Source organism: Diadema setosum, chromosome 17, assembly GCF_964275005.1.
Source record: "Diadema setosum chromosome 17, eeDiaSeto1, whole genome shotgun sequence".
Classification (NCBI taxonomy): Eukaryota; Metazoa; Echinodermata; class Echinoidea; order Diadematoida; family Diadematidae; genus Diadema; species Diadema setosum.
In genome coordinates, this window is record NC_092701.1 from 2428734 (window position 1) to 2572912 (window position 144179).

Here is a 144179-nt window from a genome sequence, read left to right on the forward strand (position 1 = left end):
AATCATTACTAGTTAAACGGTATAATTCTGATTGAAATCGGATGAAAAATAAGGACGTTATGACATTTTAAAATTTCGCTATTTTTGGGGGAAACAGTTCTTGAACAGTCAATATGAATATGCAAATATAAAGTGAGCATGTCATTCCCTTACAACTTGCCATTATAGTTTGTACATAAAATTTTGAAATTTCCAGTCTTTCATTCAGACGCAAATATTATCCCCGAGGCTCAAATCATATCTAACTGATCACTATTACGAAGTTATTCAACCAGGAATAACATCATGTTTCAGACTTCAATAGCAGAGACATTTATTATTATTTTTTTTTTGTACACGATCAACAGAAACTTGAAAGGGTATGACATGGTTTGCTCACTCATTTGTATATTCATATTCACTGTGCAAGATCTGTTTCGCAAAATTATTAAAATGTCATACCTTCCTTTTTTTCATCTCATTTTTTTTTCATTATAGTCAAATTCTTACCGTTGAACTAGTAAGATTTTATTCTTTTTTAAATCAAACTAACTTATATTTGAACTGGATTTCTCCATTAAAGAGTGTGAAACATTTTGCACTTTTATTTCGACTTAGCGAATTACTGTCATGAAATGAATAAGGCCTCTTGTTAGATTCATAAAAAAACAACCAGGATATAAAGGGTGTATGAATAAATCAACATTTCCTATAATTGTCAGGGAACATTTTGACATTTTAGCCCTTGTTTGACCTTCGTTCTGGTTCACTGTGTGTTCTACATCTCTAACATCGAATAAAATCGAAACTTTCATGTCTTTGAAGTTTTCAACAAAGAGAATAGTCATGATGATGATAACGATAGAAAAGTATAATATACATAAAGCTCACCTATTTTGTAGAGCCATTAAAAGAACTTGATACCGCACTCGGAGATGCAGTCCTGCTAACAAGCTCAGTCGAGTGAATTGTTAAAAAAAAAAAATTAAAGTCAATCAAAATTTATGAGCAGATTTGTACATTTCGTCGATTTAATTGTCTTAATGTCATGTGATACGATACACGTGGATTGTAGTACAAAACAAGAATTTAAACAGAATTTGTCTTGAATATCATTAATGGTCAGCCAGGTGTATTGAAAAAGTACCAATACCAATGACAGGTGCAAAGAGGCTCTCCTTTATGAGGTTGAAGACCCAAATAAGATGCATTCAATGCTCTACATTACTATGAGTGACAAGAACTGACTATGCAATACATTGTAGTTCTTTATGAATAAAATTCTGAACTCAGAAATACAGGCGAGTATTTGAATCACTGAGGATAGATGACGCCTCTGCATACGTTTAGAATTTGTTTCATATTTTGTCAAAAAGGGAGCAGAAGAAGATGAATTGCCGTTGGAGAGGTATATAGGGGTCCCGCTGACTCCATGCTATTTAATCCAATAGTCAGTATTCAACCTGATCTGCTGTGTACAGTGCTTGGACACGGATTGTAATCACAAACCAATCTTCGTACAATACGTGATACTTCCCTCCAGCCTTACATGTTATCAGTTTCAACAATGAACACACGGACTGAGCCTCAACAGAAGTCTGTATTGGAAACCAAACAATTATTTGTCGGAGTTCGGGGAAAAGTATGTTTTACAACGTGGGGAACTGATAAACGCTGTATGCAATGCTTCAAGACATGCCAGTCTGGATACTTTCTTATCTTACAGTTTTCATTCTTGGTGAGAGTAAGCACCTCCAGCTTTTTAGGATGGTGACCCATTTTTGTTGGTTTGTTTTGCTTTACTGACTATACTGCAGCACCGTTTTCCCCCACCCCCTGAATGACGTCACGATGTATCTTAAAATCGTCCTTCCTTCAGCAATGCTAAAATCATACATCATCAACAGAAACAATGTGTTTGTACGTCAATGACGACAGAAATACTTTAGCCCCAAAGTAGATTTTCATTTGCAGACCAATTCAAATTGTCTTCCTGCATTGAATGTTCTTGATAAAATGCCTCATAACGGCGCGCCGTTAATTTTAATAGATAACGCCGCGGCGTTATCTATGCCACGGAGCTACAAGAGACGTAGCTCCATTATTGCACCATTTTCAGTTGAAGGAGCATCAGGCTGACCGAAGGTAAAGTAGAGATTATGATCATACCCAAGGCGGTATAGAAGAGACGGAATATAACACAACCTGTTGTGCAGCAATACTGAGGTAATTGATACTGGAAATTAAAACAGCGCTAACAGAAAAAAAATCAAAGAGGAAGAAGAAATATTAAGATAATGAACACGTGAACAAACTATTTGCGCTTTAATTCCTTAAACTCACGTATTTTTCCTCTCAGTCAGTCGAAGATCCGGGTCTAGAAAATCTCCTGGGACTGCCAAAAACTCGTGTGTAGATGATATCATGACCTTTAACCCTTGACTTCCTCTCAAACCAGATCCGCCTGGCATGGATGCGTCCCTCGGACTCAAGGAATTCTGTGCAATCAATCATCTCAAATCTGGACGGAGTGATTACGATTTAAAGGTGGTGTGTATGAAATCAATATCAGGGCAGGAAGACAAACTCATCCTGGAAGATCGAACAAAATCTCTGAAAATTCCACTTGACCCAAAGACGGTCCAGGATGCTGGACAATTAACACCGATTAAGATACATAATATAATACTGCCAAGTTTTATTGGTTTCTTGAGAGGGTTTTACGTTCAAGGCAACAGGCATTTCGACCCTATAAAGTAGGTCTCCTACAGAGATCGACTATTGTAATTGGATCTTAAAATTCCAGTGGTAAACAGTAATTTACGTGTAGTTATTATTGGGATGTCTCATCGACATAGCAGGGATCCCGACTTCAGCAATTACCATTTTCTTTACAATTTCATAGTATAATTTTCAAGATACATGTTGGTGTATGGACTTGGTTTAATAATTTTTCGTGTGATGGGGGTTGTGTTTAAACCTTGCACTGCCGGCTGTGTGGTCATAATACGCCTATGTTCTGTTCTTATAGTAATATAATACATGTAATACATGTACGTCTTTTTAAAAGAGAAACAAAAGCAAGTGCGATTTATGACAGTATGCCTTATTCATCTATGCGCATATCTACGCGCACCGGGAAAAAAAATAATGGACGGCAATTACATTTCACAATAAACATATTTTTTTTTTAAATCTTGGATTACACATAAAGGAAGATTTTCATTATGATAATGAATAAAAATCTGCATATTCTCACTACAACACAGTGATATTCAAACTTTCATTAATGACAGATTAAATTAGACTAAATCAAATAGAATAAAATTAGTCATTCAGAACGGAGTCATTCAGTTCTTTTCTTGAACATATTCGTTCTTTTAAAGTGACAAAGGGAGCATGGTTTTGTTCAGTGGAATAGATACGTATTATCTGACCATGGCCATCGTTCTGACAAGTGACATTTACGGCTTAACCAGATAAGGTTAATGACCGACGTCATACTAACTTAAAGGCCTTGACTTTCATGTGAGCTCACCATAACCTCTTTGTTGTCATCACGTTGGTGTCATCAAGGATCTGAGATAAGATTTAGTGGAATGACTGGTGATTTAGTCATTTTTACACGTTTGCCGTGAACGTGGTATGTCAACTTTGAACTTCCTTTGTTTTACCCTCTTTCCCTGACCCAAGGGTTAAAAGAAAAATAATACTGACAGGTGTGAATGACCCCCTTCGTGGCGTCAGTGAGTCTCATCGAGAGAGAAAAAAATGCGAGTCCGTGGTAGTCAAAAGTTCGTAATACTGTATACAGATGCTATCATTTTGGTTTGAATCAAGCGCTGTGATCAAACGATACTGTAGCATCTCAACTTTATTGTTTCTATCTCCTATCCATTCCTCTCTCTCTTCCCTTAATACTTGTTTTACTTTCTCCTCATTCAACACTCAGTTTGAAATGCTCAGAAAGTGTTGACTTTTTCTCTGTTTCGACTGACAAAAGCACTCCCTTGTTTTAGATAGCCTAATACCCTATACACTGTAGATATGCTGACTGTCCACATTGATATGTCATAACTACTCGCTAAAGGGAAACTCGGACCAACTTCTCCCACGATCACTCCGATTTACCATGTACAACTTGTGTGTCTGATGTTTCTTTCCCTCAAATTATGATTTAATAGTGAGAGGAGTTGCTATATTGATTGTTAATGTATATTGCGAAACGAACATTTAATTACACATCTTCTCCCTAGAATGCTTTAGTTTCTTATGCCACATGCGGAATATGTACTCCACACCTAATTAGGGCCTATATCAGATTGCTGAACGCATTTCTTGAGTAATATCATTGATATGTACTTTGTAGTCATACTTTGATTTTGTGTCATGCAAAGAAATTGAAATCTAATCGATGGAATCTTAATTCCAACCACTATCTTAAGACTGATACTTGTTAGGATAAACTTATCAGCCTCCATTCCGCAACCAAATGGATGAAAGTCAAAATCCATGTACCACTTCGTATCATTTTCTTTTTATGGAAATAAATAAACTATTGAATTGAACTGAATTGAAAATTTGAACCAACAGAATTCTTTATCATTCCTAGACCTAACTGCCGAAGTTGTATTAGATGAGCTGTGTATCGTCCTGGTAGATGGACTTCATCTTTCAAACATACAATGTATTCAAACACCTCGCGGGTAATATACAGTATATAGTGAGTAAATTGAATCCAACTGAACTGCTCGGGTTGTTCCTTACCTCCCCCTTCCCAGCCTTTTAGTGTGAGTACATGACTTCCAAACATATTTAAAGAAGTCAACGAAATCTTCATGTAAACGGAGGTGACATTAAAGTTTTGCGTTCAAACCGTATTACTTATTTTGAAAAAGAGAGGATTTTTAGTCGTTGATTTCAGCATTATTCAAGGAGACCGCCATCAGACCTTCCAGATCTGGCAAGAGTAAGTCGGCCTTGATATCTAGGCATCTCTTGCATGTTTGCTGGCCAGACCCTTCAAACCAGGTAAGAGAAAGGATGTAGACGGAAATGCATGAACCGTCTTTTTATTTGACAGTCTGTTGTTCACTGTCATCGGTCCACCTTATTTCTGTTCAGCTCCTGATCTCAGATTGAACTTTTACTTTTCAGTATCCTGTCTTCGTCTCTGCCTTGTCTCTTTTCCTGCATAGTATTATCTCAATTCACTTACGTTAAGGGCACACTCGTCAGATTTTTTTTTTCTTCTTCTAGAGATGTTTCCCCAGACAGTTCAAATTGATCGCATTGTTATCCGTATTTACGTATATTGATTATCAAGATTTGTTGGAAATAAATGTCACTGAACTGAAAAAAGGGGAATAAACAGCCCACTAGCTCAAATTTCAAATAACAATATTAAAGGTCGTGTACTATGTATGACACCTTACACACGATGTGATATGCACGAAATTATCGTATAGATATTACTGTACTTTGATGCGTGGGAATCTTAGTGCACATCGTGTTTAAACATAGGCCTATGCCTTCAGATCCCATTTCGTTTGATTTTGTTACGGGAATGCTGAGAAACGTTGCAAAGATATTGACGTTTCACTTTGAGAATCACCAAGTATTCATGCTTAGATATGTAGTAAAAAAGCTGCTGAAATGCTTAGATATGGTAACAAACGTTTAGGACATCGTCCAGGAGACGGCTGATGCCATGCTGACATCATGGAGGCTAGACAAATGATAGGCCTAAGGAATGTGGCTTGAGATAAATGGTCTGTTGACGTTCAAATGACTGAGCAGTGTATTCTGTACCTCAATGAATGAAATACCTTGACACGTATAGGCGGTTTTGTACAAAGAGATGTGCATCACATGGAGAAAAAAAGACTGCATACCTCTAAAAGATTTTCGTCTTAAAAAAACATTCACGCGTGAAAAAAAGCTACTTTGCGAACTAGGAGAGCAAAAGTAGAAATACAAAGTGGCGAAGTTCAAAGAATAGGGGTTTTTTGATCGGCGTCTATCAAAAGCCAGAAAATTGAAATGGATAAAGAAAAGAAAAAAAAAAACAACCGTACGCCCGTGCTAACGTGACTAAAATACAGAAGATGGAAAGACCGATTAGGTAACAGTTTCACATGCGGATAGGCACGTGCAGGCCACATCCAACCGTCTTATTACGGAGGAGTTAGTTACCGTTACGTAACTCGGGACAAAATTTCATCGCTGTAGTGTGGCACATTCAGTTTACTTTAAAAAGTTACACATGGAGGCACATACGGAGGCCACATGAAATGTTAGTACATGTTGTAGAAAGGCCTGTATTTCTTGTAAAATATTGCTACCACGAAAAGAGAGATCAATGCTGCGATAATATTTCATAATTTCATAGGCCTACTCTTAATACCCAAACTTAGAATAAAGCTATACACACATAAATAATGCTGATTTTTCACGCTTACAATGAAAATCAATTAGAAATTATCATCGCACGGTTTTCGTGGTGATATCTACCATACGCTATACGTACTGATATCTACAACACGCTGTCGTACTGAGCTGGGGAAAAAAAATGCTTTCGAGATACAATGTACCACTGTTATTTAATGGTTTGACACATGTCGATTTCTATATCCTCTTATGTCAACTTCTATTTTGACACTAAATCTCTTATCTTCAAGTCTAAATGAATGACTTCCTAGAGGCAAGAGCGATCAGAGAGAGCTAGGGACTCCATCTAGTCGGGGAACTCCCTCCAGTACTATGTCTGGCTCCACGAGGTGGGTTCTGAGGTGAATCACGCGTTGATCACGTTAGGCAGACGGCAGTGGCTAACGAACAGGTGTCCATAAAGGAACATCGTCTCTGAAAACCACCGTCGGGTCTGATACAATCTGTGTATACGATGTACATGACTTATATCTGTGACTGCAAATTCATTTATTGTACAAATGAGTGTATCTGAACATACAAGATTGCAAGTTGAGATAAAAAAAAATCATGATGAAAAATCAAGACATTTGGAACAGAAATTAAGAGATATTTGTTGTGCAAGTCTTGAGAAGGGTATTTAAAGGATTTGTTTCGTATAAAATGTTGGGAAATAAAATATTACTTAAAGTCTGTGTAAATAGCCTTTGTTACACATAGCTAAGATGTTTTATGAATAATGTGCCTTACACACTGTGCACTAATGTATATCCATCTCACAGCCAAATACAGAGTGAATATACATATAATTATATACATACATGTAATTTATGATTGTGTGAGTAGGTGTTTGTAATGAAAAGACAAAGATCCAGGGCTTTTTCTCATTTCCACAGACTGACTTTAATAAATGAAGTAGTGTACATCTGTCACCATACACTGACACACAGAGTAGAATTTTTTTCTTCTAAAAAATGAACATAGTTAGACATGGATGATACACTGTTTAATTTTTGCCGGCTGGCTGTAAGAAATCTCACAGGAAGTAAACTGGTCAGTTTATGTTCCATCAGACATGACAATTATCAACGTCTTTGGCTCCTCATTCACACACAGCCTAATATCTCAGCATCTAAAATACTTCTCCCACAAAGAAGTACAAAATTAAAAAAAACCAAACAAACAAACAAACAAAACACAAACGCACGCACCCATGGTGCACACACACACACACACACACACAAACATAAACACACAACAACAACAAGAACAACAACGACAAAAAGAACATAATATGTCTTTTGAGGCTTGTTTTTCCTGTTCTGGTTCCCAAACAACTTATGCATCATACTAATAGCCTTGGGACCCTGTAACAGGTGGCACTCTAAAACTTTTAGACTTTCATGTGATACCACATGGCACATGTAACATTGTACATACTGTAGTTGCTTTGAAGCTAAAGCACATCACCCTATATATGCCTAGTAAGATTCCAGAAAGATTAAATGAATTCTAGACAATTCAAATTCATCATCAAGTCCTTTTTTCAGACTTCACAAGCCATGGGAGAGGGCCTTTCTTGTGTCTAATCTTTTTGATAACATCCATTAGTGGTCTAGAATCAGCCTGCTAGGCACTTTGTCTTCATTATTGAACATACATCAATCTCAACTAAATGGAAATGAAGTTAAAAAAGTCTTCACATATTGGTTATCAGTGGTTAAATTGTATTGTCTATTCTGCTCATCTCATTTTTCACAATACAATCATGGACACAATATGACAGTTTCTAAATGCATACATTAAAAACACAGTCACTTTGATTTTTATCAAGATGAAAATTCTTCCTTTCCTTCAATCAAACAGCTGGTCTATTTATAGCTTAAATGTTGTCATACTGAATCCCTTGTGCCCCCCCCCCCCCAACATGGTAGCATGGGGAAGTTGTTGAGTGTACGCCAATAATGAAGAATTCTTAACGATTTGAACACAGATCCTTTGCGGCTACCATCCACATTTTGCCAAGGCATTTAAACGATGCATGACTTAATGCTGTATAATATTACACTATGTTCCCAGTGGCCACAGCAGTCATGTTTCAGGCCACAGTGGACAAAATGAGATGGATGTGAGACAACGCCTTGAGACGAGATACGTAGCTAGACGCGACAAGTCGTGATTGCAGTGGATGCCGTGTCAGATTGTTAAACTGTCAAAAATTTGCCAGTCCCAGTACTAAAGGGGAATCTCATATGCAAAAATAAAATGGAGTGAACATATCAGAACACGACAGCATGTAATAGGCCAAAACAAAACTTGGAGGCAGTCTGTAGAGGAACGTGACAGAGAATTTTGATAGTGTAGCCTGACCAGATGTCATGAGAACAGCATTTGATAGCTACTACTATATGTTCACTGGGGCGAGGAGTGGAACGAACAAGACTGGAATGCAAAGGGGGGGGGGGGGACAGGAGAATGTCTCGGGAGAGTCTACTCACAGCGAACTACATTTCAAGCAAACAGGGCTGCCATGAACTGCTGGGAACATTGTGAAATGCAGCTTTAGGCAAGGAGAAGCTCTGGAGATATACACACTCTTTCCCTGTACACACACTTATTACATGCATTTATGACAAACATGTAAAGCCAGCTAGAATCCCATCAATGCTTCATCAGAGTGACAATAGAAATCATTAAATACATTTGACTTCTGGCATCTTGTCTGTCCAACACTCAAGTACAGCCATGTGCTATTCATAGAGTTGTCTGTGAGAAGAGAGATGTTCATCAAAGAATGTTTGATGGCTATCAATTTAAAACAGGAAGGTAATAAATCTTTATGTGCCATGGTGGAAATCTCATGTGTGCCACATTATTCTGAGACACCAACATACTTATGCTTTGGACATTCTTAGGACATTCTGTTTTTCACATCTATGTAACTTTTACAGATTTCTGTTGAATTGATGCAGTGAGCAAAGGTGTAGAGAAACTGCCAAGTTTTTCTTTGATGTAAATTGTATGGCAAATCTATGATTGTTTTTCTTTCAAATACCCAGTACCTACATTACTGAAAAGGCATGACTTTTGCACACAAAACAGTGACAGAAACTTTGAATTCACAAGCAAATCCAGTAGGGAACCAGCTTGCTAGTCAAGCACCACATAAAATGCAAGCTATATGTGAGAGAAAAGGAATCGCAAGAAATGCTTTCATTGTATTGTGGCAATTGGCGATTTATCAATCGGTTTGGGCGGGTTTGTGCGTTTGAGCAGAATAAATGTGACTGAGTTGGGTGTGCGACCGTTGCACATGAAGAGTTAAGAAAAATGGGGTAGAGGGAAGGCATGTGACCCTAATGTCCTGCCCTGATTTTGTCGCTGAATGAACAATTCTTATTGTTGTCATTACACACCTTGTAGGCCCTTTCATCGCACAAACACCAAACACAATAGCTGCTGACAATATCAGGTTAACAGATGTTTGTTGCTAAGAATGTTGACTTGCTGGCAAGGAGAACCTATGAGAGGCTGCAGGTAAAGGAAGGGCACTCCACACTTTCCCTAGTTTGCTTCATGATAATAGATAGAGACAGGTCTGAGACCAAGACTAGTGCTGAGGGGAAATTGACGTCAGGATGAGGAGGCCTGTGAGAGGGATGAGAGGAGCTCCTCCAGGGAGCTGATTTCTGCCTCAAGTTCTTCCACCTGTATCACAGAGAAGACAAAGATATGGTAGAAAAAGAATGTGGCAATGACAATGACACAGATTTAATCTGAACAGCATGCTAGGCTGTCCCACTTGGGATTCCATCGATAGAAACCTGGATGGGTAAACAGGTGGGCTTGGGATGAGTTTCACGGAACATATGATTTTCACTTTCTCCTCTATGAACACCAATATGTGAGGAGAACACACACATACACTCTTATTTTGAAGAGTTTGATTGCAAGAATGGATAAATGCCATTTCAAAAGATACGTAACAAAATAATTTTTGAAGATATTGAATAATCGCATATATTTTAACTATTTTCCATGTTTTTTAGCAGCTTCAATCTCAAATATCTCACAAATTTTATAAAAATTGAAAAATCAGTCCTTGCATTTAATCTCTTCATTGCTATCCACAATAGACTGACAGTTCTAATACAATGTACTAACCTTGGTTTGATGTGACTGTTTAACTGTCTCTGGCACCTTGCAGTTATAGTTTGGCACAGCCATTGTTGCCTGCAGTTTTGCCAGATGTATTTGGGCTTTCCTGCAGCGAGCCTGCAGCCTTTCTCTGGTGTTCTTGTCAGCTGTATCCTGCATGAAACATGAAACCACAGTTAAAAGCTTCTAGAGATTTTTTGAGTAATCCAGACTGACTTCAGAATGAATGCATTTACATCTGATACCAGTTTTCCTTGAAGATTGACTTAGATTGATGGTGTACATGTTTAGGAATGAACGCACCTACACAAATTGAAGATTGAAGCTCATCTTTACCAAACATTGCAAACATGGATACAGGTAGGTCAGACAGTGTGTATTAGTCACACACATGTAAAATAATTTTAATCTTAATCTTACGGAAAAATCAGAAACATAATCATGATTTCCTATTGAATACTATAAAACAAAGAGACGAGTGTATTGGAAAAGACAGTTTGTGTTCAACATCATGGCAAGATATCCCACTGTAATATCCACACCACAGATGGGACAAGATCATTTTTCCCAGTGAGCAATAACAGAGAGAGAGCCTTTTACACTAATTCACCTCGACAGACATAAAGTACACTGTAGTCTTACACTGCTACAGCCTGGAGACATCGCAAAAAGTCATAAGGGGTAAGAAGGGGTAAGGGGTAAGAAGGGTTGGTTGGTTATACTTGCATGTTTCCCTTCTGTTTAGAAAAATACAATATAAAGGATGTAATGTATTATATATATTTCTTTTATTGTGAGTTATATTGGGTCCCCATAAATTAAAACATAAATTTTTACGTCCTTCTTAGAATTAATAAGATACCCTGGTACATAATAATGTTGGCTATCTGGTCTCAAAGACTAGATTTCTCTCCACTCCACCACTTCAACCCTATCTCTCTGTTTTCCCTCTACTCTGCAATTATATGGTCCTCTTACTTATAACCACTTTGGGTCCTCACACTTGTAACCGTTTTAGTGATAGGGCATTTTATGTCATTGCTCAATTTCTGTGGAACAATTCAAAAGGTTCAAGGTGAAGTCAAGTTTGAATAGATGCTCAATATTCAAGTATTTCATCAATAATATTTTGTTTTCTCTTTTATGTTTACATACCACAACGTTCATAATTATGATGATTCTGTATTCTAATTCAACTTTTCAGTTCTGTATCAATGCATTTAGAAATGTCCATATTAAGTACTCAATAAATGTCATCTATTATTAAAATGGTGTACATCTAACTCATTGAGGATGGCCTGATTTTGATATAACATGCATTTCCCATAGACACCTGCCTGGACTCGTTCTCAACAGGTTAAAACATCTGATATCTGATCTCTACCTCAAAGTAGTCATGAATGGGTTAAAGAAAGTAAATTGTTTCCTGACCAAATTTGATGAGATAAGATATTTGCTCATGAAGGATTTGGTATGAAGAGACATTCAATGTCACTGTATCTCGAATTTCCTCCTTACGTGACAACAGACCATGACTTCCTTTGGCTTTCCTACATCAAATCAAGGATATAATTATGGCACATGGGACCAAACAGTAAAAAAAGAAAATTGCCTCTATTTACCAGATTATAAGCCATTTTTTGCAAAGTCATCACAACATGCATCATTAAAAAAACAACATTTTTTACTACAGTTGGTGAAAGGAATGCAATCAAAGGCAACCCAAACTCTCTTATTTTCTCGTGACAAAATGCATGATACAATCTCAAAACTTTAAAACACGCAGTAGAAAAAAAAATTGTTGATGTGACCTTGCACCGCAAAACCAACAAAAAGTTGGCAGACATGGATTTTTAGAAAAATCTCAGAGCAGATGCTGAAAAAGCTGCAGACTGTAAGCCTTAAAATGATGCACCAATTTTCAAGTGAATTCAAATGGACTCTCTTAACCTACCTATATCTTGAAAAGAAATTATTACTCTGGAAGACTGTGTACTGATAAAAGAGGCTCTAAAGTATGTGGTCTATTCAAGTACTTAATCTTCACCAAACCATGCTTTGTGCAATTAATGGGGAAACACAAGATGTAAAACTCCACAGCAACAACAAAGAAGTGATTATCACAAAAATAATCAGAGTTGGAAATGAGGAGTGTGTAAAGGGTTTCTAAGAAATGAAAAGGGGCCTCTAAGAAATAAGTAACCACACTATTTTATAAAAAACATGTTCTAGGTAAACTGCTAATACCACAATTTCTGATTCATTCTATGATCCCAAACTTAAGAATAATGTAGAAGAATTACTCTTTCAGAAAAATTGAAAAACTCAAGATTGACTAGGTTGACCCATTGAACAATTTTGAGTCCTCACATAAAATCAAAGCATGTTACTTATTGTTGGTTTTGTGATGCACAGTCACATGATAAGAAATCAGACTAAGGATATATGGAATGTTGATCACAAGATGGTGCTAATCAAATTGGAGATAATTATTTTGTGAACAACTACCTATTTACAGTGCATTTTCACTTCTTCCCAATTCATTTGTCTTCACAGTCAAACTTCATGATACTGTGTCACAACCCAAATGTTTTAATATTATTTATTTATTCAATTATGTATTCATTTATTTATTTATTCATTCATTCATTTATTCATTCATTCATTCAACAAGGAATACACAACAATCACACTTGGAAAAACACACACAAATATGTAAACAAACAAAGAGAAACAAATAACTATAACTAAACACAACCGCATTTAACCAAAACTTGTCACAATAGGCGTTTTCACATCAGCCCGATGTTTCGAAATAGCGCGCTATTTTCTGACTTGGGAAATTTCCCCGATAGCGAAATAGCGCGCTATTTGATAATGTCAACACAAATCAGCGCGCTAATTGTATCGCTGTTCGAGAAAATTTCTCGACTCCAACTCGGGAAATTTCTGAAATAGCAGGATAGTAGAGCGCTATTTGATAATGTGAAAACGACTCGAGAAATTAGCGCCATGCATCCCATCATGCCTAGCGTGTGTGACCCGATCGATCGAGGCAAACTGCACACAAATCATGAAGAATTTTTGAGAGGCCACACACATTACTGATGCTGTTTGCACATACTCAGCTGTCGAATTAGCTATTTTAAAATTTTTAACTATTCGGGCTACCCCCTCTTCGGTCTGATGTGAATAAGAAATGAAATAGCGCTCTAATTCGCAATTGCGGAAAATATTTCGAGCTTGGATTTTTATCGGGCTGATGTGAAAACGCCTAATGCAATCCTTTAGCAATATGAGGTCCCTTGACAGATTTATCTCTGCTAGCCTCACTGAAGAGAGCAGGACTAGTTCTGAGATTTAAGATTCAAGCTTTTCAATGTGGCCCCAGCTGCTGAGTCCCTACTCTTACTAAATTGTAAATATACCATGCACCTTTCCAGAAGCCATAAGAACTATTGCTGTTACCAATTGAGGCATTCACAAATCACTTAAACTACATTTGTTATCCTCCTAAGATGGGACCTTTCTGTCATGTTGGTACTGAATTTAATATTATGCAGTTGTTAGCTGTGAATAATTTGTAATTCTACAATGTAATTTATGTACAAATTAATCCCTTTCAACCCATATAAGGCCACAGTTCCCCCTGTCATGAACCGCTTCTATTTTTTACCTGTGAAAGTATTTCAATTCAACATCACTTCACTGTAGTTCTCCTAGATCTGGGTGTGTTTGAAATTGATGTAGTTTCAGGCCTTAGGGCTTTGCCCCTGGGATCCAAAAGCAGACCACCTATGAAGTTTGTATCACTTAATCATCTTTGTATCTCTTATCCTTGGAGTTATCCTTGCCAATATGTTAAAAAAAAACTGATCACAGAATTTGAAGAAGAAAAAATGGTAAAAGTTGGCAGACCATGAACACAGAGTGATAAAAACAGATCACTTAAAATCAAGCTTTGGAGAGTTAAAAATGGTGTTAACTACATGTAACCTTTGACCCTTGATTCACAAGCAAACCAAGAGTGTCACATTTTCCAGCAAATTGTTACATTTTGTCCTTATCTGTATATCTTTTATAGCATCTCATCAACTGAGTGAAAATCCAATCAAATTGTCCATGAAAACTTAAACCATGAAAACACTGGCAAGGTTAGGAGTAACTTCCAGTCTCTCTGAATTCACTGCATTCAGAAGAAATCATCATTTATGTCATTATACATGCATGTAGAGTATGAAAACATTCCTGAAAACCAAAACAGTGATAAGGGTCTTTAGATACATTTCAAGATGTCAGGGATAGCTAGAGACACAAACTTCCTAAGGAACTGGGACCTTGCCAATCTAGCGACAGTCTACCCTTCAACAATATTTTTCATTGTTCAAAACATGACACAAAAAAACCCTCTCATATTTCACAGATTTAGATTTGATCCTAGAAAGCAAATAGTTTAGAACAAACAGATCTAAATTTGGATACAAGCTGTAGAATTGTACCAAAACATCCTTGACATCAATCTTATTTCCCCTCCCACCTGACAGTCTCTATGGAGACTGACCCAGGATGCACTGCTAACCTCGACGCTTAGAATGACGACTTTAACATCCGTTCAATTAGTTTTTCGTTTTATCTTCAAATTGATGTCAGCATCCCTCCTCCCCTCCCCCCCCCCTTGGGTGATAATACTCGCTAAATTTGGTCAAAATCTAACCATGCATTTTCACAGAGAAGTTGTAAATGTGAAGATTAGCCTCAATTTGGGGGGGGGGGGGGGGAGGGGGGAGGGGGAGGGGGGAAGTCACCCCTAAATCTGGCATGAACAAAGAAGTTTTAACGATTCCTTCATTTCAGGGGAGGGGGGGGGGGTGGTAGGTCCCTTGGGCCTCCAGGGGGAGCATGGTGGCCATTATTTGAACAGGGGGGAGGGGAGAGGGGAAGTCACCCCTAAATCTGCCATGAACAAAGAAGTTTTAACGATTCAATTTCAGGGGGTGGTAGGTCACTTGGGCCTCCAGGGTGAGCATGGTGGCCATTATTTGAACAAACTGAGATCCTATCCCCCTGGGAATGGTAAAAATCCATCATGGGGTTTTCAAGAAGAAGATGAAAATGTAAAAAGTTTAGGCACCATGGATGACAGACACCAGACAGCAAGCGATGAGTGATCGCAATAGCTCACTTACGCCTTCAGCTCAGGTGAGTTTAAAAAAAAAAAGATGAAAAAAGCCCTGTATATGATGCAATGAGAGTGTTTTCTTCTCTCATATCACCAGAGTATGAATACAGCATCCTATCACCTGAAGTAACACCTGAGGCTCACCAGACTGTGCATACAGAATCATATTAGAATGATTGTACATCAATTCATAATCAAATTTGGTGAGGCAAATTATTCACCAAAAGAGCAGTAAAGTGGATGATGAATGAGTGTTATGAGTATTTAGACTGCATAAGATGAGATGAAATGTTGTACAGTATGTCCCCCAAAAAAATTACAATCGAATTTTCGCATTGATAACACCCAATATGATTAAACTGTCTAAATGCTACTTCAGGGACTTTAAATATAACATCTTAGCTCTATTTTGCAGAAAACCCCATTCAGTTTGGTTCAGCGGTCACAGAGAAAGGTGAAAAGTTGTAAAGCATGTCATGAGTCTGATTCTTCCAAGTTTAGCACTTCGATGCTTTTGTGTGTGAATGCAATAGACGGAACTTGGAGGGAAGAGATTCTTGACATCCTTTACAAAATTCCTCATTTCTCTTTGACCACTGAAGCAAATCCAATGGAGTTTTCTGTTAGATGTGGGCAATGAGTTATAGTTTCATACCCTGAATTTGTATTTGGATTGATTCACTATTTTTAAAGATATCATTGCGGAGGGTCATGTTGTAATTTTTGGGGGACATACAATGTATGGTACATTAAGATCTTCAAGGACATTCCTGTCTTTTCATTCAGCTTATGATGGCAGTAACCCCTCGTTTGTATGTTGCCATAATTTCTGTGATATGTCTCTACATGTATATCAAGATGGCATAAATGATAAGAGCATCCCTCATCACAGAGTTTAAACTAAGAAAGCCTCCTTCAAGTTACTTGTCAGTTCTACGAATGCCCTAAATTTCCTGCAATCTTCATACAAAGAATTGATAGTGGCATGCATGACCATTACTTTTTAGAAAAGGGTGAGACATGAATCCTAATGGGTACACAAAACTTGGTCTGCTTCCCTGTTATCTATCTATTAAAAATGCATAACATTCACATCCCACTGACTGCAAGAGGTTTCATTGCAACACACTACGTGCAGACAGGTCCCTGGACACAGGTCTCCTAATTCTAATCTTTAGATCAAGACCAGCAGGAAATACTCCTCTTCCATGAGTTCATCTGGCAGAACATGATATTGGTCCACAAAACATGCCACAAATCTTGTGTCAGATCCCCCAGACATGTCTTTAACAGTGATGATCTCTGGAATGGTAAGGGAAACCTAACACAGCTCCTAAACCTGTCAGAAACTATTTAATGTGTTTCAACTCATTTTCTAGGAAAAACTCAAAAGAGATTCTTAGGTCAGTGGTTAAGGTTACATCATGATATGTTGGAAATATCTAGTCTGAATAAGGTAATCTTTGACACACATTAAAAGCTGAGACTTAAGGGATTAAGCATACAAACCACAATATCACCAGTAAAAAAGCATTGTTCTCACTCTGTGTGACCACAGAATACACCACAGTGATCTCATGTAAACACTTCTTGCTCAGAAAAAAAGGCAATTGCTGTAACATTTGGTTTACTGTGAATAATGCCTCCAGACAAAAATGAGGCAATCATAATCCTTGCTACAATGTACCAAAATCTGGGATTAATGCTGAAAATGCAAATCATTTTCATGAATGTGTCCATATGAGCCCTTGAGAACTACTAGACATCCTTTAGATAGAGATCACAAGAAGTGAAGCAAACATTGGAGTTTTTATTTGTAGCACTAGAAAAGGTTAGGAGGCATCGCACATTGTACATTGTCTGAGGAGATCTAAAAGCTGCCTTGCCCTCACCCATTTCAGTATCGAGATCTAGAAGCTGTCTTGCCCTATCCCACTCCAATAGCAGTACAAGGAGAAGCATGTTTTCTGTATAATATGTATCCTCACACAATCATGAGGGCTGGGCTAACAACACACCAGACTGTACAATGTAAATCAATTGCTTTCATGTTCATTATCTCATAATAACACTATCACTATAAACAAAGTTAGTGTCAACAAAATATACCCCAATAATTCAGCATATGAGCACAGACAAAGTAAAAGACAGAGAAACTAGAGCTGCTTATGTCTCACTGGCAGAACTAAACAATAATACATGGGATCAACACTCAAACCCTTCACATAGTGCATTGACTACAATAATTAATCTCACTTGCTCTATGTAAACTATGTAGCTATACAGGGTGGCCCATAAAGAATGGAACACCTAAGATCTTTAATTTCAAATATTAGAGATTAACAAAAGAATATTGCTGTGTCAGTTTATGAATGAATTAACAGGTATCTCATCGGGCTTGAAGCTAATTCGCGACTCCAGATTTTGCTAGTTGCAGAGATGTCTTTGCCAGCCTACGACTCTGAGACGTCTATTGTGAAATTACATTGTCTCTGAGCAATCACAAGAAATTCAAAGACATGATTTAACAATGTGCCTGACCGATTTTAAAAATTCTCAATCAGAGCTGTCTGACCTGTATATGTTCAGATGAATTAAAACTACAGAGAAAAGCAAGTATAATGAAGATCATAGATTAATTCAATTGTAAACCGACACAGCAATATTCTCAGTTCTCACTGTATTTATCAATAATACACTTAATCAAAAGTATGGGCTTTATTCCTAAACCAATCATGAACTCGCATCACAGCCAAGCATGCCTTTGAATAAACCTCGCTATTTTCCAACTAAATTTAGCATCTCAATAAGCCCAACGGGTCATCTCATTCACAATGGTAACGGACAATGATAATCACACCGTCCGCCCCACATTCCACACATTGTGAACACTGCTGGTTCTATGGCAAGCCAAACTGTCTCTGGTTTCGGTCTCTCTGAGAGTGCAAAATGATTACATTTTGAAAATGGCAGGGGTTGACAAAATGGTCCTAAAATCATAACACATAAACCAAAATTAAAGAGCTTGGTGTCATTGTATTGGAAAAAGAATGGCCTTTCAAATAGTATGCAATATAATGACATATTTGCAACAATATTGCTGAAATCAAGATCATAGGCATTCCATTCTTTCTGCGCCACCCTGTATATTAGGTAATTTCTGGTCTACTTTAACCCTATTCTAACTGGGCTATTTGAGACCAAGTTTTTACTGGGGGGGGGGTCAATTTGACCCCCCCTTCAGATCTCGGCCGCCGATCGCGCGATCGCCGCAAAATTTTGCCTGTACATAGAGCCGGATGTCAACTACAAGATTATATGGTCATACAATAGAAAAAGTTTGATTTTATATTTTTTAATAAATTAATTATGCAAATTAACGCATGAAATCATATTTTCACCTATAACTCCATTAAAAAGATTGAAGGATTGCTAAATTTTTGTGTCAGAGTTCCTCAAGACATATCAAACAATTTTCTTATAAAAAAATAGCGCAATCAAAGTCAGTTTCTTTTGTTTTGTATTGTTTTGTTAATTTCTTATGTATTTTATTGTTTTTTCGACCTTTTGTTTTCTATTGTTTTTTTGCCAAAATTTGTTGCAGGCACTTTTCCAAGCTGATCTACAATAGAATTGATTAATTTCAATGGTTAAAAGTTGAAATAATCCAATTCATATCAATTAAACAAAAAAACACAATTTGCATTGGATTTGCACACAAAATCATGAATTTGAGCTGTTTTTGGGTTGACATGCATATGCAAAACATTGCGTAACTTCAGAACGGTGTACCCGGACGTCGCAAATTTGGTCTCAAAATATGCGGGAGACTTCAATGAAAAAAGTCACAAAACGCCGCGGCAAAATCTTTGCGCGTTGCGGAATGGTGGCGCGAAATGTCGAGGGGGGGGTCAATTTGACCCCCCCCCCCAGTTAGAATAGGGTTAATGCAAAGTGTAGCGCCCTATATGGGTGTCTATGGTTGTGCTTCATCAATGAATCTTAAACAAATATTATGAAAAAAAAAAATCTGAAGTATGTTTGGGATGTCCTTATCTAAAAAAAAAAAAAAAAAAAAAAAAAAATGTTTATATGTGGATGTCATCCAAAACATGTGTACTATGTAAAAATAGATAAACGAATAAATAAATAAATGAATGAATGAATGAATAAATAAATGAATAAACCAAAGAATGAATACAAGCACAAAAGAGGAGCACATGGCATGACATGCAGTTAAATTAAAAAACAAACAAACAAACAAACAAACCCAAGACAGTAATGTTGGGCAGTAAAGTGTATTTCCCAAGATAACATGCTATTTTGAGTACAACAGGAATGTATGATCATCACTTTCATTACTAGATAATTGCCCAATCACAGGGTTTGACTTACATGGAGAGGTAGGTAAACTGTACATCTGTTTCCCACAGCAAGTGCAGCACTACCAGAAGGAGGGTGTTCACCATGTGTAATTGTCACAGCCGGAGACTTTACTAGAGTAGCAAGTGGTTCCTTCAGCATTCCCAGTGTGGTACTTACTCCCTCATCTTTGCACAGAATACCCACTAATGGTGAGATAAGACAGAGAGAGAGAGAGATAAAGAGATAGAGAGAGAGAGAGAGACAGACATAGATACCAGCAGATAAGAGGTAAAAGAGACTTTCACAAATCCATCCTATTTAAAGGGAAGGTAAACCCAAAAAGCAATGTGGATTGAGTGAAAGCAGCAACATTAGTAGAACACATCAGTGAAAGTTTGAGGAAAATTGGACAATCGATGCAAAAGTTATGAATTTTTAAAGTTTTGGTGTTGAAACCGCTGGATGAGGAGACTACTAGAGGATATGACGTATGAGTGGACAACAATACAAAGAAAATATAAAGGAAATTCAACAAAAATTCACTTTTCTAGAATTATGAAAGAGCAATGGACCAACCTCTTTCAGAAAGTAGGGGGAATAATTGCTACCCCTAACATATGTCAATATCAAGTTGATGGAATTTGTAATTTTCATGAAAAATGGATTTTTGTAGAATTTTCTTTATATTTTCTTGGTATTGTTGTCCACTCATACGTCATAACCTCTAGTAGTCTTCTCGTCCAGCGGTTCCAACACCAAAACTTTAAAAATTCATAACTTTTGCATCGATTGCCCGATTTTCCTCAAACTTTCACTGATGTGTTCTACTAATGTTGCTGCTTTCACTCAATCCACATTGCTCTTGGGGTTTATCTTCCCTTTAATTAAAGCTAAAATGTAATTCTCAGAAGGGCTCAAAATTCATCTTCCACCATTTGGAATAATGCTAATTGCAATAAAAAGTATATCAAAGGCTCTAGTAAGAAAACTGTGTGGCTGATATGATTTGCCAGGATAATGAATTGTTTTGCAGTATTTCAAGATCAAAATTGTATTAAAATTATCTAAATCGTTGAACATAACTTTTATTGCTGAAGTGGCCTACCCATTCAGTCGTGGGTAGCTAGAATGCAGGGATGGACCCAGGAATTCCGTAAGGGGGGGGGGGGGGGGGGCACAAACAATATTTCTGGTGCCACTTTTGGGTTTCAACTCGTTTTTCTTTTTATTTCTTTTGTTTTAACAACAAATAAAGAGGGAGTGCACCCAGTGTGCCCCCCTCTGGATCCGCCAATGGAATGTTACAATGTACTTGTAAGTGATGATCAAATCACATCCAAGCAGTACAGTGTAGTATTGAATTGCATGCAGCACTCTTGCATGATGGATATTGCCCGAAATACTGTATACGCCATATATTTCGCGAGTCTAAATTTTAGCAAATCTGGAATTCCTGATGATTTCGCGAGTGCTTAAATTCGCGATCGTGGAGTCCTGCACTGAACAGAGAAGTGTACATGCATACGTCACATTCACATCGGGATCAGAGTCAATATTTTCGCGTGTCTTTAATTTCACGAATAGCACCCGACTCGCGAAATTCGCGAAAATAAAAACCTTGCGAAATATTCGGTGTATACAGTATGTTGTCAATGTTATAGATTATTAATACAACATTACATGGCAACCATGGTGGATTATGCTCTGAGATGGCAACACTTTTGCCATATTTTGCATTTCAGTCATTACCCAATTTAAATTGTATTATCACAGCTTTCCTTCACACATTTATATATATGTATGTCTCTATATCAGAGCAAAAATCAACAGTTGTGCAATGACATAGGAATTATGTTTTACCTTTAAATCATGTATAAATGCAATCAATGATCTAAAACAGAATCACTCATGATAAGTTCTTATCAAAACGGAATCACTGATTATAAGTCCTTATCAATGTCTGGTTCTGTGGGTCATACTTCCTGTATTTTGTTTTCTTTGACAGAATTTACTTCAAATGGCTTCAGTAATACATGGTCTAACTCTAACAATGCAGCATAAAAAATTTGAGGGATACCAGTAAACTATTTAGAAAGCTGAATTAGGTTTGATTGTACACAACTTCATGGCTACATGTTTTGAGGATACTAGTCAATGTACCCGTGGAGTGCCAGAAATCCTCTATGGGGATTCCCCCAGAAATGGTCAAGGTCACTGGGTCAACGGAGTTCAAATAACTGTTTTGCGCTACTCTTTGGTCCGATCTTGGCCAAACTTGCTAGAAGCATAAGTAGGCGTACACCTGGGAATCCCCATATAAGTAGGCCTACATAGCGCCCTCTATCGGGTGTTTGATTATTGCAGCTGACAAAGATTAGTTATTTGACCTTTGACCCCAGTGACCATGACCTTTTAAAAATGAACCCCTCAAGGGCAATTTCGCGGTCAACCTGCATCCACCTACTAATTTTGATGGAGATCGGACCAAGGACCTGGGAGGAGTAGAGGAACAAACAGACAGACAAACGTTGCTCAAATTATAGTATGATGTTGCTTTTGGGTTGTTATTGTTATCATTATCATAATTTATAAAATTCAAATTACGAAGAAAATCTTGAACAACCCATATCAAATAATTGTGGTGTTTATAAAACAAACACCTATAGCAATGATGACAATAAACTACAGGTTGTTGCTGAATTATCAACTACACTGTAAGATCATGACGGCTTGAATAAAACTGTACACAAACTAATGGAAGAGATGCATGTGAGATATTACCATTATCTCATCTCATTTACATTCCGTGGTAGTAACCAGGGCCAGTGGAACTGGGGGGGGGGGGGCACACACACACACTCCTTGCACCATACAAAGGAATACATAAGGTGTCATCACTTTGGCTCCCCCCTCCCCCCCACCACCACTTTTTTTTTTACCCTGGAAGTGCATAAGTGGCACTAGAAAGAAATAGATAGAAACCCCGAAGTGTGAGCGTGGTATTAAAGGCCTTTGTTTTTGCGCTGAAGACTTTTCTTTTTTTGGCTTGTTAGCTGATGAAACCCCCGGAAGTGGCACCAGAAGTCGGAAGTGCCCTCCCCCACCCCCACCACTTTTGAAAACGTGGCGCCGGCCATGGTAACCAATCTTCCTATTCCATGAAAACATTTACAAAGTAACATTGTCTGGATGAGTTTCTACCATTCTGTTTGTTTGTCTGTACCTTTTTTGAATTCACACAAGGTCAACATGAACATGATGTGGCTTTGCACTCACTACAAAAACAGACAATGTCCCACGGACGATCATCACCCCTAATGGTACGTTATTGTGTAACTCTTCCGAACAAACAAAATTTGTGCATGCAATTGCGCAATGCCAGACTGCAGTGCTATCCATTTATCGTGTGGGACAGTGCTGCCACTGAGACGCGCGCGTGTGTGTGTGTACCATCATACACAAACATTGTGAACGCGAGCTGCGGTGATTTTTGGAGGACAGAGGCCAGAAGACGCGTGGCTCTTTTGGCCTCTCTTCATGCGCATGCGCACTGTGAGTGTGCGTCAATTCGGCACTGATCGGAAGCTCTTGTGGCTCGGACAGCCATTTTGGGTCGGGTGATTTAGAGTCCAGCATGTGTTCGCTGACCCATTGAGCCAGCGCTATTCTCATTCGGTGTCACGACATTTGATACAGAATGGGGGGAGGCAGCGTGTTGCGTTCGTCTCCGTGCCGCACAAACCACTCGCCACGATTGTAATTCTTTAACATAGAGTCATAGATGACAAAACATGCAGCAGGATCACACTTACCCTTTATTGTAGGATGGGCGGCTGGTTCCTTGACATGTTTTGTTTCAGTCACTCAATAGCATGGGAATCATGCATCAAGAGGAATTAAGGACATTTTATAGCTTGTGCTATAAAGAGACAAAAATTGAAGGCCCTAGCATCTTAACACTCCTCCTTCTTAGGAGATGTACATACGTAGTACAACTGTATACTCATTTTACATTAAACTTGATTGTACCTTTCCTGGGATCAATTTCTATACCAGATTTCTGTATCAATGTTTTATAGTGGAAATATGGTAGATACATGTATATAAATAAATATTATATAATGTACTAAAGTAATTACAAATTCATAGATCAATTAATGAATAACATTTTTACCTATGGCATATTACCTGTGGCACTTTTATCTCTTACATTTTCAGCTGGCATATGTTTGGTGGGGTCTAATATTTTGTGAATAGGGAGTTCCAAATAATTTTGTGAATTCATATCAATATTCATGATCATGGAGTAGATATACACATGTACATTGCATTTATGATGGGATCAGAGTTGATAATTATGTTCACATGTTTAAAAATTCACAAATAGCTCTCGACTTGCAACATTTGAGAAAAAAACAAAAAACAAAACCCTGAAAAAAAAATGGGGTATACAACATCTGGTTTTTTTTTTTTTTTTTTTTTTTAGTCTTTTAAATGTCTATAACACGCTTTTGTACATCCCTAAAAAGTGTATCATTCAGCACAACATGCTTAAAGGGATTGTATGGTTTTGGTTGAGACCTAATTTCATGTTTCTAACAGTTTTTTTTTTGTGTGTGAGATAATAAGAAACCTCATATGAAATATGAAAGAGCATGTAATTCCACGAAAAATTCAATGTTTACTTGATGAAAATTGGTTTTGAAATGGCTGAGATATCCAAAACAGAGCGATTCTAATAAAGTGTGGGACCCATCTTTTATTACGATCTCTTGGTGTTACTTTGTTTTTGGATGTTTCAGTCATTCCAAACCCGATTTTCATCAAATAAACTTTGAATTCCTCTTAAAATGGTATGCTCTGTATTATTTCATAAGTGTTTTCTTGGTATTTTGCAAAAAGTTAAAAGCCCAATTCTCATCTCCACCAATACTGCATAATCCCTTTAATACATTATTATACTTACACACAATCCCTTACATATTTTGTATGACTACACTCACAAACTTAGCAGTCAAAGTTGGAACCAGCTGCCTGTTTATTTCTAGGGAGAATCAAATCGGAAAAAATGTGACACTTGGTGTCAGATGTCATGGCAGGTATCATCCTTACTTTCCTGTCAATAGCCCAGTTTGCTGTACTAACGCTGGGTTCACAAGCTGGGAGTTCTTTCTAAATCAAGACAGCTATTACATTGTGACAGAGAGCGAGTTGATAATACACAGAGAGAGCATTGTCTCACATAGGACATCTCCCTAAGGATCACAGTGAAATCATGTTGGGCAATACAGCTAACTAGGCATGTTTGAGAAATACATGAGATTCATAGTAAAATCTCAAGTCATGGGATGAAAATAATACATCAGAAGGCTGTTGATGTTCCTTGCTTTTGATATGTGGACTTTAGAGAATCATTTGATACAATGAAAGTGGATCAAGGACAAGGACAACAATTTCTCCTTCTCTGATCTATTCAAGAACAGCAATGTGTGCCTGATATACGTTTTTATTTCATTCTACTTTCAATTTGATCCTGATCACATCATACTTAGCTATACAACTCATTCAAAGATAAAGATTAACATTTTTTGAAGATCTTGTACATTCGAATAAATCTAATTACAAGACACATTGTAAAGAGAAAACTGCTAAAAAAACACACAGATAGCACAAAGTGTTGGTTTAAAAGGTATTTTTTGACATTGCCTGTCACAGTAATGGAAAGCACAATGCACTTTGATAAAACAATGCGATTCTATCCTCTGTGTGTGTGTCATCCAGTTCATGAGAAGGGAGACAAACACATGGGAATTCCAATAGATCCACAGATGGTAGGGGAACAGCCCTAATAAGGACATTCCATCCCCTGCTGCATCAGGTAACTCAAGTCTTGGTAATGGTCTCTGATCAATTTTGGCAGTCTGAAGGAGAGATCAGACCCTGGATGCGGTCCACAAAACATCATTTGAAAACAAGCTCTGAAGAACAATAAAGACACAAAAAACAATAAAAACAAAGGAGTTTTCCATTGGGTTTTTCTGATCAAAAATTGAAGCCAAAATATAACTGTCATGGTGGTTACTATGCCAACTGCTAATATCCTGGAGCCTGGCTAATAATCACTTGCAGATTGAATGAGATGTGATAGATGGGGGGGGGGGGGGGAGAGAAAGAGAGAGAGAGAGAGAGGAGGAAGAGGTGGAGAGGTATAGAGGGAGAGGTAGAAAGAGAGTGACTCAGAGTGTGTCTCGGGTGCACTCTGACATACATGTAGCTTGTGATGATGTCATACTCTCATTTAGACGCTTCAAATCTACTGCAACAAGTGACAAAGACTGACATGTTATTGACCGTGACAAACTTAGAAAAAAAAACCTTGATGTCTGCAGAATCTAAGAGATGACACTGAGGGAAATAGCTGTTACAAAAATTCAGTATACGAGTCAGATGTTGGTATCCATGAGGGCAAGTTACTCCTGAATCACGGGTGTCAGACTAAACTGAGAATCAGTTCAAAACATTGGGTAGCAGTCACAGTGCATTGAAATCTATGAAGTTCTGGGAATACACGAGATATATTCCCTAAAGACCAACATTTCTCAGGATGTGGCTGGTAACATGCACAATCGATGAATCAATCTTTGATTGTTGAAATCATTGATAAGATGTACCACTCAATTTCTGAGACAAGATTTTATATCCCAGTTTCTCCTGAGCTTGATACATCTTGTAGATGGAGTGGTTCAGAATAACTGTATTAGCCATGTACAAACTGGGAATTACAGAAATGCATAATACTTTGCTCAATATTAATAAAGCATCATGAAGCAAAAGATCTTTAAATCTTTGAATCTTTACATCTTTACAGCTTTAATTGTGCCTTTCAAAGTTAAAAAAAAAAATCATGCTAATTTCTCCTATTAAAGACCAAATGAGTGAGAAAACAAGCAAACAAACCAAAAATCAAAAACCAAAAACAAACAACCTCATTCAGTTTGAGCTGGGCTGTATCATAAAATAAAACTGTCTTTAAAAATTGAATTATATATATAAAACTCTTCCATTTTGTTACGACCAAAATCACTCTGAGAATGATCGCACAAAAGAAACAATCAACTAATGTTCAGGCGGTTTATTAACAGTGATATTGTGGGTACAGACTCGTAATCGGTTTTCACTTCAGTACAATAATGATCAATAGAAACAATTACAAATCGGTCATGGAATCACTTACATGCATCCAAATCTTAAAGAACAAAGTCACTACAGTTCCCTGATAGTGTCCTGATACGATGTTCGATGCACAGATGAATAATCCACGACTCACCGATGAATAATTCCTCCGATGTAAATCCAGAGGCGCTGGTTGCAATAATCCACGTTATAAATCCGGGGTAAAGTCCACGATATATGTCCACGGCGAAACGTGCAAAATCCAAACGTTATGACGACCACGTCCAGTTGATGCGTTGAATGATGATTCACTTTCTAATGTCCAGCAAGGAATCCAGCCCGTCACAGCTTTGCCGTAATAATGTCCGTTGACACTAAAATATGGAGTCTATCTCCAACATAGGCAAATTAATTCTCTGCAGGCAAAATGTCTCCCAGGCCGTATCTCCACAAACACAGTTTGTATAGAAGGTCAGCAGGTAACACAGGACTGACTATAACAAGTCGCTTCAGAGCCAGAAGTGACGTAACTCTCAGAGCAGAGGTGTTGGGTACTCTGCCTACTGCAGAATTTCTCCAGCTTATATACTATCCATTCACCCCTTTCTAGTACATTCTGTAATTTTCTCCAACCTGGGGCCACATACCTGAACATACTAGCAAGTCCAAATTCCAGGAATCCTGGATGACTCACTGCCTAACTATGTGCATAACATCATTGCCAAAATTAACTACCAATCACATTGGGCTACAGGGACAGTGCCTCACTCATCCAAATATGTAAGCACTTCCCAGAATTTTCTGGAATGGGTTAAATCATTCTAGATTGAGTGAGCTATAATGTATTTCCTGTCACATGTATACATGTACTGTAGCTACATTGTATACCACGTAGAAAATTCTCCACTGATCTGGTCAGCCTGTATGTACGATATCTAATATCATATAGAATGTTCTACATTAATCTGGTCACCCTGTGTACATACAATGTACACATTAAAACAACCATGCATACAGCCTTGATACATTAAACATGTACATAACTACTTGTGTGTACATTTGTGACACTACAGTTGTGGGATATTGGGGCCTACTTAGGGTAACAGTATAGTGTTTGTTAACATCCAGTTAAAGGGATAGTACAGTTTTGGTTGAGATGAGAATTAGGCTTTTAAATTTTTGCAAGATACCAAGAAAACACTTATGATATAGTACAGAGCCTACCGTTTTAAGAGGAATTCAAAGTTTATTTGATGAAAATCGGGTTTGGAATAACTGAAACATCCAAAAAAAAAGTAAAACAAAGCGATCGTTACAAAGTGTGGGTCCCACACTTTACTAGAATCGTTCTTTTTTGGATATCTCGGCCATTTCAAAACCAATTTTTATCAAATAAACATTGAATTCCTCATAAAATTGCATGCTCTTTCATATTTCATATGAGATTTCTCATTATCTCACCTAAAAATGTTAGAAACCTGAAATTAGGTCTCAACCAGAACTGTACGATCCCTTTAAGGATGACAAGAACGAGTAAACTGATAGGATTGGTGCCAAACCTGTCCATACCCGCCCCCATACTGTCATACACAAACACAAACACAAATACCAACACAGACACATACACAACCACAGACCTAACCACAGATACAACCTCAGACATGAACATATCCTTGTAAGCACAAAGCTTTGCACGCAATAACAGTGTATAATCATTACCTCCCCCAAGAGAGGAGGTTATCTTTTCGTTACCGTTGGTTTGTTTGGTTGTTTGCCTGTGTGCAAAATAACTCAAAAAGTAGTTAACGGATTTGGATGAAACGTACAGAAAATTTTGAGAATGACACAACAAACAAATGATGAAATTTTGGTAGTGATCCAAGAATTTTTTGAGAATTTATGAAGGATTTTTGACATTTTGACAGGTAGGGTCAATGAACTTGGGAGTTCCAGCCGCGCATTTTTGAGCTTTACAAACACGCACTAAAGTGCGTGCTCTAGTATACAAATATTCAATGTTTATGAGTGCGATGGTTCCGAATATTACATGAGCGTGCAAGTTTAACCGTTCTATTCAACGACGCGAAGCGGAGTTGAATAGAACGGTTAAACTTGCACCAAATGTAATATTCGGTACCGTCGCACGAATGATAAACATTGAATATTTGTTTTATACAACACATGATATTGAAATATTTAGGCATGGTCTAGAGTCTAGACCAAAATAGATATGCTTTAACCCTAAATAGGTAGGTCGAGAACTATGTGAAAGCCTACGCCTAACGTTACTAGTATGCCTATACTATAGCTATACGTAATGTACGGTACTGCCACTGGCTCGATCTTTGGTACGTCTTGAAAAAAGGTCTAACTAAACCCTATATATATAGGGCTAGAGAGTTTGCTTACCACTATTTAAAGCATACTGTATTAGACCACTTTCTTAGTATTGCTGCTGCACTTCACTCATGATTAGCAATGCGCTGAGATCCTCATCAGAGACGAGAACAAAGCTCGGGTGAGAAGAGGTAGGTTACGTAGCCATGACAACGTATAGTAGTGGCATGGCCGTACGTGAGTACGCATGGTGGACTGGTGGTGAACCGGTTGCGTGCTGGGCTGGCGCATGCAGCGCAAACCCTACGGGTGCGCGTATACAATGCCAGCTAGCTAGTGTACGATACACAAGTTCAGTGTGTCCTACGGTCTATTGCACTGCCGGCTCGCTTGTACCGTTCAATAGTCGACTATTGCACTGCCATTGAGAGTGAGTGTTGGATAGCCGATTCCTCTGAATGTCATGTGACCCGCATTCATCCAATCAGATGGCAAGATTCCATACATGTGTTGTATAATTTCTGTTAGGGCGAGGCGCGCCATGCAGCTGAGCGTTTATGATGTAATAAAGGCTTCTATATTGGGAAATCGGGCGATTTTTCAGCATGTATACCTATGGGTGGAAATCACTGCTCTCTATCGAAGAGCCCAAAGAGCTTTTCCCCAGTGGTGGGGAGGAGAAAAAAATCTCTTTGGGAAGAGCATGATCATCGGTGGAAAGTAGCTGCTTGGCAGAGGTCTGCGCTCTCAGAGTGCTTTTCTAGTGTTACAATTTATTTTGACCGACACACACACATATCAAAGCAAACCCAAACAGCATGAAATGTTCACATGTAAGGCTGAAATGGAATGAAAGTCATTAAAATACTTCATCTAACTATGTGCTTAATTACATCATATTGATATGGCTCACAACAATGGAAGCAATTTTCTTTACCAACCTGCAAATGTAGCACACACATGGATATCCTCACATACACTGTATAAAGTTATACACATGGTGAGATTACTGCTTCGACAGTTTACCAAATGCGGATCTGAGAAATATATTAACACTATGCATCGCCGGTGCAACATTTTCAAAAGGGAGGGGCCAACTTCCGGGTTTCTTGAGCTAACCTGCAAAAAATAAAAATAAAAGGCCTTCAGCGCAAGTTATGGTGCCACTTCCGCGTTTCTTCAGCTGACAAGCAAAAAAAAAAAAAAAAAACGGTCTCAAAGGTGAAGGTTTCATTCTATTTCCTTTTTTTCTACTGCCACTTCCAGAGTAAAGGAAAAAAAAGTGGGGGGGGGGGGTCCCAAGTGGTGACATCCTATGTATTCCTACATTGTATGTACAGGAGCAAAAAAGTGTGTGTGTGGGGGGGGGGGGGGAGGGGAGCCCCCCTGGCCCCGGTTCCGCCGGCCATGCTGTGTGTATCAAAGTAAAGAAGCATTTATTGTATTCCTTGTATTATCTGAGACTGGCCTTTTCTCTTCCAGTCAACCCAAAATAAAACTGTCAGCATTTTTCAGTAAATATCAAACATTGCAATGCCCCTTTGTTTTATACTTATTTGAAAAAGTGAAACGATTCAAAAAATTGCTACATTTTTTTTTTTTCATGACAGACAAATATAACAATATCTGATGTAAAGCTGTATTTGTACCTTTATCAATAAGCTCTGTCAAGAAATGACTTCAGGTTAAAATTTTAAAATTTCCAGCCAAAGAACACACCATTTGTTTCCTCTACTGAAGTATTTGTAGCCATGATGCCATAGAATCACATACCTTTTGACTGGCCCCTTTTCATTCCCAGCATGCTCTCCAGAGACCGGACTGTATGCACCACATCCAACATGGCCGACACTCCATTCTCAGTCTCCTCATCTTGGTAGGTAAACTGCAAGAAAAACATAAATTTGATCACTAACAAACCTGTTTTTAGTCTATTTCTGTGTTCCTTTCTACAAAACATGCATTGCTTAACAGAGATTTCTTAAATTATTTTGTTCTGGAGAAAGAGATACAAATGTACTATCTCTGCCCTTGAAACGTTATGATGATACTCATTTCACAACAGAAATCACTCAGAAGGAAAAAGCAAAACCCATAATGACTGAAGGACAAAATGAAATAATGTGACAAAATACCAACAAACAAACAAAAACCAAGAGACATGCCAGTCTGGTGCAAACCTGAGCATTACACTTTGCCTGTACCTGTGGTGAAGCAAATGACAAAATTTCACTAATCCTGAGGTCTCAAGGCATTCATGCTCTGTATCAGCTGCCCCATCCCCCATAAGGGCACCACCACCACATCATAAAAAACTATGATTCCCATCACACATTAGCTCCTGCCATGTCTAGTGTGATCCTGCAAATTCTAGACTATCTGTCGAACAAAATCTTTACATATCAACCAGCTCAATCTGCCTAACAGCTCTCATACAGTAGCTGTGAAACAACTCTCATTAGAGTTCATAACAACATTCTGCTAGCACTTGGCTGAGGAAAGGAGCTGTTCTCCTATGTTTGGATTATTCGACGTACTAATTTGTGGATTGCGTAGGCAGATCTGTTATACTTGACAGCGCTCTAAAATGGGGCAAGTCATATATCTTTAGAGATTGCAGATATTTATCAATCCATTGTCATTGATCAGTGTTAAGTCTGCCACTCATTCTCTAGCTCAGGGCATTCCTCAAGGGTTTGTACTAGGGCTCTTTATTTTTACCTTAATCTCCTCTCCTATCTAAGTTATTATTTAATTGTATAACATTTTTCTTTTTTGCATGGTCTATGCTGATGATACACAATAACTATTATATGTTACTTTAAAGCATTAATGGAAATGTCCACTGGTCTTTAAATAGCAACCTTCAAAAGTGTGTTAAAGATATCCAGAAATGGTCTGAAACAGAATTAAGACAAACCTAAATTTATTCATTTCACAAACCATTATCATTCTTTTGATTTCAATATGCCTTTCCAGTTTGAAAACTTGCAGGTAAGCATAAATCCTGTTTCATTCTTCAAGAACCTTGGTGTAATCACTGACAGAATTCTTACTATGTATAATCATGTTAACCTGATTCTGTAAAACACTGCTTCCTTTGCTCTTCATAAAATCAGCTCTATCAGATAATTGAACTTGATCAAAAAACCACATTAGGGGGGTTCACACGTACACCAATTAGCGGGATACAAATCTCGAGATTTGCATCGCGATCGTCATCCCGAGTTTTTTGCACGTGTGGACAGAAAAAACCTGAAAATTAGCGGGATAAGCATCGCGATGCTAATCCCAAGAAATCTTGCGCTGGTTCCTCAATTAGTGGGATAATTGGCCCCGCGCTGGTACGTGTGAATGGTCGGAATTAGAATCTCGAGTTTTTATATCCCATCATGCAATGCGCACATCACAACAGCGAGGCCTCTGCGAAGAGGTCCTTCACCTCTTTGGCGCACCAAAACAAAAGCGCGCAAACCACACCACTGACGCGTATTCGAAAGACAATGGACAAAGGAAAGTGCGCACAGGCAGTGATAAAAAGGGCGCTGTGTGACCCAGTTTGCAGGCTTTGCTGTTATCTCTATCGGCAATTAGCGGGATAATTCGGTACGTGTGGACGCTCGCCAAATTAGCGGGATACCGATCGCAATCGCTATCCTGCTAATTTGGTACGTGTGGACGCTCGCAAAAAAACTTGAGAAATGGATCGCGATCGTGTACGTGTACGTGTGGACGCTCGCAAAAAAACTTGAGAAATGGATCGCGATCGTCATCCCGCTATTTTGTACGTGTGAACCCGGCTAGAGATACTAGGTACTTCTTCATCCTTTATTCATGTCTAGAATTGACTCGTGCAATAGCCTCCTATCTGGATCATCTAATAGTTTTGACACATTCAAAATTCAGCTGCACAGGTAGTCACTCATGATTTCCAATGTGAACATAATATCCCCGATCTTACTAAACCCACACTAACTCCCTAATCAAGCAAAAATCAAGTTTAAAATTCTCCTATCAACTTTAACTGCTTACAGGATAACCTCTGACTAGCTTCAGGACATCCTACATATAAAACATACACTGTATCTGTATAAGTCTAAGAAATGTACATTCTAAAAAAAAAAAAATAAAACAAAATGGGATTCCCGTTGGAATCCCATTTTTTTTTTGTTGCTAATTTTTCACTAAAAAAACAACAACAACAACAACAAAAGCAACAATGTAAGATGATTGACTTGGCCCTAGTTCCCCACCTCATCCACTTGAGGGTACGGAGCAATGCAGATACTTGGACAGTCATCCTCTAATCTCTGTGGTAACCGCTGGAAAAGCTCCTCCGTCAAGTACGGCATAAGAGGATGCAAAAGGCGAAGTGCTCCCTCTATGACAGCATGGAGGACATTGATGGTGGGCAGGTAGTCTGAGGATGAAGGCTTCTTTAGTGGATCTTTGATGCACTCCTGTAGCATGACACGGTGAGAGAAGGTCAAAGGTGAGAAAAGGTCGAAGGTGACTGGATATAAACAAAGGATCAGTGAAAGCAGATTGATAACATTTCTTACACAATGCATGTTTTTTTTTTTTTTATTGAATGAATCACAGAATGATAAATAACTGATGCATTAATGTTCACCTGCTATTAAAGAACAGCTGGTGGAAAACTCTTCGGCGAAAAAATACCTTTACATATCTTTGCATGAAGACAAACAACTAGTAAGGTTAGAAATGACTAGTATTCATTGTGAAGAAAAAAAAAGTTTATAGTATTTGTTTTACCAGTTGCAAAATAACATAAATAAGTCCTTTTGGAGAGTACAAAACATAACAAGAATACACTATGTAGCATAGTCAGATCATTGTGAAATTATTCATTCATAAAACACGATGACTATGAAAACATGATGACTATGAAAACACACAACAGGATGTGGATGACTCCATGTGAGGTTGAGGAGAGTGAGTAAATGCCTCCTGGCCAAAAACCAACAAGTTGTAATTGCAGCTGTGTCCTGGACCTATACGTAAGAGTCTGATATAGTATGGGGATGTCCCGGTAGAGACAGCTGTGTGAGTGTCTCTTGTGGACCAACAGTCTGGGTATGAGGAGTCTGACAGATGGTCTTATTAACCAGGATCTCACTCACAGTCTGTCATCCTCATTTACATTCAATGCTTGTCATCATGTACACTGATACCATGGAAAGACAGGTGGCAACGTGTTTACTGAACATGGAGGTAAAACAACTAACGAGGTGTAATTAGTACTTCAACTAATCAATGGATTTCAGAAGCCAAAGTCAGAACAACTGGAGTTCCTGTTTCAAGAAATACCACAAATAAGGCATTATCCTTCATTTTTCCCCTTTTATCCTAATCATTATGGGCAGTGATTATCAGGATTCTAATTACTTTTCTGTTTCTATCAGTACACGGTATCGTTTCTTTCATCTTTGTTGTTGCTATTTGCATTAATTCCATAGTCATAGTTGTCATCATCAAAAGTACTATCTTGAACAAAAATAACAGAAATATCTTAACAGCTATTCACAGAGCAATAAAACATGATTAGTGGAGAAGTAAAGAAAACAATCAGGCCCGAATTTACAAAGGTGGTACAATCTTGTCCATGATTTAAACCATGGACAAAGACCATGGAGTGCAAAGAGTTGCATAGAATATTTTGTTACGAAATCAGTCATTTCGTCAACGAAAGGATTATTTTCTAACGAAAAGACTGATTTCGTAATGAAATATTCTGTGCTGCACTTGTCGCCCCATGGTTTTGTCCATGGTTTAAACCATGGCCAAGATTGTACCACCTTTATGAATTTGGGCCTGATTGTTTTATATTTCTACTTTTGAAGCTAAAGTGAGTAAACTTACATGTACATTTGATTGCTTCATCTTGTACTTACGACACTCTTGGTGTACTACCTGTACATTTCCTTTCAGAAAAATACATGTTTTGTTGTATTGGGGAAAACTGTCTAAGTTGTATAAGAAGAAGACAATTCATAGCATGTATACATGTACAATGTATGCTAATTAAAATAGTTTAAAATCAACATCGAACATCTAAAGCATCTTTGATAATAATTAGTTATGGTTACTTATCTACAAGCATGAATGCTCTTCGTATTTACTATTGTATCACTTTTTTTTTAAAGATTTTTCTCCTCCTAGCAATCAAGCTCTCATGCTGAAGATGCACAAAAAGATTTATTTGTTCAACAGATTTGACTATTTACCTGCTGAAGACAAAGTTGCAAGTATACTCGGACAAGTGTCAACGGGAAATGTGTCTTGTAGCAAAATCAGCCCATCCTCAAAGGGTTAAAAGCAATATTTGAGCTGTAGAGTTATTCCAAAACATAAAGAGAGCAAACTACCAACAACAGCAAATATGAGGTATCATGGCTCACCTCATAACAAATGGGTGAAGACCTTTTTGAAATGACTGATTAATCTAAGAAGCAGTCTATCAGTCAAATCAATGACAATAAATGACATATAATGGTAGAGTGATTTTAAAGGGATTATATAGTTTTGGTTGACACCTAACTTCAGGTTTTTAACAGTTTTGAGTGAGATAATGAGAAACCTCCTATGAAATATGACAGATCATGAAATTCCAAGAGGCATTCAGAATTTATTTGATGAAAATTGGTTTTGAAATGGCGAGATACCCAAAACAGAGCAATCCTAATTAAAGGTGGGACCCAGCTTTCATTACAATCGCTTTATTTTACCTTGTTTTTGGATGTCTCAGCCATTCCAAAACCGATTTTCATCAAATAAACTTTGAACTTGTCTTAGAATGGTGTGCACTGCACTATTTCATAAGTGGTTTCTTTGTATCTCGTAAAAAGTTAACCCGTTCCTTATGGGAACCTGGTATACCAGGGCCCTGCTTTATGAAGAGTTAAAATTGATTATAAAGTTGATTTCAACTGTAAGTCTATGGCAGACTGTGCAGTAAGGAAATTTAAAATCGATTTTATCTTTTGATAAAACGGGGCCCTGGTACCCGTGGGAGCAATTGATATACGGGAACCTGATATACCAGGTTCCCAAGATGAAGACAAGAGTGCCTGCTTTCGTGGCCTAAATTCATGTTTCTTTGTGTTATAAAGTGCCCAAAAATGGGTTTGATAAAAAGGTTAGAGTTTATTCTATCAGCGCTTGTTCTCTTTCTGTTGGAAAAATTCATATATCACAGTATTTTTCATTTTTGTTCTGATATAGTTTGCCCTTGCTCTGCTACAAAACTCATATGAACATGTACATTAGCGATCAAAGCTGATCACAGTAGATTTCTGTGTTTGCTGAACCCAATCATCGCATTCTGGTGCCTGATTTGTGTAGAACAAAAGAGTCTGTGAGCCCATCAGCACACGCTCTATTCATACATGGCACCTGATCGATATTTCTATTGCAACTGATTGACAAATTGCCCTACATCGACGTAAATAAGCACTGAATTGATCAGTGTTTTAGTAGTAGCCATGATAAAAAAATCATGGGCGTACATACTCGAGCAGGATTCGAACCTATGACCTCCTGATCACCGGACAGGCGTCATCTCCACTAGACCACCGAGCTTTCGCCCGACAGCAAGTGTTGGTTCTAATCCTTATAGCATGCAGCGGGTACTGTTTTGTTATTCAAATTCATGAAATTCTTCCGTCGAGATGTTTTCATTGCAACTGATTGACAAATTGCCCTACATCGACGTAAATAAGTTTACGTCAATGAAGGGCAATTTGACGCCCATGATTTTTTTATCATGGCTACTACTAAAACACTGATCAATTCAGTGCTTATTTATGTCGATGTAGGGCAATTTGTCAATCAGTTGCAATGAAAACATCTCGACGGAAGAATTTCAAGAATTTGGATATTTCTATTGTTCAAGGTCACATGTAGTTGACCTTGGGGAGGGGATGCATGCACCGCTTGACTGCTTTCACACAGGTGGATTACCAATCTGTCCGTTCTCTGTCGATGGGCAAAAAGAATCTCATTTGGGGACATTAAAGGTATTTAGAGAATTGCGGAAGGAAGTGGTTAAAAGCCCAATCCTCTCCTCCACCAATACTGTACCACCCCTTTTACAATGTTTTGCTCCAAGTACAATGACATGGGATACCCAAATCCAAACTTAGAGGCACTGTGGTCTGTAATCAGTAAACTGAATATCTCTACACAGTGCTGGAGTTCATGGCAACGTAAATCTCCAGGCAAGTGTAAAGTGAGCTAGGGGTGGTTAGTGCCACTAAGAAAAGCTTGAAAGTTGTGGAATATATGTGACCCGCTACAACAAAAAGGTCCTAAAGTCGCGCACGGTGGAAGCCGTGAAAATCAAGTTTGAAGTCAGAGCATTAAAATTGGTCAAAACTTACAATTTTCTGATTTTGATATATTATTGGAGTCTAACATGTCTTCTATCAGCTGTCGAAATTTTGAAGCAAAATGATCAAAGGAAAGATAAAAAATAGCATTTTTCTGAGCCATGTTTTTTGGCGTTTCAACGAAGCAGAAACTTGTTCGAAAATTTGGATTGAGCGCCACAGATAGGTTCCGCCCCTAACAACGACCAGAGTGATCTCATTGGTCAGTTTGCTGCTTGCTGTAACCGAAGCGTGAAGCTCGCACACTGCCCAGTCGACTGGTGCGTGCGGGCGGGGTGCGCTATGCTCAGCCGCTTCTCACATCCTGGTCACTGATTGGTTGGTGAGGAGACCGCTGACGCTGATGTGCTTGAATGAACTCTTCGGGATTTGCTAGGGCTTACCTTCTATTGTCCAGAGGTGAAAACTGACTTGCGTGTCCCTTGATCGCGATTGCGTCGAAAGGAAGACTTTTAGGGCGCTTTTCTCGAAACAGTGATTTTCCAGACGTTTCGACATGCTCTCTTTTAAACATCGATATCTCCGCAGCCGATTATTTTTATAAAATGTGTTATATATCAATTTAAAGCAGAAAGATTAGGGGATTATATCATGCAATTTTCAAATAATCGACCTCGCCCGACTTTAGGATCATTTTGTTGTAGCGGGTCACATATGGAAATGCAATCTGCAGAATGACCAAGATATAGGAATAGAATGTACTGGTGTCAGCTTTTGATCAAACCTTTCCTCCTTGGCCAAAGATTTCCCTTTCACTAATTACTGTAAAACGAGGAATGTTCGTATGCATTTTAATTTCGCGGATTTCGCGAGCGCCAAGATTCGCGAAATTAAAATGCACTTGTCTACACTATATGCACTGGATGCCACTGGCAGTTTGCGAAAATTTCGTGCCGCAAAAAAGGCCGTCGGCTCCAATTCGCGAAAAATTCATGCCGCGAATATATCATGTTTTACAGTAATCAATTCAATAGGTACATTCATTCACTCATTCATTCACTCATTCATCCATTCATCAATCCATCCATCCATCCATCCACTCATTCATTCATTTATTCATTCATCCACTCATTCATTCATCCGTTCATTTATTCATCCACTCATCCATTCATTCATTCATTTAGCCATCCATCCATCCACTCATTCATTCATTTATTCAGCCATCCATCCATCCATCCACTCAATCATTAATTTATTCATCCATTCATTCATTCATTTATTCATCCATTTATTCATTCATTCATTCATTCATTCATTCATTCATTCATTCATTCATTCATTCATTCATTCATTCATTCATGTTGACAGTATGTCAGGTGCATTACTGATACTGATTTATGCAGATTCTCTTTAATGTTGACATTTCTTTAAGTCTTTCATTCACTTGACAATAACAAGCAAATAGCTTGGGGGTCTGAGACCAATGAAAGAAGTGGCCAGAATGACAGCTCTTGTAGTCTATTCCTTAGAATATATTGTACATCCAAATCACATTAGATATACAGAAACCAGACAATAGTAAAGATAAACTGTTTCGAGAGTGGCTAAAAACACTGCACACATTTTTTTTTTTTTTTAATTTTGATTGTACTGCCACTGCAAATACAGATAACGATTCTTTCAAACACAAGCACCAGTCCTACAAATAAATCATAAATGAATTAAACTTCATAAAAAAGCCAATGTTACAAATGGTGGAAAACTCATAAATCCATGATCATTAATATAGTCACAATAACCTCATGAACTCTTTATGATCATAGGCACTTAATAACTTACCTTGATCTCACTGTTTTAAGTTAGCAAGCCTATTCAAGTGTTTCACTGTTCCTCAGTCCAACAGGAAGGGCATGGTTACAACATAGGGATTTGGGGGACTACTAGCTGATTTTTACTCATTAGCAATGGTAAAGTATAGTTTGCAGACATCTGAGCTGACTAACTGCAATGTAAGAAAGCCTTACATACCAATCAGGGAAGAAAGTACAGGAAGGGTTACAAAGCATCATTTGCTACAAAAGGTAAAATGATTCAGGAACTCAGGATGAAGGCCTATTTTTTCTCCTATTCCTAAAGTCTAATCAGTTTTAAATTATTTTTTTTTTTCAGTCTCTCTATGCTTGTGTTAACCTGTTAAGGACGAGTCCCGAGTATACGCGGGCAGGTGTCTATGGGAAATGCGTGTTAATAGCAAAATCAGCCCGTCCTCAATGGGTTAAATTTGGACACCCTACCTTCAATTACAGGACAAACTGCCCCAAAGCACATTCCCATAACAACAAGTTCCTTTGACTAATGGTACTGCAAAACGAGGAATGTTCGCATGCATTTTAATTTCCCGAAGTTTGTGAGAGCCAATATTTGCAAAATTAAAATGCACACAAAAGTTCTTATCTACACTATATGCATTGAATGTTAGAGGCAACTCGGAAAAAGTTCATGCCACGAAAATAAGTTATAGTGATAACTTATAGTCAATGTGATAACTAACTGATTGAGACACAGAATCATACACTACATGTAGGACTTGGAATACAAAAAAGTGTGAGAACAATTCCAGGTGTTCATTTATCAGAAGTAATGCATCATTTACAATTGTTCTGCATTTATACGGCTAGCTCACCAAGGGAATCTAGGGGTACTCTTATCATCAAGGTTTTCACGACTTAACCTGAAGTTTAACTCCGCTAGGGCTCCACTAGCATCTAACATGGCTTGCTTCAATTTAACAGACTGCAAAGCCACCTCAGTGTGAAAATAACTTTACATTCACAGGCATTCACACGGTCCCTTAAAACTCCCCCAGGACTCTCTGTTAACACAGTAAGCTATTAACCTCTTGATAACTTTAATGTATGCCAGTTTAGTATACTCCTCGAAACTAATGAGTACAAATGTGTTCGCAGCATCAGTCTGATTTGACCCAAGGTGTGTCGCCTGCTTCGAGTGTTGGGGAAAACATATCAGGTACAGACAACAAATCAAATCAAGTTTAGAAATACGAAAAGTTTACTGCACAAAGTGTTGTCATTGTGCCAAAAAGCATGCAGGATGCAGCCCTAGGGGCCTGGTGACTAGATTTCAATTTCTTGCGCACATCATTCCAAGATAGATGGCACTAGGTCAACAGGAGGAAGAGATCTGTATCCTTTAATATTTAAAGATGGTCATCACTGAGCTCAAATACCTGTCAGCAAGTCAGCTACCTACAATGTAGTTCTCCAAACAGAGTGTCATATGAACAGCCTGGCTTACATCTTATAATACATTGTATCTCTGCATTTTAAAAACAGAAAGAAGAAATAGAAAAGAAATGTAGAAAGAGACTTTAAGATGTTTACAGTCCTTTTGTCATGTTTCACATTGTATTTTAACCTGTTTGATACTGAATTCTGAAATCCCCATAGACTTAATACATAGGCCACCAGGTTCCTGTATGGAACAGGTTAAACTTTCGGCAATCTCAGCCATGCCTTAAAAAGGGTGTGTACAGTTCTGGTCGAGGTGAGGATTTAGCATTTAACGTTTTGCGAGATATTCAGAAACCACTCTATGAGATGTCAAGAGCATGCAATTCTAAGGGGTATCAAAAGTTTATTTGATGAAAATCGGTTTTGAAATGGCTGAGATATCCTAAAACAGGGTGAAAGAAAAAGATCTTAATAAAGGCTTGTCTGTCCCCTTTAATTATTATCACTTTTTGGATATCTCAGCCATTTGAAAACCAATTTTCATGAAATAAATGTTGAATCCTTCTTAAAATTACATGCTCTTTCATATTTCATAAGAGGTTTCTCATTATCTCACTTGGGATGTTCAAAACATGAATCCCCACCTCAACCAGTAAACCTTCCACTCTTATTATGGATCATTAAAAAATTCAAAAACAAGAAATGGAACAGTCTCATGTAATCTGAAAAATTGGTTGTAACATGTTGCCAAATTTCAGGGGTAAAAGACTTTCACTCAGATTATCCTGATATGAACAGCAATTATACAGACTACATGGTTAGTAGAGTATGTAGAACAGGACTTTGGCGTTGTAAGAGGAAAAGGCAGTGTGTGAATCTGTCAAGTTGAAACAGGGATCACATTTTGGTAATAATGGTAATCATCATTGGTTTGTCTGCTTGTTTCTTCTCAATGAAGACAAAACCTTGTCATATAATTACCTAGCTAAACAATTCTACGTACCTCTCATACATCATTTGTGTTATTCTATATGCCTTCTGTTACCTTGTGATGTACAATGACATGAAAAACATGCCATGTTTTCAAAAAAATGACCAAAAAATATTGAACAGAATTATGATAATATAAAAAAAGTAAAAGTGGAGGTCACATGAGTTCAGTTTAACATTCACATCTCGACTACAACCCCCTACTACTTCAATAAACAATGACTACATCACTTTACTCCCTACCTCAAAGAACCAACCTAATACTTCCCTCCTACACAAAGTGAGAACAAGTCTCATCAATCATCTTATTTGCTTTGCTATTTGTGCTCGCTGTAAGTGATACCACTGTATCAAACTGATTTCCTGCCCTTCATCTTGGTAGGAAGTGGTAAATATATCTCCCATGATGAGGTATGACTGCTGTTTTAATGACATCCGCTGGAGAAAGGGAAAGAGGGAAGGGTGTGTTGAAAAGATGAAGAATAGATATGTGAAAAAAAAAGCTCTGGTAGGATGAAAGTATGTTAAGGGTGTTCACCCACAGTTTTGCATGATACCATAATGTATGAGGATGATGATGATGATGATGATGATGATGATGATGATGATAATGATAATGATGATGATAATAATAATAATAATAATAACAACAACAACAATAATAATAATAATAATAATAATAATAATAATAATAATAATAATAATAATAATAATAATAATAATAATTAATAATTAATCATCATCATCATCATGATAATGATATCAATTATAAGGTCTTACACATACAATGTATCTATCCAGGGTAGCCTCTTCAGTGTTGCCACTGCTCTACAGGAGGGCCCTGCTATTATTATTACCCAAGCATTGCCCGGTACCCATTTATACACCTGGGTCGAGAGGGACATGGTGGGTAAAACATCTTGTCCAAGGACGTTGCGCACTGGACAGGAATTGAACTCGGGTCCTCCAATTGGGAGTCAGAAGTCTTATTATATCCACTACATGTATGCCACAGCACTCCCACTATGTATGATATTTTTTTTTTCCTGTTATTTGTAAGATTCAGCATAGTTAAAACTTCTTGCTCTCTGTCAATATGTACTTGCACGCATCTTTTTTTTTCTTTTTTTTTTCAAAGGTGCATTTAATAGACAAATCTGTTGGAGACAGTATTCTGTATCTCACTCATGAGTGATGCTATGATGTAACATTCTTGGATCAAACTTGGCAAGTTGTAAATCATAACTAAAACAGTTCCACTCCTTGGTTTTTGACATTTAAACTTAGGAACAGTGCATCTAAATTTGACAAAGTACTGTTGCTGTTTGCTTGTTGTTGTCATTGTTGCTATACATCTATCTTTTATTATCATTTTTTATCTTCAAGTGCTTTCATGACTGTGTTAAAATGAAACCTTTGTGCATGACCTCAAAATATCTAGATCAACGCCAAGTGTTTAACCGGTTAAATACTGAATTTTGAAATCCCTATTCACTTAATACACAGGCCATTAGGCTCCTGTATAGAACTGGTTAAGCCTGTCATCTACATTTGGTTGATAATATCTTTAGATTTTTTTTTTTCTTTTTATAGGTATAACAACAAAATTGCAAGAGCTCATGTTTCTTGAACAATAAACTTCCTACAGTCCTACCCAAAATTCCCATATGTAAAATGTGTAAAATCTTTCCCTCTCTCCAGTCTCAAGCTATAAACTGGACTGAACCTTACCAATCACTTTGACATAATAACCTTTGACCCAACATACGGTGTATGACTACACAGACTGTACATCTTAATCTTTCAGTAACTTGTGTGCTATGCCTTTCATTGTCAAATTTAGTTGCAAATTTCATGGATACATGTAACTGCTGTATGTTTGGATGGATGAATAAAGAGGGTGAATTGTATCTTCTAAACTAGCATTGATGTGACAAACATTTCAAGTTGAGTATTTATGGTACATTTTATACTAATAGCTGACCATCTTTTCTAAGTACCAAGTCAGAAATTGCAAATTAAAATATCCCATCTACAGTGATCACATAAAAATATTTCGGTTTTGAATTGCTCTCAATGTTTAATGTTGACATGCTGTACAGATAATGATACACTGTAAGTAAGAAGCAGGATAATCTGCAGTTTGTTAAATGTAGGATTTATTTCAAACTGCAGACCAAACACTTTACAATAACAATAACAAATATCTTACCACAATTTAATTTTGTTTTGTCTTGTGTACTGTGATAAACTGCTCAAACTATAGTCATGAAACACAAGCCTAAAGTGAGTTTAGTTTTAAAATGAAATGGAAACAGGCAAAATCTATGATTGCTATTCTTCATTATAAATGAAAGATAACAATTTGAAAAAAAAAAAATTCCCAGTAAAACAGTTCAAAAACCTTTATTTTGCACTGTAATTTGTGATGTCAGAGAGAGAGAAAGAGAGAGAAATCATCAGTCCCATATCATACCTATCATGTTCTCCTGAAATTTGAGATTCCTGCTACCTTAGGCCAAGTACAGTAATCGGAAATCCAACATAATCTTGTAATGACACCCTAGCCCAAGGCTTACCAGGCACTCACGTTATCACAACACTCAATATTGCAAATATGGACAAACAAGGACAACATAATGATAACCATTCATTGTTTTCAATATGATCTTTTCAACTTTTTTCTTTTTTTCTTTTTTTTTTTGTCTCGTGAGCCAAGAAAACGACAGGCATTTTGGCTGAAGGGAGCCATACTCGAAGACAAAAAATGATGTCAATCTCTAATTTGACAAGTACAGTCATGTAAAAGTATGGAAGCCACTGCACAAGGAAATGATGATGAAATAAGGAGTGTCTTCTGGCAATACACACAGTCACTCAATGCACCATCACAAACTATCTTTGCTTAGATTTATTTATTCCTTAAAACTATCATTATCAGTATTGATATCTGTATCTTACATTTGGCCCTGAAAGAAACCAGATCATGTAAATGATGGAAGGCAGGGTGCTACCTAACTTTATTTAACCACTTTTCCCGTCGGGAAAGATTTTCAAATTATTTTGCTGCAAAAACACTTGCCTGAACATTAACTTTACTTGCCCGAAAATAAAGTCCAAAATATACAGAAATAATATAGGAAATCATGGGTGAGTCAAGGGCTTTAATAAAACACAAACATTGAAATATTAAACAGCACACATTGATTTGCAAGCTTAAACACATTGGAGTTACAAACTCTGTCTTATCAGTGAGATCAAGTGTTGCCGCAGCATTGCATTGGGGCTTCTTCACGCATGTCTTGGAAAGTTGCTGAAATGAAACCTTTAAAGTGTGTTGCATTACTAAACAGCCATTATCTTCATTGGGCTTCTGTATGGTTGACTTTGTGGGTGTGTTGGGAGGGGGACAAAAGGTGGCTTTAAAACTTTTTGCTTGCCCACTTCAGGCAAGCATTTGTTCAAATTGTTCAAAAACACTTGCCTGAATTTGATTTTCACTTGCCCCAGGCAATCGGGCAAATGCTTTTATAGCACCCTTGAAGGTATAAAATCAACCGGTCTGGAACACTGAGACCTTTCTACACACACTTCTTCTTTTCCACCACTCACTGTTCCTTCAATGACTACTTCTACTTCTACCTTTTCTCCTCAAAGATCCTCTTTTCCCATCCATCCAGTTCTGTCTTTTCTCTTCCTAATGTATGCATTTTTGTTTTTGAATTATGTCACATCTATTTGTATTAATGATTTCTTTTTTGGTGTATATTATCATAAAATAAAATAATATTGTTCTTGAAAATTCAGAAAAACTCCTTCCTCCTCTCCTCCTCCTTTCTGGTTCATCTTTCTCCTCCTGTCGACTTCCAAACCCTTTACCTGTGATTCTCACTCTATTTTTCCTTACAACTGTCCCTGTCTCCTATTCTGCTGTCTCCATTAAAGGGACAGTACAGTACTGGGTGAGGTGGGAATTCATGTTTTGAACATTCCTATTTAAAGTGAGATAATGAGAAACCTCTTATGAAATATGAAAGAGCATGTAATTTTAAGAAGGATTCAACATTTATTTGATGAAAATTGGTTTTCAAATGGCTGAGATATCCAAAAAAGTGATAATAATAAAAGGCGACAGGCCACGCCTTTTATTAGGATCTCTTTGTTTCACCTTGTTTTTGGATATCTCGGCCATTTCAACACCGATTTTAATCAAATAAACTTTTGATATCCCTTAGAATTGCATGCTCTTTAATATCTCGTAGAGTGCTTTCTGAATATCTCGCAAAACGTTAAAAGCTAAATCCTCACCTTGACCAGAACTGTACACACCCTTTAATGCAACTTCAACTTCCAGCTCAAAGAGGATTGTCAGCATTTGCCTTCTTTACACTCTCCCTATTGTATGTCACTTCCCTCCTCAATTCTCCTCTTTCTAGGGTCATCTTTTATCAAATAATACACATGGTGGTCCTGCAAACCACTCTTCTTCAGTTACAGGTCTGTGCAAGCTTTCATACAATATGTTCTACAGCATTTTTTTTTTTTTTGGGGGGGGGGGAAGGATATGACAATTAGAAATATTCTTTTAACTTCCACTTTCATGCAGGTATGGAAGACTTGCATGCCACATGTTCCTCAAATATCTATATTGATACATATTAGGGGAAAAAAGGATTTTGTCCAACCCATTGAGAGTGGATAAGTGCTACAAAAAGTCACATTCTGTATCTTCATTGAGTGGTCATGATCCACAGGCCTGACAGTAAACAAACCTGGCTGAATGGAAAACAGGAACCACCCAGAAAAGGGTACCTGACACACACTCACACGTACAGAACACATGCTTGAACAGTACGTAATGTATGTACTCAGAAAGAAGAGATAAATTAGCTCATATCTTCATCAAAACTTTTCCCTCATTCAGGCTATATCAGTACTGCCCTACATTTGGCCTTGGGAGAAATCAGGTTGTGGCTATGTGATGGGAAGTAGCCAATCAGAGGTTGAGCTTTATCTTTGTCTTTACATGCAATCACACACACACACAAACACACACACATACACTAAAACAAAATATACGAAGGTTCTAAGCATGAAAAGTACTCTTGCCTCGTAAAAGTTTGTGATACACACATTCTATGTTTGTTTGTTTATTTGTTTGTTTGTTTTTTATCACATCTTTTTTTTTTTTTTTTTGCTGCTTTCCCTCAAATAATTTTCTGGTTGTTTAGGTCTGACAAAATAATGAAGATTTCAAAGGGAAGTCATGAAGATTCTTGTGTGTTATTTGCACACCAGCCAAAATAAGAAGGCAGGGGAGATGAAACAATTCATTTGCAGAATCAAAACTTGGCATGTCCGCAAAGCCATGTAACTTCCTTAGATCTGCACAATATCACATTTTCACTTATACAGCTGTTTAAAGTTCTATTCATCATGTATTAAATTGAACTGAATTGATTGGGAACATGAGGTTTGATTATATTGCAGCTTCAAACTGTCAAACTCCAGAGATTTAAATTCTAAAAGTTGATGGTTGTGAAGTAACAGATAGGTACAAAAAAAGAAATGAATCGATACAAGTGATGCACACATTTATTTCTGGAATATAAAGTCCGATAATTGGTAACTTTTTGTAACCCTATACAATCATGTGGGTATGGGAGACATTTGTGTAGAATGTGAAATGCAGTAAAAATTACATGGGGATAAAATGTCACTAACCTAGAGTGACCACTAAACACAGGTTTGACTGTAGATGCACCGGACAAAATAGAAGAACATTTCACAGATATGGAAATTAGTAACATTTTATGACATCATGCATTCATATGGGTATAAAGACTAGCACGCCACATACAAAACATTGTATATACTAATACAGACATTATGTGTGTTTGTGTGTGTGTGTGTGGGGGGGGGGGGTAATTTCCTCCAATCTTGTTTATAATGGCCACCTGCCTATAAAAGCCACATTTTGTGATTCCACTGAGGGGTCGCTAAACACAGGTTTGACTGCACAAAAGAAAACGGCACCTGATACTCACTGGAGGTTTGTACGCATACTTGACCCACTACTAGGTACTCAGGATGTAGAGATAAATTAGTTCATATCTAGATCCAGACTTTTCACTCATTTAAACTGCATCAGTATCAGTATCTGTGCTCTACATTTGGCCTTGAGAGATATCAGGCTGTACATGTGACAGGTAGCCAATCTGAGGTTTGAACTTTATATCACATTCTGTAGATTCATAGTTTTTATTGTAAAAGTCTTGCACAGCTATCCAATAGCTGATATAGTCAGCTGAGAAGCAGAAGGCCATTATTGCAATTTGGGGTTATTGATTTATTGGTATCATGTTGTAGAGCTTAAAGGCATAATTTACCATTTGCAGATGAAAGCATTAGTGCTTTAAAATAGTTCTAAAATGTGAGTTAGGGATAGAAACAACCACTGTCGAAATTTGAATCCGTATAATCGATGTTAAGTGTTGTTAAATACACAAAATGTGAACAATAGTTATAATAAAAATGTTTCCAGACTAAACCGTATACAGTTACGGTTTATTGAGAAAAACCCTGATATCTCCTTATATTTTAGGTTTTATTGCAAATATTTCATATGGTAGGATGTTTTATGATACAACAGACCTACACATATGCATCAAATGTGATATCTGGAACATTTTTGAAATCACTGCTCCCAAAGGTAAACTGGACCTTTAATCTCCTTTAGTGTCAATTCTCAGTTATTTCTCTTTTCAGTGAAATGTTAAAAATCAAAACCACAAGGGTGCTACAAGTTGTATTTTACCCTTTATCTGGAACAATGCTTGTAAATACGGGGGTATAAAAACCTACTCACCTTTGATAATTAAAATAAGTTTGTTTTTTTTTTTAAACTACTTCATGAAAATTGATTGTTTCACTTTAAGTTATGCTCATATCTTAGAAGATGATAATGCCCTTCTGGTTTTCAGCTGATAATATTGTGATATCACCGAAACAGTTGTAGGAGATATCAAAACATCACATTGCTCTAAATGTAGCCTAGATGGGGACTTTGATGTCACAACATACATTGAATAGGCTCTAATACTGCACATACGTATGCAAATCAAACAGACAAAATATGCAGTTTTACTGAACCACTAAAATGTGTTATCTGGATAATAATAATACACATTATAATTCCATGACCACAACTAAAAGAAGAAAAATAAAGAAAGGAGATATGGAATTATCAATAAGATGTGTTGGACAACCCACTTGTATCACAGACATCACCTTCAGTACACTGAATCTTAGTTTGCAGATTTGGTTGCAAAGTACAGACTGCATCATGAAATAAACCACACAAATAATGCTGGAGGCAGTATGTTCAGCATTCAAATCTTGAACACTGTGAATGTACTATCAACCACAAAAGGCTGAGACCAGGATACATGTATCTTACCATCCTGATATGAGGTAAGAGCAGGATACATCCAGATCATTTGCAACCTGGAAATCACTATGTGGTTAATATCACGTGTTTTCAGGGCTGGTTTGAACAACTTTTAGTTTGTAGTGATAATTATCACAGATAGCATGCTGATTTCTGTGTTGCTGAAACAATAAAGACACAGAGGAGCATGTATCAGTGATATTTGGTCAGTGGTGGATCCAAGGGGGGGGGGGGGGGGTGTACCGGGCGCGCGACCCTGTTTATTTTTGGTTAAAACAAAGGAAATAAAAGAAAAAAAAGGGGGTGCTTGCGCAAGAACTCAAAACAGGTGAATAGGTTTTTACGTTTTCTGAAAAAAACATTTTTTCTTCGTACTTAATCCTTAAGTTTGGATTCATAAAACAGGAAATTGTGTTTTTGCAGTTTTTTTCTAGAACAGTAGTGTTGTAGAATAGTGTAAATGAGGTACATTGTATGTCCTATGGGGCTCCTCATCATTTCTACACATTCTTCACTTTCAACTCTAATAACTTTTGAAAAGATTATGTCTCTTTAAATACTAACTGCCTTGAAAGTTAGCATTAACCATGAATAGAATTGTGTTTAATGAGTTCGACAAATTTCAGCTTAATGTATCAATCCCTTCACTGTGATTGCCATACAGTTTAACATCCTGTTTTTGTCCTACTCACTGCAGAGAGCACAGCTTCATGAGATGTAGCGCTTGAATAGACCCTTAACTTCACAGCCTTCTTTCTCAGTAAAAACTTTTTTAGAGTGTGTACTTTCTGTCCATTATTTAAGTTAGGAAACTCCATGTACAGTGTTAATATCATTTTAAAGCTTACAGCCTGCTCTTTCAGAATCTGCCCTTCACTAAAAATTTATACTTGGTAAACTTTTGTTGGTCTTGTGATGCACGGTCACATACACATTGTATATCCTGTAATCATGTCCAACTGACTCCTACACTAGTGACATCAGAAAACACGAGGTACATAACATAGACTGCTCTTCATACATTGAAGACTAATGGTTACAACACTAATATGTCATCAGAAAGAACACACTGTAAACTCTAAAAGCTTTTAAAAAATTATTTCAAATCATCTCCTTCACACACAGATAAAGACAGTGAGTGCCTAGGAGCTTTGCTGCTCAATAGGGCCTACAATGTCAACTTAATTTAACCCATTCCTTACGGGAACCTGGTATACCAGATTCCCGTAGCGTCAACTGATACACAGGAACCTGGTATACCAGGTTCCCAAAATGTAGCCAAGACTGCCTGCATTGGAGGCCTCAATTCATATTCATTTGTGTTATGCTGCCCAGAAAAATGACTTTGATAGAAAGATTAGAGTTTCTTCTATCAATATCAGTTTCCTTTCCGTATGAAAACTGAATGTATCACAGTATCATACAATGTATGTCTTTCTTCCAATTTAGCGTGCACTTATTTTGTTACAAAACTCGTATAAAGATGTACATAGCGATCAGGCTGAACTCGGCACATATTCGCTTTCACTGACCCCATACAGGTGCCTCTTTCGTGTAGAACAAAAGAGTTTGAGAGAGCATAAGCACACATTCTATTGATACCTCATGCCCAATCAATATTTTGCATTGTTTTTGGCACATGTAGTTGACCATGGAAAGGGGATACATGTACAACTTGACTGCTTTCACACAGGTGGATTACCAACCTGTAAGTTCTTTGTCGAACTGCCAAAAGAATCTCGTTTGGGGGCATTGGGGGCTCTCAGAGAATAGCAGAAGGAATGGGTTTAACAGCCGAACATCAACATCATCCATTGGTCATCATTAACACACACATGAACAAAAAAAAAAAAAAATGCTTTCAATGAGTAGCAACAGCATCGTCTTCCATCAAATACACACACTTTCTTATGCCCATAACAATCACCAATGCATCAAATCACTCCCTGTACACAAGTATAGCCATACTCACCAGGTATATGTCACAGAGATTGTGCAGCCAGAATCTGTAGAGGGCGCTAGTCACCACTGGGAGATCAACAGAGCTGAATCCCTCATGACAAGCCAACACAGTCTCTGAGAATTTGCTTAGAATCCAGCGATCCATTGGCCCAGCCATGTCTTCAATCTTGGTGTAAAAGACAGCAAATAAGAGAATATATATATAAGTTTAATTTTTCCTCTTTTTAGCTTTTGTGTTGTATGTAGTCAATGATATCAATGTCACGTTTAACTCTTAATGTGCCAGGCCCAAAACCCCTAACGTGCCAGAGGTTTTTACCTAACGCCAGAACGTTTCGAAACTGGACTGACAATTAAATTTAAAACCGCCATATCTCTGAAACTATTGACTGTTTTGAATTGAGGTCTACACAACATATATCAAGAAATGTTTGCTCTTTCGTGTCATGTAGTCAGTTTGCCACAATATCTATCTGAATCTGAAATATTGCAGAAATATTTGATACATCAAAAAAAATATTAGAAACTTTTGTGTAGTATGGAAAAAAGGAGTCAGTCTTGTTTTTTCTTCAATGGAACGCTCCCTTGACTCTGTGAGAAAGTTTTAGAGCAACATTTCCTCTTTCAAATGATAACAAAATTGCCTTCTAGAATTGTATGATTCCAAAGATACTAGCAGTTTATTTTGTCTTAGCAATTTCTCTTTCTGCCTCAGTAATTCATTCCCAAATCTGAGTCCTTTAGTCCCAGATCCTGTATTTGAAACTAAAGTAATTGTCCCGGGCCCTGGAATAGTGTCTTTTGTCCACCTGAGAAGGGAGAACCTGGTAATCCTCCTTTTGTCTACGCGGACCGCGGGTGGGCGTACTCTATTGAAATCGGCAGGCCTTTGTCCACGCGCAATTCCTATGCTAGCGTGGGGATGATTAGTGACGTTCACCAAAACAAAAGGATGAAAGACTTGACCGACGAACGAAAGCTGACCCTCTTTGAGGGACAAAATCAAAGCAGCTTCCCGCAGGACAGCGTCCAACCGGAACAATGCGAGTGGAACCGCATAGACAATACACGGAGAGTCAATAGCATACACACGTGTGGTTTACCTATGAGACTTTTGATCCATACACATCTCGCAGAGGGTGCGCCCGCTGCGGATTTTCCCGATGTGAGAAAAATACATCTAGCTGAAAAATCGTGTATTTACTCAAAATTTTCCAATGTAAGCATGCCCATATTTTTAGTGGAAACGATGGCTATGCTAATCAGCTACCAGTACATACAGTTGTATCACTGGCAGTTGCTTGGTGTAACACATTACGGTATCACAAGAACTTAAATGATCAATGCTTTTTTCGCTGTTCTTAGTCGCCGATCGGCGAACATGGCATGTCAGGACTAAGGTCGACGTTCGGCGACCATGGCACGTTAAGAGTTAATACACTGTTGACTGGTTACTAACTTCTGATTGCTGTCACGAACATGTAATGTTGCATACATAAACTTGATACACACACATAGCATAGCAAAAAGAACATTTTAAATACAAAAGCAATTGCTGGAATTGGGTTAAGATCCTTGAATGATTCTAAAGATTGTGTAGAATGATGTCATATATGTATTTGTGTAGTCTTTTATAAGCTAAAAGAGTATTCAGAAGCATCTGTTATCTGTTAAATCTCATAGTGCACAACTCAATGAGGCCTTTCAAGACAAAAAACTGACTGATATATTACAATCCTAGCACCAAACTTTAAAATAAAAAGGAAAGACATCCTGCATGATTCAAAGTTGCTACGTACACATTACTTTACTCTCTACTAATAGTTCTTACTGCTTTTGTTATGATTTCAGTTTTTCTTTCCAGATCATTCACCAATCATTTCACACCATCAGCTCACAGAGAGAGAACTAATGCACACAATCTCTTTTAAAATCTCTCTATGAAGGGCTCCACTGTAGTCATCTTTGTTTGGTTCAGTTTGAGACTTGATACAACTGATTCTACTAATGATCGTAATGACTGAGACTGTCACAGTAATCATGATAATATCAGCTCCATCAATTCTATTACCACCATTATTAACATCATTACTTCTATAACTACACTGTATTATTGCTATTGTTACAATTTAACCTGTTGAACACTAGTCCCAAGTATACTCGGGCAGGTGTCTATAGGAAATGTGTGCTGAAGCAAAATCAGTCCATCCTCAACAGGTTAAGATTATGATTATGGTTATCGTCATGAATAATAATCACATATAGAATATCAAGTCCAAAAATCCCAGACTTCCCAGTATGGATACCGTACCTCAGCGAAAGACAGAAATCGGAACTCTTCCTTGTGAAAGGCTGAAAGGGCAAACTTTGTGGCATTCCAGATTTTGTTGCAAAAATGTCGGAACTCCATAACTCTGGCAACATTCAAGTTGATGTCTTGCCCTGATCAGCAGAGAAGAAAACAAAAATATCACGGTCACAAATAATCTCACTTTTGCAGACAAAATTAAAACAGACATGAGGCTATGAACCAAACACGGCAAATATGTTTCTAAACTTCTTGAGTATTATACAGTTATTATATACTATTATATAGTTGTTAAGACTCAAAGGAGCTTTTCTGTCACTAACATGTCTACATAATTAGTATTATCAGTAGATAATGACCTCTATCTCTCAATTTCTGCTTTGTATTTCTTACCCTATTCTATCATCCCTATACCCTACTTTTATCAGTAGGTTTCTTTTCAAGTTCTCCCACTCAACATACATGTAAATAAATACATATATTTGCACACTGCTTTTGGCATGGAGAAATAATCAACTATAGCTGGTTACTGATATTGTGTGGACTGGAGAGAAAATATCAATTCTGTAACGTGAGGCATCAACTCCTGTAAAACAGAAACACAAACACAGAAATACAGTTCAACCTCGATTATCCGGCCATGTCGGGACCGGCGCTCATCCAGATAAGCAAATTGGCCGGATATGGGAGACACAATGTTAATGTATATACAGGTAGCTACCGTCCAAGCTGCCGTCCCAGTGCACTGGCAGCTAGGCAGGTAGCGTACCCCGCAACGGTGGTGTAATCTATGCCAGCCTGCGCAAAATTGTAGTCCCTTCTTCACAAAAATGTGTAAATCTTTATGTGAAAATCATACATGTTTTACCTCATTAGATATTGAGAAACCTATCATGCACATCTTATGAAATTAGTGAAATAGATCCATGAAAGTCACTGTTTTTTCTCAATTTTTGAATGAAAAAAAAAGTCCTTCACTGCGTGAATGCGTCCAGATAATAAAAGTACAGTAATAAACGTCCATATAATAAAAGGAGGCCGGATAATCGAGGTCGAACTGTATAAAGAACTCAAAGAAAACCACGTGACCTCATTCTCTTTGGAGTAAAGAAAATCCCTTTACTCTTTTAAAACACAGTCTGCTATCAAAATTAGTCAGAAATTAATAGAATTTCCTGATTGATGAATCACACTTGCTATATAAAACAATTATGTCTATTCAACCATTTATCACCACTGATTATCATTGAAAGTAAATTACACCCACCATCAGTCTCTGGGTAAAGTTTTGACAGACAGTTTTCAAGTGTGTCTAAAAATTGAAATATATAGAAATGGAGTGCTCTGGTCAGAGTAAAGCTGAGATACATGATACAGTAATTAATCCTGGAGTGCATGAAGCTGAGATACACACTACAGTTGTATTCTAGTGTGTATGAAACTAAGAAATAAGACATCTTCACTCAAACTACTTTTCCTTTCGTGTTAGTTACTGCATGTAAGTCCATGTACAGAGTACCTACCTAGTGAGTTGTATGAAGCAAGAGCAAATCTCAAGGCATCAGTTCCACACTCAGGAATCCCATGAGGGAAATCTGATCTTTGACCTTTTATGGCCACTGCCATCTCCTTGGGGTCAAGCTTCAAGTTGCCATGGGTCAGTCTGGCCTGGAGTTCCTGGGGAGGAGGTAGTCAGCAAGGACAGGGCGATATGAAATCACTACCTAGGTCACTGGCTGGAAACACCGGGGAAAATTACACCCAAAGACTCAGCTCTGTATGTGACTGTTCTAAAGGAAGGTAATGGAAGCTCTCAGTCTATGCGGGTCCTTTAAATAGTCAAGCTTTTTGCCTTTACTGTATCAAATGACACTAAATGAGCTACAATGTAACAGATACACTATGCTATCCCAAGAGGGCAATTAATTTCTACTATTTAAGTGATGTCATAAATTCTGTTCAAGGTAATTACCATCAATGAAGTTGAATAATTCAATATGCTCATCCACTTTTTTAACCCATTGCAGATGAGTCCCGAGAAACTCGGGCAGGTGTCTATGGGAAATGCATGTTATAGAAAAATCAGTCTGTCTTCAATGGCTTAATTTGGTGATGCAAACCATGAGCTGCTAAAGACTTGATTATCATTTCCTAATAATCACAGGGCATGTCAGTATAATGCTCTTAATTAGTACTGCTTGTTCAGTTGTGTACTAAGTCTGCACATTCTTTTTTTTTTTAATCTTGTCACAGTGTAGCTAGGTAGCAACAGCTGAGGAGCAGTGGACAGTGCATCTAACTGGCTGATTATTTCTGTACAGGCTCTCTTGTGCAGGCCGGGGCAGATCCAAGAGTTCCATAAAGGGGAGGTGCCTTTAGAAAAATTAAAGGGCGGCGCACGCACCCCCACCCCCATTTTTTCTTTTTATTTCTTTTGTTTTAAGAAAAAAATAAAGAGGGGGGTGCACCTAGGTCCCCTCTGGATCCACCACTGTTTGAGGCAAAGTAAAAAACGTTTCATATTGGACATCAATTACGTAGAGTGAGCAAAACACAGGGCTCTGTATAGGGTTCAATGATTAGTGTACATTGGATATACACTGATGCAGGATACTACAGACTAACTTCAAATGATTGATGTAGATAATCATTAACCCGTTCAGGACACGCTGATTTTGCTACAACACGCATTTCCAATAGATACTTGCCCCAGTATACTCAGGACTAGTCCTCAACAAGTCAAAACATTGGCAGAACTATATGGGGAAAACAACAAATAACATATTGCAAAGCTGTAAGACATATTTTTGTTTGTTTGTGTGTTTTTTTTTGTTGTTGTTTTTTTTTTTGCACATTTAAAAAAAAATGTACTTCATGGCTCTTACAAGGGTTCTTTTTACACAGCTGTATTATAGGTCTTCACAATGAGCAAAACACATACAGACTAAAACACACAAACCCAAATGAAAATGATTTTTAGAATGTGATCATTCATCTGTACATTATATGAGATATTAAAAGACAGTAATTAATTTCTTACCTCAAGAGATATCCCCTGTACCACATCTAGAGGGTCAATGACGTTGCCCAGAGATTTGCTCATCTTGCGCCCATGGGCATCCCTGACCATTGAGTGCAGGTATACCTTAAAACAACAAAAACAAACAAACCAGTCAATGACATCACAATGAATATCACATGGAGACAATCTCAAGACCAGACTACTCTAAGATAAAACTGTATTGCACTAACCCTTCCATGATGCATGCCAACATGGTGAAATAGGAATGTATAAAACACTGAACACCTGTCTACCACCTGAACTCTATCATGATGCATGCCAACATGGTGAAATAGGAATGTATCAAACACTGAACACCTGTCTACCACCTGAACTCTATCATGATGCATGCCAATACTGTGAAATAGGAATGTATCAAACACTGAACACCTGTCTACCACCTGTTACAAGTGACCCCAGAGATCAAACCACATCCATCCCATCCTCCCTCATCCATATAAATCACCATCTTACTATCTAATGAGAGGAATACAATCAGTAAGAAAGTTGGCTTCTAACCCTTCCCAAAACTTGCTTCATTCCCAGAGGGAGTGCAGAGCACCAAACTGAGCAGATCAGTGTCCATCACAAGATCCTCTCCCTTTCCCTCTGTTCATGTCTACTAACACTGACATCTAACACCATTGGAGATCCTAATACCACACATCAAACAATCGAAACAATCCAACACTGCACCAAACATCGTGGTGTAATCTTATCCTACATCCAACAACACAGTACAACTGACCCCCAAGCAAATGCTACAGTACATTCAAATCCTACACCAAACACCAGTCCATAAACATACTACAGTGAACTCCAATTAGAACGAACACGATAATAACAAAAATCTTGTTATAACAATGAAAGTAAAAATTCAGCTTCCAAAATTATCATTTAATGATATATATCTTTATATATCTTTACTGTATAGCTACAATGAAATTTTGATAAAACTTTAAAAAGCTTCTGGTCCTGAGGACTTTATTACAATGGAAGTCGCCTGCATTCCCCCTTCATGATACCCCATGCCTGCCATTCTTCTTCCCTGGACCTCACGACTCTATTAATTTCACTCCTAACCTCACCCTTCCTCCTACTTGGTAGTCACTGCCCAGGTCCCTACCTTGCTGAAGGGCAGTTTGCCGGTCAGCTGCTGACCCATCATCACCATTCTGGCCACCCAGAAGAAGAGGATGTCATATCCTGTCTCTAGGATGGTGCATGGATAGAACTGATCCAGATCCTCAGTCTGCAGCAGGAGATAGAGAGTTTTCAGCTAGAGAGATTACATCACCAGCAAATCATGGTCGGATCTAAAAACATGAGCTTTTTGAAGTACACTGTGTAGTGATTGGTGCACTGTGTATGTGGTACAATGTATGTGAACATGGGCGACATATACAATTATAGGTCTCTTCCAATTCTGTGAAAAATCTAAAGTAAACACTTATGTCCAGCTACAGCATGATTGTGAAATAAACTGTTTGAGCATAGAATGAGGCATTTGGCAAAGATACTGTGTATACATAGGTATGCCTTCATTCTGATGTAGAAATATTACATATTATTACCTATACCAGGTAGTTTTGCGAGGCAATTGCAGTTGATATTTTGCAGGGTTAAAGGTCAGGAGTTGTTATTTTGCAGGGTTAAAGGTCAGCAGGCAATATTCGTTCGCCTCTGCCGGTTTTCGCCACGTCGCTGCGTGTCGGTTACACACACCGTACCGTACACAAAACAATGTGTGCCAGCAGTGCAATCTTCCGATTTTCGCCATTCACTTTACACAGGGAGGTGGGAAGAGAAAGAGTGCGATCTCTCTCCCCACCTCCCTCCGATCGACCACGAAAAGAAAACATTCCAGGACGTCGCTGGGTGTCGGTTACACGCACCGCAGAAGAACGCTGATAAATCAACTCATACAAGGTCCACCACTTACAGCAGCACTACGCGTCAAACAATGATTAGTCCATTTGTGCTCAATAATTGCAGAGTGACCATCAGTTTTACAACTCTCCAAATTTAAACAGAAGTAAAAATAAAGTGTAAAAGCGTTCAGATGTTTGAAGTTCGCCTGTTACAACTACATATGTATCTTTGAAGTTGGAGTTGAATGATATACATTGATGAACAATTTTTCAATTATTCGACATGTTGATGATCTACAGGTAGTCAAATGTGGCTTGATCTATAGCCGTATTCACATATTTTCTTAATTTACCTAGAGGATAGGTAATAATTATGATATTGACTGGCCTTGAGGGAGATACCAGATAAATATTGCCCGCACTGAAAGAATATTTTCTGGTATCTCCCTCGAGGCCAGTCAATATTATATAAATATTATCATATAATTATATTATTATATAATATAATATTACATATGACTATACACAGGAATGTGTGAGTGAATACATAAGAAGATCATCCCCTTGATTACAATTTAATTCAAGGCTCTTGTCAGTTGTGAGACAATTTGATAAGTCACTCTTTTGAGAATCACAGCCTTTTCTATTTAAAGAGGATAAAAAATGCTTAAAGTCAGCAATGTGAGATGGAGAAGGACAAATCTTACCTGTTCTGGCCAGCCGTGTACAGCAAACGGAAACAAAGATGAGGAGAACCAAGTGTCCAAGACATCTTCATCTGCATCAGTGTGAGAAGAGGATGGTACATTCAGACTTTCTAGTTTAGGATAACATCACTGAATCTGTCTGGGCTGGGAAACAGAGGAATATCACCTCTTCAGAAAACTGGTAACTTTTCAACATGATCTTTTGTAGTCACAGCAAGAATTGTCCTGCAACATTCATGGTATGGAATGAAGAAGAGCCCGGCAGACAGGCATCTGATGTATGTAACATGTACACACACTTAAAGATTATCATTCCATTACTCTCATCTGGTATAACATTTAACCCACTGAGGACGAGTCCTGAGTATACTCGGGTAAGAATCTATGGGAAATGTGTGTTGTAGCAAATCAAACTGTCCTCAACGGGTTAATATACTATGTTACATCTTCACCACATTGATACCCTTTTCAAAACTATTCTGTTAATATATTTGTCAAAGTATGACAATGGGAGAAATTATTTCATGTATAGTCATATTACATTCATGACTCCTAAAAAACAAAAAGAAACTGATACACTATATGATATGTCAACAAGTTTGGAGTTATTGTGGGTTTTTTTTCTTTCTGACTTTTTTGGCAAATTTGTGAAATAACATATCATTTGATTATTCTAATAGTGTAGAAACTGCTTGGCATTCAGTGTTTCAGAATAACGAGGGCAAAATCAGGAGATTGGTGCCAACAAATTAGGTGTACATGTACTTAATACCTTTTACATTTCAAGGCTGATGATTTGTAATGGCTTCCAATCCACATCAGCAGCAACTTCCTCAGAAACAGCTAAGTTACTATTAGCAAACATTAATCAGTGATGCCTGAGGTGAATAGACTTACATATTACACTTCACTATCCTTACCCTGTGTCAGTGACAACTGGTGGGATTCCACCCCAAACTTGCTAGCTGCTTTTTGCATAGCTTCATCCTTGGTCTGACCACTCACCCACAATGTGGTCTCTCCCTGGGAAGAGCAGAGAGAGAGATATAGAGAGCCAGGGGATGGTGAGAGAGATACAAGATATAACAGTCCACAAATATCACATACATGTAGTTTGCTCTTTCCCTATTAGATCACAGGGCTGCTTACATCTACAGATCAAAATAAGGGAGGTTTTAAAGAGTAATCAGAGACTGAGATACTTGACCATTAACCCACTGAGGGTGGGGTGATTTGCTACAACATGCATTTCCCATTGACACTTGCCCGAGTATACTCAGGACTCATCCTCAATGGGTTACATGCACCCAAATAAAAAAAAAATAAAAAAAATTTCCCAGACCAATGAGGAGTACATCTTATCTTACATGTATCTCATTTTATCTCATCTTATCAACCAGAGAGGCTTTTTTTTTTTTTTCAGGGAGCCTCCTGTGGATTCAGAGATATCTGGTCACTCTGAGATTAAACTGATGACTAAAAAAGCTTCCCAAGATAACTCTACCAATGGGTTCAGAAACATGAACTAGGCTACAATGTCATGATATAACGGTAGATACAGAATTTTATCTCTATGCACACCACATGTATCACTACAGTGTACATCTCACATGCACACTCAATGCTGTGTTAACCCATGCACATGCAGCTGACCATGGAAAGGGAATACATGTACAATGTACTGCTTGACTACTTTCGCACAGGCAGACTACCTACCCATTCCTTCATTGTCAACAGGCAAAAAGAATCTCATTTGGAGGCACTGAAACTTCTCACAACTGTGGAAGGAACGGGTGAAATTAGACTCTAGATTTCATGTTGACTGTTACCTCCTTGCCTGTGGAATCAATGCCATCAAGAGTCACTCGGTAGGCTGGGATTCGGTGACCCCACCACAGCTGACGAGATATACACCAGTCCCTGTTTGACACATAAAACAATTGACCTCTTTAAAGGATCATGGTAACCATGACAACATATCAGATGAGCAGACAAACGTGAAGTATGAATTATGAAACAAGTCTAGGAGTACTAATCTCATATCCCTTTCCTGGGGTGGGTTGATGTTGTTGTTGTTTTATCTTTTATTATCATAAACCAGAATCAGGTAACAAGCAGGAAAGCATCCCTGCAGGCATCCTGTTTAAGAACATTTTGCTCATAAGTATCATTATAGCATGCACCATCATCATCACCACCACCATCACCACTACCCCACCCCCCCCCCACCACCATCACCACCATCATCATCAGCTTCATCACCACCACTACCACCACCATCATCATTCGTCATTGTCATAGTCACTGACGTCGTCATTATCATCGTCATTGTCATCATCATCATCACCATCATCACCATCACCACCATCGTCATCATTATCATCAACATTGTTTTACATAATCATTATCTGTGTAAGCAGTACCATACTTAGATAGGATTACAAACAGCCATATCAGCACATCTTTTTACATTCATTCCCTTCCATCTAGCACCCCCCCCCCCAAAAAAAAAAAAAAAAAAAATGAATGTGAACATGACAACTAGCACAACCATCACCATCACTCAATTCCCATAATACCTGACGTTGGAGAGCCAGCTTTGCCACGTCTTGATATACATGTCTGGTACAATAGCCAGGTCACCAGTCTCAACTGCTCTCAGGGCATTCTGCCCCATCTCTGCACACTTCACAAACCACTGAGATTTGAGCAAGGGCTCCACTACATCACCTGACCGACTGTGGAGAAAACAACAATTACATTCTCTGTTAGATATCAAAGGATATTTCAAGTAGCTATCAAAAGTGTGATAGATATTGAGCTTCAGATTCAATGACCATGTTTAGTCCATCTACCCTTGAATCGTAAATAATTATGAGAAGCAATGTTACCAAACATTGGGATAACTGAGACAGCCATTTTGAAAGGCAAAAACTGTAGTCATGACTTTTCAGCAGTCACAGGTTATCTTTTACTATCACTGGAAGCACAAGAAGAACATTTGTTACAAACATAATATCACTTGGAATATTTCAATTTATTGAATCAATTTGAGATTTCATCAAAACCTCCTCCCTTTTTTGATATTTCAATAAATGCCTTAAGATAATCCACTGTTGATTCTTTCCTCACAAGAGTTAATTTCTTACCTGCAAATTGGAATGCTCATGGGGTTATCCCTGACTTCTTGGTAGAGGCCTTTGTCCTTCAAGGCCTGTAGGACAGCACTCCGGGCATCAAAACGCATCATGCCCTATGGAAAGACACACTCAAAAGTGACTTAAATAGAAAAAAAAAATTGCTGTCGGATCAAACTTCCAAACTATGACAAAAGCAGGTTGTTAGAAAGAATCAAGTTAGAAAGGAAGCTTATAACAAATTTACACATATACCATAGAAATGAGATTTTGGCTCTTTATAATGGATTGCACATTTCATTTTGAAGTTCACTTGGTCTAAAGACAAGAATGGTACATTGCCATAAATAGTCTTAATGGACAGAATGTGTCAGGCTGAGCAAAGGATAGCTTGAAGTTTAGCAGAATAAAGAAGATACAAAGACAGGTCAAATTACTGAGTAGTAAGGAGCCAGAACTACATGAAGATGATTCTGCCATGAGTGTTGTCAAAATCAAATGGGGCGATTGAAGACAGATGACTTACCTTGAATTCCTGGCCAGCATCTGTGATCACACCACTCTCATCAATAACACTCAGTGAATCTAAACCATGTCTCTTTCCCATCTCATAGTCATTGTAATCATGGGCTGGAGTGATCTTCACTGCACCTGTTACCATATTAACATAATGAATACTTAGGATGAAAAAGATCTGAGTACAATGTATCAAACATTTCACAACCAACAAGTAATCTGCAGGATTACAGTCACTAAAGATAACTAGCATAGTTGATACAAGAATATTACCACACACAAAAAAAAAACACACACACTTGAACATAGTCATTTACAGTGCTTCTCAGGTTAACACTTGAGTATTTAACTGTACATACTGAAGTCCATAAAACTTGAATATGTTTGTGCACTCACCTCAGAAATTCATGTTAAAAAAATAGACTGACACTTTCCTACTTTGATATGATAATTGTATACTATGTCCATCATTACAAGGAACCAAATAGTACACTTGAACTATGAAGAAAAAAAGTATAAATCAACAGAAACTGTTTGTGTACTAGATGATAGGGATAATAAATTAATGATGTGCATATTACACATTCTTATAGTGCAATGTAATTCACCACGAAAAGGATGAAGGGACAATTCCTTGTTTTCCCTTTGTTCAAATTCCTTTTTAAGGTAAGTTGATTATAAGGTTAACCAATGAGCAATATCCACAACCATACCTGCTTTCTAATGAGATTTGGGCAATACTACAGAGTGACATAGTTCATCTATAATAACAAATATCTAAAAGTGGTGTATTTGATTCATATGATATTCTTTCCATAAGATCTCATGATGACAGAATATTATGACATATGAACAGAAATAACTCTGGACTCGCCCTGGACAGGTTCAAAGAGGAAAACTGATATTTGGTTGCATGTCATTGCGGTCAAGGTTAATACGTATAAAGAAAGTAGAAAAGGCAAAAGAGTTGTTGAAAGTACAGTCAATGACAGACAGACAGACAATCCAATAAATGGATAAACAGACAACAGATGGATAGACACAGACACAGACATACAAACAGATACAACTGACCTGTTCCATAGTCTCTGTCCACATGGTCATCTGCTATGATGGGCAGTTTTCGTCCAGTAAATGGATGGATGGCAAACTGACCGACAAGGTGTCTGTACCTCTCATCATCAGGGTGGACAGCGATACCAGTATCACCCAGCATCGTTTCAATCCGAGTGGTGGCTACCGGGATCTGAGAATCTTGACAGAAATCATGTCTAGATTACATAACTTGTATTCTTCCTACAGGGCAGCTTCACAAAGCTGACAGACATCTACTGTGCATGATAGGAGAAATTAATCTATTCAATGCTCTTGTACAATAGTGAGTTTAAGTGAACCAACACAAAAGGTAGGCCCTCATTATTTCCATTAAACTGAGATAATTTTTGACTATATATATGTGTAAAAGGTGGATAAATAGTTTGAGAACATTTGAGATTAATAAAGGAAAACAAACATAATTGACCAGTGTCAATGTAACAATTCAAGCTCCTTATTCTGGTTACTTTAAATTTGGCTAACTCATCAATAAAACTGTAATTTTACTTTTTGAGGTATGTGAGAAGATTAAAAAAAAAGAAATGTAGCATTAAAAAAGGCACAAATTACATTACAGAAGCTTACCAGAGCCTTCCACTGGATATGAGAAGTATATCAACATTCCAAAGTCAATGGGGGCGCTATAACCAGGAACATTCACACCTGTCCTTCCTGTCAGGGTCATCTGGTCAACCTGGTCAGGAAGCAAAAAATGACTGATGGTCAGTGATGGTCATTGATGGTCATTGCTTTATAGAATTTGTGTATTGATCAGGCTGTTCCAATTCCTTATGCACAATACATGCTTCTGAGAGTTCCAACAACACAAACTTTGATAGAGTTCCTTGTGTCACACACATAACATTTACAGCATGTATTTCAGACTTTTTCTGGAGGGAAAATATGCAGAACATCCCTGTAACAACCCTGTACAGATACACATCACAGAATCTACTCAAACAAATTACATGTATGTAATAATGCTTTACTGGGCCACATCTACAGAGCTCTTTGTTTATCAAAACATTTCTCAACACTATAGGAAGTCAGAATATCTTGTCATTCAGCTACTAGTAACTGATGTAGCAACACTTAACCAGTAATGACACTACTTGTTTATGGCTAAAACACATACTCTCCATTCAATCAAGTATGTTGACATAAGTCTGTAAACTCACTATGATACAATGAGTCACAAAAAGTGTCCTTTCGGTGGAAGTGAAGACATGACTCAAAGTATCCAAACATTACATGTACCTCTATATCTGATATAGCAGACTTCAAGGCACATGACCAATTCACCAACTGGCTTGACCTGTAGATTATTTCAGCATCGTGGAGTCGTACGAACGCTTCTCTCACTGCTGCACTGAATCTCTAAAAATTGAAACAAATTAGAAATCTGTAATTCTCAGAATCTTCCATATAAATCTTGATGTCATTGATTATATCTCACAGTGTTTCAATATAACGATTAGCATCGCTCTTATTCATTGAAAATATCTCATTCGATGTGTCCCTACATCCTCTACACTCAGAAAGATGTTGGGAAAGGGAAAACATGCCAAACATGACACACCAAAGAACTAAATTTTAATCTACAGTCAGTAGTAAGAGTGGCAACAATCATACCAATGATAATGATCTGTACAACTTCAGCAGTATTGAAATTACATGCGATGCACAGCCGGAAGAGATTTCACTTTAGGCTGTAATTTGGTGTGAATGATCGCAGTTTCGTGTTGTTGAAGGGTTTAATTTGCATATGTACAAATATATCACAAATATATATATATACTCTATCTAAAATTCAATATAATGAATTAAATTTACTGTGATTTGATGGAATAGTGAGTGGGCCATACATTCATTTGTTTGTTTTATGTTTCCTGGAAAAATAATCCAACACTTAGATAATTACAGTAGTATGGCTTACTTGAGGGCACACTGATACTAATAGATTACTGACATTGTCCCCATTGCATGTGACTATTCTGATGTACTGTACATAATATGTGTATTTATTGCCATATCATGTTGTCATTTCTCTGTTTTTATCAATAATAAAAATCAATAATAATACCCGAGCTGGGACCCTCTCCACATCATTGTATTTTCACCATTACTGTGAGTACCTCATCCATAGTAAAACTCTCTCTAGTCCAGTCAAGGGAAGCTCCAAGTCTTCTCAGCTGCTGGTATATCTCACCACCTTTCCTGTAAACAAAATATAATATCATATTTTTTATAGATCAAGCTTCACAGCACAGTCAGAAGAAGTAGAATGATGTGTGAAGTTATAGAACATGTTGGGAAAGATTAACTTGCTGTATACTGTCCACATAGGATGTGAGTTCATTTTGCATGCATTACAGATACAAAGAAGCACTGTCTTATAGTCTAGTACAAAATGAGAAATTTACTATGTTCAGCTTCAACACAATCCTTGATATTGTGACATACCAACAAAACTGTTGGAATCTAATATGAGTGCACATGGTTGTGTGTGTTTGTACAAGTGGGCATACATCAGATGTTCTGTGTTCAAAACTGCTAAAATTGAATAAACACACGTCTAAAATCATATTATGTCAGTAATATTGTAAGCATAAACACAGCTGTCCCTTGTTACTGCAAAGTACAGTCAGTGGCTTGTAAAGCTTGTGAAAAGTATTTAAGATGAATTCATACTTGTATGGGAGCAGGTTGGCCAATGGCATGAACACACTCATTTAAATGTGAGTGCATACAGCATGCTTGATACTTGCTTGATACTTGATACTGTAATCCCTCTCGCAGCTCCAAGAAGCTATACTGGGATGAAACTACATGTGTGTGCCATTGGGAGGTGCCATGGTGATGATCTCTATTTACAATAAAAGTGTGCACTGTGCAAGTAAAATCTGCATGCATCCTCCTTTAAAGGATGAGTGTTACATCATGCTTGTAATATGCTTGTAACATCAATAAAGATCAGCCATTAAACTGAGAGAGACAAAAGACCAACACAGGGTGCTGACGCTCACTCTTCTTTCCATTTCCACACATGTTTGACAAACTGCTCCCTGCCCAAGTCCTGCCTGGTGGCCCTTTTTTCATGCTGTAGATGTCTCTCCACCACAACCTGAGTGGCAATCCCTGCATGGTCACAGCCTGGCACCCATAGAGTGGGGTCACCTCTCATTCTGTGCCTGCAAGACAGAATTACATCTCATTGGAGCTTTTCTTGGCATCATTTCATTCATCCCTATCATCTCCACCAGTAATATCAACTTTGCATCATTGATATAATCACCACCGGTCTCTATTGAAAGCTATATGATTTTTTTTTTCTCTCTCTCTCTGTCCTTCAGAGGACAATACAAAAAATAATAAAATAAAAGAGACATGAAAGTACTTTGCAAACAAATATCAGCTGCTCTCATTTGAATGAATTGCCTTCTGCCCTCGGAAATGCATAGTGGCATCATGTGTAGACGTAAGGTTAGAATAGTGTAAAAACATGAAAACATGAAAACTTCATACTGAAGCCTATGAATGATAATGATAATGATAATGAATAACATTTATATAGCGCTTAATACTGATGTTTCTAAGCGCATCAAATCGGGGAAAAATAATATATATAACGTAAAAACAAAATACAGCATTATGAAGATCCCTATACAAGTGTAGATGCAAGCAACATTTAATAGAGTCTGAATGGAGGGCAAAGTGAGACACACTGAATACTTTACTTCAGTTCCTGGCACTTGGTGGTCATAATTTACTCAATACTTGTCTTGCAGCACTTACATTTCCACTCATACATGTAAGTGTGTCAACTTTGCTGTGAATCTGAGAAACTTTTCCTGTTTGTTATACTATCCCTGAGTGCCTGAAACTCATTGACTTACCATCTGACAAGGCTGTCTTGTATAGTGGCAGTGAGAGTGTGGCCAAGGTGTAGAACTCCGGTAACATTGGGTGGAGGAAGACATACCACAAAGGGTGTCTTGTTGACACCCCTAGTCTGGTTCTCTCTGGTCTGATGGTTTTAAGGTTAAAAAAATAAATTGAAAAGAAGGTGGGAAGATAGGTAACCCTTTGTGCTGCTTATTCAACTAATATTGCATTTGACTCAAGAAATGTATTTGGCCTAACAGATTAAGATTGAATTCTTCAGTCAAAAAAAAAAAAAGCATGGGCCTCTGATTAAAATCAGAATATGAAATCATAAAGAAAAACAGAGCTACATTTGTATGTAAACACAACATCACAATTACAACCGACATTAAAAGCTTTCACCCGAGAATTTTCACTGATGTACATGTACATTTATTTTTTCCCATTAGTCACTAAATATGTGTTCACTGCTTCAACCTCCGGACTCTGTTTACATTGATGAAATAAACTTGATTAGGAGAGACATTCATACAAGGGATCACTTACATCTGATATGTACAACTGAACAGAACTCAATTCTTACCTGATATTCTGGTGTAAAAAAGCCCATCTGTTCCCACCAGTCATACCAACATGCCTCAACATATGTGGGACTATATGCAGCAGGAAGTGGCGCTGTTACATCTGCAAAGCAGTATTATTGTACACTATTACTGGTCAATTAAACAGATATTAAAATGGATAGACAGATAGATCAATAGATAGATAGATCGATCAATAGATAGGTAGATTTGACAGACGTATAGATAGGATAGATAGATAGATAAACAGATGGATAATTCAAAGACTTCCTTTCAACATGTCCAAGCAGTACTTTCTACAAAATGACTCTGTTGTGTGTTCTTTTCAAAAACTTTATTAAAAATCAAAGGGTAAAACTAACAAGTTTGAATATTATAGACCAATCATATCCTAAACAATACCTTGCATGCTGCCAGAAAGGTATTTTGAGAATAATTCGAAATGTGCCCTATAAAATATTTCAAGAATCATTTTGAATGCCTCCATGGTGGAAGCATGAAAAGTGAACACAGCTGCTGACTGCTTTCTACATATATCTTTGTATTCAAACATAAACTGAAGTTCACTGTAAACATAATTTTCTCTCAACAAGACCCATAGGCAGTAGAGGTTAGTTCCAAGTTATCCAATAAAAATACTAATGAAATACATGTAAGAACATTTTCAAAAGTTTATAGATTTTCCAATAAGGCCTGCTACAAGCTGTACCTCCATCATTTACAAATAACATTTCTAAATAACGGAGGGTGCGGGCTTTATTGTATTAAAAATCACTTATTTGAATAGATATTTAAAGTACTGTCAATCATCCCACATATCTACAATGCAAATAAAAACACCTGACATAACCCTTACTCTAGCACAACCTCCCCAGTGACTGCATATTGTGTTTTGACCAGATATGAAATTACATGTACATGTAAACATCCTATCAATGTTTGAATTATCATGAAAAACTCAAGCTCCTTTTAGCATGTACAACAACAATGATCCACAGCCAAGTTTGTAATGGTGCATTTAGACAGGTATACACAAATCAATCTGCCATGTATAACTCCATAGATAAACTCTGTGATACCTTTTGTATGTGATAACTTTGATTCTGATATGTAATCAAAAACCAACCAACCTTTCTTTTCTCCCTGCTTGGTTGGTAAATCATAGGTGATGACATCCTTGGTTCTCCCACTCTTCCTACTGGCTGCCTCTCTCCTCCTGCGAGTCTGATCTGATTCTATCTCTCCATCATCCTCTACCCTCCGGATGGCATCCAGACGCTCTTTCCTCCTTCGCTGCTTCTCTGCCTTGGCCCTTGACCGATTCTCTCCGAGGGATGACCCAGATGAAGTGATGGTAGAATCATCATCTTTGTTGTCCACAAAAGAAGGCCCTTCTGACTTGCAGCCTGATGATGTGCAGTGGAGCCCTCTCAACCTCAAGACACGGGAGCGCAGCAGGTGCAAAACACTGCCACTCTTGAGTGGGATGTACCAATGCTTAAGTGCGTTGGTCAGCGACATCTTGCAGCATCAATAGGCACCCATTTCTGAAAGTTATACAGCACATGAATGTAATTTGAAAAGTAAGACATTTAGATATTATAATTCACTTTCAATATTATTTTTCATCACATTTTAACCTCTTTGATGATCAATGTATGGTAATCAAGGCATTACTGCCAGTATTAAAAAAATATTGTGTTAAAAAAGGCTTTGAAATTGTTCTGTATAAATTTCCTTTTCAGTTTGTGGATAAAAATTTGTTTGAATGTGTGCCAATCATTCCTTATCTTTCTAGTCTATTCTTTCAACAACTCATTAAAAAATATAACTTACTGTACCTGTCTTTGTTTTATGGTCATATTTGTTTGACAGAAAAACCATACTTGTGGTATTTACAAGAGAACAAAGAGTGAAGAACACAAGTAATCGTTATGATAGTCACATTGACTCAATTGGAGACTGATTAAATTTACAATTTATACAAAACCTAAAAAGAATGTAGTTTTCCAATTGGTCAATTGCACATCACATGGCATTTACTGAAAAGTTCCATCACATGCTGTCGCTGTCAGCTGTGCAATTTTGTTTGAGCAAAAATGGATAGCACACATTTCATTGCATGGCTCTAATGTCACAATAAACAAGCATTTGTTGCATGCACTCAACAATTACAAACACGCTTACAAGCACATACTCTTGTCATTCATTTTCGTAAAGAACTTCAACTATTCAGTTTCACATACTATTGAATGTATACATATCCAACATACACGGGGCACGGCAGATTGTGACTGTGCCTTTCACGGAAAATGGTTGGGTTAGGGTTAGGGTTAGGGTTAAATTGTGCTAAATTCAAGAATTTGTGTGGACCACATCTATTCACATCCAACTCAACTCCAAGGTGTTGTATAAAAGAAATTACTGTATTATAGTGTATGATCTAATTTACTCATGCATTGGGGCAAGATTTCGCACTTGGTGAAAGACGAGGCACACTATCTATTCTCAACTTGGCTTTGCTTCATTGAACAGAGCTCAGAGCTCCTTCTTTCACCTTGGTTTGGGCAAAACCTAACCCCAGGGTGCTCCTTGTACAGTAAACTGTGGGAGCTTCGTGTTCGGGCTGGTCGCAGTTAGGCAAAATCCTGACTTGTACCAGCATCAGCATGATCAGCTCAGTAGACATGGTAGATCTAATCACACTCATGACCATTCACTATTTGTATACCAGAGCCCAATGCAGTACCATACTTAACCGCAGCAGCGACCCCATACGGACAAATACGTACCTGTGTTACAGCGCCCCGCGACGGGGTTATACCACACTGGACTATTAGTATTAGAGCTAAATAATGTTACACTTCATCTTTGAACGCTTATCCCCAACACTTGTCATTTAAATCAATATTTTTAAACAACAATTTATTTAGATCTATCATCTAGAACCCTAGATCATCCTCTGTCAAAAGCAATTTAAAACACAAATTTTAACACCCGATTTAATAATTCATGAAAGAGCATCTGTTTAACAACAAAGAAAATTTACATTTATTGTGAAATACTGGAAATGCCCACAATCACGGGTGTTAACTCCTCCTCATTCAATATAAAATCAGGGAAATCAATCGCCGTATTTTGCACTACTAACACTTTTTTAAATAGATGGGACTCAACTGTATAAGTAGACACAGGCGACTCCGCGCGCCGCGCGGCCCGTAGAGCTAGAGCAGTGCAGTGCCAGACCCAGGGCAGTGCCACTGATCTCCCCTAATCAGTGGGCAGTGCAGTGCAGTGGTAAATGCGAGCCTCTTTCTTTCGATGAGGCGCTAACAACAACTGAAAATGTAAATCAAATTGTTACCTCTATTTCTTTACAAAATTTGCAAGATGGTCAACATGTCAAACGAGAATCTCTGCTCTCCAACCTTTACAACACTCACTTTTTACCTCCAACGATCGATCTACTGTGGGGACTACTTATATTGCTGTCTATCAAGTGCCTAGACTGTAACTCACACGTGAGTGAGTTAGAGGTCACATGATCAAAATATGGTCATGTGACAAAGCAATACTCGTACATGTACATTGTACGTTGTACATGGTTCACCTCCGTAGCTAGCTAGCTATACTAGCTCGCCTCCGCCTCCGACCGACCGCGAGCTCACACAGCACGTGCAGCGCCGACTTGCTGGCACAAAAAGGAAGTAACGGCTGAAACAGGTGACTTCACGTCGGTCGCGTCGGCTGCCATCCGGAGTGAGAAAGGCCCAAAGGCGATGTCGAAGTCGATGATGAGTGCTCAAAAACCCGAGGATGATGAACGACCGCCGAAGAGGGCAAAACACCAGTCACTGCATTCAGATGTGGCAACAGATAATACAACTGCATCAAATTTTCGCCATGTGAAAATAAATCATTTTCATCTTGATTATAAGAGTCGACTTTTCTGAAAAAGTTATTCACGGGAAAGAAGTGATCGACGTGAAATGCTTGCAGCATTGCTCGGAAGGTAATCAGTGGTATTATGGTAATGGAAACATGTGAAGTAGGCCTATAAGTAGGCCTAGTCTAGAGTTTTGAATCAAGATGGCAAAAATACAAGTCTTTGTACTCGTTAGTTAGCCAGGCCAGGCCCAGCCCAGGCAGGGAGGTTTTGTCTCATATTTACAACTTCTAACCAAACGCGAACTCCCACAGCTCAGTAATAAGTGTGTGTGTAAATGTTTACAGCTTTAAAGGAGTGCCCCGGGATCTAGAACAATTGACACGTTATGTTTACAATATATTTTCACGTATGTGAAGAGATAAATTAGACAGTCTAAATTTATAGTTTTAGAATACTTAAATGGTGTGCTACTGCAACTCTGTTAACTGTGACTAGCCGGAAGGTGAAGCATTCGGGCTGTGCATTGTAGGTTTCAGGATTTGGTTCGTTGGGTAATATCGTGTCTAAATTTCAACTTGACTACTGAAAAATGTGCACATTTTGAATACACCCGTACATACCGATGTAGTCCAATTATTTACAACAGGATACGGGGAACATGTGGTTCCGCTAATAGTCCATTTCTGTCCAAATCGTTGACTTTAAATCGGTTTAACTGTGTATATAGCTGTGCTGTGTGAAGGAGCAACCCGGGGTTGCAACTCGGTACAAGTGGTTCTCCCTGAAAATTCTCTCTTAATTCTTCCTCGACTGTTGTACAGTGATTATGAATGAAGTACTATTAATCTATTATTGAGTTTGATCATAAATTGTCTCGTCAATGTCTATTCCTGTATAGATTAGTGATTAGTGTTTTGTGTAAAATTGGTTAACAAATACATCTTGGCCAGTGGGCATTCTTCTTCTTCTTTTACTCCTTGGAGAGTACAGTCCCCTGCCGGGTGTAGATTTATAGTACTTGTACTATTATTAGTATTGGCAGGTCTGAGTGTAGTGTTGTATGTATACACATATTGTACAGTGATTTTTAAAAATATTTCTACGTTGTCATTGTACTACAGTGTACCTTAATTTGCTCCTCTATAACATGAAGGATTGAGATGATATGAACTGTAACAGCACTCATTTTATACTCGGTGAAAATTTAGCTTGTTGTGATTGCTGTAATATGTGTTGTTTCCTCAGCAGTCATATGGTTTGTACAGTGGTTTGTACCGTCATTGCAGCACAGTTCCTGTTCTCATTCTGTGATGGACAAGAATACAGACTGCAGTCCCATGAATGATATCCTAAAATTCTATGTGTTAATGGCAAAATTACTTTTTGCTTGTTATGGACAAAGAGAATAAGGTGTAAATTTACAATTTTGTGAATACAATGGCAGGGATAAAAACAGCTAATAATATCCAATATAAAACAAACCAGAAGATTTTACATGTTTCCACTATTAAAGTCGTGACATGGGTATCATGTAGCTGTGTCTTGTGAATGGATGTATTGACTAGACTTTACACATCATACTGTTTTCTATAATCTTTGTAGTGCACACTGAGTGAACATTAACAAATTAGAATCAAGTTAACCCGTTGAGGATGGACTGATTTTGCTATAACACGCATTTCCCATAGACACCTACAAGAGTATACTCTGGACTCGTCCTCAACAGGTTAACAGTCCCAGGTATAAGAATTGATGGCATGGTTTGATACAGTTAAAAAAAAAAAAAAAAAAAAAAAAAAAAGCTCTTCTAAAATATGGTTCACACTCCTTGCTGCACACCTACCTGAGAAGGAAACTGTATTCAGTTTGTCTGCTACAAGGAGTATCTGTAAGATAGCTTGCTTATCCCATTTCATTTGGATATCTTTGGATACAGTTATCTTGGACAGCCATGACAGCATTCAAGTCATCAGTATTGTTGAGAAGACTGGACAAAATGTCAACCTGGAATATGAACAGAAGGACTTCACAAGATATGGCTCCGCCCTCCACATCAGGAGAAAATGCCAGGATGCTGGGGAGGAATTTCAGCTGGAGATAAGCTACAAGGCTGGTGGCGGGCCAGGGATATGCTGGTTAGAACCTGAACAAACAGCTGGTTAGTGAGTTGTCAGTTATATTTTTTGGTAGAATTCTAATGAATTGCGATCTGCATGTGTGGCTGGTTTCCATAGCCAACATTCTTTTGGAGCAATTATCATAATATTCAATTACGGAATCGACACAAAATCATGCACAAATTGTTCCAATATATTAAATGGAGAAATCGTCACAATATCCAGTTTCATCTTTTTAAATAAATCTGATAGCAACTTTGAAAGTGTACATATATGTATAATACACTCATTTTGTCACTTGTTGATAACAGTGCTTTAGTGCACCCAAGTTTGTGTATGATCATGCATTGTATAAGTCATAGAAAGACTATTTTTAAGATTACATCGGTGCAAAGTTGATGTTATTGTTTCCTTCCATAATTCTGTAAAATACATCTTGTGTAATGTGAATTATACTAATACCTCGCATTGATTATTTAAGTTAATCATTGAAACTAAAAGTACAGTTGTACTTATAAATGAAGAGAAATCAAACATGCAATTACATTGTATGAAGTACTATGAGATACTGTATATATTTATATATTGCTCAGACCGCTTTTGTGGGAAAAAAAAACAACAAACTTGAAAGGGACTCTAATTGATACATTGTTGTTCTCCAAGTGGTTTATGCTTGCCACTTTATCATAACATCCCATGTCCTTTAGACATGCTTGAGTTTCTCCTTTGCGTGTATTTTAGTTTATGATATTACCTAGTGCTGAATTTTGTTTGTTTCTTTTCTTGCAGGGAAAGAAAAGCCTTTCATGTACACCCAAGGGCAAGCAGTACTGAACCGATCTTTCTTCCCCTGCATTGACACACCAGCTGTCAAATCAACTTACTCTGCTACTGTTCATGTGAGATTTGTTTTTATTTCCCCTTTTCCATACTTTTAGTCTCTGTTAGGGGAAGTTGGTTTATTCATCACTGTATTGTTCATATCATCATCATATTTATCATCACTCTCATTATTGACACACATGGTACTATAAATTATGACAAAACAGTTCCTGCAGAAATTGCTGTTCTTGAAACAGCATTGCAATGCATGTATCACTTGTAATCAATCCCTGTTTAATAGCTTTCAGTCAATAATGACATTATATTATATAGTCTTAGATGTTCCAATGGTAATCTAGTACACCTGTCCTTTACTCAGAACCCTTTGTTGTGTCTTTGTTCATTAATTGTCTTACATGATCAGGACGAGTACAAAACTCAAAATGTAGGCAGTAATTTATGATATGGAAAAAACAAATTGAATGTTCATCTTTTCCTTCCTGCAATAACACTTTTTGCAAGGTGTTACACAATAGTAATGTGTTCATTTGATGGCAACTCTTCGTACTGAATGACAGTAACTGAAGGAGTACATAACTGTATACACCATTATTAATTATTTAGCGAGTCTAGTTCTTCATGAATCGGGCCTTCCCAACAGGTGTGCAAGTGGTCAAATTCACGACCATCGAGTAGCATACTGACTGAAGAAATGTGTGCATGCACATCACATTCATGTTGGGATCAGAGTTGATATTTTCGCGTGTCTTGAAATTGGCGAGTAGCACCCGACTCGCAAAAATAAAAACCTTTCAAAATATTCGGCCTATACAGTATGAAACATGAATAATGAATGATAACAGCATTCCTGCTGCCCAGTGTCATGAGATGACTAAAGCCACTGACCAGTGATTGACCACTACAGACACCTGCAGGTTTGGTGGCAGTAATGAGTGCCAGTAAGAGGGACAAGCCAGCCAGTCCACAGGATTTCACCTTTCACATGGAGTACCCCGTTTCTAGCTACCTGGTAGCCTTAGCTGTTGGTGACCTAGCCTCGGCTGAGATTGGCCCTCGTAGCTGCGTCTGGAGTGAGCCTTGTATGCTGGTATGTTTTCAGTCTTTTTCTGTATCTTAGCTCTTTATGTGCCATGGTGGAAACCCCATGTGTGCCACATTATTCTAGTACACCAATGTTGTCATGCTTTGAGAAAGCATTCTGTTTTTCAAATCTGTGTTACTGCTATATAGATTTGTGTTAAACTGGAAGTAGTGAGCAAAGTCATAGAGAAAATGCAAAGCTATGCTTTGATGAAAGTTGTCTTAGAAATCAATGATTATTTTTCTTTGAAATGACCAGTAGCTACATTACTGCAAAGGCATGACTTTTGCACATAAAACAGTGACAGAAACTTAGAATTTACAAGCAAATCAAGTAGGGAACACCGCTTGATAGTAAATTATCAGATAAAATGCAAGCTATAATGTGAGACGAACGGAAGCGCGAGAAAAACTTTCACTGTACTCCGGCACATATGGCGATTTATCAATTGGTTTGGGCGGGATTGTGGGTTTGAACAGAATATGCGAAGTTGGCATGCCGTCGACTGAGTCGGTCGTGCGAACGTGGCACATAAAGAGTTAGAAGGATTGCGGTTGTTGAACTCACTGGCCCATGATCTGAACTCAGTTTAGTTAGACACTACTGTAGCCTGTATTCTGAACTCAGGTTTAGTTAGACACTACTGTGTATTTTGAAGTCATGACACAGTATCTTTCAAACACATTGTCTGACTAAACCAGACTTGGACTTGACTCCAGAATACAGATGTAGGTAGGGTCACATGGAATTTCAGTCTCTGTATCAAAGTCAGATAAGTTAGACACAGTTTTTCACAACTTGTCTTTAACCCCATGAAGGATTTGCACATTGACGATTGTAGTTTCAAGTTTTCTTATGGTAGATCTAGAGGTGCCCCCTTTGGGTTCGGGGAGGCTAAATCAGGGATTGATTTTCACTAGTTCATATTTAAGTGTAGCAAAAAAAAAAGCCTCTGAAAACTGCTTATCCAATAGTGGCAAGCCAATGGAGTCAAAAGGGGCCAGAGTTTTCGACCATAGCAGAATCCTCGTCAGAGGTAAAATGACAAACAGGCAGGGAAAGCAATCACATAGTATAAGGACTACACACAACAAGAACAGTCTGGGGAGGGCTAGGGACACAGAACAAAGAAAACAAAAGGGAAGGGTTGGAGGTCATGGGCAAGGAGCCCAATCGGTAAAGGGAGGGGGATTAGAGCAGGAGGGTGGACAGGCAAAAGGCAGAGGAGGGTCAGTGATGATCCTGAGGACCAGGGGGGCAGCCTTTGAAGGATAAGAAAGAATATAGGGAGGCAACATCAAACAAGATGAGGAACAACAGAGGGATAAAGAAAGGAAAAGAGTGAAATAGCAACAGAAAGAGTAGTGGGGGGGGGGGGGGGCTGAGCAGGCAGTGAGCCCTAGTCTACCAAGAAGAGGCAACAAAATGAAAGTAAGAGTCAACCAACAAATGCAAGTTATCAAACATATCAAAGTGTATACATGTATAAAATGACTGATATAACAAAGATGATGTTGATAACAGAAATGTTAATGATAATGATAATAATAATTGTGAAAAAAAAAAATCATCTTTAAAATGCGTGGTCACGTTTTCACCAAACTTGGCAGGTATTATTGCTATCATAGAATCTATGTGACCCATCACGACAAAAGGATCTGAAAGTCACTGACAGCTGAGCCGAGAAAATCAAGTTTGACGTCTGGTCATCAAAATCGGTCAAAACCATCGAATTTCTGTTTTTGACAGAAGTACCGAGTACTTTTATGAGTAATGTTACATGTATATATGAAACTAAAGTGGAAGAGTAAGGGAATAATGTCATGTCATTTTCAGAAAATCAACCTCCCCCGACTTTCGGACCCTTTTGTTGTAGCGGGTAACATATATTTGTACTAATGGGCGCCATGCCCCACTTGCCTCCCTAATGACCAATTTGCACAGAGTCTTTCAAGTCAATATTATTGTCGTTTCTATTACCTCCACCAAAGAGGATAATGTTTTTGCCAGTTTTGGTTTTTCAAATTCATGAAATTCTTCCATCAATGTAGGGCAATTTGTCAATCAGTTGCAGTTTTGATTTATTTGTCTCTTTGCTTGTGAAAAAAAAAAAAAAACCTCAAAAACTTGTCAATGGGTCTGGATGAAATTTACAGGAAAAGTTAATAATGGCACAAGGATTAGATGATTAAATTTTGTAAGTGATCCAGGAATTTGTATGAATTTTTAATGGATATTTTTGTCTTTTGGCAAATAGGGTCAATGAACTTCAGGTTCAAGTTGCGCGTATCTGAGGTTTGCATTCACGCACCAAAGTGCACGCTTTGCTCAAGGAGCCGCGCAGCAGGGAACTGAGATGAGGTAAACTAGTGTTGTATTTTAGAGACATAAGGGTTCTTGTGGGTGTTCTTGTGGGCCATCATTTGGGTGATTTTCAGCACAGCATGCTTGTATGGGTGGAAATTAACTGCTTTGCAGAGGACTGTGCTCTCCTAGTGCTTTTCTAGTTAAAATACTACTGTTGTTATCACCATGATCAGCATTATGCATCCTGTATTATTGATAGAATTACCATTAGTTCTGAAAATATAACTTATTATATATCACTGTCAATATTATTTTGCTATAATTTCATTGTTATGACATCAACATCATCATCACAGAACTATCTTTTCTATGATTATTGCTGTCACATCAGCTTGGTTTGATAAACAACACATACACTACAGTTGTACATGTAAATCATTGCACACTTTCAGCTGTGGTATTAAAAACACTATTCATGCTGATGTGTTCTCCTTTGCCTGGTAGGACAAGGCCAAAGCAGAGTTTAACGATGTCGTGGAGGAATACATCCAGACTGGGGAGAAACTTTTTGGCAAATACATGTGGGGGCGCTATGACATTCTTGTCATGCCACCCTCATTCCCCTTCGGTGGAATGGAAAATCCCTGCCTGACCTTTGTGACTCCTTGTATCATCGTTGGTGATAAATCTCTTACGGATGTTGTCATTCATGAAATCGTAAGTCTACTACCCAGCAATTACTTCATCACATTCAGTTGATGACATGACAGTTGCTCCTACAACAATTGCTCCTGTCTTATTTTCTCCAAGGACTTAGAGTTAGGGTAAGGGTTATGATAGGACTTTAGGTGTGATAGGGTTTTGATGTGAGGGTTAGGATTAGGGTTAGGGCTATGTTTGGAAGTAGAATTTATGTTTCCCTTAGCATGCAGATATTTCATGGGAGCAATTGTCGCAGCAGCAAATGTAATGGAACCCATTCAGGTATCTATTGTGATTTTCAGCCTTAGTATTCAGCCCTGGTGTTAGAAAGAGTATGAGAGTTTCACTCTGTGGTCCAAATATCTGCTATGTGCTAGCACCCTACTGAGAAGCTGTGCATTGTGTTTGCCTGTCTTGGCTATGTGAGTTTCACAAGCTTGATAGAGAGGAATCTCCAGTCCATGTTTTATTTTGATAAATAGAGTACAATTAACCCTAACCAGGCCAGGCTTTTTGGCCTGTTCTGTGGCCGGGGGAGGGTTTATTCATAACCCCCTGACATTACTTGTCGTGTAATCTACCAAACTATAGAAGAAAAAAAATTGAATTTTTCACTTTTTATGTTTTATATTAATTAATATGCGTGAAATCATAAATTTTGCTCTAATTCAGAAAATAAAGCTAATGCCATCCTAACTTTTGGTGACATTATTCCTTGTAGCATTCCTAACGATGTACTTGAAAAAAAAAAGAAATCTGGTATCAAAGTTAATTTCTTATGTATTCTATTGTTTTATGAATTTCTTATGTATTTCTTTATTTTTGACCTTTTGTTTTTTCACACAATTTATTACAGAACCTATTTTAAGCAGAATTATGCTAAAATTAATTGATTTCAGTCATTGAAAGTGAAAATAATCAAATCATTTTGAATAAGGTGAGAAAACTCTATTTGCATAGTAGACTTTGTACACAAAATAATGTCTTTTTTGGTCTGACAAGCTTACACTATAGGGATGTATAAAAGGTCATGCAGCGTCATAACAGTATGTCCAATATTCGCGAAAATGGTGTCAGAGGATGTGCGAGACTTGAAAGTAAAAAGACAACGAGCGGCACGGTCAAAAAACTTCGCGCTGCAGAATGGTCGCGGAAAATGTCGAGGGGGGGTCGATTTAGCCCCCCCACGGCCCTTTTAGGGTTAACATGTTTAAAGAAAGTTTTATCAAAATGAGGCAAAGTATGAGAAAGCTCTTTACAACTACAATTGTAATGGTGTGAAGCAAAGATCTTTAAATAAATATTATGTTTCCTTCCACAAACAAGAAGACCAATAAGAAGTTGTGAGGTAATAACTTATTCACTCAATCCAATCTGCAGATGTAATTGGGACCAGTGTAAGTTCTATAACCCACTAAGGTTTTGTTAAATTTCATGTAATTACAAAAGTGAATTTGCAGGGGAAATTCCTTTGTTTACTTATTCATAGCTGTTCTACAGTGATCTTTCTACTCCGTGAAATAACTTAATAAAAAAAAAAAAAAATGTAATTATGCCAACAGTCACACAGCTGGTTTGGGAACTTGGTGACCAATGCTTCATGGAGTGACTTCTGGCTGAATGAAGGCTTCACCATGTTTGCTCAGCGTTGTATCAGTGATCACATCTTGGGCAAACCTTTGACCTGTATAGAAACTGCCACTGGGAGGGCGCTGCTCAAGCAGCAGGTTGAAGTGAATGGTGAGGTAAGCTCTGAGTGTAGTAGTCCGTGTACAGCTTCCACCACGCTAGCCTGACTTTTTTTTTTTTTTTTTTTTTTTTTTTTTTTACTACACGTACCTTATGCTTTATTTTGAGGCACCACAAGTGTGCTCTAAAACCAAGCCAGAAACTTAGTAATAAAAGGATATATACACCTAAAGTTGCTGATGGCTGAGCAGAGAAAATTTTGAACTCAGATCATCAAAATCAGTGAAAACGATCAGATTTCTATTTTCGGCATAATTTTGTAGTCTGATGTATTGTCTATCATCTGCCGAAATTTCGAAGCTAAATGATCAAAGAAAAAGCAAGAAATTTGTGTTTTTCTGGGCCATGATTTTCTGACTTTTGACGGAACAGAAACATGTGCAAAGATTTGGATCTAGCACCGCAGCTAGACCCCACCCCTACCAACGAGGGAGTGATCTTATTGGTCAGTGCATGGCATCCTGGTTATTGATTGGTTATGTGTAGACCACTGGCACTAAGCTTGAATGAACATCGCAGAGGTTGCTGGGAGCATACCTTCTACTGTCAAGAGGTGGAAACTGTCTTGCTTATCCTTGATCATGACAGCATCAGAAGGAAAACTTTGAAGGCGGTTTACTTGGAACGCTGATTTCCTAAACCACTAAAGCACTAATAAAATCATCAATATCTCTGCAACCGGGTAGTTTTATGAGTCGTGTTATATATTAAATTATTCAAAAACTGGAAGAGAAGGATTCCGAAATAAAGTGATGTCATTTTCAGAAAATTGTCCTTCCCCAGTTTCGGATCCTTTTGTTGGAGCGGGTCACATATAAATATCAAGAATACCAGCAGCACAGCAGTACATTTCTTGGTTCACCAAACTGGTGTGGTTGCTAGAAATTTTGGGGATGAAATATTATGATTTGTTTTTTCTATGTATTGATGTCAACAGAAGTCTTTGGGTAGAATCAAATAACACAATTTCTGTTTGCACATCTGTTTAAAATTTTGTACTCTGAATTTATTTCAAACCCAAATAATGTAGTTATCCCATCACTGTACCTCTACTGTTTGTTTAAAGGAACATCCCCTCAACAAACTGAGGGTTGTCATTGACAAAGGAGTGGACCCTGAAGACACATACAATGAGATTCCGTATGAAAAAGGCTTTGCATTCGTCAGCTACCTGGCTAGTCTTGTTGGTGGCAAGGCCAAGTTTGTGGATTTCCTCAAGTTCTACTGTCAGAAGTTTAAGTTCAAGGTTAGTTATGATAACTTGTGATTTATCTTAACACATTGAGGGTGAACTGATTTTGCTATGACATGCATTTTGCATAGACACTTGCCCAAGTATACTCAGGACTCAACGGGTTAATGGTAATTGTAATGGAAATCCTCTGATTTTATTGTGCTTTTAACTAAAGATTATGTTTACTTGCTAGCCAAACAAACATGAGAACTGCATTTGGCATTGTTCTGTAAACTACAATTAACATGCCCACCTGAGTTTGGTAATTTTGATTCCTATATTTACCCCCTCTCCCCTCCCCATATTATACTGTGTCGCATCGGTTCCAGTATCTGATGTGCAGGCATCTCTTTCAATTATTCAATAGCAGACTGTAGGGCTTCTTATCCCAACAAACTATTCCTTGGGTTCCAGGGTAATTTTTTGCCTAATACATGGCCTTGCTGCCTCATACATTGTAGTTGCCCATGACTGTACTGTTATTCCAGATTCTAATACAGTAAATTCTATTTTGACTGTAACTTATATTCAGCAATATATATTTTAAGTAACATTCAAATGTTTCGAACAAGCAGAAATATTTCTGTTTTTGTATTTCCTGGAATTCCTTGGAATGTCTAGTAATTACAGAGCCAGACTGTCACATTGATAAAGAAGTAGAATTTATAGCTTTAAGATTACATCACACTTCTAAGCTTAGTGCACATGAGGTAGAAAATCAGTCTGCGAATGACATTTTTAATCATTGGGTTAGTATTGCCATAATATTTTATGGCTTTCTGGGATTTAAGACAATCAAATATGCTTCATTCTTGACAGAGTGTTGTAGCAGAGGACCTGATAGAAACCTTCTTGGAGTACTATCCAGAACTTGATAAAGAGAACATTGCAGAGAGGTGAGTAACACTCTTTTTCAAATATCTTTTCTCTTTCCATGAAATACGTACTCTGTGTAATGCAGCAGCTTGAATATGCAGATTTTATGATATACATACATGTTTGCATGTTGATAGCTGCTGGTCAGTTGAACCACACTTCCAACACTTATTGTGTTTTCTTTGCCAATTAGCTCATCAACAGCTTGCTTTCTTTACCATATGGCAAAAATGCCATGAAATTCACAAGGGATGTGAGACCATCTCTGTATGAAGACTTTGTAGTCACCCAAATCTTTATTTCATCACCACAGATTTGTTGGGCTGTTGCTACAATGTATTTCATGCCTGAGTGGGCTTCTTTATAATCTTACCCAATAGATTGATTTTAGCCCAATTCATTTCATGCTTTTTCAGAGGACTAGGTAAAGAAAATTTTGAAAGTCATGTATTGGAAAAAAACAATATTTCCATTTGAATATTTGAAAGGAATACCATGCCACAATTCTGCATGACATTGTGTTTCTTAAACTTCTTTTAATTGAATATGTCCCAGAAATGTGAATGAAATCTAGGTGTATTTCCATTTATATATCAAAAAAGAATATCATGCCACGATTCTGCATTACATTGTGTTATCAAAATCTTTCTGAATATGTCCCAAAAATGTGAAGGAAATTTAGGTGTATTTTCATTGCTGCTAACAAGACTATTATTTGCAAAAGAAGAAAGATCATTTGTGTTTTTAATGTGACAGGAAACATGTACCGTGTATACACTCTGCATAGTCAACCAATCAATGATAACTATATTCAAAATCAATGAGAGAGTGTGTTTATTATTGATCACATACCATGACAGGCCTGGATATGAATTTGATCTTTGGCTGAATGGGACATCCTGGCCACCGTACCTCCCTGACCTGTCTGAGGGGAAAGTATTAATGGATCCAGCTGACAGACTGGCGGAGTATTGGATGTCATATGAGGAAAAAGTATTCTTCACAACCCTTTCATTGCCAATGACTCAATTATGCACAAATTTCACACACATACATGTAGCTATGGACAGGGAATCAATGTGGCATGTAGAGGATCAAACCTGGGGGGGGGGGGGGGGGGATGGGGGGATTTCCACATTACCGTACCCAACATTCCAATTTGTTACCTCCGCCAAGGGAGGAGGTTATGTTTTCATTACCATTGGTTTGTTTGTTTGTCCGTGTGCAAAATAACTCAAAAAGTAGACAACGGATTGGGGTGAAACTTGCAGGAAAGTTTGAGAATGACACAAGTAACAAACGATTAAGTTTTGGTAGTGATCCAAGAATTTTGGGGGAATTTATGAAGGATTTTTGATATTTTGGCAGGTAGGGTCAATGAACTTGGGAGAACTTGGGAGTTCAGGCTGTGCGTATTTGAGGTTTGTATGCGCGCACTAAAGTACGTGCTCTAGTAACTTTCTGCTAGGGCGAGGCGTGCCGTGCAGCTGAGGGTTTATGACGTAACGAAGGCTTCTATATTGGGAAATCGGGCGACTTACGCGCATTCAGCACACAATGTGCCAAGTACGTATTGGTGGAAATCACTGATAACTCTATGGCAGAACAAGATCAGTGGTGGAAATGAGCTGCATGCTTGGCGGAGGTTTGCGCTCTCAGAGTGCTTCTCTAGTTTGGTTTATTTTCCTTCTGAGAAGATGGCTGAAAAGCAAACAGTCAGCTACACTAGCTGGTCTTCCATGGGGTCCATTTGGATGTGAGGCAGGACCACTTCACCGGGTTAAAAACCCTGCTCTTTGCGATGAATGAAGCAGGATCTTTTCCATGCATGAATTGCAACTCTTTCACACAAGGGACCACCATTTTATGTCTTTTCTGAGTATGTTGCTTCTTACTAGTTTACTAATTTATAGACATACAATGTTTTCATGGTGTACCTGTAAATAAATGCAGGCCTGTTTATGATTAGGTTTTAGTTCTATACGGAATGGTAGTTATTTTGTCTTCAGTATAATCAGTTGATCAAGTAGTTTATTTACGTATTTGACTCACAGTCATGTTTGCATAATTCTGTCTTGACTCTCTGTACAAAAGGACCACAATGATGTTCCAACAGACATCTCTGAGTGGCAGACTTATCAGATCTTGCACTTCTTGGATCAACTGGTTGATTCAGACACACCCATCCCCCAGGAAACCCTCAGGGTGTTAGCCAAGACATATCCCAAGATTTCTGACACTCACAATGCTGAGGTAATGTTATCACTTTCTATCCATCTTCTTTGACTTTCCTTCTCTCTGTGTGTCTCTCTGCCATGATTATTCCTATTTAGTAAATCCTGTCAGGTGGTTAAGACTTCACTTCAATATGTGCAAACTTAGTTTCCACTGTAAAAAGCTTGGATGGTTAAGGCTGCTTTCCCTTGCATACACGCACATAACCATCACCATGACGGTCTGGTATAGTTGCCAGATGTTGATTATTAGAACAATCTTAAACTCTTTGAAGTTTAATGTAGTCAAGCATGCAGGATGTGAGAAATTTTGGGACGATACAATACATCAATTGTGAACACCTCAGTACAGCCCCTTTGACAATATTGGTCTGCAACCAGTTTGGAACTGCAATTTTGTTTGTTTTGGGTTTCTTTGTTTGATGTTGTTCTTTTGAGGGAGGAAGGTGTTGCATGACCAAACACTTGGTATGTTGTGAGCACTCGCAGTTGTTGCAGGTGGTCACATGAATCTTACAACATGTAGGTGGCTGTGCCTTGTAGCATCTGAACTTTGAACATGCCAAAAATCCATATTCGACCAGATGCGATTGATTCACTTGCTTGAGGTTGTACGACCAGTTGTGCAATTGTCATAGAAATGTTGCACCACAATGTTGTATGACTTGATACGAGAGTTTGCATGCATGACTCAATAGGCTCATTTGGTTGGCTGGAGGTCGTGTGACACTCACACATGCACTAGTGATGTATAGAGACATGGGATGATTCCTATATTTTTTTTTACTGAGTCAGTTCACAGTGTACAGTGTAACATTCTGATAAAAAACAGTCCACACTGCTACAGAATATAATGTAGATAATTACTATTGAACAAGAAAGAACAAACTTTCATAGCTTTTCAAATCATTCTTTGGTTTGTGTTTTCTGTGTTTAACTAGATTCGTCTGAGGTGGTGCCAGGTCACCATTCAAAGTGACCTTGTAGAAGACTTGTCCAATGTCAAAGCCTTCCTGGTCAGCCAAGGTAACGTGTCAAAGGTCATTTCCTGTTGGATAAGAGTAAGAAGGACTTTAAACCCTTAGGAATGTCTGTGAGACCTGAGCCTCTTTGCAACTCTTGTGATGAATGTGTGACAAAAATTGTATGAAGCACCATGAGACAAAAAAAAGTGTTGAGTGACTGAATTCTTGTGTGGTAGAGGTGTGCATAAAGATAGACATTTATTACACTACACAGATGGCTCCCCCTTGTAACACCCATTTCATTAGAAAGTTTGTTTTTTTTTAATTCTTATCAGATGGCAGAATGTGTATGATCAATCAAATGTTAAATCAAAAGAGATTGTGAGGGTGTAGTTTTACAATGGAAATTCAGTCTTAAGAGAGCATTTGTACTATCATGTGGAAGACTACTTTAAGTCTACTTTAGCCAGTGTTTCAGAGGAAGGTCTTTGAATCATATAGTCTTGAATGGGTTAGATAAAGATCATTATAATCTATGTGAAGTAGGATAATGTGTACATGTTAAGTTAAAAAATGAAACTATTTGGTGGATTATTATATCAATCAGGTATGGAGTGTTGTTTGAAGAAACAATATCTTTAATATATGAGACTAATTCATGTTGGGTGTGATTAGTTGATATTATCACATATTATAATCTTCTGTGTACTGTTTACACAGCCCCATTTTTTCCTCCATGAATCAAATTGGGTTGCACATACATGTACATGTATGTAATGTGATATGTTTTTGATATTCTGAAATATGTAGGTTTGTTTTTCTGTTCGTGTTTCTTGGGGGAGGACTACCTTTCAGATGCAACAATGTTTATCCACAATAGAATGTAGAGGATGCAGATCAATTACAGGAGATTCTCTAGGGTTTGTATTCAATGCTTCTCAATTACGTCCACAGGGAAGCAGAAATACACTTTGCCGATCTACACAGCTCTGCTGAAAGGCTCGGACACAATGAAAGCCTTCGCTGCAGAGACATATGAGGAAACTAAGGATCAACTCCACGTCAATGTGCGGCAGTATGTCTACAAGATCGTCTTCCCATCCACTTGAAATCAGGTACACAACACTGGCCTATGAGAAAGGATTCAACTATGTGCTTCAGAGGATTGTACAAGGATTTTATTTTTCCCACATACTTTAGTAGCAAGATTGGTAGACCAGGACCTGTTCCTCTCTCAGGTATTTCCCTCTATAGCACCTCAGACATTCTGCTTTAAACATTCTGCTTTGTTTTCTTTTAGAGGATGTTGAACATCTTCATGTAAGTGTTAATTGCAAACATACTTCACCAGTGTTAAAGTGAAACTGCTTTTCAAAGTGTAAAAGAAGTTTGGTGTATTATGACAACTAAAGAAATCATACAAGACTTACATCTGTCCAACAGTACTAGATCAGTAACAGCTGACTGAAATTGATGAATGAACCAGGAAGTAAAGACAATGCAGGCCACATATAGCATTCACAGACTCATTGCACAGATTATAAAATAATGCAGAAAGATTGATTAAAACAACATTGTAATTCTTCACATTTTGATTTCCAGAACTTTATGTATTTGTCATTATGTGTTTTTGGTGGTTGTTTTTTTTTTTTAATTGAACTTTTTGTGTCTTACATAGGGAACCACCTCAGGATATGTTGTACTAATGTAGATATCTATGGAATTCCTCAGAAATTCTTTTTGAATGGCTTCTTTACCTATGGCTTACACTACAACTTAATCTGTAAAATATAGCTCAGGAAATATTCCTGCAACATACTATTCTCTCCAAAATCAATGAGTTTATCCACTCACCTTTTAACAAGCTGAGTAAATCAGCCTTAGCAAACAGCCAAATGACAGCTACTTTGTGACTTAGCAGAATTACAATGTACACATATGACTTTCAGAAAGCATTTGTAAAGTTCTAGTGTTAGCACTTAGTTTACACTCATTGAAATGTGACCCGCTACAACAAAAGGATTCAAAAGTCGGGGAAATCGATTTTCAGAAAATGATATGACCTTATTCCCTTACTCTTTCACTTTAATTTCATATATAACATGACTCATACAAATACTCGGTTGAGGAGATATCAATGATTTTATGAGAGCATGTCGAGTGGTCTAGGAGAACAGCGTTTCGAGGGAAAACCACCTCCAAAGTTTTCCTTCGGATGCAATTGTGATCAAGGAGAGATAAGTTTTCACCTCTTTACAGTAGAAGGTATGCTCCTAGCAACCTCTGCCACGTTCATTCAAGCTTATCGCCAGCGGTCTACGCACCACCAATTAGTAACCAGGATGCCATGTACGGATCAATAAGATCACTCCCTCATTGTTGGGGCGGAGTCTATCTGCAGCGCTAAATCCAAATCTTGGGACATGTTTCTGCTCTGTTGAAAGTCGGAAAATCATGGCTCAGAAAAACGCTAATTTCTTGTCTTTCCTTTGATCGTTTAGCTTTGAAATTTCAGCAGATGATAGACAAAACATCAGACTATAAACTTATGTCAAAAACAGAAATTCAATTGTTTTGACCGATTTTGATGATCTGACTTCAAACTCGATTTTCTCGGCTCAGCCGTCAGTAACTTTCAGATCCTTTCATTGTGGCAGGTCACATAGCTTCAGTTTGGCATTCAGCATGAGTTCATCCATAAGACAAACCTAAGGTCAAAACCTTGACATTTGAAGTTTGGGGTGCATGAAGTAATGTTAGAATGTTTAGCCCTCTCGGTGGAATAAGGTTTGTAAAATGAGAATGATTTGTTTTGAAGTGGATACAATCAGGATACAATCAGTCTTTCACCTTTACAACCTCTCCTCTATCACATACACTATATACATGCCATATATTCAGTGAGTTCAATTTTTCACAAATCAGTACCTCATGACAAAGTGGTTAAATTTGCAATGGTGGAGTACAGTAATTAAGGAAAAATGTATGTGTATATGAAGCGACTGTGTCAGGGTCGGAGTTGATACTTTCATGAGTTGATACTTTCATGTGTTGTTAGATTCATAATTAGCATCAACTACAAAAATTCACAAAAATACAAATCCTGCATGAAAATATATGGTATGTACAGTGTAGTGAGTTTACAGATGGAGATGTAAAACATACAATATGGGTTTTTTTTTTAGCAATCATTCTACAGTTAAGTAATGCCTGCTTATAGTCTGCATGCACATTTAGAATTTTCATTTTGTAATTGGCCGAGAAATTACAGTTATTGTCTGAAAATGTGTTACCTCTTGAAACATTCCTATATAATATTTGATGTATTTCTTAAAGTCATATAGACTACAAGAGTTACAAGTCTCTCTTTTGAAGGCTACCAATGCAAAGAAATGTTGTAACTGTGACATTTAATGTCTGAATTTTTATATCTACAGATTATGTGTAGACACTTGCAAGTCACTATACAAAGAAATCTGTTGGTGTGATAGAGAGCATTTTTTCCTAATGACAGAATTAATGTTGAAGTGTAATCAGTGTTGGAAATTTAATATTGCTCATCCGAGTTTGTCATAGGGACTGTGAGACGCCCTCTCATGTGTTTGAATGAAACAGAGTTTATGCAAAGAGGCAAGGATAGAAATTGTAACCTGTAAGAAAGTGGACATGTTTTGCAGAGAAAGAAAGCAAGGAATGTCATGAATGGATTATCACTTTCATCATCTTACAGTTGAAATAATTGTGTTGAAATCATCTTTGTTCATATGTTGTGTTGTGCCTGCTCTACACCAAGTGTGCATTGAAGTTATTTTTGTAAAGAATGTGAAATATTGTGTTAGCTGTTCAAGGTTTTTACTTTTCAGGATTTTTTTTTCAGATTATGATAAATCTTAATCTTGGGAGCAAGGGATGATAATCAATACATTTTCTTTCTATCAATGTAATAATTCCTTATGAGAATATCTCTAGCAGTGGGACAAGTAGTACATTTGTACATGCTGTGGTTTTGAAGTTGTTAATTAAAAGATATGTTTGGAGTTGTTTTTTTTTTTACATCAATACATATACAAAATAGGATCCATATGATAATATGTAATATACCAGGGTCTTATTATCTTTTTTGTTGGTCATATTGATCATTGTCAGTCATTAGCTTTCAACAAGGAAATAGAAATTGATATAAATTCCATTTTTTTTTTATCCGCTAAAATTATTAATTGTGCAAACTTAACAGGAAAATGAGAAAGTTTATCGTCACAGTTTCATTTACAGACTTGTGAAATGTTTAAGAATATTGTGAATGCACTCATGTATGTAGTGATTACGAGGAGTTTGTGCTGGGGTAAGTGACTTTGAATTCATTATTAATCATGTTTGTGAAACCAGATTGGTGTAAAATATTTAATGTTAATGCTGGGAATTTTTCTGTGTTTTTGTTGTTTGTTTTTTTTTTTACCTATGTTTGTGTTGTTGGATTTATGTCAGAACCTGCTCAAATAAAGTGAGAGGCAATACATTGTAAAAGTCATAACTGTCTTATAAATCCATTTACCAATGATCCTAAATGTAGTCATGTCAGCACTCCATCCTATTATCCTCATCTAAACACATCATTTCAACCAAAACATCTCTCCCATCTTCTCTCACTAAGTCTTCTGACAATGGCATTGAGAACAGAAAGCAACAGATGAAATTTTTGTTTTTGTTTTTTTAAATAATTGGTGGCCAGATCATCACATGATTGTAACTTTTGATACGTAATGAAAAAAGGACTCATCCCAAGTGTTAGACAACCACAATGAATGCATTGCTAGCATAAAATTTCAAATTCACTGGACACTGAGTTTAGAAGTGGAAGAACATGTTTGTGTTCTTCCATTCTTCTCACGAGGTCTAGTTGAAAGTATCAGTTTCTCTTATGTACCGGTATGTACTTGAGTGTGTGTGTGTGTGTGTGTGTGTGTGTGTGTGTGTGTGTGTGTTTAAATTGCTTTTTGTCTTCTTTCTCAGCCATACTTTGAATCATCTCATCTAATGTGACTGGTGCTCAGCAGAAACTCATGAAGTAGGTTCAAGTGTGTGCGTGTGTGTGTGTGTGTGTGAGTGTGTGCATGTTGAATTGTAGTAGGCCTACAAGCAAGTCTACTTGTTATGTGTACATGTTACTTGATGGTTTAGTTGTATTGCATGTTGGTGTTTGTTTATCTACTGACGTGCATGCAATGTGAAGATATAAGATCCAAGAAGGGCATGTGCGCATAATGCATTTGACATATAAAATATCTTGGTTCTCATTGAATAATTGAACGCAAGCCATTTGTACATTCTGAACGCAGTATAGAAGAAAGAATTTAAGTCCAGCGCTACTGGCACGTTAACACACACACACACACACACCCTCCCACAAACACACACACACACACACACACACACACATACGTTTTATCTCTCCAAGCTCACATTTCCTCGTGTAGTTCTTTGCGTTTGCATTGTTACAGGCATCATGGCATTTAACCCTTTATAAACTTCACCCTGTCTCCCCCATTACCTGACATCCTTGGATAGAGGGCGCCACTATCAGCCAGCATGCTAGTTATATACCTACCTTCATTGGCAATAGCGAGAGCTTTAAAAAGGTCTGCGACGCGAACGCTAATGTAACGTAAATTGGGGAGGGAGGGGGGATTGATAGATTGATTGAGTGATATTATTAAAAAAACAAACAACAACAACAACGACGACGACTGGATAGCCCATATTCAGCAATGCCAACCTGGCATCACTGGTCTTACATGGGTTCCAGAACGTCGAAACTGAAAATACAATATGGAATTGTGAAATATGTCCTACATAAGTTGAAAAGAAAATGAAAATATGAAGTACATAATATATGATAGGGAAAAAGCATCACATAAAACAATGCAAATAACAAAAGAAAAAGGGGAAATGTAGTAAAGCATAACTTATAATAACTTGTACTAATTTAGATAGTACAATTCCTGGTTATCAACAAATAAAGATTAAAATTAATTAACGGACAGCAACCTTAAAACAGATTTAAATGAATGAACACTAAGTATGTGCTAGGGGAAGTCTTTACCTCCATGGGAAGGTCGTTGTATTCCTTAGCATTTCTATTTTAAAATGATTTCTTTAAATATTAAGTTCTTGGTTTTGGTAGTCTTAATCTTTTTCCCAAACGAGAGGGATGAGAATGAGTTACAATTTAAGTTCATTTTTTTTTTTAGATAAAAAGGGGTTAAGTTATTCATTATCTTAAACATTAAAGTAAGAGATTGATGATAAATACTTCTTTGGTTAAGGCGTTGTGCATCTCGAGAATAGAAATATGAAAGTCAAGTTGTAGTCTTAGTATAATTCGACCAGTCCTCTTCTGTATTTTTTTTTATCGAGCTATTTCTGGGGAATGGTGTTCTGCACATGCGCAAGACAGTTGTTTTCATTGTCCAACCCGGGAGACTGTGTCGTCGTTGTAGCGTTGACGCGTACTATAGCAGATCTAAAGCTCTACAGACTATAAACCACCAATATTGGCATAGTTCACTGCTGGAGAGTTTTTGAAATAGGTGACTTTATGATATACACTGAAATTTGATCATAACCAAGCATCGTGCAGAAATGCTGAAAGAAGATTTGATTTTGCAGTACATGTAAAAGTTATAATTAGGCGTATTTTCGTGTATCAGTGCGACTCTCGCTATGCAGTACATCCAACCCATCACTGGCACACTTTTCATCACGTGACCAGATATCGAGACGCTGGTTTTGTCCTCCTCGATGGAGTCTCTGAGTTTACTTTCCAATCCCCTAGCCCAGAGGGAAATCTCCCTCTTCCGAGGAATACTCGCAATATAGGATCGCGAATAATAACAACGTGTCAAGGGTGTACCGCTTCATGTTATTCTCGGGATGCACAAAAGCTTCATTCGAATTGCGTACGTGTTGGAATCAAAGAAGACATGGTTCCATTTCAAACCACACCGCTTTTCATAACTCAATTGGATCAACACTTAAGAAAACCTGGAAACGAGGACCGCAGGCCCTACCAGAAATTGAACACATTTGGTTTCTTGCCGAGGAAACGTTGATTTGACAATACAGTTGACATTTATAGTTATGCTGAACACAAATGGATTGTTTTTTTCTTACACATGAAAGTGTACATTTTCCCGGCATCAGCCTAAACTGGCGAGTAAAAATGTGCTCATCTGAAAGTGTTCATTTTGATAGACGAGGAGGCTATATTATACTCCAGCATTATTTTATTAGCAATGTTTGATGAAGCGCATAGATTTCTGTTTGTTTGGTTTTCATTACGTACTCTATGGTCTAATGGTCGATAGCATAATGTCACAAACATTGTGCTTTCAATGCACAGAAGGTAATACAATACAGCGTAAACAGACGCTCGTGAAGATGAGCACGTTTACACGTAGACATATCACAGCTAGTTGCGGTTTCACAAATATGATACAATCCAGGTCCCACTCTCATCTTAGCTCCTAGTATGTATCCAATATCCGCTGTGCTGCAGCTGCCAATGACCGGATGTGCGTCTACCTCTCTTCCCTGATTTAAACAAACAATAGCAGGCTTGCTTTAAGCGGAATGCCAAAGCAATATACCATTTTCACGCTTGATCTAAACGCGAGACTAATCGCCCTTGCCAGGCGCAGTACGTAAGATTTCTTCTTCCAAGGTGAGCAGCTGCTACCTCGGTACTCTTCAGATTCTAGCAAATCATTCTGACTATAATGACGGACATGATAGAGGGCAGCCTTCTCAAACATGACGCAAATAAAGACTTCAGAGCATGTGGGCATTATGTATTATGTATGTAGGTCTGTGATTATGTTCAAATCATCGTCGAGAATAGTCGAGATGGGCGTACCTGAAAATGATATATCATGAGTTATGATGAAAAGTTCCCGTCTCCCGTTGCCTATGGTAACTCAAGTTTTTCTCCCTCCCTTCTAGGCTAGCTGATAATCCACATGAAATCGATTTCCTCGCCTACTGTCTGTCTTGATGATGCACATTATTTTGCACAAAATCGAGGGAATGCGAGGGAATTGACGTTTGCTCTAATACATCTGAATTCTATGCGTAACTCCATATACCGGAAGGTTGCCATGGTAACCGTGAAACAGATTCACCAGCGTAGCAATAAAAATATGCAACAATGATTATATGTAAAATGTTTTACTGGTATAAAAGTAGGTGAAGGTGTAAATGAATTCACCTTTTTTTTTTGGGGGGGGGGGGTGCTTTATTCACCCAAATATCTTATCTCAAGTCAGGAGGTCCTACTTTTTCCCAAAATAGTTTTGGATCTGGTTTGAATTTGAAGAGTCTTCTCAGGCCGACTCCGTAGAGACTTGGCAAACATCACGTTTTAGAAAGCCGGATCTATTTTTAGTCTTCTTCACATGGCACGTATAGTCAGCTTATTTGGGTGAGAAGGAAGTGTTAGGGCACGAACCATTTTATTCAAACAGAAAGGAAATAAATCGATTAGTCTGGCATTGTTAAATCTGACTTAACTTTATTAAAACATGACTATTTCTTTATGCCTCGGCCACGAAGTGTCACCGGAGGAATTATGTTCTCGGGTTGTCTGTCCGTCTGTCTGTCCGTCTGTCTTTCCGTCTATCCGTCCTTCCGTCTGTATTCAATTTTGTGGACAGCGTATAGCACCGTTTGATGCACCCAAATGAAACTTGGAATAAAGTATGAGTGAACGAAGCGTGTGCCTATCATCTTGTGAGCGCAAGTTCAAAAGTCATAGGTCAAGTCAAATACCAGATTTTAACTATTTCCTCCCATATCTCTACCATTCCTGGAGGTATTTTCTTTTACCTTGTACAATTTCTCTCTTCCTCTCGGTGCAGAGAGAACGAGAGGAAGAGAGAAAATTGTACAAGGTACAAGTACAAGCTTGTATGAAAGAAAACTCTGCGATGTAAAATGCTGAAGTTGTGAAATATCTTTTTGTACATCAAAAGGTTTCACTATGTATTACACGATATGACAAGATACGTTGTTATAAACTATAGAAGCTACGTGCGACTTCCCTTGTAGAAGAGTAAGCGATGTATATTGTATCATGAACATGGGAAATATCGAACCGTAGATTACACCAACCGTTTATTTTCTTGTTTGTTTGTTTTTTCTCGCGTACTCTGTTTTCAATGCTGTTAGTTCTTAGATTTCCGTATCTTCCGAAAGTGCCACATAGGGATAGATTTCCACACCATGCATATAGGATTCTTTGGTTTCATATAAAATTCCGTGACCATGACAGAGAACTCACACGTCTTAGTCGTATCTATAAGCACTCGTTCATGCATGATATTGTATTATACATCGCCTTGGAACTGTATTGCTCATTGGGTACTCGATCATTATCTTACATTGCTCATTGGGTACTCGATCATTATCTTACGATCAAAAAATCTTGTTTACTCATTTACACATTATGCCTGTAATGATATCACATTTCCGTATTGTCGTGCTAAACAAACGACTCCGCAATTTATTATCGTACAAAACACTACAATATGTTACTTCGAACTTGTAAATAATGCAAATGAGTTACAACGTGTGTCTACCTGTTTGCTTTTCCAACATTGTGTAGAAAAGTGACTTAAATCTCTGCAACATTAGTACGATGAAACGATGGAACGATGAAATGATGAAAAAAGAAATATTACTGTCCTAAAACATTCTCACTTTTCATGCCAAGTACGTACACCGTATACGATATTACGTCGTGCAAAGTCACATATGATTTCCATAATATACAATGTACTGCGAACGCGAACAGCTCCACCACACCATAAACTTCACAATAGCATAGACCCTGAAGTTCAAACGATGTCAAGTCATGGACATTTCTTACATCATACAGCATCTCTGGAACTCAACTGTTCCACGACTCCACTACTTGGCGGGTACGTGATCATTATTTTATGATCCTACATCGTGTTTACACATAATAACGTAATGATATCAAATTTCCGTATGTATTATTGTGCAAACATTCAGCTCTACAATCTAACTCCACAATTACCATTAATTCACTTCAGGAGTCTCCCTCTCCACAGCTTCACAATTTTCTACCGATGATGCCTAATCTTATATACAATCATGCATAATTCATATGTATTTGCATACATACATATTCCTACTTCTCAGCTCATTCAAATGCATATGCTAGGTCATCTTGGAGCTCCGCTGCTCCACAATTTGTTATTGATGATGCTAAATCCTACATACGTTACTGTCATACGCTTTTGAATATTCGTATCAACCATTCGTAGTATCGTGCAAAAGTATAGGCCTACGACCCCATGAGAATATACACTCCACACTATAGTCCTGTAATCAATTTCAACAACAACAACAACAACAACAACAACAACAACAACAAACAAGCAAGCAAACAAACAAAGTCTAACTCTCCACAGCTCCACAATTCACGATCAAAACTGCTTAATCCCATGTGTTACTGTCACGCCCATTAATACGCTAATCATTTCCGGGTCATTACACGTTATAATCTTTGCCCATTTTATTATGACTGTTGATATCATAGTTTACCCTTTCATATCATCGTGCAAAATCATACGACTCCACAACATACACTCTACACCTGCCATACAAACCTTCACTCTCCACAGCTTCACACGTCCAAACATAATTCATATATATTTACATAATTGCATAATCATACATATTCATAAATTAAGCTCGTTAATATTCATATGCTAGGTCATCTTAGAGCTCCACAATTCCCTATTGATATTGCCACACCCATTCACAGGCTAATATATCTCACATTCATTTATAATTCATGTCTATTTACATGTATACATATTCATGAATTCAGCTCATTAATATTCATGAGCTGTCGAGCTCCATGCACCGCTCCACAGCTCCACTGCTCCACGAGGTGCGAACGAGTACTATCGATACAATGGGCCAATTGAGTTGCTATTTCAGTGCATAAGTTGTATTTTGTTAGGCATATTTGAATCCCCTAGTTAAAAATTACCATAAAAACAGTACCCAAACCGAACCGACAGTGATTGTTTCAAAATCTTGTTATCATGATTGTCATTGGCAAGATGCTCTCTACTGGGAAAATGCGAAATAGCGGAAGCATACCTTTACTAGTCGCCTGCCATAGCGACATTTTCTAGTTTTTGTCCAGCTTAACATCATTCTCTTTACTTAGTCGTGGAATCCGCATATCTTTTACGATCAAATTCAATGATTTTTTGGCCTTTTGTTTACCATTTGAAAATCTAAAACTCTTTTGCATGTATTCGTAATTTTTGTATTCACACGCTTTAACTGAATGAACAATTCCTCTACGGCTGTAGGTCAGTCCAGATTTCGACCACACCTCCCCTATTCTTAATCTTCTTCAAACGAAAAGTTCTGAAGTATGCTTTTGAAGATAAACTTCACTCCAATAAATTGACACTTCTAAATCGATCAGCAATCAGACATTAATTTAGTAGTTGCATCATAATCGGACATTAAATTAGATTATTGTTCAATCTTAAAAGTTCTGCGAATTTTAGCGAAACAGCGATATCAACAACAAGAACACAGGCAAGTTTTTCTTTATTGAAAGAGTAAGTATAGATGGGGCCCATTAAAAATAAACAACAACAACAACAACAACAGCAACAACAATGATAATGATAATAATAATAATGATAATAATCCCAAGGCATACTGATGACATAATAAAATGCTTACGTGAGGTGTCAAGTCCCAAGGAGTTATTGTGTATGAAAGCTGTAAAGAAGGAAACAGAATTTGAACGAATGTCAGACAAGTAACCATTATGTTTGCTGATTCAATGATAAGATGATAAAATCAGAGAGGTGTCAGTGTGGGGCAACAACTTGGCAGTCGAGATGACATCACTGTTACGTCACACCTGGAGCACACACGCTTTTTTTTAATAGATATCGAGTAGCCAACATGCACTCAATAAAATGTATTTTGTAGCGCCATTTCAGCAACCGAGCGGGCGTGTGGGTGAAGTATATGTATCTAATGTTTGATTTTTAATAATTGAAAAGTAAAAAAGAAAAAGAAAAAGAAAAAAAGGGGGTGCGTGCGCCCCTCCCCCTTTGATTTTGCAAAGGCGCCTCAGATCCGCTTTACGGAATTCCTGGATCCGCCCCTGGTAGGCATATCCAGCTATTAAAGTTTGGCCGGAGTTCTCAGTAAAATGCATCAAGATTGATAGTCATCTCAGTGGAGTAAAGCATCACTTCGCAGTTTATCATTAGTAACGTATCAGCTATGTCTAGACGTCCGTATAGGCAATTTGAACTCTTATCTCAGTTGTATAAAGTACTCAGGAAAATGTATCACCGGTGATACATTGCGATCATCACACTAGATGACCAGAGATAATATATCCAGCTGTCATTACAATTCTATTGAAATCAGAGAGCTGTTATTTCAGTTCGCATGAAGTACTCAGAAAAAAATACAAATGTATGACAGGCAATTCTTGGAGCACTGAACACGTGCTCAGTAATTTCCTGATTTGGTTCAAAGTATCACCGCTGATACATTGTACTATAGGTACTTCAATAGAATTGTAATGAGAGCTGGATATATCTCTGTGCCTCTAGTGTAATGAGTGTAAAGTATTACCGGAGATACATTTTACTGAGTACATCACTCGAGCTGTAATGACAGCTGGATATTCCTACGGCCTGGCCTCTTGTGATTTGCTCTCAAAGTTTTACCGGTGATGAATTTTCCTTAGTAGGCCTACTTCATGCGAACTGAGTGAGATGACATCTCTACTTGCATACGGGCCTCTAGATACGTTACTAAGTACTAGTCTATGTTAATACTGAGATGACCTCAAGGTATTCATCTTGATACACTTTACTTAGAACTTCGGTCAAACTGTTATAACAGCTGGATATGCCTGCGGGGCTCTAGACATAACTTTGGGGTTACTACTGATAAACTCTGAGCTGATGCTTTAGTCTAGTTACACAGGCTCAACGTATCATCGCTAATTCATGCTCTCAGTACTTTGGTCAAAGTGAGATGACAGTTTCATGCTTTCGGGTCTTTAGATATCACGGATACGTTACTCCTCTGGTGCTTAGTTCAATATACATTGAACCAAAAACTTCAATAGAATTAAGAACACTTATGAAGGTAAATGACATTAATTTTTTGCAAAACTCACTTTTTATGTTTCGCTTATATAATGGTCAGTTGCCATCTTCTTTTTACTCACTATTTCAATTAAACAAGGAAATACATTCTTATCCAACAAGACAATCTGATAAGTTTCAATTGTATAATCCCAAAACAGTGATGGCTCTGAAATCTGTCAGACACACTGGACCCGATGTTTGGAATTCTCTTCCTTCTGAAATTCGAAGTTTAAAGTCCATGTATTCTTTTAGGAAGGCTGTAAAAACAATGTTGTTATCTGAATATCAGTAACTCCATCGTCATTGTTAATGTATTATACATGAAATTCTTTCGTAGAAATATCGACGCAATTAATGTATTATGTAATAATGATTATGTAACCGACCATGACCTGTATCAACTGTCCACCTGCATACCTCGGTGAGGAAATATTTTGTCATGTCTTGCTAATCAGTGATACAGGTGACTTTACTTTGTATAAACTTGAAAGCAGACATACCTCTCCTTTCCCTTTCTCCTTTCAACTATCCTATCTCTATGCAAGTCATCCCTCCCTCCTATTCTCCTTCCGATGTATATTATAATAATTTATCATGTTATGCTACGGGGGCTGCACGCAAATCAAGCTACGCTTATGCTGTAGCCCCTCTGTATTATTCATTGTTGTATGTTTTGTTGTACTTTTGCTGTACATTGTACACAGGCAATGAACAAGAAAATACTATAATTATATTATTATATTTATGATTGTACATGAATGTGTGTATGTACAATGATGATACAGAAACCAATAAATCAAATCAAATCAAATCAAATCAAATTGTAATGACAGTTGGGTACTTCTAACAGCCTCTGGCTTAATGCGTGTAAAGTATTACCGGTGATACATTTTATTGAGTGAAACTTCACTCGAGCTGTAATGAGAGCTGGATATTCCTACGGGCCTCTATAGTGTAATGTACTCAAAGTTTTACCGGTGATGATTTTTCCTGAGTACTTCATGTGAACTGAGATGAACTGATGCTTGAGTGAGACAAGCTCAACGTATCACCGCTGATTCATGCTCTAAGTAGGCTACTGTGTTCGAACTGACTCAACAGAGATGACAGTTTCATATGTTTGCACATCTTTAAATATCACCAGCCCTATACGTTACTCCTTGGTACCTGGTAGGCCTACTTAGTAGTTCAGTCGAATTATTGTAATGACAGCTGGATATATGCCGACGGGCCACTGGTGTGATGAGCGCAAAGTATCACCAGTAATACATGCTACGTATACGTAGCATACGATAATAGTCCAACTCGCCTGCCAGATAAATGTGACTGCGGGCCGCTACACATCACTGGTACATTACTAGCCAAACTGTGAAGTTCTGCTCACGTCTTATGGCATTGTCTCAAAGTATCACCGCTAATACATTGAACTAAGTACTTCAGTAGAATTGTAATGACAGCTGGATATATACAATGATACATCTGGGCCTCTAGTGTAATGAACGCAAAGTATTACCTATGATACATTTTGCTGAGTACTACATTCAAGCTGTAATGACAGCTGGATATTCCTAATGGCCTCTCGTGTAATGCGCTCAAAGCATTCTGCCGTTCATACATTCACAATTATTTTAAGCACTTTGAAATCGCATTGTGATAAAGTGAAAATCACTGCATAACACATAACGTCCTGGAGGGTGGAGGGTGGAGGGGGAGGGTGGAGGGTGGAGGGTGGAGGGTGGAGGGTGGAGGGGGGGGTGGAGGGTGGAGGGGGAGGGTGGAGGGTGGAGGGGGAGGGTGGAGGGTGGAGGGGGAGGGTGGAGGGTGGAGGGTGGAGGGGGAGGGTGGAGGGTGGAGGGGGAGGGTGGAGGGTGGAGGGGAAGGTGGAGGGTGGAGGGGGAGGGTGGAGGGTGGAGGGGGAGGGTGGAGGGTGGAGGGTGGAGGGTGGAGGGTGGAGGGGGAGGGTGGAGGGTGGAGGGGGAGGGTGGAGGGTGGAGGGGGAGGGTGGAGGGTGGAGGGGGAGGGAACAGAAAAGGAACACAAGAGAGGGGAGGGGTAAAGGGAGACGATCTGGAAAAGGGGTTGAAGGATATTATCGACCTGCACCCGAGATTATATTAACAAAAAAAAAAATCCTAAAGTAAAATATTTGACAAGATTTAAAGTAGAATTCCTAATATAAGAGTTAAAGTCAAAAAACGCAAAGTAGTTAGTTGTGCAAAGAATTTCTCATGATATATATGTAGACATGACTCGATCAAGGGCAAGATTGATGACTTAAAGGCACAATTTACCATTTGCAGATGAAACAAAAACCCAGCATTAGTGCTTTAAGATAGTTCTAAAATGTGAGTCAGGGATAGAAACAACCACTGTAAAAATTTGAATTCGTATAATCGATGTTAAGTGTTGTTAAATACACAAAATGTGAACAATAGTTATAATAAGAATGTTTCCAGACTAAACCGTCTACAGTTACGGTTTATCGAGAAAAACACTGATATCTCCTTATATTTTAGGCTTTATTGCAAAAATTTTATATGGCAGAATGTTTTGTGACACAACAGACCTACACATATGCATCAAAATTATATCATGAACATTTTTGAAATCACTGCTCCCAAAGGTAAACAGGACCTTTAAGCATTCCACAGACCAATCATATTGTAAACATTGTTTTTATATTCTGCTACAGAAAATGTTTAGTAGTTTTTGGAGATTCAAATTTTCATCCAGCGTTTTAATGTAACCACGTACGTTCGGGATCTACTAAAAAGTATGTGATTCTATTCAATATACTCACTTCTTTTTAATCGTATTCTTTACTTTTAGTTTGATCATTCATTCGACCCGTCAATGCTAAGATGTAAATTTGTACTTGCCTCCATTTCCGATGCTAACGTTTTGCTCTTTCAGCTTTCCCTCGGGATTGCCTCTTTTCCTGCTATCCCATGAAGGAGAGGTATATGCCTCATGCATCTAAACATGCCTGAGGAGCTGGTTAGGCAACTGGATATCATGCTAACATAACCCTTTGTTATATCTGTCTCCTTGCGTATATATCTTTCTCTCTATCTCTTTTCTGTTATCTCTCTCTTCTCTTCTGCCTTTAGTATCTCTTTCTCTCCTTTCCTCTTCTATCCCTGTCTTCGTCCCTCCACAGCTCATTCCTTTAACTATCACTTTAGGCAATCTTATCTGCTGCCACGTTTCTCTTTTACCATTTTGTTATTTTATTTATTCCTTCTCTCTAAATCCTTAATTAAAGAGGTATGCTCGTACCGGTTTAATGTTTTATGTCCCAATCGCTGTAAGGTTGAATTACACACTGTTTGTTCGAGGTCACGTTGAAATGTCATATGCATTAAGATTGAATTATTGACGAACTGTGGTCATGGTGGTAGTTCGCTCGAAGAACGAATAATCAAATTTGTTACACCAGATTTATTACTTCGACAACATTTTGTCAAATCCATAAAACGAGCAGACAGAATGGTGGTATGTATGGAATGTATGTCTCCCCTGCTGATTCACATGAACAGTAGTGTACATAAGTTAGTATGATAATAAAACTTTACGCAGTATCCAAAATGAGCTTCACAGTTAGAAAATTATGTTATTTTGACACTTTGACATCTTTGTCCGATTAATTCAAGCCGTGTATTTACACAACGTACCCCTTTTTTCAATTCAAGGTTTTTGTAAAAGAAACTTTAAAATCAAATATGAATCATATTATAGTTGATATGATTTGTTGATGCTCCAAATTCTCTCTGTGAAGTGCTCTACGCGCAAAATAGAATCAAAGATCGAAAAGAGGGTTAAAAAGAAGTTAAAAATAACAAGAAACAAGAAACGTACATAATCAAAATTAAACATCAAAACAGTGACTTTTTAGATCACGTTTGAAACAGGTGCATCCTTCTTGTTTTCAAGATTGTAAAATGGCAACTATCGCATACTATCACACCATACAGGCGCTTCCCTTACACCAGTACATTTATAATCAGAATTTGCACTACATCTTGCACACGCATAAATTATTCTCACCAGCATTCTATGATAAAAGCAACTTTATTTAAACCAGCAACCCCAACATTAACTTGCACATACTCAAGAACAACAAGACATTAGTTATCTTCGTATACAAACAAATTGTTGCCTTTCCCAGTCGTTTCCCTCCTGTACAACGTACGGGTGATGTTCGTTATTCCGAAGGTTCGTTATTCTGAGAATGAAATGAAATACGTTATTCCAAAAAGTGAAAACAAAGTTCGTTAACTATATAAAGAACCTTCGGAATAACAAACCTTCCTAATACCTAGCTGTAAAATAAAGTACGACATAGCAATGCAGACGCATTGTTCTTTTTTTTTGGGGGGGGGGGTGGGGGCATCCAACAGTCTGAACTAAGCTGTGTTTATGATGACAGTCTCCTGCGCTGTTGCAGAAAACCAAAATCGATAATACATTGTTCTTGACTCGTTGAAGACCCCGCCCCCCACCTCAACACACACACTTTGGGGCAAAATCGGGGAAAAATCTCAGCACCCATATTTTTCCGAAGATTCCATCCTCCGACTATTCCCGTCTGGGGGGGGGGGGGGGGGAGGGGTAACCATTATAAAAAAAAAAAAAAAAAGTCCCGCAGCCCTGCATACATACACACATGATGTAACATATCACTTTGCCACTTGCTGAGTAGAGTAGAGTAATGAGTAGACCCGCACCTAGCGCCACTTTCAATCCCGCTTGCACTATACTAAGGCAGATGGTTCCCGATGCTACAAAGTAATGTTCATGGCCTCACCATACACCGATCTCCTTGTACACAGTTTAACTAAAATATCAAACTCACCATCATTTATCCAAAATCATGGATAAAGCCACCCGTAGAAAACGGAAGTAACTCCCCTCTCCCTGTAATAAGCGTGTCGGCAGCTGAGTTTATAGCAAGTAACTGTGCGAGTGGCATAACGTGAAAAAATGCAAATAATAAAAACATGAGCGCAATGAGGGGAGGAGTGAAAAATGACAGTCTGTTCTGAAATCTGGAAACTAGCAGACGATTTTCCATGTTATTGTTTGATCTCTGTCTCACAACTGCCTGTGCGTAATATTATTGTCGTATGGCCAGAGACGGTCCTATTGGAGCGGGTTTAGGTGAGGCGTCTTATTATCTCTTGCACCCACGCGAACAGCTGCAGGCACGACGGAGTGACGTAAGGGTGTTTTTTTTTTTTTTTTCATCTACACCTTCACACGTTGGGTCTTGTAAATTTTTTACTTTTCACATAATCTTCAGCACTTAGTATTTCCTTGCCTTTTTTGTGCAGGAAATGGTGACAGAAAATGAGAAAATAATGGCACTCAAGTTCGATTTATATAATGCGACATAGGAATTCCATTCAACTTTCAGTTTTTATTCACTCGATGAGAGATAATTATGTAAGCCAAGCCTAACCATCCTGCTCGTATGAAACTGTATTTGCTATCCACCTTCCTCTAATTACAATCTCATTTTTCTCTGTTATGACATTTCAAAATTTTAAGCATGATGAGATCATAGGATGCGTATGAATGTGCTTAGTTATTGGTGGTTCTATTCGGTGGCAGTGTAATTATGTTCTTGTCTGTATTTTGACAGATTGTCGCTGTTTAAAAATGTGGCTTGTATATATATCTGATAAAGAGTTAAAAGGTTATTATAAAGACATCGATGCTTTGACAGGCGTGATTGCGAATTTTAGTTAGTTTGTGTGCGTGCTCGACAGCATCTTTCGCTTTCTTTTTGCCTTTTTTATTTATTTTTTTTGTGGAGGGGGGAGATAACTATGTATTACAACAGATATTCTATAGATAGCAAATTGACGAATACTCCGATCAAACGTAGTAATTCAGTTTTCATGAAAAAGTCATAATGTACAGAACGTTCCGGTCAACGTGATTTAAAAGCCATAGAATGTTGATATTTTCATGGCAATTGGCAAATACGTCGTCATCTAGGGCAGATGACACAGTGTTATTAGATTTCCTGCCTTAGATTGGGAGCTACCTGTCACGGATGGATGGATACTAAGAACAGACGGAGATCAAGGGAGAGGGAGAGAACAGGGAGGGGACAATAGGGCGACGTGTGTGTGTGTGTGTGTGTGTGTGTGTGTGTGTGTGTGTGTGTGTGTGTGTGCGCGCGCGCGCGTGTGTGTGTGTAAGTGTGTGTAGAAGTAGACTTAAGAGGTACCACGGTTAGGAGGGGCAGCTGCAGAAAGCGGGATGGGGGGGGGGGAGGTAGGGGTCGCGGGCAAGTTCGGCCTGATGTATGTAATAACGAGCCATTCTATTTTGCTGTATAATTGCATTTTCCTTTCAATTGTTAAACAAATGAGATGCTAGTCGTTTTAAATATCAACCTTTAAACTTTAAATCTTACTTCGACTGTGTGGGGAAAAAAGTGCACAGGAAGGAAACATTTTTTGGTTAATTATTGTGTCCAAATGATGCGACAAATTTTGTTATGTTGTAAAGAAATACCATGCGCTTCAGATTACTGTACGTATATTATTGGATTGAAATGAATAAATACCATTAAAAAAAGGTGCGTTTGTGTGTTCATGTTCAATTAAGGGATAGAGCGTAGGAGGTTGGTATTGTGTTATTCAAAGTTTGTTTAATTCGAATTTAGAGAGGATAGTGTGCATTATATTGTGATTTTATGTGGGGAAAAGGTGATAAAAGAATCGATACATGCATACAGACTGACATAAAGAGAACGAGAGGAGAAATGTAAATGGATGTAAGTGTGTGTTTGTTTGTTTGTTTGTTTGCGCCTGATGGAGCGAGGTTGAGAGATAGGGAGACAGTCTATAGACAGATGGCAAGAGAGAAAGAGAAAAAGAGAGAGAAGAGAGAGAAAAGAAGAAGGGGAGAGATAGAGTAAGATGTGTGTGAGGTACACACACGTTGTCTCACGCACACGCACACTTTTCATCGTAGAGCTAGAAACGCTTTCATTTTCAACTCAGCAGGATCACACATACTCATAGCCGCTCACAGTTATACGTACCCGAACACACATGCACACACACACGGAGACACACACACATACACACATGCATATGCACACTTTTCACAGAGCTCCATGCGCCTGGCTCACACGTGTCCATGAGTGCATACCCGGGGAAGACGAGTTTGCTATATCAACTCCGAATATTGATGCCAAATACACTTCTCGCGCTTCTGGCATCGGAGCAAGAGTAGGGCGATGTTTGTGGAAGAATTAGGGAAAAGACGCAGGACGCTGTGTCGGGTACAATTTATCATCCCCTTCACATCATACTGACTTTTCTGTCAGTTAGTCTTGGATCCTTTCAGCCGTGCTGCAGTCAAAGGAAAGTACTTTATCTACTTATCGCTTCCTGAGGCATTGTCTGGTCCGCTTTAAAGCAAAGCTACCGAGTATTAAGGGGAAAAAAGTCAATCATGAAGAAATGACACAGTTGAACTCTTACATCCGAGATGGGAATTTAAAAGTGGTGAGCTGTCGTTCACTGCGACACCTGCTGTTCGTGGTCTCGTCATACACTCGTTGAATGATTGTGTGTCATAATATTATCATCCACAAGACAGGTCTGTTAACACCAAGCCCAATCATCGAGACGGTATGTGGTTAACCAGACAGACTGAGGGTGTCATTCCCAAGATGGGAAGGCCACTTCTACCAACTGTAAGTGTGATCATAAAAACATCTTTAAGAAATATTTGACTTCTGTGCCGGATCTATCATAATCAATCAAAGTAATGATAACCGCACACCTGAACGTCGATTAAGGGAAACAAACCTTTTATTTTAACTGAGAAAGAGATGTTAAGTGTTTGTATACTTCTGTGAAGGGCGTTATTTGTAGTCATGTACACGCAAATGTAAACAAACACGAAAGAGTTCCTTTATATTGTAAACTGAGATGGATGTGTGGTTGAATGATCTTTGCAACTGATTGACAAATTGCCCTACATCGACGTAAATAAGCACTGAATTGATCAGTGTTTTAGTAGTAGCCATGATAAAAATCATGGGCGTACATACTCGAGCAGGATTCGAACCTACGACCTCCTGATCACCGGACAGGCGTCATCTCCACTAGACCACCGAGCTTTCGCCCGACAGCAAGTGTTGGTTCTTATCCTTATAGCATGCAGCGGGTACTGCTTTTATTATTCAAATTAGTGAAATTCTTCCGTCGAGATGTTTTTCATTGCAACTGATTGACAAATTGCCCTACATCGACGTAAATAAGCACTGAATTGATCAGTGTTTTAGTAGTAGCCATGATAAAAATCATGGGCGTACACACGTCGATATAGGGCAATTTGTCAATCAGTTGCAATGAAAAACATCTCGACGGAAGAATTTCACTAATTTGAATAATTGAATGATCTTGTTTACACTGGTTTCAATTAGCGTGACATGTTCCAACAAATTAAAAAAAAAAGTAACTGCATTGTACGATTTCCTATCGTTATGGACGAATTTTGCATTACAGCGCGTGAAAAAAAAGAGCATTTCGTGACATATTCCGCGTCGACCCTCGACAAGCAAAGTAGGAATTAGGCTTGATGCTCACACACCGGCATTAATGGAAATATGATGGTGATTACAAATGGCTCTTGCTTCCAATGATTTAGACTCGCCTTGTCGTCAAACTCTCACCGCTCGTTTTCATTCTATTATACAGGCGTAGTCATGCATTATTAACCACATCATTGAACCCATCCAAAACTTGATCAGCAGTGAATGACCACGTGATCACGACTTGATGAGTTCGTAGACATAATTATGTTCCCAATATGGGTGACATAGAGAGCATTGGAAAACAGCTGCAGTAGAGAACAATATTCCAAGGGGCTTAATGTAAGTTCTCCCGTCCAATTTTGTGATTAATTCATTCACTGTGTTTTGAAAAAGTGTTTTCATTTTACCCCGGATACTCTGAAATATGCGTATAATGCTCGTAAATAGCGAGTTTTGCCGAAAATTTTGTAACATTTTCATTCAAATTCCTCAGTCACAGTAGCAGAGTAAAATCAGATTTCACCTTATGGCATTCATTTTTCATTTCAAAGCATAAAAATGGCCTCCAAGACATACGGTATTATGTTGTAATCGCCTTAATCGAATCATTTATTCATCACATTAATGTCGCTTTATACAGAGAAACGATTTTCCTTTTACAACACTCATCCACTTACTCAGTATCCACTCGACCGACTCACGGAAATGAATGAAGATTTTTGGTTTACATGGTTTACACTCCATTATAGAAGCCCATAATAAAGCACTTGACGAATTTGCGTAGGAAATAATGACAAATTGACGAAATCAAAATTAGAGATCAGACTGAAAAGGAAAACAAAAATGAATGAAGTGGTGGCAAAGATGGGTGGGGAAATCGACATTGTTGATGCAATACTAACATTCGCAAATTACTGTATAATCAGATCTCTGCACAATTTCTTTCTTTCTGTATCATTGCAGTCCCAACATTGTATCCCTTGATCTGTATATAGACTGTCAAGTCCTTTCATTCTCTTGCTGAGATCTAGCTATTTACAGCGAGATTTGGTTTCGGCATAGCTATAAATACTTTTCGAATCACATCCTTTTAACTGCTATGCATGCTCGTGTCTGGCCATGTTAATACACGTATTAGCGGAGACTGTGTCTTTCCCTTAAATTCTCATTCGTCTCCCAGGCCAGCTATCAGTCAGTCAAAAGAACGTCAAATAGTAAGAATAAATCGATTTATGCTAAATTTAGGCATCTATGTGGCATGTGAGCTGTGATATGTCTGTCAGTTCTTTTCCAGGTCAGTACTACTTTGTCTGTGCGCTCTACCGGAAGTAGCTGGACTCGTGCGGTCTTTCCTGTATCCAGTCCTAGCATAATATGTTCTTAGCAACGAGTCTCTGAATACTAGATACGCCTTTACACTATAGACGATACATTAATGTACCCTGCTGGCCAAGCTAATCAAACATCTTTTATAAATATATCATGTTTTATCATACTGTATAAATAACTATGATCTCATGATTTACGATGAGAATGAGGTAACTTATATGACAATATTGATGAGAACAATACACAAGTTCTTAAACAACAACATCATCGCAGTGTTGATGTAAACGATTATTTATTTATGTTCATCATGGGTATGATCCTCTAAAGCGAGAACATTTTGTTCAGAAATACTACAACATGAAAGAAAAAATGTACTTTCTTCGTCACCATGGTCACTTGTGTGTTAACAGTTTATAGACAGTCATCACATGATATAAGACTATTAAGAACCAATTAACCGAGTTGGTTGAGCATTACTGTTCAGCAATATTCCCTTTAGGTTGTTCATAGATGTAGAAAGGCTACTATGAATGGTCATTGTAATCTCATCCGCTGAGCTCTGCCTGATGAGCGGTGGGGGGGGGGGGGGCATGCCTATTACTTGTGTACTTTCGTCCATGCATCTTTTATGATGGGGATATTTTCGTAATGGAAATTGACTCTGTGCGCGTGACACCGGAACAATGGAGCTACATCTCCCAAGGTTAAGTTCATTAAACTCAAATATGACGGGACTCGATGGTTTGATGTATAATTCGCTTTCCCTGATAACACTTCATGCACGTGTACCTTTTTAATAATATGATCATTTGTTTACAACTCTCCCCCTTTTTTTTTTGGGGGGGGGGGGGAGGTGTCCTTGTTTTAATACTGACTAGCAGGTATAGGTTCCTGCACCTAAACTCATGATATCAACATGGTCAAAATGAAGGAAATAACGGTAGCCGAAGACACAAAGTAGCGTTGTCTAGTGGTAGGTCATCACCCTCATGCACATTGTTATAGTCCTTTATGGATTGACATGCTTGTTTAAAGTGTGCCTAAAATTCTCCAGGAATTATTAAAGTCGCACTCGAACCTATTGCCATAATCACCAACATGTTCTTGTCTTTCAAATAGCTGCACATATATAAGAGATGAAGAGAACAGCATAGTTTTTTTCTTTTGATGGAATGACCTAAACAAGTCAATAAATGTAACAATCTGCCTTTAGATCTCTATCAGTCTTTCCTGTGAATATGGAATACAAGGCCTATTAAAGTTAATGTTTCCCATTTTCAGTGTTACTTGTACGTCTTACACAGGGCATGTTGTGCAATGTAACTTATTTATATCTGGATGATTGTCACTGTTTAAATTGACCATTCATGACACAAAGTGGTACAAACCATTAGGCCTACTACGTATATAGACTGACCATTCGTCATAATAATCGGTGCAGTGTATTTTGATCAATTCACAGCTGTGTGAACACATGGAGTTAACACCAAAATAGTCATCAACACGATATTGCACACCATGATTTCCTGTTGGACAATTTCCTGTGTCCAGAGATTATGTGATCTAATCAATCCTATATCAGTTTCTCCTTGGCCCTTTTACCATCGAAGACTGAATTGTTCTTCACGTGGTATCGGAACTCACGTTCAGCTCGCATTGACACCAACATGACGATTACAATGTCTATAGCAATATTTCAGATTACTTTTCATCGGCCAGACATGAAAAAGATCAATAAACTTGATTGGACCTCCAGGGCACTTCGAACAAAGCGAATCAGAACAAAAAGTCTCTCAAACAAATTTGCGAGCCACCTAAAAGCTCACTCAACTGCTCGCACTCGCAGGTGTTCCAGTACTATCTGTGATTAGGTTATGCCTGTTTACTCCTGTAGAACCCACAGGAAAATATGCCCCCCCCCCCCCCATTTTTTTGTTATATAAGCTATGTCCTATGTGAAACATATAATCCCTCTGTGAGAGATCTTCTCTCACCCCTACACAATAGTGGAAGAGTCGAGAACAAAGGAGAGGGTAGCATGTGGCCAAAGCAGCATCAGCTAACCCATCACTTTTTGATTGCTGCTTGTGCCCATACAACCCACTAAGACGTGTCTCCTCCCTTCTTCTTTTGTCAAGGTAAGAAACTTCTTGATACACCGTATTCAATTATATTTCTACTTGTATGTATGATATACTGTATATAGTCAGTGGTGAAAGATGTGAGTTATAAGTGTGATTGTGTCAATTTGTAATAATGAATTACAGCTTGAATGACGGGCGATATAATTAAGTTAGAGAACTTATGTTAGAGAGATTTTGGGTGTGTTAATACATGGTAACTTGTTCTGAGTATGTCTCTGCTCATCCAATCCATTTGTATCATAAGTGACTTGATTAAAGTTTAAAGTATTAAATGAGGGAAATATTTCAAACAAGGTATTTTAAAAAGGGAAGACTTATCGGTATCAGGATTTGTAGGAGAATACACATGAATATAATATGTGCATTCTCATGATATGTTTCATACTATTTTGCCTACATATTTATATGTTCTGTACATAACCATGTATATAAATATTCATTTATGTTCCTGTTAGTTTGGAGATCAATATGTAGTTACTAGAATTTAGTACAGCCATAGAGTTAGCAGGTGTTGGGAATAGCTATAAGACAGCAATGTGAACATGCTTGGTGTATATTGTGAGAACAGGCCAGGGGAGTTGTATATCAAAGGAAGTGGAAACAAAGCTTGATTCAGATTAATCTGTTTGCCTGCTCCCCCTGCACCACCTTCCATTCACTACCCAGTAGATGAGAACAAAGCCAGCAAAGTGTGTGTGTGAAACAGGGTAGAGTGAGGGCAGAAATTAGTACCTTAATACCCCTACCCCTTGCATTCAGCATCTTTGGTTTGTGTAGACACATCTGCTAAGACAAAACAAAGGTAGCAGCATGCTCCTTACAGGGGAGGCACACTTAATGTAAGGTGTGAATTAGGTGTTCTTTATAGTGGATGCTGTCCAGCTAGAATAAAGGGATAAGCTGGGGCTGATAGAAACTATGGCAGAGCTTGTCCCCAGCCACGCGCTAGTCTCACAAACATAGACCCATTAAGATTGTTCAGTAATATGATATATAATTTGTATGTTGTACTTGTCTCTAACATAATTATTTGGATGTGTGATTGGAATGAAGGAACATTCTTCATTTAGTTAAGTAGAATGAATGTATGTCTGTATATATAGTGTATTAAAGGTTTTATAAATGAGAATAGAGAAGTGGTTTATGGATACAGGGTCTGAAACATAAATTATTCAGTACTGTACCAAGGAATGAGGTAGACCTGCTGGTACAAGTTTACAAATTCTTTGTCTTTGAATTTGCTGCAGAAGATTACAGTTTTCCGTGCTTTTCTCACTTGTGTGGTTCCTCATTTTTAAAGGAAATTGCACATCCCCTGTAAAGCATTAAATGAAATCAGATTGAGTGTAGCTATGTTGATATCTCATGTCCAGTGCCTTGCATGAATATGCGAAAGAAGGTATAATTTCAGTTCCATTTCCATTTTATTTTCTGTCCATTTACAATTTATACCATTCTACTCACAGAATAGAGTGTATACTAGAGGATGTGTTGGGTGAAGTTATTGTTGGTATGATTGTTTAGTAGCATTTTAGTAGCATTGCACATTATTGACTAGATTAGTAGATTTATTAATAGAATATGATTACTTTTTAATAGTTGTTATTTGACAAATCATGGTGAACATTTGTTGTTTCATAGTTATACTGGTGATTAATTCCTTTTGGTTAATTAGTAATGATGAGTTGAATTCGTACCAAAGCCTCATTATGCATAATTTACAACACCATAATTAAGTTTGTATATAATATATGTATATAGTTTGTTAGATTAATATTGGGAATGATAGGTTAAAAGATTATTGCATTGATATGTTTTACATTTATTTGGGTTAGAATAGATTAAAGTGTTATTGCAAAAGAATCGTAATGTTAATTCATTTTATTAATTAGTTAGTTATCAGTTATGTTAAGTTATAATGTGTGTTTTGATTGATTAGTTTTATCATAGAAGACCACACATACACAGGGTAGTATATATAATAGTGAAAATGGATAATTATTATAAGAGTTGATATATTCACTGCGAGCTGATGCTCCATATGATAACTATGAGAATGTATGAGAGAGAGTTATCGAGTGGATAACAGTGAATGATTATGAATAAATGATCACTTTTTGATTGCTGCTTGTGCCCATACAACCCACTAAGACGTGTCTCCTCCCTTCTTCTTTTGTCAAGTTGATTGAGTATCACAGCCCACCCGGCCGCCCCTCGGCGCGGGTGCTACATTTGGCGACCCTGCCAGGACGTCGCCTGCCACAGAGCTAGAAGGGCAGATGTGACGTCCCAGGACTGACTGAACCTGTAGACCGTCCCTGACCAGGTACCTGTTTGAGACACCAACATTCACCATGAGCCTAGAAACCATCAGCCAGACAGTACAGGAAGGCCTCCATGGACTGAACATGGACCAGCTCCTTCTACTGGGCGAGAAGATGCAGATCCCCACGACAGATATGGAAAAGGTAAGGGGGAAAGGTAAGATGGGCTATGTTAGGTTTTTTGCTAGGTACTTGGCCAGGGAGGAGGTAGAGGAGATGGAGGACGGTGGACTTGAGTATCTGCGCCAGGTCGGAGCCAACATCAAAGAGATAGCAGGAGAGGAAACAAAGGAGGAGCCTGCACAACCGCCTGGAAGTAAAACACGGCTGATCGACAGTCCTACTGATCCCCATCCAGCCCCACAGATGACGGAAAGTATTAGTCTCTCTAACCTACAGGGGCTCATAAAGAAGGAGTTCCGGGTGATAGGGCAGATCGGTGAGCCTACACAGAAAGATAAAATAACTTTTGCGAACCTCAACAGGCAGCTTGAGATGGCGCAGAGCAAGGGATACCCAGAGGCTGAGATCGTCGAGGGTGTCCTTCGTGCTATCAGCCCAGGGATGAGGTTACGGAGTTATCTAGAGAGCAAAGCTGATCTCACCCTATCTACATTGCGGGACATTCTAAAGGCCCACTTCAGGGAAGGCGATGCTACCACTTGGTACAAAGAACTGTCTGCAGCAGCCCAGGGAGGGAATGAAACAGCCCATGACTTCCTCCTTCGGATGCTGGACTTGCGGCAAAAGGTCTTGCTAGCCTCGGAGAAAGCAGGTACACATCTGCGGTACGACCCAGCTCTCGTACAGCAAATGTTCTTGCATTCTCTGACGACAGGATTTCAGAACGATAATATCAGGATGGACATGCGACCACTCCTAAGCGATCCTGCAGTGTCGGATGAGACTTTGTTTCGACATCTTCAAGCCTCAGAAATGAATGAGACTGAAAGACGAGGTAAACAAAAGACAACAAAGGCGAAAATAAACAAGGTAGAGCCGGAGGTGAGCAGTCTTCAGAAACAGCTGCAGGACATTCGAGCTGAGTTAGCAAGCCTGAAGGCTGGCAGCCAAAACCGCCCGACAGCTCAGCAGAATAGACCACCAACCCGAGGAAGAAGGCCTGACTGGGGATGCCATGCCTGTCGACAGCAGGGCAAGGGTGCAGAGTGTGCCCATTGTTTCCATTGTGGCAGTGGAGACCATTTTCTTCGGGGCTGCAGAGCGCGGTACCAGCCGGGAAACGCGACAGGGTTGCCAAGGAGGGACGACCGGCAACCTTTGCCGAACCAAAGTCCCAATCCGCACGCACAGTAAGGAGAAACCCTCGCAAGGAAACAAAAACACCTCAGCCAATCCACAACCAGAATAAACCCAACAATCCCAAGTCATCACTAGCCGAAAGAAATTCATCTAATTTCAAGTATCCCCATGTAGGAGTTGGCCTGATTGGAAGACACTATAGGAGACTAGTAAATCTCATCGGAGAAAAGTGCATGGTGAGATGTCGAGTCAATGGTGTGTCGACCAGTGCTCTTTGGGACACCGGAGCCCAGGTGTCTATTGTCTCCCGTGCATGGAAGGACAGGAATCTACCAGACGAGGTCATCCATCCCATTGCTGAATTGATGGAAGGGCAGAATTTGCAGCTCAAGGCAGCAAATGGCCAAGAAATCCCCTTCCTGGGATGGATGAAAGTCAGCTTTTCACTGGAAAACAAAGAGGAGGCTCCTGTCATTGATATTCCAATATTGGTTACGCAAGACCCTCTCACTGAGCCAATTATTGGATTCAATGTAATCAGTGAGATGGTACGACAACCCCCCTACATCGACACCAAGCAGGGAACCGACACTTTCCATGATGCTTTTGACTCCAGCCCAGCCATTGTCGACTCGGTCGTAAGTTTACTACAAAGTGTAGAAGAGGACGATGAACTGGGTGTGGTGAAACATCCTAAGGGCTTCACAACAATCCCTAAGCAAGCTTCAATATTGATGACCTGCAGAGTGAGAGTTGCGATACCCATCCAATTCCCAACCGAGGTGCATTTCCAGCCAGACTACTGTGAACTCCCCGATGGACTGTGTCTAGGTGAAGGATTGGTCTGCCTCAAACCCGGATCAAGCTGCAAGGTGGAGATATTGGTCACAAATACAACGAAGCATGACATCACAGTCCATGGCCCAATGATTGTGGGACGGGTGCAACGAGCGGCTGCCATCATACCAGGTCACGTCATGACTCCCCATGAGCTGCCAGAGGTAAAGGTCGCCACGGTTACACCCGATACCCCCGCCCATGATGATTTCATCCCTGATGTGGATCTCTCTAATCTTACCCCAGAGCAACAGGAAAAGGTGAAAAGGGTTTTAAGACAAGAAAGGGACGCATTTGCAAGGAATGACGATGACATCGGACGCATTGAAGACCTGCAAATGCACATCAATCTGACTGATCATTCTCCAGTTCAACGTACCTACATGTCTATCCCCCGACCACTTTATCAAGAGGTCCGGAATTACATTGAAGATCTGATTAGCCGTGGTTTCGTTGAAAAGTCTACATCCCCTTATTCATCTCCGGTAGTCTGTGTTAGGAAGAAGGATGGCGGCCTACGTCTGTGCATCGACTACCGGGAGTTGAATAAGAAGACCATCTGTGACCGCCAGCCAATACCCCGCATCCAAGATGTCCTCGATGGGCTTGGAGGGAGCCAATGGTTTACTACACTTGACCAAGGCAAGGCCTATCACCAGGGGTATATGGACGAGGACAGCCAACCGATGACTGCGTTTGTCACCCCCTGGGGCTTATACCAATGGGTACGTATTCCGTTTGGTTTGAAGAATGCCCCGGCAGTATATCAACGCCACATGGAACGGACCTTGGATGGCCTGACTCATAAGTTCTGTGTTGTGTACTTGGACGACATTCTGGTATACAGCCAAAACTTTGATGACCATCTCAACCACATTCAACAGGTCTTGCAGAGGATGAAGCAACAAGGAATCAAGTTGAAACCAGCAAAATGTATGCTGTTTCAGAAAGAAGTAAAGTACCTGGGCCGGATCGTCTCCAACAAGGGACATCGACCAGATCCGAAAGATACAGCAGCACTACAGTCCTTGAGAAATAAGCGCCCAAAGAACGTAGGTGGTGTAAGACAAGTGCTTGGCCTTGTTGGATATTACCGCAGGTACATCGTTGACTTCTCCCGGAAAGCTAAGCCTCTCTATGACCTATTGAAGGGACCATCACACCAAGACCCAAAAGTAGACAAAAAGACAAGCAACTCAAGGAACAGGAAAACAAAAGTAAAGAAACATCTAGTTCCATCCTGTCAACCAATCACATGGACAAATGATCACCAAATAATACTGGAAAATCTCATTGACCAGCTAACATCACCTCCCATCATGGCTTACCCGGATTTTGACAGACCGTTTGCACTATTCACAGACGCGTCACAGGAAGGACTAGGTGCCGTTTTGACTCAGGAACAAGATGGAAAGATTTGTGTGATTGGTTATGGTTCCCGAACACTGTCCCCTGCCGAAAAGAACTACCACCTGCATTCTGGGAAACTAGAATTTCTGGCTCTGAAATGGGCAGTGACGGAACATTTCCGGGATTATTTGTTTTATGCCCCTAGCTTTACCATCTTCACAGACAACAACCCCCTGACTTACATCATGACCACAGCAAGGCTAAATGCAACTGGACAGAGGTGGGTCTCAGAACTGGCTGATTTCAACTTTTCAGTGAAATATCTCCCTGGAAAGAAGAACCAAGTAGCAGATACACTTTCTAGGTTACCAGTAGACTTGGCAGAATACCAGCAGATGTGCACGAAGGAGGTCTCCCCAGACACAGTTACAGCAATGTACGCTGCAGTGCAACAACAAGGGACAGAGGCAGTTTTCGTTCACGCCCTGTCCACTGACATTGCAAGAGAGAGCATAGTAGGAAGTCCCGAGACACCACCAATCCTTACCAGCGAAACAATTCGCACAGCACAAGAACAAGACCAAGCAATCAGACCAGTCCTACAAGCCAAACTTCAAGACAAGTTCCCAAGCCGAGAAGCCCAGAAAGACATGCATCCCTGCTCTCGACGTCTGTTGCATGAATGGAAACAGTTGCATGTTGGTGAAGATGGCGTCCTAGTTCGAAAAACTGCCAACCGCTGTCAAATGCTACTACCCAAGTGTTACCACCAACTAGTTCTACAACAACTTCATGACAACATGGGGCACCAAGGCGCAGACCGTGTACTCTCTCTCCTCAGGGATCGGTTTTACTGGCCTCATATGCAACGAGACGTTGAGCAGTACATAGGACGCACATGTTCATGCATCAAAGACAAGAAACCAGTAAGGAAAACGAAGGCACCACTCAACCCGATCATTGCATCTCAGCCTTTTGAACTGGTGTCTTTAGCTTTCCTTCATCTAGAGAAGAGTGTCGGCGGACAGGAGTACATACTGGTCATTGTAGATCACTATACTAGATTTGCACAGGCTTACGCAACCTCAAACAAGAGCGCGAAGACGGCAGCTGACAAGTTTTTCAATGACTTTGTACTACGGTTTGGCCTCCCCAAGCGAATACACCACGACCAAGGGAGGGAGTTTGAGAATAAGTTTTTCTCACAACTCTGTCGTCTGACTGGAATTTCAAGATCCCACACAACGCCGTACCATCCCGAGGGAAATGGGAAAGTAGAGAGGATGAACAGGACACTACTTGGAATGCTCCGCACACTACCAACCACAGAGAAGGCCAGGTGGAAAGAGCATCTCAACAAAGTGGTCCACGCGTACAACTGTACCCGGCACTCCTCCACAGGGTATTCCCCATTTTTCCTCCTGTATGGCAGAACGCCCCGTCTTCCAGTCGATTTGGCATTTGGTCTGAAAACTGCAGAGGACTCAGGCACCCCAAAGGACTATGACGGCTACGTAGAGAAGTGGAAAGGTCAAATGGAGGAGGCATACAAGATGGCTTCCCAGCGAATGACAGCATCAGCTAGACACAATAAACAGCTCTATGACAAGAACATCTACAGTCCAATCCTCTCTCCAGGTGACAGAGTATTGGTCAAGAATTTGGCTCCTACAAGTGGTCCTGGAAAGCTCCGCGGATACTGGGAGGACACGGTGTACAGGGTTGTCGCTCAGAAGGAGGAAATGCCAGTGTACGAGATTGCGCCAGAGAGTGGTAAAGGGCGAACTCGAGTCCTACACAGGAATCACCTTCTTCCGTGTGACTACCTTGAAAAAGAGTCACCAGTCATGCCGAAACACATACCCCAAAGACCTGAAACTCGTTCCTCAGCAAGCCGGCCTCCGAAGAGAAGACAGTCGCCAGAGTCACCACCTCCAGATGAGATCTCAGACTCAGACGACTCAGAATCAGGTTATTACCTGGAATACAGGCGGAGAGCTCAGGAACACGATCCAGATGTGAACCCGGAGACACCCTACCAAACAGTGGAAGTGACTGAGGGAAACCACGTGGATGGTGAGCAAAATGTTGAAAATGTTCTAGAACACAGAACTAATGAAGGCCCGGTTGAGAGAACTCAGGACATTGAGGAGACCCACGAACCACCTGAAAGAGAAGAAACAAATGAAAATCCAGCACCACCACAAAACCCACCACAGACCCAAGAGAGAAGGACGTCTAGCCGCACCAGGAGACCTCCAGCCACTTTCACATATGACCAACTGGGACAGCCTTCGACTATTGGTCATATGAACACTATGTCTGGCCACAGACAAGATAATCTAGTCTACGGACCCCAGCTTACAACATACAACCACCAAGCTTTCCCCAACTTCTACACTGATGTAAACGCCAGCCAGCCTTTCATCCAACCCGCCATTCCTCCTCACCTCCTTCATAACCAGTACTCTAACTTTAACCAACAACCTTTCCCCCTCTTTCCCCTTCCTGCCCAATTAAATCCTCAAATGGGGATGAGTTCCAGTGGGCCGAACAGTTCGTATCACCATCACCATTACCCTCCAGGCCAGATCCCGACATGATGTCCCCATGATGTCTGCTGCACACGCGAGATGTCTGCGAGTCTGCACATCATCTGTTCATCGCACCATGACATTTCCAGAAATCTACTGTCAACCTGGGCTGAAGTGCAGCGAGCTACATCGAGATGGCAAACAAGATCCTCCACAACAAGTGAAAGGACAGTTTCAACGAGGATGAGTGAAACAATAATTTTATTAACTTTGACTGATACTTACAATTCACCTTAGACTTATACTCAGTGTTAAAGATGAAGAAAAACAAAACAAATAGGGATAGATGTATAGAGAGATAGAAGCAAACCTATGCGCAGGGTTTGAAGAGAGATAATGATTCAGGAAGGTGAAGCTAATCTCTAGGTGAGAAAAGCAGTCTTAGATGACACTGGAAATTACATTCCATTGTTAGTTCCTGAACCCCTATTTGTTTTGAGTGTTTTTGTTGAGAGAATGCCACCGATGGCATATTATGTATCATTTTGTAATCAATTAATCTAAGAAAGATTGGAAGACCTATATTATAAAACAGGATATGTGCACACCCTGTTAAGGTTGTAACAGTCCCAGGAATGGGATTAATGCAGAGAGCGTGGAGGACGGATCCTCAACATTTTATGATTATGACAATGATATATTTCTATAGAAACACTCGTAAAAGGATATGTCCTTTTTAAAAGTGACTGATGTTATTGTTTGTAAAAGGGAATTGAAGTGTTCAAAATTCACACAGTTTTATATAAGTGGTATATCTATACCAAATATGTTTCAATGTCGTGGAAGACATTATTTTTAGGAGGGGAGAGATGTAGAACCCACAGGAAAATATGCCCCCCCCCCCCATTTTTTTGTTATATAAGCTATGTCCTATGTGAAACATATAATCCCTCTGTGAGAGATCTTCTCTCACCCCTACACAATAGTGGAAGAGTCGAGAACAAAGGAGAGGGTAGCATGTGGCCAAAGCAGCATCAGCTAACCCATCACTTTTTGATTGCTGCTTGTGCCCATACAACCCACTAAGACGTGTCTCCTCCCTTCTTCTTTTGTCAAGGTAAGAAACTTCTTGATGCAAAATGTTGAAAATGTTCTAGAACACAGAACTAATGAAGGCCCGGTTGAGAGAACTCAGGACATTGAGGAGACCCACGAACCACCTGAAAGAGAAGAAACAAATGAAAATCCAGCACCACCACAAAACCCACCACAGACCCAAGAGAGAAGGACGTCTAGCCGCACCAGGAGACCTCCAGCCACTTTCACATATGACCAACTGGGACAGCCTTCGACTATTGGTCATATGAACACTATGTCTGGCCACAGACAAGATAATCTAGTCTACGGACCCCAGCTTACAACATACAACCACCAAGCTTTCCCCAACTTCTACACTGATGTAAACGCCAGCCAGCCTTTCATCCAACCCGCCATTCCTCCTCACCTCCTTCATAACCAGTACTCTAACTTTAACCAACAACCTTTCCCCCTCTTTCCCCTTCCTGCCCAATTAAATCCTCAAATGGGGATGAGTTCCAGTGGGCCGAACAGTTCGTATCACCATCACCATTACCCTCCAGGCCAGATCCCGACATGATGTCCCCATGATGTCTGCTGCACACGCGAGATGTCTGCGAGTCTGCACATCATCTGTTCATCGCACCATGACATTTCCAGAAATCTACTGTCAACCTGGGCTGAAGTGCAGCGAGCTACATCGAGATGGCAAACAAGATCCTCCACAACAAGTGAAAGGACAGTTTCAACGAGGATGAGTGAAACAATAATTTTATTAACTTTGACTGATACTTACAATTCACCTTAGACTTATACTCAGTGTTAAAGATGAAGAAAAACAAAACAAATAGGGATAGATGTATAGAGAGATAGAAGCAAACCTATGCGCAGGGTTTGAAGAGAGATAATGATTCAGGAAGGTGAAGCTAATCTCTAGGTGAGAAAAGCAGTCTTAGATGACACTGGAAATTACATTCCATTGTTAGTTCCTGAACCCCTATTTGTTTTGAGTGTTTTTGTTGAGAGAATGCCACCGATGGCATATTATGTATCATTTTGTAATCAATTAATCTAAGAAAGATTGGAAGACCTATATTATAAAACAGGATATGTGCACACCCTGTTAAGGTCGTAACAGTCCCAGGAATGGGATTAATGCAGAGAGCGTGGAGGACGGATCCTCAACATTTTATGATTATGACAATGATATATTTCTATAGAAACACTCGTAAAAGGATATGTCCTTTTTAAAAGTGACTGATGTTATTGTTTGTAAAAGGGAATTGAAGTGTTCAAAATTCACACAGTTTTATATAAGTGGTATATCTATACCAAATATGTTTCAATGTCGTGGAAGACATTATTTTTAGGAGGGGAGAGATGTAGAACCCACAGGAAAATATGCCCCCCCCCCATTTTTTTGTTATATAAGCTATGTCCTATGTGAAACATATAATCCCTCTGTGAGAGATCTTCTCTCACCCCTACACAATAGTGGAAGAGTCGAGAACAAAGGAGAGGGTAGCATGTGGCCAAAGCAGCATCAGCTAACCCATCACTTTTTGATTGCTGCTTGTGCCCATACAACCCACTAAGACGTGTCTCCTCCCTTCTTCTTTTGTCAAGGTAAGAAACTTCTTGATACACCGTATTCAATTATATTTCTACTTGTATGTATGATATACTGTATATAGTCAGTGGTGAAAGATGTGAGTTATAAGTGTGATTGTGTCAATTTGTAATAATGAATTACAGCTTGAATGACGGGCGATATAATTAAGTTAGAGAACTTATGTTAGAGAGATTTTGGGTGTGTTAATACATGGTAACTTGTTCTGAGTATGTCTCTGCTCATCCAATCCATTTGTATCATAAGTGACTTGATTAAAGTTTAAAGTATTAAATGAGGGAAATATTTCAAACAAGGTATTTTAAAAAGGGAAGACTTATCGGTATCAGGATTTGTAGGAGAATACACATGAATATAATATGTGCATTCTCATGATATGTTTCATACTATTTTGCCTACATATTTATATGTTCTGTACATAACCATGTATATAAATATTCATTTATGTTCCTGTTAGTTTGGAGATCAATATGTAGTTACTAGAATTTAGTACAGCCATAGAGTTAGCAGGTGTTGGGAATAGCTATAAGACAGCAATGTGAACATGCTTGGTGTATATTGTGAGAACAGGCCAGGGGAGTTGTATATCAAAGGAAGTGGAAACAAAGCTTGATTCAGATTAATCTGTTTGCCTGCTCCCCCTGCACCACCTTCCATTCACTACCCAGTAGATGAGAACAAAGCCAGCAAAGTGTGTGTGTGAAACAGGGTAGAGTGAGGGCAGAAATTAGTACCTTAATACCCCTACCCCTTGCATTCAGCATCTTTGGTTTGTGTAGACACATCTGCTAAGACAAAACAAAGGTAGCAGCATGCTCCTTACAGGGGAGGCACACTTAATGTAAGGTGTGAATTAGGTGTTCTTTATAGTGGATGCTGTCCAGCTAGAATAAAGGGATAAGCTGGGGCTGATAGAAACTATGGCAGAGCTTGTCCCCAGCCACGCGCTAGTCTCACAAACATAGACCCATTAAGATTGTTCAGTAATATGATATATAATTTGTATGTTGTACTTGTCTCTAACATAATTATTTGGATGTGTGATTGGAATGAAGGAACATTCTTCATTTAGTTAAGTAGAATGAATGTATGTCTGTATATATAGTGTATTAAAGGTTTTATAAATGAGAATAGAGAAGTGGTTTATGGATACAGGGTCTGAAACATAAATTATTCAGTACTGTACCAAGGAATGAGGTAGACCTGCTGGTACAAGTTTACAAATTCTTTGTCTTTGAATTTGCTGCAGAAGATTACAGTTTTCCGTGCTTTTCTCACTTGTGTGGTTCCTCATTTTTAAAGGAAATTGCACATCCCCTGTAAAGCATTAAATGAAATCAGATTGAGTGTAGCTATGTTGATATCTCATGTCCAGTGCCTTGCATGAATATGCGAAAGAAGGTATAATTTCAGTTCCATTTCCATTTTATTTTCTGTCCATTTACAATTTATACCATTCTACTCACAGAATAGAGTGTATACTAGAGGATGTGTTGGGTGAAGTTATTGTTGGTATGATTGTTTAGTAGCATTTTAGTAGCATTGCACATTATTGACTAGATTAGTAGATTTATTAATAGAATATGATTACTTTTTAATAGTTGTTATTTGACAAATCATGGTGAACATTTGTTGTTTCATAGTTATACTGGTGATTAATTCCTTTTGGTTAATTAGTAATGATGAGTTGAATTCGTACCAAAGCCTCATTATGCATAATTTACAACACCATAATTAAGTTTGTATATAATATATGTATATAGTTTGTTAGATTAATATTGGGAATGATAGGTTAAAAGATTATTGCATTGATATGTTTTACATTTATTTGGGTTAGAATAGATTAAAGTGTTATTGCAAAAGAATCGTAATGTTAATTCATTTTATTAATTAGTTAGTTATCAGTTATGTTAAGTTATAATGTGTGTTTTGATTGATTAGTTTTATCATAGAAGACCACACATACACAGGGTAGTATATATAATAGTGAAAATGGATAATTATTATAAGAGTTGATATATTCACTGCGAGCTGATGCTCCATATGATAACTATGAGAATGTATGAGAGAGAGTTATCGAGTGGATAACAGTGAATGATTATGAATAAATGATCACTTTTTGATTGCTGCTTGTGCCCATACAACCCACTAAGACGTGTCTCCTCCCTTCTTCTTTTGTCAAGTTGATTGAGTATCACAGCCCACCCGGCCGCCCCTCGGCGCGGGTGCTACACTCCTATTTCTTTTCATGAAAAGAAAAAACAAACAAACGTCATCGTGCAAAGCATATGATAATTACAGAATTGTTATAGCCCTACTCGGTACGATACGCAAAGTGAAGTGTAGTTTCTAAATAACTATGCACTTATAGTGCGTGCGTTGTATATACGATGAAGATAATATGTGTTCTAATGGATTCTGAGCTGAAACAAACTCTCACTTTTACATTGGAGATCTACCCAAGCTGTAGTCGTTCCCTATACAATAAGTATGCAATTTCCTCCCTTTCATGTGATAATTTCCGTGAGATTTTATTGGTACTTGCTATAGGACTCTGACGGGCGATATTTCCACGCTAGTGGCTCAATTTCATACGCCGTGTTGAGACTGCATATTAACAAGAGCATTACCGCTTGAATTATTAATAAAGAAAGACTAGTTATGCTCTTCACAGCCAACCGAAGGGCCATTATACACAGATTTTGGTTTCAAAGTGGTCAAGCCACTGTTACAGAACGTCTTTCTATTCTCTCTGTGGTTATATACTTCTCATCGAAAGCCATACAGAAAACGCAGAAACATTGGCAGGCTGAAAACTGATGATATTTCGCTACCATCTTTGTATATTTAGCCAAAATCCCTTGAAAATGAGGTGATTACTTTTCAGACAATACCAGAAAACAAAAGGGGGAGACAGATATAGCGAAGTTTTTAGATAGACTGGATTTCCAGCATGCATGATCATTTAGAAGTAACAAATTGAAAATACATGTAGGCCCTACATCCTAAACGTCTCAACACATTTAAAAGCATTACTTGCCATTTGTAGATGGAACAAAAGCCCAGCTTTAGTGGCTCAAAATATGAGTTAGGTATAGAAATAACCAATGAATTTGAATCATTATAATCAATGTTAAGTATTGTTGAATACACAAAATGTGAACAATACATATAATAAAATTGTTTCTAGACTAAAGTGTTTACAGTTATGATTTAGAGAGAAAAATAGTGGTATCTCCTTATTATATACTTTAAGCTTTATTGTAGATTTTTTTTTTATTATGATAGGATGTTTTCTGATACAACTGACCTACACATATGCATCAAATGTGATAACTCGAATATCTTTAAATCACTACTCCGAATGGTAAACAATACCTTTAATACCGACCAAGTACATCAGTTAGTAATTTTTTAATTAAAAAGTAGTTTATTAAATGATTCCCAATGGTCTTCATAATCGTTTCAGCACCTTAAGATATGATTTGCGTGTTTGCGATTGTAATGATATCTATAATACTGAATCGAGTCACATCGTTTTCAGTTAAATCCACGAAGCTAAATTCAAAATCGCCCTTCGAAATTAATGCATTTAAGGTTCACTATTTGAATTTTAATACGTGTAGTGCTACTCAAAGTTAACATTCTTAAAGTTAATGCAAACAAACACAACGGTCAAAGTTTTATCAAAACTATAAACTCAGTATCGAATATGAAACTAGTACTAAGTCTAAATTGTCACCTTTTTGAGGAACGGCGATATTGGTCTCTATACATGCTATATCTACATTCTATGTGCAAATTGGATGACGTCATCCCAATAAATCATTGAAGTTTTGAACTGATTTCACGTCTAAAAGAGGTAGAGTCGTGAATAGTTTAAAAAAGACATGTTGGACGTCATCTCATTGAAGCTGATTTTAGGAGGTTGCCAAGAATATCAATGTTTCGTGAAAAACATGTTAAACTTTCTGATTTTACGTCTAATTTTGCTAAAACATCTTCAGGTGTCTGTCTGACTTTTTTTTTTCTCTAAAGCCATATTAAACATGATGTGGCATTCAACCGAGTCAAACGTAGAGAAAAGTAAAGAGATAGCAATTTAGTGCATGCACATCGCTCTTAATCAGCATAATGTCTATATTTTAACGTGACTATTGGCACCAGCCTGCGGGGAAACTCACTTCCTGCTTTGGCAATCCGTCCCCAATCCCCAATAAAAAATGATAATAAAAAACCCCACGATTCTCATTTCTGTCAGGTATTCAATTGTTATACCAACTTGATGTAGTATGATTTCTAGCTTCGCGTGTACCAGTCATGTGTTGGCATTACGTTAGTCACATTAGTGCCCTGGACGGTAGGATATATGAAGCGTGAACCGCACTCAAATTTTTCCCTTAATGATGTTTTGCAAGTCTGTGTCGCATCCTTTGATTGATGGCTGACTGTGAAATGAAATGCATGTATCGCCTGCAGCATAAATTCATTTCATGCGACATTCGAAAAAGCTCATTATGCACAAACGAAGCCCCCCCCCCAAGCTTCCCCACCCCCACCCCCACCCCATTCCCCTACCCCTCTCCTCCTCCTCCTCCTCCTCATCCTCCTCCTTCGACTCCAGGAGTCCCTCCTGGAATGCCCACTCTACAACGCATATCAACACACGCAAAACACGTGTCTGTATTATTCGGTGGCCGAGTTGTGGTGTCGGACAGGTAGACCATACTATACCAATGTGCTAACGCCCCTTTTCTACAGCCTGCACTCTCACGTCACAGGAGTATCATAAATCAGCAGGGGAAACTGATTGGCTTGATTTATTCATATTATAAAGGTTATTCATACAACTTGCACGCAGTGAGTAACCGTTATCCAGTCCTGTGTACACACTAAACTAACTGCACAAAGACAGTTATTCTCTCTCCTTCCCCTCGTTTTATTGAATGCGATACAGTGCAGCCATCATAACGGATATTGAATGTAGGCAGAGTCAAAAATCTTATTATTTTTTTTTTGTCTCACTGCTATAGAGAATTAAATGCTACGGTTAACATTCGAAACTTCAAAATGACAGAAAGAGCCTACTTCATAGAGTAGACTGCCACAACGTATGCAATCCACAAGAATCATCAGTATCTTTCAGATGGCCAACATCATGTCTGAGTACATAATAGTGATTTGAGGTCTACTTAATATGGAGAATTCAAGATGAAATGCAGCGCGAAAATGTCACTGAATGATGAAAAAGAAATCTTCCCCGCTCCATTAACCTTCCTCTTTTCCACCATATCTCTCACTCCCTATACCTCTCTCGTATATAAAAGACCAGTTATTCTCAAGCGCGATTAATAACGTGTTATGTGCGTATGTGTGTGTGTCGTGTGTCTATGCGGTTATGTGTTTTTAAACTTGTCCTCATTTCTGACAATATGCATAAAATATGACACGAATTTCTCAGAATGATGTTTCAGATGTAATCATCGAAAGTCCTCAGATATAATACTAATTTGTGATATCATTTGACAACAGTACCACAATGTGCAGCTTATCTTTTGGCTGCTACAAAACAACTACAAAATGGACAAGGGGGAAAAAATGAAGACTGGGAGGCAGATCGAAAGAAATAAAGGAAGTGACAAAAGATGAGCTGGAAACAAAAACAACAAAATAAACAAGAGATGTTTCGACATTCTGGTGGCAATTCCACGCACGCACACGATTCTCTGAAATATTTACAATGGCGTTGGTCATTATAGTTAGTAACGCTCGTTTAATATATGATGGTCGTACTCTGTGGAATGGGTAGCTGCATTACACGTTGGTCGAGTAAAATTCGTCACTACAGCAATGGTGTCTTATGTTGAATTCATTGGGATATTTAAGCAATAAACTAGAAACATTTCAAAGAAATTATGTTGGTCATAAAACAAAGAAAATTATGAATTTTGCTGTCCATCTTGTAGAAAAGGGTTACTGATCTAAGCCTTAGTCACTATCATTCATTCATGAACATTTTTAACCCTTTACTGGGGCCACATGGTTTTGCGAGAGCAAGTTCCGTGGTGTTTCAGTGAGTGTAGAGGGCACAGAAGCATGAGAATCTCAAGCTATATGCCACTCCTCATGATGAACATCACCAAACTAACACACTGTCGCACTAACACTTAAGCACATTACCAACACACAATAACAATGAAAATATCTGTGTGATATCATAACACTGATACAAAGTATTTGGCCTGCACCACACCTATGGGATTGGAAATGTGGTTCAACCACATCTCTCCTGTGCGCCATCAAAAGGACGGGTCACCAGCATCATAGCGATCACTTGGGCTGATCAATCTCCCGCTCTCTGTCCATTACGGTATTAACTCCACTCGTGGTAAAAACGTTTTATTCCCACAATGAATACGTAACGACACCATGGCTGCAATCTGTGATTGCATATACCCTGGAAATTTGTACATTATATATGCATTGGCCTTTGGGGCAAGCAGTAAGTGCTACTGTGTTGTCTTGAGTACAAAAGGAGTTCATAATGGCGGAATATCTTATTTTGTGTTCACTTCAAATGCACTGACTGTATCACCGCTTGTAATATCTCTTAAGCACATTCTTGATGCAGTCATAATCTCTTTGTGATATCCATTCTCCTGTGTTATGAGAAATCCATAGATACATAGGAATTCTACTAGGGATCTTGTAGATATTTCATGAGAAGTTTTCTTGGAAACCACTCTACTGTCACAATAAACTCAAACAGTATAACGTTAACTCTATTCAACACTCTGCATGCCGATGGTTTCAAAGCAAAGCATGCAGAACAAACTTAACGAGCACTCCAATCTCACTAATGTTGTGTTGTATCAACTTCAAAACACTATGCTCGAACCACAAGTTTTGACAAGGCTATATTATTGTGTATCGGTAAATCTCTTAAACGTATTTTTCTATACGGCCATCTGTATTCACCTATACCCATCATTAATACTTAATAGGGAAGACATATCTTTCGGAATATAACACAAGAAAATAACTTCTGAATAACTGATTTAACTTGTCATAGGCCTATGTCTTAAGTGCTCTGGGTATTTCATGAAAATATTCCGATACCTGAAAGAACCCCTATCCCCTATACGTGCTATCGGTATTAGATGGTAAACTACTGAATGCCAGGCAACTACACACATTTTTTTTCCTTTGATGTCTACAATAGATGACGGGTGTACTGTATAATCTTTATCAATTGCTTGTTGTCTTTTGTTAACACAATGTGAGGAAAAAAAGATTGAATGTCATGCCAACCAAAAGTTTGTCACACACAGACACACACACACAAACACACAAACACACATAGACACATATACGTGTGTGTGAGGAGTTTGAATGCAAAGAGAGATAAATACATTTTTCATTTCCTTTTAAGTGACATCATCATCAGATATTTTTGAAGGTACTTATAGAAGTATCATATACTTTTTAATTATTTTCTTTGTTTTTCAGCAGATTTAATGTCAGCTGTTTATCTAAAATTGATGAAAATGTACCGGATTTATATATATAGCTTAGACATCGTGTATAAATGTGAACTTGATTGTCCCACAGCAAAGGGTACAATCAGTGCACCATTGAAATTATCATTCGGTGGAGAGTTTAGACAAGCCCTGCTGGCGAAATGGTCCACGCTGCCTGATTGTAATTAAATCTCACACCGGCATGGAAGGGGAAAACGTTGACCTGTCTCGATGGAGGAAAGTAACGCGCACTTAACTGGATATTCTCAACACCCCCTGACTTGAACAAAAAATACTCGAGCGTCTGAATCTCATGCATACTGATATCCACTTCACGATAACTCTTCACAAACCCACCCTTTGCCTCTGGCTTGCCCGACTGAGCAACACCTAGGGTTATGTAATATGTATTGCGTTCGGTTTGGATGAAAAGCACGTCACATAATGGGACATACAGCCTATTGCCTTGATGACGTGGATAAATATCCCAAGCTTTAGAGGCGTTATGATATTGATGGAGCATTACCTTGTATGTTTCCTTGTGCACAAAGCGCAATCAATATGACAGCATATACGATTTGGGCTATGCAGTTTTGACTGATATAGGATTTTACAATACTGTCTCGGGATACTGATTATATGACTCATTCATGAGAACAGATTTTCATGTTTTGGTATTCGAAGTCTGGCCAGGGAAATCATGGTGGGTGCTTCAAGGCTGAAATTCATACGTTTTGCTTGTGTGTTTAGTGACATTAACTTCATCAGCTCGGTCAAGACTTCCCCAGACGTTGCCAGAGGTCTTCCTAACAAATCGAAAGTTATTAACTGGCCTATAAACTTCTAAATTCAACTAAGAATGTCACATTTAGCAGATGTCCAACGAGATGTGAAATACAGCGTTTACTCATTTGAATATGATAGGGACGTTTCAGCTTGTTGCTAACGTAATGTAATGGCGTACTCAATTCATAAAGATTTAGTGAATAAGTGTAAAAAAGTGAAAGAAAAACGAGAGAGAGAGACGGACTAAAAGACTGAGAGTGAATCAGATGGGAGCTGGAAAGAAAGAAAGAAAGAAAGAAAGAAAGAAAGAAAGAAAGAAAGAAAGAAAGAAAGAAAGAAAAATGAATGAAAGAAGAGCAGATTGAACGACAGATCAGAAGTGACAAAGAAATAAGAGTCAGTCAGAGGGAGAAAGAAAGGGAAAAAATGGGTGAGATGAATAATTGATTGCCACCGGTCAGGTGTATATTTAGCCTTAATTGCTTGCTTGTGAAATGAATGGAAATGTGTTTGAACAATAATTGGTGTATAGCGTGAGCAGTTGTGTAACGCTTCACTCGCAAGAACTGAGGCATATCGGGTTCTGATTTAATGAATGAAATAATCATGTTTTTGAATATCTAATAACTGGAAATATTAATTGCAATAGCGGATAACCAATTGACAACAATTGGTTCGTTGGGAAATATGCAGACAATTCAGAGGGAACAGGAACTGTTGGTGTATGCGGTAAATAAGAGCACAAAGAATTTAGCAATATCAATACAGCCTGAAATTCGCAATATGTAACATATAACATATAACATAATAACATATAATTACATATAAAATAACATTTAACATAATAACATAAAATATAACATAACATTTAGAATCACATTCATTTATTATTATCTAAAAAGGAATTTATAGAAAGCAAAATGTTTTTTTTTCTTGTAGACTCCCACTCATACACACACGCGCGCGCGCGCCTGCTGTTCACGCTCGAGTCACACTTACACACACTTCATACACAAAATATTTCATATAACCATATCGCAATGTCACATACACACCCACATCACATTCCCAGAAAATTCTAAATTAACCGTTTACATTTCTCTCTCTGTTTACATTGTCATTTTTTATAATCATAACCTTATAGTATTCAGGCTGTCACTAATGAAAATAGCAATTCGGTTCTGATAGAATGATGTCTTAAGGTAAACAGCGTCCATGAAATTATGTTTGGATTCTTGGCAGCGACTGGCCCGACAGTGACTACGTCGAGACGTGGACATGCTCGGTGCATGTTTTTCCCCCATAAATTTCTTTATGCAATCATACCCCATAATTCGTTTGAACAATTCATATGTTTTAGAACATATCGTCATTTTTTTTTTAATACATTGTGATGAAAACGAAAAGCAGAAATAAACTGAACTCAACTGAAGTGAACTGAACTGGGCTATATCAATCCCTTATACATGTAAAATGAAGAGGATGAACGAAACCTTTACATGACTAGAATACGCAAGCACCAGGTTTGACTGTTATTTCGTTTCTTTCAATGCCTCCCAAGAACACGAACGACTGATTAATACAGTCCATGGCCGAAGCTCTTTGGAGCCCCACCTACCAATTCCTTTACCAAGAATCTGCGAACACGAACATTTTAGACCATTGCAGAGGAATTGAACTGCATACAGGGGTTCATACAAGTTGATGAATTCCACTTGGAATGCTATCGTACACATGCGAAGGTCTTGAGTATCTAATGCAGATAATAGCAAAAACTTGTTCCTGGCCTAAAGATAAACTGTGTCTCAGAGAAAGCTGAGCACAGAAAGGGAGGGGGGGGGGAGGTAGTGGAAGAATTCGAAAGATTAAGAGAAAGAGAGATGGAGAGGGAGAAACAAAGACAGCGAAAAAGAGAGAAAGAGCAGAAGAGAAACATGATTATAGACAAAGCAACACCGAATCCTGAAAGAAAAAAATATTCACAGTTAATGAACTTACATTTTTGGCCTCATTCTACAGACTTGCAAACAATGAGATAAACTCTCGCCATCAAGCTGGGAGGGGGGGGGGAGGACCTATCAATATTTAGTAAAATGAAATAACTTTCAGTTTGGTGTTGGGGGAGGGAGAGAGAATTGTAAGGGCACAGCATTGCTGGTCTGATAATCATGATGCTATTTATTGTCGAAAGAGAGGAAAAATGTCATCCGGTTTAAGATGGTGCGTGAACTTTGATAGTTATGATTTTCAAGTGATAATTATACATTGCTTCTATAACAGGAGAAAGACGACACGCAGCTATCAAACGGTGATGTATTGTTTTACACACTACGGTAAGTACATCCTGACGTACACCGGAAAGACGTTGCATGGTAACAGCAGCTTTGTCGGATGAGAAATGGGAGAGCTAGTTTCAACAACTACATACTGATTTTTGACCAGAGTGCGCCTGAATGACACACACAAAAAAAGAAAGAAACAGCGAAAAATCATTCAAAATATAATCTAAAAATAGCAATGACTATATCAATGCTCATATGAGAGTCACTGAATGTCCGTTTATGTTTCATGGGCAATGAACCTACTTCCCTTTTTCGTAATGCTCCCTCCCTTCCTTTTTAATAAATTAGTCAAATCTCACATTTCAAACAAAAATTATTGTGTCTCTATCAGAGCAAATGTTTTCAAATGTGGAAGTTACACTTAAGCAATAGTAATTGTCTATAAAATACACATAACGTCGTACTGTTATGTAAAAGAATCTTGTGACACACAAAATTGAGCATTAAAAATGCCTTCGATTTTGTGTGTCTGTCTGTCCATTTCTCAGTTTGTCTCTCGTTACGGACGTGAATTTAAGTGTATCCCCCACTCACACATGTGTGTGTGTGTGTGTGTGTACAAACATTATGTACAAGTATAATTTTTATACATATTGCATATTGCATGTTTACATAATGAATACGGATATACTTACATATACTTACATAAATTATACTCTCGCTCTCTCTCTCTCTCTCTCTCCTATATATGTATATATATATATATATATACATATATATATATATATATATATATATGAGCACACACACGCACACGCAAATAGTGTATCAGCATGAATCCATGAACACGACCTTAACAGCTGTAGTAATAAGGATCCACATTGTCAAGCCAAGCTCATCTATCAATAGAGTTCATAAAAACAAACTACACCGCACTGATTAATTCAATGAGAAGGAATGTCGTGGAGCTGTATTGTCAACTGCTAGCCTACCACAGGAAGGAAACAAGACTCAAAAGACTTCCTTCCTTGATTGATATAGCCCTGAGCAGTTTGTCTCCCTGTAAGACAGAGAGAGAGACTGGGAGCGTGTCTGCCAATGTGTCTGCAGAAGAAGCTAAAAACTGAAGGTGTTACTGTAATCTGCGTTCAGCTGTCTCTGCAACTTTCAAATGACGATTTGCTAGAGGCTGTTTGTCTTTCTTAGACATTTCTTTCTGAACTTGTTTTCCTGCCTATAAAATCGCCTTTACTTTACCAGAGGACTGTTTCCATTAAAAAAATATATATATATATATATTTATATTAGATTAAAAGAAGATGAGCGAATCTAACCGTGAAAAACCAACAGCCACCTAAACTGTTAACTTCTCTGCAATATCTATCTTTATGCAAATTTACAGGCATTAACCTTAATGCGGCGTTTTCCGTAGTGAGAGGAGCGCGAATCAGCCCCTGAGTGATGGTGATAACACGAGCATTCTTATCATTTATACCCATTGACATTCTCTTATCACTCCCCGTGGTGTATGGATCTAAGAGACATACAAACACGTCATTTATTCTGACCTGGTTAACATAAGTCCGGACGGTAAGTCGTTTTGGCGATCTTTTAGGATGTGGAGTGGTCAGGGGGGAAAGGGGGCAAGTGGAGGGGAAGAGGAGGAGGGGGAGGGAGAGACGGAGAGAGGGAGGGAGGAGGAGGAGGGAAGGAGGAGGAGGAAGAAGAGGCGGACGAGAAAAGGAAGAAGAAGAAGAAGAAGAAGGAGGAAAGACATTAAGTAACATGGTTCTTACTTGAGACAAATGTATGTAACTGGCCTTGTGTGTAACCTTGTATGTAACTGTATGCATCTCTTGCAACTCTTTATGTTGTTGTTTTTTTTTCACTTTCAATGGGAAATTCATTGTCTTCGTCTGTGGTGCAGTAGACGCTTCAATTTTTATGCACTCTCACCTCCGAATTCAGTCGGCAATGTAATTGACAAGATCGCAGTTCAGAGTTTGGAAATGACATTGAATCGGGGGCACAGAACACCGTGTAAATAGGATCATGCCGGTATGGGTAACCTATCGCCTAAGTAAAGTCAATTGGATCAGTTGTCATGGCTCAGTGCAGGTGTAACATACATGCATAGCAAGAGTGCCCTAGGGTGATATATGGGGAACATTTGAGATGAATATCATAGCATTACTAACTCAACTCCCTCCGGCATACGCATACACAGTCGCATCAACGAATTCAGGAGGGGAAAGAAAATATGTTATACTTATGATGAGACGTGACCAATTGAACTGTAAAGACAAATGGGCAATTTTCCGTCAGCAAGACATAGAAACATTATATATATATATATTTATATATATATATATATATATATATATATATATATATATATATATATATATATATATATATATATATATTATATAAATCACGTAACGGATGCTCATATTATAAGTCTGAATGAAAGGGAGAAAGGTCCACTTTTCGATATTAAGCCAAATTGATTTGGTAGCCTTTATTGATATCGCAGTCTCTGTTGAAAGGTGAAGTCTCCTTACAATAACGTGGTCAGTGAGTGAGCACAAACAGGAAAATTAGAAAGCATCTTTCAGATTGCATTACATCAGGCTCACTCCTCTAACTGCACATCTCCACCGTCCGAATAAATGAAGCAATTTATCGCCCAAATGTCCTTCAGTGGTTGAAACTACAATTGAATGAGATGAGTTAGTAGGCTGAGAGTGAGGATGAAGAGAAGGAGCGAGAGAAGAAGAATGAACACTGGAAGCTAATTTGAGAAGCTGAAGCATTTTTTCCCCAACCCATTTCGTCATGAAAGTTGACACTTTTGTCCTCGGGCCTTCGCCATATGTTTGCAAGCAGGCATCTCAACGCATAATTGAGGATATTGCCCGAAATGGCTGATGTCGTTTGTCAACAAAATGACTACTGAGGCAAACATGAATTAAGCTAGCCATGCATGAACGTGACAAAGATATTTTCTGCATTCACATTGTCAATGTTTAGTAAAGAATTCTCAAATTCTAACTCACTTGTTTTCTGCATTTACGTAGTGAATGGTTAGTAAAGGATCACTGAATTTTAGCTCACTTTCAGACATATCAAAACTTGAATAAAAAAGAAAACTTTCTCACCGCCTTCATGTACATGAACTGTACTTAATTTCATATTCTATTAATTTTTCAACTGCTTCATATATTTCAATGGCTTATACAATGATGGCAATTGGTCTTTATGACGGATATTATGTCCAATATAATTCTATCATCTGTCGGTCAAGGTGTTTCTGATCATCATAATCGTCATGATTATCATGGTACCTCCAATTCAAGGAATTTGTCGTAATCATTTCTCGATTTTATCATCGCTCATGTGTTTTGTGTGTGTTTTCTTTTTCTCACATGATGGTGACTGTGTCAATATTTTTTCTGTGGCATTGCGGACATCTGAGCTTTTGCTAAGCCGATGCAAACATTTCTACAGAGAAAAACTGGGTGATTCTAATGGCATCTCTCCTAAACCATAAAACTACCCCCCCCCCCCATCTCCCCACCCCTCTGGGTCGTTTTATCTAGAAATCGACCTCTATGCTATTGTGGGTAGAGCATAACATAAGATTGCATTGCACTTTTTTCCATCGGTTGGCCTGATGTGTTTTTTTTTTCACATATTTCCTCATGGTAACAGAGAAGCTACTGATTGTACGAATGAAGTAGAAAACAAATCTACGCGTTACTACCGTAAAGTAAAAACCAGAATTTATATTTCATCCTTTCTGTATCTCTCTCTGTTTCTCATTGAATTCGTCTCTCACTCTAATCTATCTCTTCTGCCCTGCGGTAGGCTAGTTGGTAAAAAGCTATCAGAGCTAAGAATGGCAGAGGTCAAAATATCTTAGAAATATTACAGGTGAAAAGTCACGGGAAATTGAACACCTGTTCTCCTATTTGTCTCCTAGTCTGAGCCATCTATGTGATGTATATATTCCTGTTCTCCTATTTGTCTCCTAGTCTGAGCCATCTATGTGATGTATATATTCCTGTTCTCCTATTTGTCTCCTAGTCTGAGCCATCTATGTGATGTATATATTCCTATCTATCTGCCTGTCTTCTGGTTTTCTCTTTCTCTAACTTTATATTTTCTCTCACTTATCTTTGTCACCAATCTACCGAAATGTATTCCTCTGCAATCAGTTACTCTTCTTTTTTTATTTCTTTTCAAGATGCAAGCAGAATAATAGATAGTCATATTACCTTTTCCCTATTTCTTTATTCACTTTATGAGAGTGGATGGGAGAATATGTTAGTGTATATAATATATACACACACACACACACACACATATATATATATATATATATATATGGGTGTATTTTTGTTTGTATTTTGTGCCTTTGTGTGTACGTGCATGTGCATAATCTATGTATATGTTGTTGTTGGGTTTTTTTTGGTTTTTTTTTGTGTGTGTGTCTTGGGTGATACTTGAGTGCATGACGCCAGGCATCTGGTAAAGGTCATACAGAGAATATTGTCAGAAATATTCTTACCACGTCTCTAGCCCTTCTCTTTCACCCTATACACGTACGTGTGATGAGACAGTGTTCACTCAATTCATCGTGGGTGCAAACCTTATTAAGTTTGCGGACGCATGTATGCTACTGTCATGGGCGACACTACTTTTCTCTGTTTTGTCCAAGAGAATTTTTTTTTTTTTGCAATCACAACAGTCTGTTCTGCTGTCATTCGATGAGTTATTTGATCTGTCACACTTCCTGTGCTTGCAGAAATATCTATAACTATCTGTATATAATTATATACCTGTCGAAAAACTTAAACTTTGGCCAGAAATGTATCACCAGGTTGTTTTTTTTTTAGTTTTATTCGTGGAGCCAATACGTGAAATCTTAAAGGCATTATTTACCATTTGCAGATGAAACAAAGTCTTAGCTTTGGTGCTTCAAAATACTTCCAAAATATGAGTTTGGGATAGAAATATCCAATGTAAAAATTTGAATCAGTATCATTAATGTTAAGTATTGTTAAACATACCAAATGTGAACAATAGTGATATTGAAAATGTTTCTAGACTAAACCGTCTACAGTTATGGTTTAGTGAGAAAAATGGTGATTTCTCTTTATATTTTAGGCTTTATTGCGAAATTTTTACTTGGTAGGATGTTTTGTGATACGACTGACCTACACATTATGCATGAAATGTGATATCTCGAACATTTTCTTAGATCACTGTTCCCAACGGTAAACAGTACTTTCAAGATATATGAATCTAATGTATATATACTCAGCTAAAAAAAAAATGGAAACACATTTTCATGTTCATATCTTTAATAAAAAAAGTTATATATCAAATTAAAGGAAAATTAGTTATCTTCAAACGTAGCAGCTAAACACAAAGTGAAACTTAACGCATGGGTGAACACTTTGCTCTATTTGTTCACTTGGTGTGCACAAGTAAAAATTGCACAGTACGGAAAAAATGCAAATAAAAAAGCCAAGCAAAAGAAATCTAACCATACTACACAGAAAAACAAAAGCAAAACAGAGAATGATAAAAGTTTGCATGGTTCATTGTATTTGAAAAGGAAATCATTATTAAAAAGCAATCTTTCCTTCCTTATAATGTCAGTGTCTTTCTTTCTTTCCTTACAGGTTTTCTTCCTTTCTTTCTTTGAATTCAGTATGTTGTTGGGCCACCATATATTTCAATAAGTGCAGCACTCGAACAGAATCTTCTCACCCCCAACCCCACCCCCCCCCCCCCCCCATTGGGAATGAGAGAAAGAGGGAGTGCCAACGGTCAATCATAAAGTTAAATCAACTCTGACTCTCATTCAAAGATAAAATTATCGCGTAACTTTGATAATTTGTTTCCAATGTTATGTGAAGGTGCTTTAACACAGCAATAGTAGGTTACCTATTCTTGCAATCCTTGCTTTTGCAGATTGACAAATAATAACAAATGTGTTCATTAATGCATATAATTGAGTTAAATGTTACCCTAACAGTCTAACGGAGTATTAAATTTTCTTTAAGTTGATGTATACTTCATTCGTTATTTATTACAGTCATACATGAAAGATCAGAAAATGGAAGTGTTTCCTTTTTTTGTGCTGAGTGTATATTGAGAAAGAAAGACAGACATGGATATATACAGTGATTACATTTGAGATTGTAGGATTATATGTCGTCACATTCAACGCCAACTGGTGAAACATACAATGCTAGCTGGAAATCGCCATAGAGCTATGGAGATTGACGTAAGAAAATTTGTCTGTTCAGAGAAAATAGTTTAATTTCAATATGACACAAAATACTGCACAGAGACACAGTGCATGGTTCTCTCGGTCAGTCATCCCTGAACAACGTTAGAAAGCTGCGTAAACAGCACAATAACACCATTGTGTATTTTGTTTCCATCACTGCACAATGAGGCCATGGAGACATGGTATTTACAGTGTGTGTAATACACCTGGGCCAGATGTGTCAATATAGCTTCAAATGTCAATCGATACATTGCGTTCTATTTCCAATGCAGCAACACATATTTGTTTTCTTCTTTAATTACTTCTATCATTTAGGGGTTGTTTTTCTTTTTCGTCTGTTTACCGTGTCATGTCACGTGACAGCCAAACTGGACACAGAATTCTCGAGTGTTCGGCGCTGTCAATTATTTGGTGTCAATAATTGGATTGGATTGGATTTAGAATTTAATATCGCTAGTTATGACACGGCAAGCGTCATAAAAAGCTGATACCAGCTAATTCTAGTAGAATTTGGCCAAAGATGACAGTTAAACCTGCATGAAGTTGGCTAAAATTGTTGCGCAGTGGAAATTCCCCGAAAATATATCGAACTGGAACAGAATGAGAGCATCTCACCTATCGCTCTCCCTCCATCTCTCCCCCTCCCTCCCCCTCTCTCCATCCCCGTCTCTCTCGCTCCCTGTATATATATATATATATATATATATATATATATATATATATATATATAGGCCTATCCTCTTTTTCTTTCCTCGAGATTTCAAAAACAAATATCCATGTCCTGGAGCTTTGCATAAGGTATCAGCTCATTGAAGATCCACTTTATACCGTATTGATAATTTTGACGTTTTGATAAAAACAAGGTATGAAGTAACATAAACATATATGTGATAGTGTGAGTGTGTGTGTGTGTGTGTGTGTGTGTGTGTGTGTGCCTCGATTTCTTTCGTTTATCTCACTTCATTCATTAGGAGGAGTAATTTCAATGTAAATACACCGAAACTTCTTTCCCGGCGTCACCAGACTGGAAGTCATCATGACGTCTTATGACTGACAATGCAATATTTGAGTAAACAGTATCTGAAGAGAAAATGTGTGATGAGATCTTCTCGAGGTAACGATTGGTTTGCCGACAGGTTGATGATGACGGTCTACAATGAAGTTATTTTATACGCTGGAGTTTCTTCGCCATCTCCAGAATATTTTCGAGTTGTGTCTCATCATCCTCCGGGGATGGTAAATGTTGCCATATCCATTCCTCATGGCAACGCTTTCACGGTAAAGCATACTATTCTGAAGCTATTAAAGAAAGATGATGATGCTTAGATTTCTCGGGGAGTGTTACCATGACTACAGACGGAACGCAGTGGTTTTAGTACCAATCATGATTTACATTTCCACCGTCTATAGCTTCTCGCCTCTTATTGTGGACACGGCTATATCAATTAGGTCTTGATATAATCATAAGATGCGAAAGCTATTGAATAGCATTTTATTGGCAAGAATATTCTGTCAGTGGTAAAATTAGTTTGCTCACCAATGTGGCAGATATTGCCTTCTTGCTGCACAGTTTTGGGCCTGATTTTGTCATTGTTATTGTTTTGTTCTGTTTATTTGTTTGTTTGTTTTTTGCTGATATATCCATGACCAAACTCTCAGTATTATGACGAAGGTTTGAAGAGCTGTACAAGTACGTACAAATTATCCATTAGCATTTTTCGTCCATTTCTAAGCAGTGAATTGCATTAAATGTCAACACACAATGCCCTCGTGTCTATGGACTAGCATCTTTTGGTCACAAAGTACCGCTAAAAACAAGGTACCATAAAAAGTTTTGACAAAGGTACCTTCAATGAGCCCTTTTAAAAAGTATATAACAACTTCATCCTGACATTAGAAGATAAAATATTGGCAATTTCACATTGCAGCTGCCTGTCGTACATTCATCTTCCGTAAGGTCTTCCGTTATGGAAGACTCACTTTTAATACATCGTTTGTCATCGCTATATATAGCGCTCTTCGGTTAAGGTTCCTTATTTCTTCTGACTTTCAAGAGTCTTATATCCCCCATGCTGTTTTCCGTGAATAACCTTCCGCTGTATAGTTCTACTAAGCTAGCAGTCAGTTCAGGCTTGAATCAAGCATATACGAATTGCCCATTGCTATTGGTCTTTCGTGTGTCTGCACACGCCCTGCAGGGGACAAAAAATACTGCTACTGTCATAACGTTTACTCTCCGAGTATTAAAAAGCGAGCTTTATATCTGCGACGCGAACGCTAAGACGACGCAGCGTCCCAGGTTGTACAATGGAAACAGCTGTCTCGCGCATGTGCAGACATGGCAGAACACCATTTCTCTGCCTGATTGGCGTCATCTCAGCGTTCGCGCTACAGATATTTGATTTGATTTGATTTGATTTGATTTATTTCTGCTTAATTCCGTTACATCAGATAGGATCATGTACATGTCATTTATGACAAACAGTATATCAACACATAGTTTTTAGTACAATTATACAAGACAATACAAACATACAAGCTTATGGAACTTAAACAGAAGGGTCTCCAAAATAAGCCGAGGCTTGACGGTATGGAGACTATAAAATGCTTACCTACTCTGAATAGAATAGGGAATAGAGAAAGAGAGAAATAGGGAAGGGTAGGGGGAATAGGGAAAGTTACAGAGTGTATGGGTACCACTCCAACTACTTTACAATAATAGTAATGATGATAAATATTAGGCTCGCCATTGTTTGTAACCGTGACGTAGCTAAGTACAGATAAAAGCATTAAATCATTATTGTGGTATATCAAGAAATTGTTGCTGTTACAGGAATCGTGACTGATTGGCCTTGTGTTGTTTGAACCATTGATCGAAAATGGCTTCGATGTGGAGACGGGATGATGTTTCCCTCTGGTCACTTTTCTTTGGTTTATACACATACTTATACCGATACCAAATATTTCCAGTATTAATGAAATCGTCTGAGACTCCATCATCTACACATAATGAATACGCACTCGTCCTCATTCGTACTACACTTTCTCTTCTGCATATTCATTTTGATTACTTAAAGGTAGGGAATCCCATTTGCATGCCTCAAATGAAGAGTTGTATAAATACAGTGGTATGTTGAAGAGAGTATCATTTTAGAAACTCCCATAAAGTATTGAATGTGGAAGGTAACATTTAGTACATTTTTATTGACCGTTAGATTTTAAATTGAATTTTTTTCGGGGCTCACCGTAAATTCCAGTACATTACTAGGCTACCTTTGCAGACCCATGCACTGCACGTGTGTCCATCATGTATATTTTGTGAAGAAAGTTCATCAAAACTTACAAGCATTTCTATATACATTCTTGCCACACACTCTATATGTTATTACATCAGCTCTTATACTTTTAGATTTGTGTTTATAGATAAAAAAATACAGAAGACTGCAACAAAAAGGCTAAAAAAAAAAGATAATAAAAAGTTTTGGTACTTTTTTTTTTTTTTTTGGTTTCCCTGAATTCCCGTGTTTCAGGTTAAAGTACCTTCCATATAACTAACACTGTGAGACTTACTCGCCCCAAAGTGCTCTTATTTCTTAGTAATCATGCAATTAACTGCGACCAGCAGCCCCATACGCATAGCGTAATGGGGCTTCGCATTGTAGCACTCAGGATCATGACAGATTTAGTATCGCGGGTAAATATCAACTTAAAATCCAAAAAATTCTTCAATATGAAGACTTAATAATTAAGTTGAAGTCTTGAAAACAGGCCTCGGGCAACGTTCAGTGACACACAGAACTACTGGGTAGTTGAGTTTTGTGCATTATTCAAATTGTAGATAACTGTTGACTTCCAAATTTCTCAGCAGTGGCCTAAGCAAGTTCCCTGAGGTTCATATTTAATGTTTTGCTGCATTTTGGGAGGTCTGTAAAAGGCATCCCCTACCTTTAACAAAGCTTGACTAGTGGCGTCGGTCAATGCTATCTGAAATTCTTATCACTATTAATCCGATGTAAGTTCCCCTGTGGGCCGACCGGATGTCGGAGCGCTAATCCCGACGTACCGGTAGCTGTCGTAATTCTCACTGGCTGGCGGACGATGAGACAATTCCAACCAGATACTTACTGTTAAAGTAGCAAGGGGACAATGATAACGCATTTTTGCCATGGAAACTCACAACGGAAATACAGCATGGAACTGGGGGTGGGGGGGGGGG

At 38.3% G+C, this 144179-nt stretch overlaps 2 protein-coding genes across 2 annotated transcripts; one reads left to right on the forward strand and one right to left on the reverse strand.

Annotated features, from left to right (window-relative positions):
• Positions 1-9771: 9771 nt before the first annotated feature.
• Positions 9772-72288, reverse strand: LOC140240405 (valine--tRNA ligase-like). The gene is made up of 25 exons (XM_072320174.1): positions 72229-72288; positions 69916-70332; positions 68788-68888; positions 68216-68346; positions 67346-67510; positions 66455-66536; positions 65577-65696; positions 64905-65013; positions 64299-64478; positions 63235-63359; positions 62721-62824; positions 62151-62309; positions 61401-61491; positions 60492-60588; positions 59572-59642; positions 58120-58245; positions 56973-57077; positions 55456-55609; positions 53936-54066; positions 51635-51790; positions 33874-34080; positions 31394-31505; positions 20141-20313; positions 10573-10719; positions 9772-10116 (listed from the first exon to the last, which is right to left on the reverse strand). The coding sequence occupies exons 2-25, from the start codon at positions 70304-70306 to the stop codon at positions 10042-10044; spliced, it is 3312 nt and encodes a 1103-aa protein (XP_072176275.1). The 5' UTR covers positions 70307-70332; positions 72229-72288; the 3' UTR covers positions 9772-10041.
• Positions 72289-72562: 274 nt separating this feature from the next.
• LOC140241059 (aminopeptidase B-like) lies at positions 72563-91295 on the forward strand. The gene is given in 13 exon segments (XM_072320830.1): positions 72563-72717; positions 72719-72797; positions 74611-74832; positions 75581-75690; positions 76539-76721; positions 79527-79739; positions 81287-81469; positions 82540-82719; positions 83527-83603; positions 84444-84576; positions 85678-85836; positions 86759-86843; positions 87737-91295. Coding segments are annotated over 13 exon segments (1932 nt in total). The 5' UTR covers positions 72563-72564; the 3' UTR covers positions 87892-91295.
• Positions 91296-144179: the final 52884 nt, after the last annotated feature.

Coding starts and splice junctions, on each gene's coding strand:
- LOC140240405 (XM_072320174.1), bottom strand. CDS start 70,306: ATGTCGCTGACCAACGCACTTAAGCATTGGTACATCCCACTCAAGAGT. Junction 64,479..64,904: donor ATATCCAGTGGAAGGCTCTG/GTAAGCTTCTGT, acceptor ATTTCTGTCAAG/ATTCTCAGATCCCGGTAGCC. Junction 54,067..55,455: donor TGCTTCATACAACTCACTAG/GTAGGTACTCTG, acceptor TCTGCTGATCAG/GGCAAGACATCAACTTGAAT.